The sequence below is a fragment of the Dendrobates tinctorius genome, unplaced genomic scaffold, assembly GCF_039654945.1.
Source record: "Dendrobates tinctorius isolate UK_male_01 unplaced genomic scaffold, ASM3965494v1 ptg000314l, whole genome shotgun sequence".
Classification (NCBI taxonomy): Eukaryota; Metazoa; Chordata; class Amphibia; order Anura; family Dendrobatidae; genus Dendrobates; species Dendrobates tinctorius.
In genome coordinates, this window is record NW_027361981.1 from 102,207 (window position 1) to 246,385 (window position 144,179).

General features: G+C 45.9%; 1 protein-coding gene across 2 annotated transcripts; it reads right to left on the reverse strand.

Moving 5' to 3' along the window:
* Positions 1-10,059: 10,059 nt before the first annotated feature.
* WDR19 (WD repeat domain 19) lies at positions 10,060-117,717 on the reverse strand. 2 transcript variants are annotated; one of them, XM_073561079.1, is made up of 37 exons: positions 117,574-117,717; positions 111,707-111,798; positions 110,290-110,355; positions 109,989-110,114; positions 108,090-108,205; positions 105,832-105,947; positions 102,958-103,038; positions 101,791-101,903; positions 93,867-94,040; positions 93,625-93,695; positions 83,431-83,603; positions 82,068-82,182; positions 80,020-80,126; positions 71,119-71,241; positions 70,303-70,452; positions 69,050-69,197; positions 66,849-67,050; positions 61,874-62,033; positions 56,792-56,902; positions 56,445-56,554; positions 55,716-55,773; positions 54,694-54,840; positions 54,537-54,619; positions 54,384-54,467; positions 51,856-52,002; positions 49,586-49,710; positions 48,891-49,003; positions 41,924-41,992; positions 41,725-41,802; positions 40,589-40,685; positions 34,848-34,972; positions 33,842-33,923; positions 26,015-26,165; positions 25,803-25,926; positions 24,470-24,546; positions 12,612-12,738; positions 10,060-10,203 (listed from the first exon to the last, which is right to left on the reverse strand). In XM_073561079.1, exons 1-36 carry the CDS (start codon positions 117,676-117,678, stop codon positions 12,624-12,626), a joined length of 4,134 nt encoding a protein of 1,377 aa, XP_073417180.1. In that variant the 5' UTR covers positions 117,679-117,717; the 3' UTR covers positions 10,060-10,203; positions 12,612-12,623. The 2 variants fall into 2 exon arrangements, with proteins under 2 accessions (XP_073417180.1, XP_073417181.1); XM_073561080.1 differs by lacking the exon at positions 117,574-117,717 and adding an exon at positions 117,366-117,529.
* Between the last annotated feature and the right edge of the window lie 26,462 nt (positions 117,718-144,179).

The following is a 144,179-nucleotide window of genomic DNA, read 5'->3' on the forward strand; positions in this document are numbered from 1 at the left end:
GATCAGCATACCCTATATTTAGCGTTGGGTACGCTGGCCGTGCGCTTGTATGTTTTTGCCGGTGCATGTGCCCTTTTTGCGCTGCGCCAAATGCACCTTGTTGCATTTTTGTGCGCTCGGCGCAGCGCAAAAAGGGCGCATGCGCCGGTAAAAACATGCCAGCGCATGACCACCGAACCCAACGATAAATATAGGGTACGCTGATCGCATGCAGCGTCATGCGACCATAGGAGGAGCTGACCGGAGGGGGCGCGGCTGGGGGCAGAGCTTAGCGGCAGCCAAGCGCTGCGCGTGGTAACGCTAGTCTGAAAGTAGCCTTAGGCTATGCAGTTATTGCTTGTTCGCAGCAGAAACATTACCCTTTTAACAGGTGGCCAGAATAATTGCACTAATCTTAGATGCAATATTCTATACAGCTGCACAATTGGGTTTTGTTCACCATATTGACACTATACCTTCTGCCCACCAGGCCAACATTGGCAGCATGGAACCTGAATGTTCTACCCAACAGGGAAAGATCAGTGTAGATACTGTATGCACTGCCTACTACTTCACATCTGCATGTGCTCCCCTCATGCAATGACGTCACATCCATGAATGGCCTCACACAATGTTCAGGTCTGGCGTTCTGAGGACTGAGTGCTATCTGCTCCTGGTTCCTGTGACTATAGATCCCATGGAGCAGCATGGTGACATACTAGCTAGAGTCCCGTCCGACAATGCTACAGGCCCGGTCTGAATCTAACCAGATATACAGCATTTGCATGGAGCATGCACATTTCCATGCAGGGACTTCCAACTGGGGCTATGGCTCATTATGTTGCGCCTCCTCTTCCAGGAAAACGCATTTACAACTCCTCCATAGATAGGAATCGTTTTCATAGTTGCGTTCTTTGGCTCAGATTCTCACATGAACATAGAATAAGTGTTGAACTTCTTCCTCTAAAGTTATCAATCTTGTGGTGTCACTTTGCAGTTACAGGGTCCTGTAGCTTCTATTTCTCCTTTGCCTCATTGGGGGACACAGGACCATGGTCCTGTGTCCCCCAATTAGTGGCTCGGAGAAAAGGATTTTACGGTGAGTACACAAAATTCCCTGTTTTCCAGGACGTCCACCTGACAGCACCATGGAGGACGTCCTCCTCCTACTTACAGGGACAGGAAAACACACGAGAGGTTAAAAGGTCATGTCCCACCCCCTCTCCCTCAGTGTTTTTCCTTTCCCTGCACGGAGGGACACACGAGAGACTTACTGGAGGGGCTCAGGGGGATCATGCGGCCAGTCCAAACCTTCCCCTGTCAAGAGGTCCCGGGGCCGAAACTCTCCGATGGGGGAGTCCCTCTGCTCCAAAGGCCAGGAGCAGGACGACGCTCCTGGAGGGAGCCGTTCCTCCTGGTGGGAGGCTCTCAGCTCCAGGACTCACTGCCATAACAGGTGAGGGTCGGCTCCCTGCAGGCGGCTGGCCGAGCGGGCGCCGGCAGAAGGATGGGCGCAGTCGGCGCTGGGCTCCAGCAGCGCCATGACAGGCGGAGGTCGGGCCCCGCAGGCGGCGGGCCGAGCACCCGCAGGATGGCTCCAACGGCGGCGAGGTCAGCGCTGGAAGGCTCCAGCAGACCGCCATAGCAGGCGGGGGGCGGTTCCCTGCAAGCGGCGGGCTGAGCAGGCACCGGGGGAGAAGCAGAGCGTGGTCGCGCGCAGGAGCCCGGGCAGGAAGTGGAGGAGGCGGCCTATCGCGGAGAGGTCGTGCGTCACATCCGGTGACGGCAGACGCCGGCTTTAAATCCCGGGAGCGCGCTCCTGAGATCCACAGCGCTCTGCAGAATCGTGCCAGAATGGAAGGCAACGCTCCAGCAGGTGGAGGGGTAAGTGCGCATAGCGCAGACCACCCTCCCCCACCCATCCTCACAGCCCAGATCTGAGTAGGTGCCCGTTCTGTATTATTAGGAGAAGGGAATCCCGGCAGAATCCCCCTCGGGGGTGAAGGACCGGGCAAAAGCCACCTCCAAATCGGTCCGATGCCCCGTATGCAGGGTAAAGCTGCCAGACACCTATAGCAAGACCCTATGCGGACCCTGTACCTCAAGGGTCATAGGCGAGGAACAGCCATCCCTCCTTTCCAAAATAAGATCGCTGATAAGGGAGGAAGTTCAGGCATCTACAGCCAGCCTCACACGGCGTCAGTCCTCCAACCCAGGGCCAAGTCGCAAGCGTCCAAGGTGGGAAGCAGACCCAGTGTCGGAAGCAAGCCCTAGCGAGGAGTCCGACTTCCGGGATTCAGACCAGGAGGAAGGTGAGATCCTGGGGGATAGACAGGATCAGAGCAGGAAGTACCTGTTCAGACTGGAGGACACGGACGAGTTGGTCCAGTCAGTCAGAAATACTATGCAGATAGAGGAAGTCCCTAAACCACAGTCCAGACAGGACTTAATGTTTGGAGGACTAGTGGCCCGGAAACGGGAAGTGTTCCCCGTAAGTGAACACATCAAAACAATGGTCCAGGAGGAGTGGAAAGAGGCAGAGCGTCGGTTGATACTCTCCCGAGACTTTAAAAATAGACTGCCTTTTGATCCCGAGGAAACACGGGCATGGGAGGAAGTCCCTAAAATAGATGTCCCAGTCGCCAAGGTTACCAAAAAGACGGCCATCCCATTCAAGGACTCATCAGGTCTCCGAGACCCGATGGATAGGAAGGCGGACGTCTTGTTAAAAAGAACATAGGAGATGTCGGCGGCTCTGATTAGGGCCAACGTAGCAGCCACCTCGGTGGCCAGGTCTGTTTTTGTGGATGGGGCAGTTGGAGGAACACCTAACCAACAAGACCCCTAGATCAGAGATCCTAGCATCACTTCCTCTCATGAAATCAGCCACGGCGTTCCTGTCGGATACGTCGGCTGAATCAGTAAGGTTTGCAGCCAGAAACAGCTCCCTCTCTAATGCGGCCCGGAGAGCAGTCTGGCTTAAATCCTGGTCGGGGGATAACGCTTCTAAAACAAAGCTATGCGCCATCCCCCTTCTCGGGCCTGAGGGTATTTGGTCCAGCCCTTGATAACATTCTAGAGCTAGTGTCCGATAAAAATAAGGGATTCCCGGAGGAAAAACCCAGGCGGCCCCAGTCCTTTCGGAGAGGCTCCTTCTTCAGGAGCAGACGGAATTCAGGGGTCGGGGAAGGTCCAATAGAAGCTCCTATAAGGGCTCCTTCAGCCAAGGTGGGAGGAACAGGGGTCCCTCATTCACATCAACATCTAGATCGAGGAGGCAATGACGCCATAAGTGTTGGGGGGAGACTTCGCCACTTCGCAGCAAACTGGTCCAGAGTCACCCACAATCGGTGGGTCCTCAGAACCATCGCAGAAGGCTACAATATAGAGCTCTATTCACCTCACCCCGACAGATATATTGCCCCCACTGTCGTCCTGGAGGACTCCGCAATGTGGACGGATCTTCAGGACATGGTAAACTCAAAGGTCATAATACCAGTTCCCCCCGACGGAAAGAGGAAGAGGGCACTACTCTTCCCTGTTTTCGATCACAAAACCATCCGGTGAGGCCCGTACCATCATAAACCTGAAACCACTAAATGCCTGGGTCAGATACAAGAGATTCCGGATGGAATCGATCCGATCCGCAATCCCCCTAATAGACAGGGACGCCGTTATGTGCACCCTAGACCTAAAAAAGGCATACTACCAGGTCCCTATCCATCCCTCATCCCAGAGCCTACTAAGGTTCGCGGTCAGTTTACCAGCCCGGACCTGCCACTTCCAGTTCTAGTGTCTTCCATTCGCGTTGGCCTCAGCTCCCAGAATCTTTACAAAACTGGTGGTAGAGGTGGTGGCCTACCTGAGAGATCAGGGTATTGTGATCATTCCATACCTGGACGACTTCCTACTGGTGGCAAGATCCAAAGAAGCGCTCATTCGAGACAGGATCCGAGCAACTACCGTAATGGAGTTCCTTGGCTGGGTAATCAACTGGGAGAAGTCGGACCTCAGGCCAGACACCAGAAAAGTATTCCTCGGAGTCCTCCTAGACTCAGCCAACAGAATATCCTGGCTACCCGAGCAGAAGCAGAAGACTGTTCAGGCCAGAACCAGAGACCTGTTGAGGCGTCAATGCTCCATAAGAGAGGCAATGGAGGTCTTGGGCCTCATGACAGCCTGCATCCAGTGTGTCCGATGGGCCCAATTCCACTCGCGATTGTTACAGAGAGAAATCCTCGCAAGGTGGGACAGAAGTCAGGCGTCTCTAGACAAACCCCTAAGGCTGCCAGAACGAGTGAAGGAGTCCCTTCGGTGGTGGACGTACAATGGACAACCTCTCCATACGTGGTAGTCACCACAGACGCCAGTGCGTGGGGATGGGGAGCCCACATAGAAGGGAAGATCTTCCAGGGGAAATGGCCAGCAGGCATCAGGACCAGATCCTCCAATTTCAGAGAGCTCTTCGCGGTCTGGGAAGCGTTGCGGAGAAACCAGTCGGTACTAAAGAGTCGTCACGTCCGCATATTATCCGACAATATAACGGCAGTGGCATTCCTGAAGCACCAGGGAGGGACCAGACATCAACCACTACAGGCCCTGGCAGGAAAAATATTCACGTGGGCAGAACGAACAGTCCGATCAGTGACTGCACTACACCTAGAAGGTTCCCAGAACGAAGTGGCAGACTACTTGAGCAGACAACAGATCCACCCGACAGAGTGGGAACTGAACGTAGAAAAATTCGACCATCTTTGTCAGCGTTGGGGGACCCCCAGTATAGATCTTTTCGCAAGCCGGAAGAACTCGAAGGTCCCCAGATTCTACTCCCTGAATCCGACGGACCACCCAGAAGGCGTAGACGCCCTGAGTCAGACTTGGGGAGAATCCCTCTCTTATGCGTTCCCACCACTGGCTCTCATACCGGCAGTGCTCAGGAAGATACGCGAGGACCACGCAAGAGTGATGTTGATCATGCCATATTGGCCAAGGAGAAGCTGATTTCCCCTTCTAGGAGCCATGGCAGTAGGAAATCCAGTCGAACTACCCCCGTGGAAGGACATCATCCACCAGGGCCCGATCCACCACCCGGACCCAGCAAGACTCCACCTATCGGCTTGGATCCTGAGAGGGACATCCTGAAGGCAAAGGGATTGTCGGATCAGGCCATATCCACCTTACAGGCCAGTAGGAAACCGGTGACATCCGCAATCTATCGAAAAATATGGAAAAGATTCTGCCTGGAGGGTGCAGGTCCGATCTTGTGGCAGGCACCCCTGACCTCCCTAACATACTAAGTTTTTTGCAGGCAGGTTTTAATAAAGGCCTTAAGCCCAGCACTCTAAAGGTCCAGGTTTCAGCCTTGAGCGCCTTCTTCGATTACCAGTTAGCTTCACATCCCTGGGTAATAAGATTTATAAGAGCCACACAGCGCCTGCGCCCCATGATTAGGCAGCTCACCCCACCTTGGGACCTGGGCCTGGTACTTCGGTTTCTCTGTTCAGACTCCTACGCTCTCGGTGAGAAGATAACCATCCCTGCTCTCACTCGTAAAACGGCCTTCCTAGTAGCCATTACCACGGCCAAAAGAATAGGGGAGATCCAGGCCCTGTCCACTAAGGACCCATATCTCCAGATAAGAGAGGACCGTATAATCTTAAGGTTAGACCCGGCATTTACCCCAAAGGTAGCCTCTCCAAAAAATCTAAACCAGGAGGTAGTGTTACCATCTTTCTGTGATAATCCCCGTAATAAAAAGGAGCAGCGTCTTCACTCGCTGGATGTGAGGCGCGCAGTTATAGACTACCTAGAGGCCACCAATAGCTGGCGCATTGACCCGAACCTGTTCATCCTTTTTGGGGGTAGAAATAAGGGGAAGAGGGCCTCTAAGGCGTCCATCGCGCGTTGGATTACCTCAGTAATCTCGGACGCCTACCAAGCTGAAGGCGCCAACCCGCCAGATTCCATAAAAGCCCACTCTACGAGGGCGGTATCGGCCTCATGGGCCTAACGGGCGGGGGCGTCGGTTGATCAGATCTGTAGAGCAGCAACCTGGGCCAGTCTTAATACATTCTGCAAGCACTACAAGCTTGATGTGTTAGCTGGTCAACAGACCGCATTTGGGAGAAAGGTTCTCCAGGCGGTAATCCCACCCTGAGGAGGTGCTTTGGTACTCTCCATGGTGCTGTCAGGTGGACGTCCTGGAAAATAGGTATTAGACCTACCGGTAATGATGTTTCCAGGAGTCCATCCTGACAGCACGGGTAGTTCCCTTCCGGTTGTGTTATACTACAATGTATTATGTTATGTCATATGCTGTAATATGATTGTTTCATTAAACTGTTACTAGCATCATCCACCTTGTGGTACTTGTTAAATCACTGAGGGAGAGGGGGTGGGACATGACCTTTTAACCTCTCGTGTGCTTTCCTGTCCCTGTAAGGAGGAGGAGGACGTCCTCCATGGTGCTGTCAGGATGGACTCCTGGAAATATCATTACCGGTAGGTCTAATACCTATTTTCATGGTCTTTCTCCCTGCAGAGACCACTGTACTGCATGTGATGTCCTTCCAAGTTCATGATAATGAAAGTCATTGCCAAATCTTACTTGGGAGCAGCTAGGTTGGCTCTGACAGATTTTTCATGCCTCTACGTCCCTAGGCCTGGCGTGGACCTCTTGGCTCCTTCAAAGCAATGTTTATAGGCATTCTTCAGAGGAACCACGTTATTGCACAACCATCACCCTAGATGATTCTGGTTTAAAGGCCAGCCCCAGATAATATCTTTACAAATTCTGATTCATCCTCTTTCTGTGATCTCTTAGCAGATTTTAATGAATTTATCTTTGAATTCTTTCCTTCATAGAGTTCACACTGTTCCTCTGACTCCACAAGAAAGAGTAGGCCTCAGGTTAGATCTTCCACCAGCGCTCTCTCAGCCTTTTCCTTTAGAAAACTAGACCCTAGATGATTCTGGTTTAAAGGCCAGCCCCAGATAATATCTTTACAAATTCTGATTCATCCTCTTTCTGTGATCTGAGGTTGGGACCATCAGTTGTGTTGTGCAGAAGTCTGGTGGATACACAGGTGATAGTCCTACTGAATAGACTGTTAGAATTTGTATTATGGCAAGAAAAAAAGCAGCTAACAGTCTATTCAGTAGGACTATCACCTGTGTATCCACCAGACTTCTGCACAACACAACTGATGGTCCAACCTCATTTCTAAGGCAAGAAATCCCACTTATTAAACCTGACAGGGCACACCTGTGAAGTGAAAACCATTTCCGGTGACTACCTCTTGAAGCAAAAGGTGGCTACTTTGAAGAACCTAGAATATAAGACATATTTTCAGTTGTTTCACACTTTGCTGTTAATTATATAATTCCACATGTGTTAATTCATAGTTTTGATGCCTTCAGAGTGAATCTACAATTTTCATAATCATGAAAATAAAGAAAACTCTTTAAGGCTGAGTGCAGACGGAGTTTTTAGCCCTGCGGATTTTTCCGTGCAGAATGGAAGAAATCTGCAGGTCAAATGACCTGCATTTTTCCTGCGGATTTCTTCCATTTTTCCTGCGGTTTTTGTGCGGTTTTCCACTGCGGACTCCCCCCTGCGGATTTGGAAACAGGGGAGGTGGAAAACCGCACAAAACAAGTGACATGCTGCGGATTTTCTACCGCAGGAAAACCGCACGGAAAAATCCGCAGCGTCTGCACAGCGTTTTTTTTTTTTTTTTCATTGATTTTAAGGCTACTGTACATCACAACGCGGATATGCAACGTTTCTGTGTGGTAAAATCCGCTGCGGATCTGCATCGTGTGCACACAGCCTAAATGAGAAGGTGTGTCCAAACTTTTGGTCTGTACTGTAGATCTTCAGGCTCATGAATCTACATGTGTGTGGGCTCTCTACTTTTAGATAATCACTCACCTCAACTGAATAACATGGGTATCGCCACAATTCAGACCAGAAACATTCTTCCTTAAGAAAAACTCTTCTAATTAATACATTGGCTCTGATTCATGAAGCAGTTGTAAGGTTTAAAACTGCTTGAAATGTCGCATTATTATTGTACAAGTCGTGCTTGGGCACTTTTGTACGTTTCAAATGAGTGGCAGTCCGCATGATCTACAGCAGCTCCACTCACTCTCAAAGGGAGATAAGTGACAAACTTGTTGTTACTGAAATACCCCTTTAAGTTTGAGGTCTGTAGGCCACACCTACACTTTAAAATGATTCACACACTGTCACCCGCTTCTCAGCACATGACTTGGGATAGCGCCTGCAAGGGTTAATCTATCTCCTCTCACTTATTCCAGCATTCAACCTCTGCCCTATGCTACAATGGGAACATAAATCACACCCCGACAGACCACGCACCCGCTCATACACGCTGACACCACTCACCGTACACATCAGCAATGAGTCCCGGAAGTACTACTAATACTGTCTGCCAATCACCAGGAGCACACACTCTGAGGCTATAGATTCTTTTAGAGCATACAAGGTTCAGACTTATTAAAGTTTTAACTCCTTACTGCCAGCTGACGGAACAGTACGTCAGCTGGCAGTATCCCCCGCTTTGATGAGGGCTCCGGCGGTGAGCTCACCTCAAAGCCACGACATGTCAGCTGTTTTCACCAGCTAACATGTGCCAGCAATAGGCGCGAGCGGAATCACGATCCGCCTGCGCCTATTAAGTAGTTAAATGACACTGTCAAACTCTAACAGCGGGCATTTAAATGCACTTCCGGACACCGGTCCGGAAATACACGCAGCGACGACCCCAGTCACGTGATCGGGGGTCATTGCTGCGTTGCCATCACAACCAGAGGTCTCCTGTGGTCGGCGCTCATAGCAATGCTGTAATTCAGCTACATAGAGGTGATCTATGAAGGGGTTAAGCTTTAATAGAAAAAAATAGTGCTTGCGATAAAAGGATATCAAAGTGACATACAAATAGGCATAACAGTTATAGAAATAAAAGGGAGAAACTTACAGAAATATCTAAACTTTGCAGTCTGGTATTCTGTTTCCTGAGGCAGAAAGTATGAAAATGGATCACATCAGCTTTACTGACCTGAAACTGTGAACACTTTTTTTTTGTGGAGGGCCTAATTTATAGGTTTAGCCTGGAGAACAGATTTCTAGACCAGCACTTCATGTTAATATTCTAATTCCTGGTTTGTGATTGGACCATGGCTACGTTACCAATGAATAAGTTATTTTTTTCCTGTAAACGCTCTTTGTGTAACCTTTCTTTCTCATAGTAAATGGCAATTATCAGGTCCCATTTGGCGTCTTCCTTCAAAGCATCAGCGGTGTGAAATGTTTCCAATTCTGTGCATTCTCAGGAAGACACCCTGGCGTCTGAGACCAGGAAAACTGCCTTTTGTCAAGATAACATATGTTATGACCTTTGTGAGAGCTGCTGCAGCCTAAGGACATATGCTGGCCATACATATACATATTTTCCCTACACACCCCGGTATTGAAAAGTGACTACACATTAATCATGTGTCGTCATCATGCCTGGTGGACCTTAGTTTGCGCTCCAGCTCTCTGGGGTCTGGACAGAATCCAAAAAAATAACGAAGGTGGAGTTAAAAAAAAAAAAAAAAAAAGCACTATCTACGCTTTTCCCACCTTCTGGTCCTCGGGCGTCATATACCCCCCTTCCCAGCCATGGCCGGCTGCCATTGTTGAATTCACAGGGAGCAAATTGAAAAAAAAATCTGTATTTTGGAGAATGGTGATTTTTGCAAAATTTGATAATTCAATTTGCTCATCTCTAGGCATTTACCCCAAAAAAGTTCTGTGGGATAAGAGACATCTTGCAGATCGCTTGGGATTTGATTGCTGGGACCATCTGCAATCTAAAGTTTGACGTTTTAGAAACCCAAGAACGGGGCTGTGCAGTCATTTAAAAACCCAGAAGTATTAGAATGTATTTGGATGAGTAAAAATAAAATTAAAAAAAAAAAAGTTTAATCACAAGAACCGTATTTGCGTTTCTAACAACATTTCCGTGAACCACAAAAGAAGAAATCAATCCACCATTAAGCAGAAAAACCCACAACAGTACAAACAACTGGTTTATTATAAATATTGTAATTTAGATAGTTGACAATCCTCATTGGAAAGTATATACGGGACCGATTACAATATGTCTAAAAAAATACAAAAGTTTAATTTGATGAAAGGTCAAAATACATAAAGATCTGCAAAGAAAAGAAAGACAATTAAACTTATGCAATAACAAAAACTTAACAGCATTTCAAAACAAAACTACAGTATAAACTGAATGAAATAAGCGAAAACTACATATCCTCAGCTTTATTTTCAAGGGGTACTCTTGTCTAAGCAAGTTATCACCTATCCACAGCTGTAGGTCATGCAATGCTCCGTTCCAAGTTCCCCTGCATGAGGTGAGGTTGACCAATCAGTATGCATGGGTAAAAAGAACACACCCTCCTCTTCTCAGTGATCTTTGTGCAGAGATGCAGCAGAGCTGAGTTATGTATAATTACAAATACTTCCATGTCTCATCTTACAGCTGTCAGCTCTCACCCTTACCCCCAATGACTGCCGTGAGGTAAAATCTGGAAGTGTTTGTAATGACACATAACTCAGTTCTGCTGTACACAGTAGCTGCAGAGATCAGTGAGGAGAGCAGGGCATGTTTTCGCCCCTGCATGGCGCTGCCTGCTTATGGTTGGTCAACCACATATAGCATAAGAAGTACATGCCCCCAGAGAAGAGTCTCTGGTTACACCAAGTTTAACTTAGCAATTGTAACCTAAACTTTACAAGCTAATATCTGTACAAGAGTAGAGAAATTAAAAAATAAAAATCTCTCGCTTCAGTGGGGGACCCAGGAAACCATGGATGTATGCTGCTACCACAAGGCAGAAAAAAGTGACTCCTCCCCAGCAGGCTACACCCACCGACTGGCTGAGAGCTAACCAGTTTTTTTTGCTTGTGACTTCATAATCTCCAGAGTTGAACTCTAAAGAGGACAGTCTTTTTTTTTTTTTTTTGGCCAAACTCAATGTTCTACTTTTCTCCGCAGCTTTACTCCCAGGGTTGACCTTACGGAATGGCCCAGGAGAGCCTGTAATCGCCCCATGGATACTCTCAGATTGCCCAGGCCTGCTTTCCCATGGTCGCCTTCTTCCTCCAGAATTCTCAGCCTCTTAGTTTGTGTCATGGCTCCACGGTCCTTTCTCTTTCCTTGCGTTTGTACAGTCGGACACAGACTCCGGTCTGTCTTCATACTCTTTAAAAGGGTCAGACACCCTTTTATATCCCCTTGCAAAAGAAGAACTTGGCCCTTGGCAGTTTTTCTTCCTTCCTAAGGTGATTACTCTTACTCTTCGAGAAGAATTTGGCCTTTGGTCCCACGAGGACGAAGGGGTTCTAGGCCTGGTTCCATCCTTCCTTTCTAAGGTGATTTACTCACTTTCCTTCTATAGGTACTACCATCCTCTTGAGTGCCCTCTGCTCAACCGCCATCTTATGAGAGCTACATCTCTATATTTCCAGGACAGGATTCCTCAGATGTTCAGACTCTCTTTTTATGATTTCTGAAGGTGATCTTCCCACTTCATAGACCTCTATTTCTCGGTCCACCTATTTTTCTTATCCTTAGGAGCACACCGAGTGAAACAAAGACCAATCCCGCTTAGGATTATGGCTCTCTCCACGACAGTGGGGGCTTCATAGCCTCTTCCCCTTGGACCTGCTAGACTGCTTCCCGGCCTTCATTCCACACTTCTTGTAGTCCTACACGGTTTTCTCCTATGCTTCAGCGAACACTAACCTGGGCAGAAAGGTTCTGCATGCTGCAGTGGACGAGACTTACATTTTGGCATAGCTGTGTTTTGCCACACAAGGGACTGCTTTTGGACGTCCCATGGTTTCCTGTGTTTCCCAATGAAGCGATAGAGAAATGAAGATTTTTTGGTACTCACTGTAAAATCTGTTTCTTGGAGCCTTCATTGGGAGACACAGCACCCGCCCTTGTTTGCGCCATTGTTGATTCAACTTGGGGTAATCTCCTTTCCTACTGCTTTCTCACAAACTGGTTAGCTCTGCCAGTCCTTGAGTATAGCCTCAATGGATAGGTGACATCTTAGCTGACAGAGATGAGTAAAAAGATTTGCACTACCCTAGCCTGACTTCCATTTCGGAACACAACACTCCCGGCGCCTCTCGCTATTAAAAGGCCCTTGTGATATTATGTCATCACTGGTGCTATAGTAGTCACAAGAATTGCAGCAGAATCCTGCATTTGAGGGCCGCTGGAGGAAGTTCGTGTCAGCAGAACCAGAACAGTGCGGAGTACCAAACTGGAAGCCGAACCAAAGTAGTGAAAATCTTTTTGCTCATCTGTATCAACTAATGATCAATCACATCTTTAGTTTCTCTTTCCTTGATCTGAACCCTAGAGCTTCCAAACCAAGGAAATCTCACAACAAGAGCACATTATCCCCTCACTGTACACAATTTTACAATATAACCCAATCATTACGGTAAATAGTTTTGCACTACTTAGAACGTTAATGGTTCTAAGTAAGCAATGCATTACCAATAAATTGCAAACAATGAAGGAAGCGTGCCTATTTACCCAAGTACAGTGTTACTGCTCCTCCTGCTCCTGCTTGAGATATGTAGAACAGTCCTGAACGTTCTTCAACTGAGCAGAAGTCACCTTCTCAGAACACATGGGGCAGATGCTTTCCGACTCCAGCAGTCTGGGTAAATAAACTACAGTTATGCAATACTCTACACTGTCACAATCAGCATTATACTCGGACATAAACACTTGTGTAGGTACAGTGGGTACAGAAAGTATTCAGACCCCTTTACATTTTTCACTCTTTGTTTCATTGCAGCCATTTGGTAAATTCAAAAAAAGTTCATTTTTTTCTCATTAATGGACACTCTGCACCCCATATTGACTGAAAAGAAAACAAATGTAGAAATTTTTTCAAACTTATTAAAAAAGAAAAACCGAAATATCACATGGTCATAAGTATTCAGACCCTTTGCTCACTCATATTTAAGTCACATGCTGTCCATTTCCTTGTGATCCTCCTTGAGATGGTTCTACTCCTTCATTGGAGTCCAGCTGTGTTTAATTAAACTAATAGGACTTGATTTGTAAAGGCACACACCTGTCTCTATAAAACATCACAGCTCACAGTGCATGTCTAACCTCATGATTCTCATTTGGTCTAAGGACCTGGCCAAGGAGCTCAGAGACAGAATTGTGGCAAGGCACAGATCTGGCCAAGGTTACAAAAGAATTTCTGCAGTACTCAAGGTTTCTAAGAGTAAAGTGGCCTCCATAGTCCTTAAATGGAAGAAGTTTGGGACCACCATCTTCCTAGACCTGGCCGTCAAGCCAAACTGGTCTAATCTTGGGAGAAGAGCCTTGGTGAGAGAGGTAAAGAAGAGCCCCAAGATCACTGTGGCTGAGCTCCACATATGCAGTAGGGAGATGGGAGAAAGTTCCACAAAGTCAACTATCACTGCAGACCTCCAGCAGTCGGGCTTTTATGGCAGAGTGGCAAGACGGAAGCCTCTCCTCAGTGCCAGACATATGAAAGCCTGCATAGAGTTTGCTAAAAAAACACAGGAAGGACTCCCAGACTATGAGAAATAAGATTCTCTGGTCTGATGAGTCAAAGATAGAAATTTTTGGTGATAATTCTAAGCAGTATGTGTGGAGAAAACCAGGCACTGCTCATCATCTGCCCAATACAATCCCGACAGTGAAACATGGTGGTGGCAGCATCATGCTATGGGGGTGTTTTTCAGCTGCAGGGACAGGAAGACTGGTTGCAATTGAAGGAAACATGAATGTGGCCAAATACAGAGATATCCTGGATGAAAACTTCTTCCAGAGTGTTCTGGACCTCAGACTTGGCCGAAGGTTCACCTTCCAACAAGACATTGACCCTAAGCACACAGCTAAAACAACAAAAGAGTGGCTTCAGAACAACTCTGTGACCATTTTTGAATGACCCAGCCAGAGCCCTGACCTAAACCCAATTGAGCATCTCTGAAGAGACCTGAAAATGGCTGTCCACCAACGTTCACCATTCAACCTGATGGAACTGGAGAGGATCTGCAAGGAAGAATGGCAGAGGAAACCTATATATAGGTGTGAAAAACTTGTTGCATTATTCCCAAGAAGTCTCATGGCTGTACTAGCGCAAAAGGGGGCTTCTACTCAATACTAAGCAAAGGGTCTGAATACATATGACCATGTGATATTTCAGTTTTTCTTTAATAAATTTGCAAAAATGTCTACATTTCTGTTTTTTTCAGTCAAGATGGAGTGCAGAGTATACATTAATGAGAAAAAAAATGAACTTTTTTGAATTTACCAAATGGCTGCAATGAAACAAAGTGAAAAATTTAAAGGAGTATGAATACTTTCCGTACCAACTGTAAGTCGCTTGCTCACTCTAAGATCAGCACATTTCTTTTTTGCCCCATTGATAATAAACGTATGCATTGCACAGCCATGTATGTATGTTTTGGGAACTCCGTGCTTCCCTGAGCCCCCCGAAACAGCGCAATGTGCAGCGCTGCGCCAGGGGTCGCCTTCCCTGCAGGTCCCTGGATCCAAAATGGCAGCAGGGACCTTCAGGGGCCTGCAGGGAGGCGGCTTCCTCATGCCTGCAAAGCGCCGGCATGAGGAAGCCTGTGCAGCGCCTGTGACAGATCGCTGATCTGTCACAGCGATCTGTGATGTCCCTCATGGGACAATGTAATAAAGTAAAAAAAAAAAGTGTAAAAATAATTTAAGAAAAAAAAAAATCGCTAAATAAATAAAAAAAATATATATATATTCCCTAATAAATTCATTTTTTGAAAATAAAAAAAAAACCCAAATATGTGGACCTTTATTGTTATCGCCGCGTCCGTAACGACCCACCCTATAAAACTGTCCCACTAGTTAACCCCTTAATTGAACCCCTTAAAAAATAAAAATAAAAAAAGAAGCAAAAAATAATGATTTATCATCATACCGCCGAACAAAAAGTGCAATAACGCGCGATCAAAAAGACGGATATAAATAAACATGGTACCGCTGAAAACGTCATCTTGTCCTGCAAAAAACGAGCCACCATACAGCATCATCAGCGAAAAAATTAAAAAGCTATAGCTCGCAGAATAAAGCGATGCAAAAATAATTATTTTTTTATATAAAATTATTTTCATTGCATAAAAGCTCCAATACATAAAAAAAGACATAAATGAGGTATCGCTGTAACCGTACTGACCCGAAGAATAAAACCGCTTTATCAATTTTACCGCACGCGGAACGGTGTAAACGCACCCCCCAAAAGAAATTCATGAAACGCTGGTTTTTGTTCATTCTGCGTCCCAAAAAACAGGATTTTTTGGGTTGCTTACCGTAAAATCTGTTTCTCGGAGCCTTCATTGGGGGACACAGAGACCATGGGTGTATGCTGCTGCCACTAGGAGGCTGACACTATGCACAAAAAAAGGTTAGCTCCTCCTCCGCAGTGTACACCCCACCGACCGGCAGGAAGTTCCTCAGTTAGTGAGAAAGCAGTAGGAGAAGTAACAGAATAGATTGAAAACAGAACAAACAACTCAACTGTAACAAACCGACAAACATAAGAACAGGAGTTGTAGAACATGGGAGGGTGCTGTGTCCCCCAATGAAGGCTCCGAGAAACAGATTTTACGGTAAGCAACCCAAAAAATCCTGTTTTCTCGTTCGCCTTATTGGGGGACACAGAGACCATGGGACGTCCCAAAGCAGTCCCTGGGGTGGGAAACAAACTTCCATCAGGCCAGTGGACTCGCCACCGCAGCCTGCAGAATCCTTCTACCTAGGCTGGCGTCCGCCGAAGCGTAGGTGTGGACCCTGTAGAATTTCACAAAGGTGTGAACCGATGACCACATTGCAGCCTTGCAAAGCTGCAGCGCGGAAGCTCTGTGGCGCACCGCCCAGGAGGCACCCACCGCCCGGGTAGAGTGCGCTCTGATCCCTGGAGGGGCCACTTGATGCTTGACCCGGTATGCCTCCAAAATTGCCGATCTGATCCAGCGCGCAATAGTGGCCTTTGAGGCTGGGTGATGAACAGAGAGCCTGACTTCCGCAAGGAAGTCGTCCGGGCTAGATAGACTCTCAATGCCCTGACTAGGTCCAGCTTGTTCAAAGACTGCTCCCGAGGGTGAGCTGGGCTCGGGTAGAAGGATGGCAGAACAATGTCCTCATTGAGGTGAAACGAAGATACCACCTTCGGAAGAAAAGAGGGCGAAGGCCGCAGAACTACCTTGTCCTGATGAAGGACCAAAAAAGGAGAGCGGCAAGAAAGTACCGCTAATTCCGACACGCGCCGGATGGAGGTAATGGCCACCAGAAAGGCCACTTTCCAAGAAAGGAGGGAAAGGGAAACGTCCCTGAGAGGTTCAAAAGGAGGACCCTGCAGAACCTGAAAAACCAAATTAAGATCCCAAGGATCCACGGGAGCTCGGTACGGAGGAACCGTGTGAGCCACACCCTGGAGGAAGGTTTTGACCTGGGGCCGGGAGGCCAGCGTTTTCTGAAATAAAATGGACAGTGCCGAAACTTGACCCTTCAAGGAACTGAGAGCAAGCCCCGCATCCAGCCCTGCCTGAAGAAACGCCAGAATAGAAGGGAGCGAAAAAACCAAGGGCGCGATGTCATTGGCCTCACACCAGGAGAAATAGGCTTTTCCAAGTACGGTAATAGATCTTCGAAGAAGAATGCTTTCTGGCGCGGATCACGGTATGAATTACCCGATCAGAGAATCCTGCCCGTCTCAAAACCTCGGTCTCAACAGCCACGCCGTTAAATTGAGCGACCGAGAATTGGGGTGGCAAATCGGGCCTTGAGACAGCAAATCTGCCCGTCGGGAAGCTTCCAGGGGGCGTCCGCGAGAAGGTTGACAATGTCTGCGAATCAAGACCTTCTGGGCCAATTCGGGGCGATGAGGATGACTGGAATCCCCTCTGCTTTGATTTTCTTCAACAACTTGGGAAGAAGAGGCAGAGGAGGGAACAGGTAGGGGAGCACGAACTGTGACCAAGGGACGGCCAGAGCGTCGGCGCCCACTGCCAGAGGGTCCCGAGACCTGGACACGAATTGTGGGACTTTCCTGTTGAGGCGAGATGCTATGAGGTCTACATCCGGGGTTCCCCACCGACGGCAGAGCAGATGAAACACCTCCGGATGTAGGGACCATTCCCCTGCCGCGAGACCCTCGCGGCTGAGGAAATCGGCGGCCCAGTTGTCCACGCCGGGAATGTGAACCGCGGAAATCGTTGGAACAAAGGTCTCTGCCCATTGAAGAATTCTGGACACTTCCGCCAGGGCTGAGACACTCCGTGTCCCCCCTTGGCGGTTGATATACGCCACCGCTGTGGCATTGTCTGTCTGAATCCTGACAGGCAGGCCCTTGAGGCGCCTTTCCCAGTGGACGAGAGCTAGATGGATCGCCCATATCTCTAGGACATTGATCTGCAGAGCTGGTTCCTGAGTCGACCATCGACCCTGAACAGTGTGATTGCGGAACACTGCACCCCAGCCGATGAGGCTGGCGTCCGTAGTGACAATCTGCCAGTGAACGGGAAGAAAAGACCGCCCCAAGAGAATGAGGGGAGACGTCAACCACCAGTTGAGAGACCGCCTGATCCGGCAGGATAGGCGAACCGGACGATCCAGAGACAGAGCCGACCTGTTCCACCTGGACAAAATGGCCTGCTGGAGTGGCCTGGCGTGAAATTGGGCAAAGGGAACTGCCTCTATCGCCGCCACCATCTTCCCCAGGACCCTCATGGCTGTCCTGAGGGATGGAAATCGTGTGATCTGTAATGATCGCACGCCCTGCTGCAGGGAAAGAATCTTGTCTTGTGGGAGAAATACCCTTGATCGACGAGTGTCGAACAGAAGGCCCAGAAACACAAGGCGTTGAGTAGGGACCAGACAGGACTTTTCCCGGTTGACGATCCACCCAAAACTGGACAGGGTGTCTAGAACGATCGCCACACTTAGGCGGGCCTGTTGAAAGGAGGGGGCCTTGATCAGGATATCGTCGAGGTACGGAAAAAGAACGAGACCTCGGATCCTCAACAAGGCCATCAACGCCGCCATAATCTTTGTGAAGACTCTGGGAGCGGTGGCAAGCCCGAAAGGAAGCGCGACGAACTGGTAATGTTCGTGAAGAATCGCAAACCGCAGGAACTTCTGATGTCCGGGAAATATGGGCACATGTAGATAGGCATCTTGGATGTCTATGGAACCCATGAATTCCTGCTCCTCCATGGAAGCAATTACCGAGCGAACTGACTCCATCCGGAAGTGGCGAAGGCGAACTCTCTTGTTGAGTAACTTGAGAACCAAGATGGGTCGAACTGTCCCGTCCTTTTTCGGCACCACAAACAGGTCTGAATAAAACCCTGTGAAGCGTTCCGATTCGGGAACGGGCACAATCACCCCGGAACTGAGAAGAGAGGCGATGGCCGAACCGAACCCCGGGACCAAGGCCAGATCCCTCTGCGGACGGGATTGTAAGAACCGATCCCGTGGAAGAGAAATGAACTCTATTTTGTATCCTGTTGATACAACCTCTCTGACCCAAGCGTCCTCTACTGAGGCGAGCCAGACGTCGCTGAAGAAGAGAAGTCGACCTCCCAATTGGAAGGGACCCACGGGAGACCGATGGTAGTCATGCGGACGTAGACCGTCCAGATCTAGATCTGGACGGTCTTCCCTGAGAAGAGTGGGACCGCCAGGACGGAGTGGGCATGAAGGAAACCTTCTTTCTTTCCTGACGTGCCTGTGGCCTTTGCTGGTTGGAAGGGTTTTCCGCCATATTGAAACGGCGGAAAGTCCGAAAGGGACGAAACTGACGCCTTGGAGGAGGTCTGCGAGGCTTGGAGGGGAGAAGAGAACTCGTACCTCCGGTAGCGTCCTTAATAATCTGATCCAATTGTGATCCGAAGAGACGCACTCCCTGAAAAGGCAGATTGGTCAGAGACTTTTTAGAGGACAAGTCCGCCTGCCAGGCCTTGAGCCAAATTGTACGTCGGATTGCCACGATGTTACTTGACGCCTGAACTGCGCAAAATGCGGCATCCAAGGAGGCAGAAAGCAGATAATCCCCCGCATGGGAAATCTGATTGGCGAGATCGGCCAAATGCTCTGGTCGTGCCTTATCCAGAATGCCCTGCCGAAGGTCATCTGCCCAAGTGGATATGGCCTTTGCTGCCCAAGAAGAAACAAAGACTGGACATACCGCTGCTGATGCCGCTTCGAAGGCAGATTTTGCTAGAGATTCTATGATCCTATCATTAGAATCTTTTAGCGACGCCACACCTGACAGCGGAAGGACCGTATTATTAGAAAGTCTGGACACGGGAGGGTCCACCGAGGGAGAAGCGGCCCAGTTGTCCGTGAGCTCTTTAGCAAACGGGTACAGCACGCCGAGACGCTTTCCTCTTTGAAAGCGTCTGGTCGGATCTTCTCTCTCCTTTGTAAAAATCTTTTCAAACTCAGAATGGAAGGGAAACACCCTGGATGGTGTTTCCGCCCGTCTGGACGAAACCTCCTGAACTGAGGATTTCGCAGGGGCGTCAGCGATGTCAAAGGTATGGTGAATCGCGGCAATGAGGTTTTGCACCGTAACCTTCATGTTCGCATCCTGGTCCGAATCCAGCTCTAAGACCCCTTCCGATTCCGAAAGCGCTTCGCCTGACTCGGGGGAGGAGGCCCGAGAGGGAGACTGCTGGGGACTATGGGGTGAGGTAGGACGAGGGGAGGACTCCGCCTGGAGGTCCTGCCTGGGCCTCTTGCGACTGCCGCTGGCTGGCTCAGATGGGACGTCCTGAGAAGTGCTGGGTCCCGCCAAAGCTCCCAAGGGCAACTTGTCCAGAACGGCTACTAGGGACTGAGACACCTTGATGAGGTCTGCCACTGACTGTGATTGAGAGGAGGCCCAATCCGGCATGGGGGGGCTCACTCGCCCCTGGGGCTATGGATGGCTCCTGAGCGGCGTCGGTTGGGGGACAGAAGGCAGAGAAGGGTGTCAGTCTGCAGGTGCAGAGCTACTCACGGTCCTGTGTCCCCAAGGGCGACGCTCTCTGATCTGGCTGCAGGATGAGGCCAGGCCAATCCGGCTGAAAAAAGGCCCAGCGACCGAAATCCGGCAGGGAATGAGGTCCGGCTGGCAGGCTGAGAAGATGGCGACCACCAGGGAAAGGGCGCGCTGCCAGAGGGAGAAGAAGGGCGGAGCTCGCCGCAGAGATCCCCTTAGCACCGCCCGCTGTCCAATAGCAGGCTGGTGTGAGGCAAGGGGGCTGGGAAGGCCTGGGACGGGCGGGAGAGAAGCCCGCTTAGAAGAAAGGGGCAGGGGGCGTGGCCGCGACGCAGCGGTAGGCCCGAGATGAAGCCGGGGCCTAAATCAATAGCGCCGGCCGCCTGTCAGCAGGGGGTCGGCGCGGAAGACGCGCCGCAACACCGGGCCGCAACCCCGGGCCGCGTCCCTGCTTCCCACAGCCCGACCCCTGTATATCCCTGCCGGGATGAAGAAAAAACGGGGGGGGGCGCAGAACAAGGCCCGAAAGAACAGGGGCCTTCATGGATGCGGCGACCGTGGAGAGAAGCGGGCGTGCAGGCCCTACCGTGGTCCCCTGGCGACCGCCTTAGGATGAAAACGCCGGGGGACCGCTAGACCGCATACTCACCCAGGCCGGGGGCCACAATAAAGGTACCTGAGAATCCCACGCTGTCTGTCGTCTTTATGGAATCCACGCCTCGTCCAACCGTCAGGCTCTGGTAGGCGAGATGGTGGGAGGCGGGGGGCAAGGACCGTCCGTATAGCTGGCACGCACCTGTGCGAGGCTCCTGGTCCTGCCGCGGAGAGCTATGAGGATACGGGGTGGCAGTACACGCCGTACTCATAGTCTCTTTGTGGGAGTACGGATGTGACTGTTCACTCCGTATCCCTCCGAAACCTGTAAAGGAACGACGCACGACGAGGTAGATATGGGTCTAATAAAAGACCCGTGTCCACCTCCTACTGACACTAAGCTAAACTGAGGAACTTCCTGCCGGTCGGTGGGGTGTACACTGCGGAGGAGGAGCTAACCTTTTTTTGTGCATAGTGTCAGCCTCCTAGTAGCAGCAGCATACACCCATGGTCTCTGTGTCCCCCAATAAGGCGAACGAGAAAATCGGAATAAAAAGCGATCAAAAAATGTCACGTGCCCAAAAATGGTACCAATAAAAACGTCAACTCGTCCCGCAAAAATTCAGACCTCACATGACTCGGTGGGTCAAAATATAGAAAAATTATAGCTCTCAAAATGTGGTGATGCAAAAACTATTTTTACAATAAAAAGCCGTCTTTTAGCGTGTGACAGCTGCCAAACATAGAAACCGCCATAAATAGTAAATCAAACCCCCCGTTATCACCCCCTTAGTTAGGGAAAAATAATACAATTTATAAAGTGTATTTATTTCCATTTTCCAATTAGGGTTAGGGCTAGGGGTGTGTTGGGGTTAGGGTTGGAGATAGAATTAGGGGGTTTCCACTGTTTTGGCACATCGGAGGCTTTCCAAACGCGACATGGCGTCCGATCTCAATTCCAGCCAAACAAGTAAAATGGCGCTGCTTCCCTTCCAAGCTCTGCCATGCGCCCAAATAATGGTTTACCCCCACATATGGGGTATCAGCGTACTCAGGACAAATTGCACAATAACTTTTGGGGTCCTGTTACTCTAGGGAAAATAAAAATTTGGGGTGAAAAGATCATTTTTGTGGAAAAAATATGATTTTTTTAATTTTACGGCTGTACTTTATAACCTTATGTGAAGCCCTTGTGGGTTCAAAGTGCTCACCACATATCTAGATAAGTTCCTTGGGTTGTCTAGTTTCCAAAATGGGGTCACTTGTGCGGGGGTTTCCACTGTTTAGGCACATCAGGGGCTCTCCAAACGTGACATGGCGTCCGATCTGAATTCCAGCCAATTTTGCAGTGAAAAAGTCAAACGGCGCTCCTTCCCTTCTGAGCTCTGCCATGCGCCCAAACAGTGGTTCCCCCCCCCCACATATCAGGTATCAGCGTACTCAGGACAAATTGCACAATAACTTTTGCAGTCCAATTTCTCCTGTTACCCTTGGTAAAATAAAAAAATTGAATCTGAAGTAATTTTTTTTGTGAAAAAAAGTTAAATGTTCATTTTTTTTTTAAACATTCAAAAAATTCCTGTGAAGCACCTGAAGGGTTAATGAACTTCTTGAATGTGGTTTTGAGCACCTTGAGGGGTGCAGTTTTTAGAATGGTGTCACTTTTGGGTATTTTCTATCATATAGACCCCTCAAAGTGACTTCAAATGTGATGTGGTCCGTAAAAATAAAATGGTGTTGTAAAAATGAGAAATCGCTGGTCAACTTTTAACCCTTATAACTTCCTAACAAAAAAAAATGTTGATTCCCAAATTGTGCTGATGTAAAGTAAACATGTGGGAAATGTTACCTATTAAGTTTTTTTGTGTGCCGTATCTCTGTGATTTAAGGGCATAAAAATTCAAAGTTGGAAAATTGCAAAATTTTCGCCAAATTTACGTTTTTTTTCACAAATAAACGCAAGTTATATGAATGAAATTTTACCACTAACATGAAGTACAATATGTCACGAGAAAAAAATGTCAGAATCACCGAGATACATGAAAGCGTTCCAGAGTTATTACCTCATAAAGGGACAGTGGTCAGAAATTTAAAAATTGGCCCGGTCATGAACGTGCAAACCACCCTTGGGAGTAAAGGGATTAAATAAAGGGGTTTTCTGAGATCCATGTAAAATCTAGATATCTCCAAAACACCAATAATATTCATAAGTAGTTCATCTTTGCTCATTGATATAGTCAGAAAATCATTTTATGCAAACACAGCCCTCACCTTAGTTTGCTTACACCCTGCCACTTCTGTCCCCTTTAGAATTTACCCCATCCTGCAGTACATCGCTCCTCTCAGCCCCTCTGTATATAGCCCCTTCCTGCAGTACATCGCTCCTCTCAGCCCCTCTGTATATAGCCCCATCCTGCAGTACATTGCTCCTCTTAGCCACCATCATATAGCTCCATCCTGCAGTACATCGATCATCTCATGCCTCCATACATACAGCCACATTCCTGCAGTATATCACTGATCTCAGCCTTCTCTATATACAGCCCCATCCTGCAGTATATCGTTCCTCTCATGCCCACTATATACAACCTGCTCATGCAGTATAGCGCTCCTGCCATGCCCCACTAAATACAGCTGTCTCCCCCTGTAGTATATCACTTCTCTCATGCCCACTTCCTATAGACAACATCCTCCTGCAGTACATCGCTCCTCTCTGCTCACAATCTAACGTTCCCCAATAACTCATTATCAATCGCAGCAACAAGACCTGATGCAGAGCGAAGAGACGGTGGGGATAGCTCATGCATGATCCAACCTCTTCTGCACCGCTGAGTGTGCAAGAGATGAATCGGAGATCACGCATGTACGATCCTAAAACTTAAGCACTGCCCATATACTAAAATCAGCAGTGATGTTCTGTATAGTGAACAGTGCAGACTGAAAACCATGTGGGCTGTATATGGAACGTCACCAGAGTGTGTCACTGGCCCCATTAGTGAGGTCACTGGCCACATGAGCATCGTGTATAACATTAGACAGGGCCAGAATTTTTAATATAAGTATATTTCAAGCATGTCTACATTGCTGAGATAAAAGCTATAGGAGAAATAAAAACCATCTTGGGCAAATTAGCTTCCTAAAGACCAAAAAAAAAACAACTTGACACAATTCGGTAATTTGTAAAGAATTCCCACTGTCACCTCTCGGCTTAAGGCCCCGTCACACATAGCGACTTACCAACGATCCCGACAACGATATGAACTTGTCAGGATCGCTGGTGTGTCACTACATGATCGCTGGTGAGCTGCCAAACAGACAGCTTCACCAGAGATCAGCACCAGTGACGACGAGCGCGGGCGTCGCTGTGTACCTTAGATACCAGCGCGCTGGTGCAGGGAGCTGGTAACCAAGGTAAACAGCGGGTTTATAAGTGCCGCGCGGCGCTTAGAAACCCGCTGTTTACTTCGGTTACCAGCTCCCTGCATCAGCGCGCTGGTAACCAAGGTAAACAGCGGGTTTATAAGTGCCGCGCGGCGCTTAGAAACCCACTGTTTACCTTAGTTACCAGCTCGCTGATCGCTGGTCTCCCGCCTGCCACACGCAGCGATGCGTGCTGGCTGGCGGGAGACCAACGATCAAAAAAATGTCCAGGGCTTTCCACAACGATCAGCGATACCCGGCAGGGGGGCCGTCGCTGATAGGTGTCACACACAGCGATCTCACAAAAGTTGTGACTCAGCAGCGATGTCGCTAGCGAGATCGCTGTGTGTGATGGGGGCTTTACCTTCTGTACTCTGACTGCAGAGCTGGGAATTCACAATGTGGGCAGATGCACCAGTCCTCTTTAACCATGTGCCGACCCTGTCAGGATATAAAAAACAAAACAGATACTATATGCAGATTCAGTGGCACTAATTTACTATGTCTTATGTTTTAGCACATGGTTTATATATCGGAGCTTGTTCTTTACTGATTGCTCCAACAGATATAGGGGGACACAGGTAGTGGAGTAACATAGGTTCTATTATAAAATTAAAAAGCTTCAGATGAAATTTCATTGTTCATAAGTGGCTAATTTCTGAGTCCCTTTAACCCGTTAAGCCATTTTCCGTTTTCTCATTTTTCCCTCCTTCTTCCAAGAGCCATAACTTTTTTATATTTCCATCGATATGGCCACATGAGGGCTTGTTTTATGTGTGACGAGTTGTACTTTTGAATGAAACCATTGATTTTACTATACAGTGTACTAGAAAAGGGGAAAAAAAATCCAAGTGAAGTGAAATTGTAAAAAATGGACGGGATTAATGACGCAATTGGCCAACTCCTGTTAAGCCCCGTTGTTTGAGATTGACGGCAGTGTTTTACTGGTTAACAGCCGCAGGTGGAGTTCTGAGCCACCCTTGGCTGTTAAATTAAACCAGCCATCAAGTGCCTTTATCAGTCATACAACCAGTGTCTGCTATATGTTGCTCATGGATTGGGCAGCATGAATCAGCTGTCAGGTTCTCTTTAAGAGAAAGTCCTACATAAATGGCCTTGACATGGCTCTCTGCAACTTGCACCGTTTTTTTTTGTCTTGTGACTGCGGAACAGCAGCCATTACGCTGTGCTGGATCCATCACACACCAGACACTGACAGTGCCCGATGGGCCCAACTGACTTGTAATAGGGTTGTATCGATGTTCTGTTACGGTGTCATAACCGGGCCTCTGATGGTAGGGTGAAAAGGGCCTTATAGCTAATCACTTCTTATGGAGGTTTTCAGTGGGAATATCTGGTCACTATGGGTTACTTATTTTGAAAATGTAGAGAAACGCTGATCTACTGAATACATTATGTGAGTCGGCAAACAAGATATACACGTTTGTAAGGTTTGGTAGGCAGTGGTTAATGTGGCGTGAAGATGCAGCACGTCATCTTTGGGAAGATTGAGACAAATCCTGCCAGTGACCTTTTACTAACACGGTTTTTAGAAGAATATCTGATATATTTAAGGCTCAGTTGAAATATCAGCCAGCATCAATGCATTAACAATAGCAGCCGAGGGAGGAATTGATGGTCACTATAGTTGTAGTACTTCTACAGGTCGGGTATGACTAGAGTATTGGTCTACTCACAGTTGCTATACAGTATGGCAGGTTATTCTTGCAGCCTGGACAGAGAAGTTCACATTCTGGGAGTTTAAAGTCACAGAAAGGACACGGTGCAGTCTCTTCTTCCACTTCTGAGGTATCCGGTCGCCTAGTCCACATAAAGCAGGGGGATTAAATTATAGATTAAAAATGAGTCAAAAATACAACACTGGTCAATAGAGCCCTAGCGTCTTTACCGGACCATGGCTTCTATCTTCTTCTTGTATTTTATGTCTATTTTGTTGCGATATTCAGGTCTCATTAGCATGGCTGCAAAGCTGAATGCAGAGTTCTTCAAACCAGCCCGATGGCACTCAATTACGGTCGAAGTCAGGATCGGAACGATGTCTAAAAGCACAAGTGAAACTTATGAGGTTAGATACAAATACAGCAATGAACCCAAATACAACTCTGTGACTAGAATAAAAGTCAATAAGGTAATGAAATACAGTCATGGCCGAAAGTGTTGGCACCTTTGAAATTGTTCCAGAAAATGAAGTATTTTTCCCAGAAAATTATCACAATTACATATGTTTTGTTAGACACATGTTTTATTTCCTTTGTGTCCATTGGAACAACACAACAAAAAAAGAGAAACAAAGGCAAAGTTGACATAATTTCACACAAAATCCCAAAAATGGCCACCTTTCCAAAATTGTGAGGAAACCACTTTGGTTCAAGCATGTGATTCTCCTTCAAACTGACCTGTGGCAAGTAACAGGTGTGGGCAATATCAAAATCACACCTTAAACCAGATAAAAAGGGCAGATGTTGACTCAGTTTTTGCATTGTGTGTCTGTATGTGCCACACGAAGCATGGAGAACAGAAAGTGGAGAAGAGAACTGTCTGAGGACTTGAGAACAAAAACTGTTCAACAATATCAACAATTTCAAGGTTACAAGTCCATCTCCAGAGATCTTTATGTTCCTTTGTCCATGGTGTTCAACATAAATCAAGAAGTTTACAACCCATGGCACTGTAGCTAATCTCTTTGGATGTATACGGCAGAGAAAAAAAATTGATGAAAGGTTGCAACGCAGGGTAGTCCAGATGATGGATAAGCAACACCAATCAAAATCCAAAGAAATTCAAGCTGTCCTACAGGCTCAGGGTGCATCAGTATCAGCGCAAACTATCTGTCAACATTTGAATGAAATGCTATGGCAGGAGACCCAGGAGGACCCCACTGCTGACACAGACATAAAAAAGCTAGACTGCAGGTGGCCAAAATGTACGAGAGTAAGCCAAAATCCTTCTGTGAAAGCGTCTTGTCTAAGGATGACACCAAGATAGAGCTATTTAGTAAAGAACAGTCTACTGTTTACTGAAAATGGAATGAGACCTACAAAGAAAAGAACACAGTCCATACAGTCAAATATGGTGAAGGATTAAAGATGTTTTGGGGTTGTTTTGCTGCCTCTGGCAATGGGTGCTTTGACCGTGTGCAAGGCATCCTGAAATCTGAAGATTACAAAAGGATTTTGGGTTGCAATTTAGTGTCCACTGTCAGAAAGCTGGGTTTGCGTCCTAGGTCAGGGGTCTTCCAGCAGGACAAAGACCCCAAACATACTTCAAGAAGCACCCAGAAATGGATGGAAACAAAGCTATGGAGAGCTCTGAAGTGGCAGTAATGAGTGCAGATCTAAAATCACTTTGAACACCTATGGGGAGAACTTAAAATTGATGTTGGAAAGAGGCTCCCTTCAAAGCCCTTGAGCAGTTTGCAAAAGAAGAGTGGTCCAAAATTCCAGTTGAGAGATGTAAGAAGATTGTTGATGGTTATAGGAAGCAATTGAATGCAGTTATTTATTCCAAAGGGTGTGCAACTATAATAAGTTGAGGGTGCCAACAATTTTGGGTGGCCCGTTTTGGGTGTAATTATGTCCAATTTGACTTTTTTTTTGTATTCCAATACACACAAAGGAAATAAACGTATGTATAACAAAACGTGTTATTTCAATAATTTTCTGGGAGGGATTTTTGGTACTCACCATAAAATCTCTTTCTTGGAGCCTTCATTGGGGGACACAAGTAACCATGGGAGTATGCTGCTGTCGCTACAGGCTGACACTTGGCAAAAAAAGGAAAATAGCTCCTCTTCAGCAGCATACACCCACCGACAGGCACAAAGTACCTCAGCTAGTGCTAAAGCAGTAGAAGAAGGAACAAAAACTCAACATATGTACCAAACCAACAAAGGCACATAGGCCTAATAGAGGTACCAACAGTTAGGAATCGTGCTGTGTCCCCCAATGAAGACTCCAAGAAAGAGATTTTATGGTGAGTACCAAAAATCCCTCTTTCTTTATCGCTTTATTGGGGGACACAAGTATCCATGGGACGTCCCAAAGCAGACCCAAGGGTGGGAACAGAAAGAATGCAAAGAAAAAAAAAAAACAGACTCAGGTCGAAAGGTGCGTAACCACCGCCTGAAGCACCTTCCTTCCCAGGCCTGCATCAGACGAGGCATGGGTATGAACCCTGTAAAAACCCTGCGAAGGTGTACAAAGATGACCAGGTCACGGCCTTACAAATCTGTAAAGCCGAGGCCTAGTGACAAACTGCCCAGGAAGCCCCCACCGTCTGAGTGGAGTGAGTCTTCACTCGCGGAGGAGGCTGTTTTTCCTAAAAGCGGTATGCCTCCAATATTGCCGAACAAACCCAATGGGCAATAGTGGTTTCAGAAGCTGGGAGCTCTTTACGACGACCTTCAGAGATGACAAATAGGGCATCAGAGTGGTGAAAGGAAGCAGTCCTTGAAAGGTAGACTTGGATAGCTCTTACAAGGTCCAACTTGTGGAGGGACTTCTCCAGAGGATGAACCAGAGAGAAACATAGAGAGGGAAGGACAATTTCTTTGTTAATGTGAAATGAAGAACCCACCTTAGGCAAAAAGGAACAGGTCTGAGGACCACCTTGTCCTGATGTAAAATCAGGAACTGAGAATGGCAGGTGTCACGGTCACTTGTGTCTGGACAAAGCGAGTACCGCAAGGCGAACCCATAAGACACCCGTGACCCTGGATACAGTGCCTCCAGTGGGGCAAATTTAAATAATAAAACGTGCAGCTGGATACTCCGCCTCCAACTGGCGAATTTAGGTATTACACGTTATACATACAGTAGTCTGGAAACCCCGCCTCCTGTAAGGCGAATTTAAATAATTAAGGGGGAACCTGGGCAACATTAACAATGGTGGGCCCTGCAATAGGGAATAGGGAAGTGGAGACCTCCTGTACTCCCCTGAGCCAGTGTCCCTGCACTCCTAACGTTCCCTATGCCGGTTACGCACCGGGCGACGCACAGGAACCTAAAAACCCTAGCTCGCCCTGAACCTAAACCCTCACTAGGGAATTGGTCGGTGCGGAAAATAATCACACCACTGCACTAAACACACATGAGGGAAAATGACAATACAGGGGAAACACCACTTAGCTTTGCTCTGTTGCGTACGCTCCTAGCAACAGAGCCCACCACCTGTGTGCATCTTCTCCTCCACCCGGATCCATCACCATAACTGGATCCTTCACCATAGTGCAGCCTTGGAGCAGAGTCCACCACCAATTGCAGAAGTCCAGTAACAGAGTCCCAAAGATGAGTTCAGCTCCTGCCCAAAAAGTCAAGCATGCTTGAGTCCAGCTCTAAGCAACCTAGTCCCGCATGCTGAGTGCAACTCTCTCCATAGTCGTCACTCCACCAAGCCATGCAAGCACTTCCCGCCGACACCATACACTGTGACTCTACCACACCATGCCAGACCTTCTTGCAGACCACATAGCTGCCACTCGTCCCCTCTGGCTGGGCTGCGCAGGACTCATGTTCAGCTCCTTCCTCACCCAGGCTTGCTTCCCAAATGACGAACACACAATATCACCAACCATGATTGAACACACCTGGCTCTCTTTTATAGAGCCTCACACCTGATTTATAATTATGTGCACTAAACCAAAGAAACTAAAATGCACTACCACTCACCACCACCGGGCAACTTAAAATGAACGACACCACGTGTAATAATTCTAATGGCCACCGGGGGCAATCACTTTGGCACCTAGCCAAAGGAAAAAAAAAGTTCACTTATCCATTTAAACTGTCAGATCCACGCTGGATCATGACAGCAGGATAATGCCGCCAACTAAGAGACTTTCTTGATGGACATAATGGCAACTAAAAAGGCAAATTTCTATGACAAGAGAGAGGATGGAATGTCTTGAATGGGCTCAAAGGGAGCACGCTGGAGTGCGCCATGGACAAGATTAAGATCCCATGGATCTATTGGAGGATGAGAAGGAGGTGCCAGGTTGCCGACTCACTGATGAAAAGTCTTTACCTGGGAATGAGAAGCCAGAGGTCATTGGAAAAGAATTGACAGAGCATAAACTTGACCCTTAAGAGTACTGAGTGATAGACCAGAGTCAAGACCCACTTGTAGAAAACCCAGGATGGGAGGGACCAAATCATTGTCCTCAGTCCATCGAAAGAAGGCCTTCCAGTATTTGTGATAGATACGCGAGGAAGCTGGTTTTCTCGCTCTAAATCATGGTCTGAATGACCTGCTGGGAAAAACTGGCGTCCTTTAGGATTGTGGCCTCAACGGCCATGCCTTTAAACTCAGGGACTGTGAACTCTGGTGGAAGAGGGGACCTTGTGAGAGGAGATCTGGACGTTCTGGAAGCCTCCAGGGAGCGTCTATGAGCATGTTCACCAGCTCCGCGTACCAGGCCCTTCTTGGCCAGTCCGGAGCTATGGGACTTCCCTCCACCTATATTTTTTTGCAACTCTCGGAATTAAGGGGAGAGGCGGAAAAAGATAAGGCAGCTGGAATTGAGACCATGGGATCACCAGAGCATCGAAGCCGATGGCTAGTGGATCTCGGGACCTGGTCACAAACTGCGAAACCTTGTGGTTCATCAGAGACACCATCAGGTCGACGTCAGGGGTTCCCCTCCTTTGGCATATCTGATTGAAGACGGCATGGTTGAGAGACCACTCGCCTGATGTGAGGCCCTGACGACTCAGAAAATCGGCTGCCCAATTTTCCTCCCCCGGTATATGTATGGCTGTTATGGCGGGAACGTGACGTTCTGCCGATAATAAGATCCTTGCTACCTCCCCCATGACCTGTTTGCTGCGTGTCTATGTAGGCCACAGCGGAGGCATTATCCGATTGTATGTGTTTCAGCTGTCCTGAAAGGAGGGACTGCCAGTGGCGAAGGGCCAAGAAAATTGCCCTGATCTCCAGGATATTAATGGGGAGATCGGCCTCTTGGTAGTTCCAATGCTGCACTGTGTGAAGAAGAAAAAACGCTCCCCAGCCGAGGAGACTGGCGTCGGTGGTGATGACCTGCTACCGGAGAATGAAGGATCTTCCGCACAGGACTGAGGCAGAGCGCGGCCTCAAAGTCAGGGACTGCCTCTCCTTGAGGGGCAGAAGCACAGGCCGGTCCAGGGAGATGGTCCTCTTGTCCCAAGCAGACAAGAGGGCCAGCTGAAGAGTATGGGTATGGAACTAGGCAAAAGGCACAGCTTCCATGGCAGCAACCATCTTCCCCAGAACTCTCATGCAAGACCATAGGGAGAGAGGAGCTGGACGGTTTAGAGTGCTGATCCCCTGGCAGGAGAGAAACTTCTCCTTTGGAAGGAAAACACGGGCTTGGGCCGTGTCGAAACTCATACCCAGAAAGACCAGGTGTTGTGCTGAGGTCAGGGAGGACTTCCCCTCGTTGACTATGCAGCTGAGACGAACCAGTGTGTCCAAGGTGATCTGAAGACTCTGGTCGCAGTCTCAGCGGGACGACCCCTTGATCAGAAGATCGTCCAAGTAAAAAATTATGAGAATCCATTTGGAGCGAAGGATGGCCATGACCGCTGCCATGACCTTCGTGAATTCTCTGGGGGCAGAGGCCAGGCTGAAGGGCAGAGCCATGAACTAATAGTGTTCCTGGATCACAAACTGTAAGAATCTCTGACGCTAAACACAAACAGGAATGTGGAGATAAGCATCCCGAATGTCTATAGAGCAAAGAAATTCTCCCACTTCCATGAAGGCGATTACAGAAAGTAGGGACTCCATCCTGAAATGACGGACCTGATACGGATGTCTTGGCGGGCGAGACAGAAAGAAACGTCTTCCTGGGGGGAAGAAAAATCGATTTTATAACCGGAAGTCACCATCTCTCTAACCCAGGCATCGTCGACCACCGACAACCATGTGTCCCGTAAGAGAAGAAGCTAGCCTCCCACCCCCAGGAGAGATTCCCAGGTGGAGGTGACCCGTCACGCCGAGGAGAACCTGTTGGCACGGGACGCTGAGGGCTTGGAGAAACGACTCTTTGGCCACCATTGGGGTGCAGGTTTGAAGGACAGCTTCTTCCTTTCCCCTTGGGCGGAAGAGCGGTCATGCTGGGAGGAAGTCCCAGAAGAAGAGAAGGACCGAAAGGAACGAAATTGGAATGATCTCTTCCTAATGAAAAGATGTTTAGGTTTGGACTGGGGAAGAAAAGTGGTCTTTCCACTGGTAGCATCCAAAATGATTTGATCCAGCTTGGAGCCTTGGAAGGAAAGGTCCGTGAGGGACTTTTTAGACAGTGGATTCGTGTTCCATGCTTTCAACCAGAGATGCGACGTATAGCAATGATGTTGCTGGAAGCCATGGAGGAACAACTGGCTGCATCCAAGGAAGTGGTCAGAAGTTATTTGCCAGTATAGGCAATCTGGTCTGCCAAATCAGCCAGCTCATCCGGAGAGGCTGCCGCAAGAATACCCTGCCGAAGCATCTTTGCCCAGGCAGACATGGCCTTTGCCACCCAGTTGGAAGCAAAAATAGGTTGACTTAGCCAAGGCCTCAATCTATCTATCTGTGGCGTCCTTAAGAGATATCCCGTCTGGCAGAGACAAGACTGTCCTGGAAGACATATGAGAGACTGGCAGATTATCAGTAGGGGACTCTGTCCAGCTACTAACAAGGTCTGCACTAAAAGGATAAAGAATGTCCAGCTGCTTCCTTCCCGGGAAATGCTTTTCAAGGTGTTCCCGTTGTTTAGACATGATTGCCTAAAATTCCCTGTGGCTAGGGAAAGTCAGAAGAATGCTTCATTTGTTTAAAAGAAACAGAGTGCTCCTGCGTAGGGACCTCGTCCTTCTGATTAAGAGTTTGGCTAATTGCTACAATAAGACTATTGACCATGTCCTGCATTTTTGAGACCTGGTCTGTATCAGACTCAGAATGTGAATCCACATCTGACCCAAAAGCCATCTCGGAGGAGGGGGCATGGGATAACGAATGCATCCTGGGAGATGCAGAGAGACCCGGAGAACTGGAGGAGGAACTGGAAAGAGCCCGCTTCCTTGACTTTGTACCCGATCTCTTGTCCCTGGGATGAGGAATCCTCCTTCCTGCACCGTTTCCAGACTGCGAAGAAGACGGCGTCAACACCTTACAAGAAGGGGGAATACCACCGCTGGTGACCACCGTCTTCCTCCTAGCCCTCTCCGAGGAGCGGGGTGGGAAGGGGAAAAGGCTAGGACCAGCCACCAGAATCACCCTGAAACACCCGTAAAAGGTGACAGGGGATTAGGTCCTGCCTGTGGGTCAGAAAGTAGGCGATGTCAGTGACACCACACTGTTCTCTCGGTCGCATAGGTACGGTAAAACGGTGAGAAATTACACCTTAAGAAAGGAGAACCTAAAAAAAAACAAAACAAAGTGAAAACATTAATAAAAACACACAGTAGAAACCTAAAAAGGAAAATGCGGATCTGGGATTAGATCCAGGTCTGCCTCCTACAGTCACTAAGCAAGAACTGAGGTACTTTGTGCCTGTTGGTGGGTGTATACTGCTGAGGAGGAGCTATTTTCCTTTTTTTTGCCTAGTGTCAGCCTCCTAGCGACAGCAGCATACACTCATGGTTCCCTGTGTCCCCCAAAGAAGCGATATAGAAACTTAATATTCTGGAACAATTTCAAGGCTGCCAACACTTTTGCCCATGACTGCATGTTAAAACATTGTACTAACAGAACTTACGGGATGGAAATTTACTGATGTTATTGGCAACACGTATCAGCATTCGTGCTCCTTTCATGTGGTCTCCGCGCTTAACGTGGATCTGTAAAGAAAAAAAAAAGTTCTGGTAACTATGACTAGTCTACAGAATACTTCCATCCTGATATCTACCTACACTCCTGACAGCTCAGTTTAAGGAAATACGTGTACTTCCCATACTGTAGCAATTTTAAAGCATCTTTTCTTAGAACACTGCAATGTGCCATTCCTCTGTTATCCCTCCCAGAAACGCATAAATAAATTGACAATTGGGTGTTGCCAGTTGGGTTTTGTCCCTGCACAGTCTAGCCTTCGCTAGTACTGTCAATACTAAGTGGACAATCTCTGACCTCTCAGACAAGTGGAATGATAACACCCAGTTGTCAATTTATTCATACATTTCCAAAGAGAATAAGAGTACAATGCGGAAATATAACATGAATCAGACTTAAAGGAATGTTCTTTTGTTATTACAGTGCTTTATTAGACAGCATGAAAAAGCAAGCTTGCAATTAACTTGCTTATCCTATCTAGTTTCACTCTTCAGCTATGAAAGCTTTTATCTTACATAGTGTACAGCTTGTTTCCAAGGAGCTCGGCAACCAGAGTCTGGTTAAGTATGCGCAGTAATTATAATTTCAGGCTGGGGAGATAACGCTAAAGATTCCAGTCAACTCACTGTAACCCACTGATTTCCAGACAGCAGTTTAGCTTCTCTTATCAGTCCCGCATAATGACAACCCATAACTCCCAACATCACAGTTTCCAGAGCAGTTCTTCTAATCATGGCTCTCACTTTCCAAAGCCCTGTGCTTGTTCAAATGCTTCTGTTATTTCTGTTTGCAAATACACTAAAAACAGTGAAGTCTTCAGAGCAATGACCGTACCAGAAGTAAACTGACCAGAACTGTCACTCAAGGAGGAGTGCCTGCCCCAGAGCAACCAGGAAGTGAGGAGACGACAGAGTGTAGATAAAATGTCTGCCTACCTTCACTAAGATGTAGCTGTGAAGAATCATCAGGTTTGTAGCCATCTCGGCTGGAATTTTGATCTTCTGTGTTTTTAATTCCATATACATACTGAAGAGCACGTCATGCGCATTTCGATAATTTCCTGTTTATTAAAAAAGAATGAAGACTAAATATGATTAAATTTTTATATCCCTAGAGTCAATTCTATACAACTAAGGAAACAATTCACCAAGGATCAGTGTTTTCTTGGCCAGTCTTGATGTACCAAGTTCATTAAGAGGTGTGCGCCTCAATGAATTTGGCACATCTTTCAGCTGCCGTGTGCCAAATTTATGACATTTTGCTACAATCTATAATTTGCTATGTGCAATAATTTACTAAATTTTTGTGGGGCAAATTATTAAGAATTTGTCGGGCCGCGCTAGACCAAACCCCTTGTGCTAAGCCACTCTCTGTTTTCAAAAAGATGCCGCAGGTAGCTTAAAAATGCCAAAAGTTGTACTTTATTTTCCATTTTTTTTAAAGACCATGAAAATATTAACAATTACCAACAACTAAATACATGGACTTAGTACATACAACCTCATACACAACACACAATCATACTCCATGCCCATCCAACCTCCCGAGCAAAGTTGTACATTTTTTGTTCAACTATGTGTTGCACAAAAATGTTACGACATTTGCATGTTTTATACCAGTTTTTTTGCACAAACTGATGGATTAGGTCCAAAGAGTCTTACCACAATTTTGTGCATGACTAAAAAGACTGAGGGTATGTGCACATGGTGCGGATTACCCTGCGGATTTTTCCACGTGGAATTTGCTAAATCCGCAGGTAAAATGACCTGCGTTTTACCTGCAGATTTAGTGCAGATTGACTGCGGATTCCACCTGCGTTTTTACACCTGCGGATTCCTATAATGAGCAGGTGTAAAATGCAGCGGAATCCGCACAAAGAATTGACATGCTGCGGAAATGAACCCACAGCGGTTATGCTGCGGATTTTTCCGCACCATGTGCACAGCTTTTTTTATTTTACATAGATTACAATGGTACTGTACACAGCAGCAGAATCTGCTGCGGATCCGCAGTAGAATCCGCAATGTGTGCACATACCCTGACACCCCCGGAACAAAGGCCACAGATCTGGATGTTAACTGCAGTAGACACACATATTTGAAAGCGCAGATTTCACTGGATTTTTTTTGGGGGGAGGGGTTGGAGTCAAGTTACTTATCCAGAGCCTTTGTGCTATCAGTAACGTGGTAGCCCCCTATATTTCTGTTAACAGAAGATGGACCTGAGTGGGGGCTTGTTTTTTTTCTGAGCTAATTTGAAGCTTTTAATGGTGTCATTTTAGGGTACTGAACATTTTGTATCACTTTTTAGGCTCAGCTCACATTTATCTTGTGCACTACACTGAGCACTTACCTCTGGGTTTCTAGCTAAATCTGTGAAATAGCCGATTCAGATGAAACCCCGACAGATCCATTCACTTTAATGAGGCAGCAGAGTTACTCTGGACTCCATCTGGCCTCTGTGCAGCGGTGTCAGTCTTTTCGGAGGTGCACAAAACTAATCAACTACACTTTTATGTACGCGTGAAGAGACAGACACCACTGGATCATAGGCCAGAGTCTAAAGTGTCTCCACCTGACTCATTATAGTGATTTTTCATACGGGGTTTTGTTTGAATTCTGTTTTTCCGAAATTTAGCCTGATGCTTCAGTGCTCAGTATAGAGCGCAGGATAAGTGTGAACTGAGCTTTATTGCAAACTTTGGGAAACAGAATAAACAACTCGACAGCAGCTCAAAAATTGCTTTTATTTTTACGGCATTCACCGTGCTATAAAAGTGATAAGATAGCGCTGTTTTTGGGGTGTGTATGATTAAACAATAACAGATTTATTGAGGTTTTTTTTTATGATTTACTACTTTTTCACACTAAAAACAATATAAAAAAAAACAAAATAATTTGCTTTGCCTCTACATGTTCAGAAATCTGTACATTTTTATTTATTTGTCTTCTAAAAGTCGTGTGAGGGCTTGTTTTTTTTTACACGATGATTCGATATTTTCAGGGAGACAATTTTTATTTACTCTTTTTAATGTATGACTGTTGATCGTTTAGTTCCATCTTTTCGGTGTGTCAGTGTGATATAGCAGGTACATTTTTTGTGTGAATATATATATATATATATATATATATATATATATATATATACACACATACATACACACACACACACACACACACATACATACATATATATACACACACACACACAGTTAGGTCCATATATATTTGGACAGAGACAACATTTTTCTAATTCTGGTTCTAGACATTACCACAATGAATTTTACACAAAACACTGGAACTCCTAAACCCTTCATGCAATTTTAGTGTGGATACCCTCAAATGAAAGCTGAAAGTCTGAACTTCAACTGCATCTGAATTGTTTTGTTTAAAATTCATTGTGGTAATGTCTAGAACCAAAATTAGAAAAATGTTGTCTCTGTCCAAATATATATGGACCTAACTGTACATACACACACATATATACAGTGGGGAAAAAAAGTATTTAGTCAGTCAGCAATAGTGCAAGTTCCACCACTTAAAAAGATGAGAGGCGTCTGTAATTTACATCATAGGTAGACCTCAACTATGGGAGACAAACTGAGAAAAAAAAATCCAGAAAATCACATTGTCTGTTTTTTTTTCATTTTATTTGCATATTATGGTGGAAAATAAGTATTTGGTCAGAAACAAGCAATCAAGATTTCTGGCTCTCACAGACCTGTAACTTCTTCTTTAAGAGTCTCCTCTTTCCTCCACTCATTACCTGTAGTAATGGCACCTGTTTAAACTTGTTATCAGTATAAAAAGACACCTGTGCACACCCTCAAACAGTCTGACTCCAAACTCCACTATGGTGAAGACCAAAGAGCTGTCAAAGGACACCAGAAACAAAATTTTAGCCCTGCACCAGGCTGGGAAGACTGAATCTGCAATAGCCAACCAGCTTGGAGTGAAGAAATCAACTGTGGGAGCAATAATTAGAAAATGGAAGACATACAAGACCACTGATAATCTCCCTCGATCTGGTGCTCCACGCAAAATCCCACCCCGTGGGGTCAGAATGATCATAAGAACGGTGAGCAAAAATCCCAGAACCACGCGGGGGGACCTAGTGAATGAACTGCAGAGAGCTGGGACCAATGTAACAAGGCCTACCATAAGTAACACACTACGCCACCATGGACTCAGATCCTGCAGTGCCAGACGTGTCCCACTGCTTAAGCCTGTACATGTCCGGGCCCGTCTGAAGTTTGCTAGAGAGCATTTGGATGATCCAGAGGAGTTTTGGGAGAATGTCCTATGGTCTGATGAAACCAAACTGGAACTGTTTGGTAGAAACACAACTTGTCGTGTTTGGAGGAAAAAGAATACTGAGTTGCATCCATCAAACACCATACCTACTGTAAAGCATGGTGGTGGAAACATCATGCTTTGGGGCTGTTTCTCTGCAAAGGGGCCAGGACGACTGATCCGGGTACATGAAAGAATGAATGGGGCCATGTATCGTGAGATTTTGAGTGCAAACCTCCTTCCATCAGCAAGGGCATTGAAGATGAAACGTGGCTGGGTCTTTCAACATGACAATGATCCAAAGCACACCGCCAGGGCAACGAAGGAGTGGCTTCGTAAGAAGCATTTCAAGGTCCTGGAGTGGCCTAGCCAGTCTCCAGATCTCAACCCTATAGAAAACCTTTGGAGGGAGTTGAAAGTCCGTGTTGCCAAGCGAAAAGCCAAAAACATCACTGCTCTAGAGGAGATCTGCATGGAGGAACATACCAACAACAGTGTGTGGCAACCTTGTGAAGACTTACAGAAAACGTTTGACCTCTGTCATTGCCAACAAAGGATATATCACAAAGTATTGAGATGAAATTTTGTTTCTGACCAAATACTTATTTTCCACCATAATATGCAAATAAAATGAAAAAAAAACAGACAATGTGATTTTCTGCATTTTTTTTCTCAGTTTGTCTCCCATAGTTGAGGTCTACCTATGATGTAAATTACAGACGCCTCTCATCTTTTTAAGTGGTGGAACTTGCACTATTGCTGACTGACTAAATACTTTTTTTCCCCACTGTGTATGTGTGTATATATATATATATATATATATATATACATACACATAGGCACTGCTCAAAAAATAAAGGGAACACTAAAATACCACATTCTAGATGTCACTGAATGAAATGTTCCAGTTATAAATCTTTGTCCATTACATAGTGGAATGCATTGAGAATCATAAAACGTAAAAATGATCAATGTAAATCAAAATTAATATCCCATAGAGGTCTGGATTTGGAATTATACTCAAAATCAAAGTGGAAAATTAAATTACAGGCTTATCCAACTTCAGTGGAAATGCCTCAAGACAAGGAAATGATGCTCAGTAGTGTGTGTGGCCTCCACATGCCTGTACGACCTCATTTCAATGCCAGGGCATGGTCCTGATGAGGCAGCGGATGTTCTCCTGAGGGAGCTCCTCCCAGACCTGCATTAAAGCAACAGACAACTCCTGGACAGTCTGTGGGGCACAATGGCATTGGTGGATGGAACGAGTCATGATGTCCCAGAAGCGTTCAATCGGATTCAGGTCTGGGGAACAGGCGGTCCAGTCCATAGCTTCAATGCCTTCATCATGCAGGAAATGCTGAAACACTTCAGCCACATGAGGTTTAGCATTGTCATGCATCAGAAGGAACCCAGAGCCCAGTGCACCTGCATGTGGTTTCTTTATGGGTCTGAGGATCTCATCTTGGTACCTAATGCAGCCAGGGTACCTCTGGCTAGCACATGGAGGGCTGCTGTGGTGCCCTTCAAAGAAATGCCTCCTCACCCTATTACTGACCCACTGCCAAACCAGTCATGCTGGAGGATGTTGCAGGCAGCAGAACATTCTCCGCGGTGTCTCCAGACTCTGTGATGTCTATCACAAGTGCTCAGTGTGAACCTGCTCTCATCTGTGAAGAGTACAGGGTGTCAATGTCAAATCTGCCAAACACTGTTCTCTGGCAAATGCCAATCGTCCTACACGGTGTTGGGCTGTGAGCACAACACCCATCTGTGGATGTCAGGCACTCAGCCCATCCTCATGGAGTCGGTTTCTAACTGAGAAGACACATGCACATTTGTGGCCTGCCGGAGGTCATTTTGCAGGGCTCTGGCAGTGCTCCTCCTCTTCCTCCTTGCACAAAGTCTGAGGTAGCGGTACTGCTGCTGGTATGTTTCCCTCCTATGGCCCCCTCCACATCTCCTGGTGTACTGGCCTGTCTCTTGGTAGCGCCTCCAGCCTCTGGACACTACGCTGACAGGCACAGCAAACCTTCTTGCCACAGCTCGCATTGATGTGCCATCCTGCATGAGCTGCACTTCCTGAGTCACTTGTGTTGGTTGTTGAGTCAGTCTCATGCTACCACGGGTGTGAAAGCACAACCAACATTCAAAAGTGACCAAAACATCAGCTAGAAAGCACTGGTACTGAGATGTGGTCTGTGGTCCCCATCTGCAGACCCACTCCTTTATTGAGGGTGTCTTGATAATTGCCAATAATTTCCATCTGGTCTATTCCATTTGCACAACAGCATGTGAAACTGATTGTCAATCAGTGTTGCTTCCTAAATGGACAGTTTGATTTCACAGAAGTTTCCCTTTATTTTTTTGAGCAGTGTATTTACCTGCTGACTGCTCCTCCCGAGCTATGATGATGGCAGTACGGGCAGCTTCTCGGTATTGCTTCAGAGCCATGTACAAGCGGAATAAATACTTTGCATCCTAGAACAGAAAAACATATCATGTGAAAAATATTCTCCTCCTATGTACTTTAATCCACCAGTGCAATAAAGCGGACAATCACAGGTTTAAGTCCCCTAAGGAAACTAAAGAATAAAGTTAAGAAATTAAAAAAAAAAAAAGTTTTTAAAGATATATATATATAAAAAAAAAAAAATGTAAAAATATGAATTTTAAATCAACCCCATTAAAAAAAATAAAAAAATAAATAAATGTTCGATCTATTAAAATATTATAATAATCCTTATGTAAAAAGCTATAATGAGAAAAAAAAATCAAAAAGGTTGTATTGTAGTTTTTCGGTCACCATGCTTTCCTAAGAAAAATGGAATAAAATTAGTAGCCCCCCCCCCCCCCAAAAAAAAAAAAAAAATTATTTTCTTATTTTATTTTTCACAAACTTCTAATGAATGAACACTGAAAAAATAACCCCCCTCCCCCCAAAAAAATTATGGAATTGCTTTTTTGTTTTTCACGCTTTCACTTTACTTTTTGATAAGTTTTCCTATATGCTGAATGTTAAAATAATTGGCGCCATTTAAAATGGCAACTCGTCCTGCAAAAAACAAACCCTCATGAGGCTATGTCAATAAAAAAAAATATAAAAATTGGGGCTCATAGATAAAGGAGAGGAAAAAACGGAAGCACAATGAAAATGAAAAATTGCTCGGTCTTCAAGGTGTTAAAAGGAGTCTGTCAAACCAAAATGACTGTTCAAACCAAGCACAGCCGCTCAGAGCACCCTTGGTGTAAGCAAACAGTTCCGTGCAGCTTCCCACTAACTTGTTTTGTTTTCCATCTACCGACCCTTCTCTGCTTCTAGTGAAGTTGTCATTTGAGGAAGAGAAGGGCGTAGATTGATGGAAAACAAGACAAGTAGCTGGGAAGCTGCGGTGAACTGTTTGGCCACACCAAGGGTGCACTGAGCAGCTGTGCTTGGTTTGAACAGTCACTTGTACTGACAGATTCCCTATAACATTGCACTAACATTTTGCCATTTACAGTAGCACATTAGACAGACCTTGGGCATGCCGTCACTTTCCCCCATTAGATAGTCTATCAGCTGGCTGGTCAGCATCTCATCTTTGGCCTGGCCAACCTGTTCAGTAACCAACACAAAAAGTGAAAAATCAACACCTAAAATTGTAGTCAAAACCCAAAATCTATGGAAACCAAAGCAGAAATGGAACAGATACAAAAGACCCCCGGGCCCTTTTTACCGTTTCTATCGCCATTTCTATGGCGGCGTTTTCTTCAGCTGTTGGACACTTTAAAAAGTGTTTCAAAGCCTGAAAAATGAAACACACACAGATGGGAATTGTAAGAAGCTTTTTTAATATGGCGACCGACGAGTTTCTGCTTGCTGCTGGGGTCACTGTCCCCTATCTCGGACGTCTGCCATATATAACCTGATGGGAATTAGGCTTCCCTGTAATGACCACGGAGCATGGAACACATTGCGTCAGGACCAGACTTTGTACAGATCTTTTCTGTAGCCACAAAGTAACAACTTCATCAGCATCAACAACATGATATTCTGCAATTTATCCTCCACGGCAACGTTCACATTCCACAGAACTGCACCGTGGATGACACTAAGCAGGTCTGGGCTTATGCCGTAAACCTTCCAGCCTAGCCTAGACTTAGAGGACGTTCACACTGGGCGTTTTCTCTGCATTAATTTTCTGCAGAAAAACATGATCTCTTGGTAGGAAAGAAGCTGCAGAAAAAAAAGCATGTTTCCCTTGATTTTTCTTGCGTTTTTTTATGTTCAATCTATTTTATTGAGCATTTTACAAACAAAGAATATATTATATGCAAACAGATAATATGTAGAATCATAGAAAATATCTAGTATTCAAAAATGAGAATACAACCATCTAACAGTAAATCAAACACACCATGTTAGACAATAACAGTAGCCATATGGCGAACGCCAACAAGGTATTCAAGAGAGGAAGTATCCTCTATATTACGCAGAGGACAGACATAGGGAAAGAAAGACAAGGGAAGAGGGGGGAAAAGGAAAAAAAAAAAAAAAGTTATGGATAAAGCAGTCCTTAAAATCATGTATATATTAATGTGCAAATTCCTATGTAACTGAAACATTCAGCGGAACAAATTCTGGAAATCAGGTGAGTCCTGAAACAAAATCCATCCACTCCAAATCCTTCTAAATTTATTGTTTCTACCATTGCAGTCTGCAGACAGCTCCCCCATTCCACACAGATTGACCATTTCCTTATACCAGTCTAATATGTCAGGGGGGTTTGTAAGTTTCCAAAACCGCGGGATTACCATTCGTGCTGCTGTTAGACAAAACCGAAGAATATCTCTCTTCTGAGTCCCTATTGAAGAAGGTAAAATTGACAGAAGAGCTATTTGAGGGGACCTTGCTACACGGTTTCCCGTGATTCGTTGATAATTGTCGAAAACCTTCTCCCAGAATGGCTTGATCTTAGAGCATTCCCACGAAATGTGAATCTTAGAGCCCACCTCCCTCTCGCATCTCCAACAAGCCCCTGAAACTGCTGGATATATTGCATGTAGTTTAGAAGGGTAATAATACCATCTCATAAGTATTGTATAGTTCTTCTCTTGTGCAATCCCAGCGCTAGCAAGTTTATGAGTGAAGAGAAACCCCTTTCCCATTCCTCAGGAGACAAGCTTATCCCCAAGTCTCTCTCCCACGCCTGCTGAAATGTTAACTTCTCCGCTTCACCCTCTCTGCTTAATCCCCCATAAATCACAGATATAGCATGTGGAGGCTTGTTTTCCTCTACGAACAATTTCTCAAAAAAGGTGAAGTTTGAAATCGAAATTTTATCAAAATTATGTGTTACTAGGAAGGATTGTAATTGCAAGTATTCAAACCACCTAATTTTCTCATTTGGAAACTGAGCCTGTATAGAGACAAAAGAAGGCAACTCCCCATTTTCTAGCACCTGAAACAATCTGGTATCCTCCAGTGCCCTCCATCCGAGAAAAGATCTGCGCAAGTATCCAGGGAGAAAGGATGGATTGAAAAGCAATGATGTAAGTGGGCTAATATTCCTATCTGGGAACCCCTTCTTTCTCAGAGTGCGCCATATTTTAAGTGTGTCTCTAGTTAAATTACAATTGACTATAGTCAATGACTCCCCAGAACACCACGGCAGATGTCTTAAAGGGACATCCAAACCCTCCTGCTCCACCCCTACCCATTGTTTAGCATCAGCCCGAAAGTGCCAGTCTAGAATCCTAAGTAATGTAGTAGCCTGAAAATACGTCTTAAAATTGGGAAAACCAACACCACCTATAGATTTAGGTCGAGAAAGGGTCTGTATGCTTATGCGAGGTTTGAGTTTACCCCATATGAATTTGGTTAAAGCTGATCGTAATTTACAGAAGAAACTATGAGGGGGGGAATCGGTATAGTTTGGAATATGTATAAGAAACGGGGTAAAACGTCCATTTTGATAGCATTCATCCTTCCAAACCAGGATAGTTTAAATTTACTATAATTCGCTAGGTCTTTGTATGTTCTGCTTAATAAAGTTTGATAGTTAAACTCGAACTATTTATTAGGATCAGAAGGGACCACGACCCCTAGATATTTCAATGACTCTCCTTGCCATTTAAATGGAAATTTATTCATGATTTAAAGGACCTCATTCTGAGAAAATGATATATTTAAGGCTTCTGATTTGGAATAATTGACTTTAAAATTACTAAGTGATCCGAACCTATCAAATTCTTTTAAAATCATTGGAAACGATATTTGTGGTTGTGAGATATAAAGGAGTAAATCATCTGCATACAGAGCTGTTTTATAAGAGTTAGGCCCTATCGTGTATCCATGAATATTGATATTATTTCTGATAGCGTTGGCTAGGTGTTCCATTACCACTACGTAAAGTAATGGAGAAAGTGGGCAGCCCTGTCTGGTTCCATTGTTGATCTTAAATGGGCTGGATAATGAACCATTTATTCTAACCCGCGCTGTTGGACCATTATATAAGGCTAAGATTTTCTGTAGAAAGTGAGGACCAAGACCTATGTGTCTCAAGGCTTCCTCCATAAACCCCCAATGGACTCTATCGAAAGCCTTCTCTGCATCTACAGACCTAGTGGTGTGGAGCTAGTTTTTGCCTTGGAGATGATAAGTAAAGTCTTAATAGTATTATCCCGGGCTTCTCGTCCTTTGACGAATCCCACCTGATCATTATTGACCAGGGAAGGAAGTAAAGGGGCTAGCCTCTCAGCTAAGATTTTTGAAAATATTTTAATGTCCATGTTTAAGAGAGAAATCGGCCTAAAGTTGGCAATTATTGAAGGGTCTTTACCTGGCTTAGGGAGCACACTAATGTGTGCCTCTAGAGACTGGGGAACAAATCCAGTACGTTCATCAATAGCATTGAAAGTTTTTGCCATTATTGGAGAGAGTTGTTCCCTAAAGTTTTTATAAAACGCCGGTGTGAATCCGTCTGGACCAGGGCATTTACCCGACGGAGAGGACCGTATTGCCAAATCGATCTCCTCTATTGAAATCTCCTCCTCTAAAGCTTTCACAGCTGAACTACTCAACACAGCTAGGGATGTTTCCTGAATGTATTCTTTTATCTAATAGGAGAGGTCTAATGGGGGCATATCTGCGAACTGGTTCTTAATGTTGTATAAATTCTCATAGTAAGACTGAAAGAGATTCACAATTTCTTTTGGGTTGTGTGTATCCCTGCCATTTTTTTTTTAACAAACGGAATAAATGTAGCTGACGCACGTGGATGGAGCAGTCTGGATAATGGTCTCCCGCACTTGTCCGGTAGCTCATAGAAAAAACGTTTAGATTTTTCCATGTATTGAAAATATTTATCTAAAGTTTCTCTTAATTCATTTCTTTTTTTTTTTGTCAAGTCAGCAATCGTGGAAGCAGATAGTTTGTTTGTGTGAAATTTCAAGGGAATGAATTTGCTGTAATAATTCATCCACTTTCTGAGCTCTCTCTCTCTCTTTAACCTAGAACCATGCTTTATCAGAATCCCTCTCATAACGCATTTCAAAGTCTCGCATTGCAAGGGAGCTGAAGTTTGGTCAGAGGCATGTATTTGGATAAAGGAGTCAATAGACTCTTTCAGCTCTGAAGCACATAAAGGATCCTTGATAAGGTTATCATTCAGTCTCCAAGTCCAAGAACGTTGGACCAGAGATGGCAGAGATAAGGACAGAAAAATCGGAGCGTGGTCCGACCACAGAATGTCTCCGATTGTGGCCTTGGGTTGCCAGGACAAAGCATGGTGGCTCAAGAGAAAGAGGTCGATGCGGCTATAAGAATTATGTATATGAGAATAATATGTGTAATCCTTCCCCTGAGGATTCATTATCCGCCAAACATCGGTCAGTCGGAGGACATGGAGAACCCCTTTAAGAGAACGCAGCTGTCTCACCGAAACAGTTTCCCTTCCAGAAGAAGAGTCTACCTTTGGGTTCATTGTAAAATTGAAATCTCCACCTGCGATCAGTGTACCTTCTGCGAAACTAGAAAGTGAGGTTAGGAACGCACGGCATGCTGGAATCTGGCCCTTATTAGGAAGATACCAGTTAGCAATTGTGTAGATTGAGTCTGCAATTTTTATCTTGAAAAAGATATATCTACCCTGTATGTCTACAAGTGTATCAATAAGAGAGAATGCTAATAACTTATGGACTGCAATGGAGACACCTTTGGACTTTGATTCAGGATTTGTACTATGGAACCAGGTGTTGAAGTACCTACGGTATCTTTTAACTTAGGAACATGATCAGATTTAAAGTGTGTTTCTTGTAACATAAGAATCTGGACTTTTTGTTTATGCATAGAGTAAAGAATCTGAGAACGCTTCTGAGGGATATTAAGACCGCTAACATTCAGTGAACAGAATTTGACTGAGTTCATTTCACGGACCAGAAATAGGGTTTGAGAAAAGACAGGTAAAGAAGGAAAATTCCCTTTAAAAAAAAAAAAAGGGGGGGGGAAGGGGGGAGCAGGAAAAGAAAGAAAATAAAAATATAAACAAATCGGATGGGAGACTTTCCCAACCGCAAAGAAAGTCCTCAGAGAAAAGGACTGATAGGGGGGAATATAAAATTCCACACCCGTCTAGTGGAATGTAGATCCCCTTAGTGGAAGCGCGCTTTCCATAGAGGGTAGCTCCCCCTGGGATCAAACAGCAGACCCACAATAACACATTAAACTGGTAAAATAACTAACATGTGAAACGCATATCACTTCACCAAATCTTGAGCACCCAGAACGTATATTCTTGCGTTTTTTATGCCTATTTTTGTGCAGTCTTTGCTGCGGTTTTGGCATTCTAGATTTGTCTCTGGTGCATGCTGATGAAGTTTAGTGCTGAAAATAAAAACCCCTATTCTATAAAATCTGGTTTTGGAACAAAAAAATGCAGCAAAACCTGATACCTGCGTTTTTAGTATGTTTTTTCAGCTTCTTTTCACCATCCATTCATTTCAAAGGTTGATAAAACGCTGAAAGAAGTGACCTAATCCATTGTGCAAAAAAAAAAAAAAAACACACGCAAAGCACAAAATCCTGAGGGCAAAAAAAAAAAAAAACAGTGTGTGTGCATGAGTTTTCTGAAATCTCAGACTTTGCTGGTACTGTAAAACTAAGCTGAAAATTTGTATAAAAAAAGCTAAAAAAAAAAAGCTGCAAAAAACACCTAGTGTGAACTCAGCCTTAAAGTCCTTCACCAGCAGGGTATTTTTTTCATTTGACCCCAGGAGTGGTACTACTGACATATGTATATCTCCTGCGTGTAGTAAGATACTTACTGGCCAACGTCTTCTGCTATTCCCGTACCTCTCCAGTTCTCTTTTGCACCATGTGACCTGCTGGATCGCTCCAGTGTTTACTGGGTGGACCAGAAGTCATTTCTCAATGTGAGTCTATGAGAATGAGGCTCTTATAGACTCAAGCCCCCGTCACACACAGCGATCTCGCTCGCAAGTTTTGTGACGCAACAGCAATCTCACCAGCAAGATCGCTGTGTGTGACACTTACCAGCAACCGCCCCCCCTGCCGGTTATCGCTGATCGTCCTGAAATGGCCAGGACATTTTTTGATCGCTGGTCTCCCGCTGGCCAGCACGCATCGCTGCATGTGGCAGGCGGGAAACCAGCGATCAGCGAGCTGGCACTGGTAACTAAAGTACACATTGGGTTTCTAAGCGGCGCGCAGCGCTTAGAAACCCGATCGGTACCTTAGTTATGAGCGCACTGGTGCAGGGAGCTGGTAACCAAGGTACACATCGGGTTTCTAAGTGCCGTGCGCCGCTTAGAAACCTGATGTGTACCTTAATTACCAGCTCCCTGCACCAGCGCGCTGGTAACTAAAAGTACACAGTGGGTAACTAAGCGACGTGCGTCGCTTGTTACCCCCATGTCGCTGGTGCTGATCGCTGGTGAAGCTGCCTGTTTGGCAGCTCACCAGCGATCATGTAGCGACACACCAGCGATCCTGACAAGGTCATATCGTTGTCGGGATCGCTGGTGCGCCGCTATGTGTGACGTGGCCCTTACATTAAGGTCGGAGTCACACTACCGTATAACACAGCCGAGTGCTATGTGATAAATCGCATAGCGCTCTGCCCAGTGTTATTCTATGGGGCAGCTCAGATCTGTGATTATTTTCTCATGCCGATTCGGCATGAGAGAACATTGGCAGCATGTTGCGATTGACAGTGAAACGCAGCGCAGTCGCACTCATATAAGTCTATGGGTGCGAGTGAAACATCGCACTGCACTCAGCTCCGGCAGCAGAGGAAATGGAGAAATTACCTTCTCCAGCTCCTATGCAGCTGTTCTCCGATCCTGTCATGCGAGAGGAACAGAGCACTGACACTCGGCTTGCGATCGCAGCAGAGCTGAAGCCGAGGGTCATTAGTATATCGCATCCGATGCCATACGCTAGTGTGGCTTCAGCCTAAGAGACATAGTGATAGTTAGCAGTCATTTCCGGCTGGTCAGAGCTGCGGTCACAAGATGGCGGAGCGGCGCAGGAAGTAGTTCAAGACCGGCAAGTATTTTACTATACACAGGGAACGTACGTTACTGATAACACTCCGGTGGTGAAACACAAGATTACTCTGGAGTGGTAGATGACAATTTGTGTATGTGAGGAGCACACAACCTTTAGGTCCGGTTTTCTCCTACCCTTGCGTGTTGACCGCAAAGCAAGAAAAACTTCCCAGCTTGATAATGCTTCTTCTCTCCCTCGAAGTAAAGGGCGATACTCTGATAATCTTCATTACTGGTGTTCTCAGACCCTGCGGAGAAAGCCACATTCAGGTCAGATCAGCGCACACAAGTAGCTCACAGTTAGGGTACGTGCACACAATCAGTAATTGCTACAGGTTTGCGGCTGCGTACTTGTGCAGAATCCAACCCGCAGCATCCAGATGTCACAGCATAGTGGATGGGATTTCAAGAAAACCCATGCCCACTATGCGTCCACAGACTTCAATGGCTCACCCGCGGGACGGACATGGGGCACGTCTCTCCAGGCCGCAGCATATTTATCCTGCGGAGACGCTAGAAATTTCATCCATACAATGTATTGGACGTGGTGGTGAATGCGCACGGTTCAGTGAATACATGCGGACTTACCTGCGTTCAATAGACGGCATACACTGCCAGTACTGGATCGTCTTCACATACAATAACAGATTCTACACTTATCTAACAAATACATTGTCGATGAACATTTTCTATATAAGAAACACACAATTGCTGGTACCTGCGGTTTTCACAAAGTAAGGGATATGCGTTCACTACCACACAGAATGTATCTAACTTGCACACGGCACATTTCATATTGCAGCAGATCTCCACCTGTTAGCAGCTCATACCTATAACATCAGCATAGATCTCCATCTGGTTGTGCTGCTGGGCCAGCTGGAAAGCTTCATTGTTGCACTTGGACAGTACTAAAAACTGAATGGCTGAACCATAGTCTCCAAGGCGAAGGAAAAACCTTAGAAATAAATGTAAAAAATACAGAAAACGAACATTAAAAATAGTACATATGAACATATATGTGTGTGTATACAGTATTACACACACACACACATATATATATATATATATATACGCGAATAAATCACATACAAATGCAGATAAGATGACAACCCCCTCCCTTTCGAAGCAGTCCAGGAACTGTGTTCATATAGGACGATTACAGAGTATCTTCTGTTATATGACATTTCCATATATGCATGAGGCGGCATTAGGTAACGCACATCTGGGCAGGTAGAATTTAGCGTTGCGTCAATCTGATGTAGACATTGTGAAGTTTTATATTTTCTGTGAATCAAATGTAATCGCGACAACCTTTGTGCCTCGGAAAAGGAAAGAAGTGTGAAGCCTAATATGGAGTACCACTGATCCTCCGGTATCGCTCCCACGTTGGCTTCACATTGAGGTTAATAGTAAGAGGGAACTTATTTAGGTAAGCAGTTAGCTGACATTATGGTTAGTAGTAAGGTCTCTCGTTGCTCCTTCCCTTGCACCCATTCAACCACAAGGTTCTGCCATATAGCCAGCTCGTTAGTCTTGTGCTGAGCTGTGTAGTCATGTCTGGGGTGTAGAAATCAAGAATTAGCTATCAGATAAGTTGCTCAAAATTCTTCAAAATCTACTCAGATTGGATTTGGTCCATAGTATGAATACCGCTCTCTTCCCACTCGGAGCAGCCCCCCAGCTTCATGAACTTCGGCAACACGGGACTGTGCCAGAGTGGCGCGACTACTGTGTAATCATTACCAGTCTATTGTCTGTACAAATCCCCTCTGAAATGTAAAGTGCTGCGGAATATGTCGGCGCTATAAAAATAAAATTTATTATTATTATTATTATTACCAGTCAGCAATTCTCCTCTCTGTCCCACGCTTTATATATCATAGACAATGTTGGTGAATGGGATGTTGTTTTTCAGCCTCTACAGTAAATAGTTATAAGACAAGGAGTTATCTGTTTGACTAATTGTCCACTTTTCACCTGGCCATACCCCCGATTCCATCCTTTCAGATGATGGATTTGGGCAGCTAGATAATAAATCCAAGCATTGGGAATAGTTAGCGCCCCGTCTGTTTTGTCCCTTTGAGGATGCTCCAACTTTATTTTGGCTTGTTGCTTTTTCCAAAGTAATAATCTGAATAACATATGTATTGTATGTATTAAAGGAGTTAAGTTCAGAGTTAAGTCATGTTCTTCCACACCAAACTCCTCCATCCACGCCATTATGGATCTTGCTCTGTGCGCTGGACACAGTCCCGCTGGAACAGAAAAGTTTTTTCAAACTTTTCCCATAATTTATGGAAGCATAAAATTGACCAAAATGTCTTTTTATGCAGAAATAGTAAGATTTCCCTACTCTGGAACTAAGGGCCCAAGCCAAACCTTGAAAAGCAATCTCATAGCATTATGCCTCCTCCAAAATAGTTTACAGTTGGCCCCATGGAGTCAGGCAGGTAACGTTCTCTTAACACTCTCCAAACCCAGACTCATCCATCAGAATCCAGATGGAGAAGGGTGATCTGTCACTGTAAAGACCATATTTCCACTGCTCCAGCATCAAGTGGTGGCGGCGTTACACCGCTCCGTCTGATACTTGGCATTGTGCTTGGTGATGTAAGGCTACATGCAGCTGGTCGGCCACCAAGCTCCCGGCGGGGGGCAGAGTTTTTATGCTGCTGTTAATACCAGAGGAGGTTGGGCCTCTGCAGTTATGGAGTCCGTTAGTGACTTTGTGCCCTCTGCCCCTCAAACCCCAGTGACCCCGCTCTGTGATCTTACGTGGTCTGCACTTCGTGGCCGAGTTGCGGTTTCTTCCATTTATCAATAATATCACTCACGGGTGATGGTGGAATACTGAGTAGGGGAAGAAATGTCACGTACGGACTTGTTACACGGGTGACGTCCTGTTTCAGGACCGTGCCGGTATCAGTGAGATCGTTACCACCATCCATTATGTCATATGTTAGTAAAGGCAGACGGCATGAGGGGTCCGGATATTACACACTAGGGGCAATGGGGCTGAATGTAAACCTGAATTCAATGAATGAGAAGTGTCCTAATATTTTCCTCCATACACTGTGTATATGTACATGAGACAGATTACCTGGCTACCATCTTGGCCCCCTCCAATGACTGCGTCTCTTTCACAACCCACACGGCTTTCTCAGGATTGTTCAAATGATCCAAGTAGATCCGGATGACGTTATCCCAGTCTCTTGCATTCTCATAAGCCAAGGCGGCTTCCTTATACCTGCAGAGAGGCAAGGAAGATGTCAGTGCGTGTGAGCGATTCACTGCATATTACGGCAAGGTTCACAGCACGCTTTACCCTACCATCAGGGTCTCTGTTGGGGCTTAGGTCTGGGCCACCACAAACGGGATTCGGGCATATGCCCTGATGGAGTCACTGGCTATAATGATGCAGAGTCACAGTGTGCTCTGTTGTACATCATTTTCGGAGACACCAAATGTAAGGTAAAATGAGATGTGAACACAGCCTAATGGTGACCTGTTACATTGCTGACCAAGTCTCCGGCTAGAAGTGGAAACGTTAACGGAGTACCTTAATACTAATCTAGTACCCCTACTGGCAATTCTAAGAACTAAGGTGGATACTTGGTACAAATTACACTTGTCGGTGGTGGGAAGGATTAATCTACTTAAAATGGTTTTAATGCCCAAAGCTTTTATATATATTACACAACTCCCCAATCTGGATACCGCAGAAAAGGTTCGGAGTGGTGAATTCACTGTTTAGGGCCTTGGTAATAAGGCTTGAAACCTTGCAAAGACCAAAGGATGAGGGGGGACTGGCACTACCAAATCCGGAACTGTATTTTTTGGCTGCCCAAAGTCAACATCTCAGAGGGTGGTCTAATCAAGAGAAGGCAGGCGTCATCAGAGGAGTGCTGGAATACGTACTAAATAGAAGCCCGTTGATACTTGGCCTAGAGGATGGGAAGATGGGTGTAATGGAAGACGGGTGTCCCACTCTGCGACTCTTACAAGACCTGTGGAACAGACTAAAGAGGGTGAGAGGGTGACCGGGTTGACTAGATTCACAGTTATATGGGATAATAATAACCTCCCAGAGATTCGGAAACTTGGGAGACTGGAAGGCTGGAAACGTAGGGGGCTGACATTAATGTCTCAAATTATGGATAACGAGGAGCTGAGACCGTTTGTGCAATTACAGAGTGAGTTTCAGTTGCCGGATTCTGAATGGTATCACTACTGTCAGGTACGGCATGCCATTACGGCTCAAAAACTTTCCAGAAACCTGCAGATACAATCTGACATAGTGTTGGACTATATATGTGGTAGTGATGGACTTACAAAAGGGGTAATTTCTAACACCTACAAAGATATATTGCATACACATTTAATGGGGTTCCCACTTAAAGCAAGATCCAAATGGGAGGGAGAGATTGGGGTGGTGACTGACGAGGTGTGGGACAGCGTCCTAGAATATGTCTCCAAACTCACTATGAGTGAACCAGCTAGGTTGTCCCATCTTTATGTGATCCATCGTATGTACCGCACCCCCCTTCTGATGTTTAAAATGGGGCTGAGGGACAACTCTGACTGTCCAAGATGTGGGGGGTCTGATGCCGGAATCCTTCATATGATGTGGACTTGTCCCAGGCTATCTGCGTTCTGGTTTAATGTCATTAACAGAATAGAAGGGGCTTACGGAAGGGTTATACCCAAAAACCCACTGGTCTGCATACTGGGATATGTGGAGGAAATTGACATAGTTAATAGTGCAAAGCTTGCTATAGCCAGACTACTATATGTAGCAAGGAAGCTGATTACGAGGAACTGGATCAGGAAAGAACCACCTTCTGGGAGAGAGTTTGTGAAACAGGTGTCTTGTATCATCCAGCTGGAGGAAAGGATATATGCTAAAAGAGGCAATTCTAAAACCTATGAGAGGTTGTGGAATCCCTGGCTACAATACGGTACAGCTAACTGATGGGAATGTGCTATATTTTACAATGCTGGTGTTGTGGATATACCATTAATACCCGGACATAGGAACATTTCTGTTTTGTATGGTTTGATTGACAATATGGGTAAAGAGGATGACTAATGGTAAATTACAGTGTAAGAGGAATCTTATGGAGAAAAGAGTTATATAAGCTGTCTACATTGGGGGGGTGGGAGGGGGGAACAGGGATGTTTAATTTGTAAATCTATTGTTTGTGGAAGATTTACTGTACATTCTGTATTTTGAATTCTGATTAATAAAAATCTATTTGATAAAAAAAAAAAAAAAAAAAGAAGTGGAAACGTTGCAGTGGAAAACACGGCCGACATAGCAAGGAGTCTGATGCGGAGACAATCATACTGGTCCGGCCTTTTCCTGCCATCACTTTTAAAAAGTCCAACTGGGGACGCAGTCGGTAACAAAACTAGAGGCACCCTGTATATATTTTGGAGTCATTATGACATCCATAGTCCCTGATCTGCCAAATTCACCCACAGAAACTTCCCTTTTCACCTTTGTCTCCAGTTTATCTACATTCCTTTCTATATTTGTTACTATTTTTTTACTTAATATTTATTTTACTAAAATATCTGAATCCCGGTTGTCCTGAATAACAATAAATGATGCTGTACAGAACTTACTTTCCATCGGCCTCCTTCGCCTTGGCATACTGCAGGTGGATCTTGGGAGAAGACACGTTAGGAAGCAGCTCTCCAACCTTTGCCCTAAGCCAAAAAAACAAGAATGACTATGGGGGGGAAGTATATTTCTAATACAGAGAAAACATTTCTTACCAGTTTTTACATCGGATGTACACAGAAGCGGCTTTGTCATAGTACTGGCCCTTCTCATAAAGCTGAGCGGCTTCGGAAAATTGCTGGAATACAAATCAATTTGGGAAACACTAATAATTGTCCTCATTTTACAGGCCAATATCACAAGTCCGCGAACCTTCATGCTCTCCAGAATGGCCCCACAGTCCTTCTTCAGCAGTCTACTGGGGTGTTTGAGAGCCTGATTAACGCCGCGCCGGATGTCTCCCATACGGATCGACATTCGAGCCACTCCGGCAAGGCAGGTTTCATCATGTTCTTGATACTGTTGTAAAATACACTTCTATGAGAAAACTGCAATTTGCCAAGACAAGCATGTTACTACAAGGCATAAGGGTTGAGAACAGCGAAGGACATATATAATAATTAGTGACGAGCGAACGTGCTTGGATAAGGTGTTATCTGAGCATGCTCCGGTGCTAACCGATTGTCTTCGGTGTACTCGAAAAATATGTTTGAGTCCTCGCGGCTGCATGTCTCGTGGCTGTTAGACACTCCCTGCATGTGTTGTGGCTGTTGAACAATTGAGAGACATGCAGGTGCGGGGGGCTCAAACATATTTTTCGAACACGACGAAGTCACTCAGTTAGCACCTGAGCATGCCCAGATAACACCTTATCCCAGCACATTCGCTCATCACTGATAATAATAATCCAACCCACAAAGTATATATGTATATCTTGTAAATACATATATTTGCACGGATGTCTGAATGAGCCCCTAGGGAGCGTTTCCTTATATCTAGACCCTCCATATCCGTTTTTTTATGCCTCAACTGATTTTTACAAAGTCACCAGTTGTCATCAGGCTTTTTCCACCATTCGCTACCGCTAAGCTGGGGACCCACACAAAGAAGTCACAACATATAGTGTTTTCTGAATAGGCTTCTTTAAAAGCCGAGTATAATAACTGGTGTGCCGGATGAAGAATATGAATAATGCCACAGAAAACTATGGGATTCTTTCTCGCATCAGTTTTCACTGCTACAACAGAGTATTAAAAAAAAAAAAAAAGGTTAGATGGCCGGACACATGTAAACCCGGTCTGTTGCCCTGTGCACTTATTAGGAGTGAATGAATAATGTCTAACATATGTGCTGGACCCTGAAGGAGCGCAGATCCAGATTTGTAGAATTCATACCATGGTGTCCCCGGTCATTCCTTTCTCATAATGGGCCAGAGCATTTACGTAGTCACCCCTGGGGGAGAAACAAGGGAATGTCAAGTCACAAAAAGTGGTATTCCTATGTCTTATACATATGTCGGTGATAAATGGTAAGGTCATAGTTACAGAAAGGTAAAGCGGCTTGTGCAGACAAGTTCAGAGCTCAGTTTTCAGAGACAGACTGTTGTTGGAGATGTGCAGGACTTTAGCGGTTAAGCAATGAACCCGAAGAAACAAGTCAGTCTCAATCCAACACTGGAACCGTCCAGCTCAAAGTGTGGTTAGCCCAAAGCCGAGAACAGAGAAGACTTTCACTATATTTCAAGGATTAAAACCGGCCATACATATTAGATAGCTGTCGGGCAAATGAAGCTTCAGCCGATCGCTGAGCCAACAGCCATCTCAGCCGACTCTCAGATTCATCGGCTGAGTGCTCCTATATTCCCTATAGGAAAGCCACAGGCGGACACGTCGGCCAGAAGCTCATTTCGGAGAACAATGCGATCCGACATGCCCGATCCACATCTTCCCCTACAATCAGTCGGCCGGCCCCCACATACACATTAGACTGTCGGCCAAACCAGTCGATATTGGCCGATTTGGTCAACTTTAGTCTAATGTGCATGCAGGCCTTTAGATTAGGAGCAAACGACAACACAGTGTAGCACTATAAAATACTACAAAAATATGTAACACAGGACTCACGTGAACTCCAGCTGGATGGCGTACTCCTTTGATATAAATGGTATCTGGTTAGGAGCCAGCCGCTTTGCAAGCTGCAGAGCGCTATCCCAATGCTGCAGGTCTCTTCTGACCTAAACAGTATGTAAAGGTTTATACATGAGCAGCTTCACATCAAATATTCAACCACTGAAAGGTTCTCTGACAATGACACGGTACGACAGAAAAACAAGGTGCACAGAAGAGAAAAGCACCCAGATAGAATAATCTGCGGACTACTAATAACCTTATTCTACAAAAATTATTATAATGCATCCTTACATGTAAGAATGCAATAAAAGACAACACAGAGAAGCATGGCGGGCAGCTACCTCAAGTGCACAAATGGGATTGCTGGAAGCCAAGTACAGATCCTGGGCAAGGTTAAAGTCACTGGAGAACATGGCAAGATGTCCAGCTAGGAGGTTATGATCTTCAATACCCTGCAAGAAAGGACACTTTTTCAATTTCCCATATTACTATCTTTATTATAAAAAAAAAAAAAAAAACAGAAATATTGCAATACTCACACTAGCCACTAAGCCTAATACTAGGCTCATACTTGCTGTTCTATACAGACACTTTTCAGCAGTCTCAGTATCATTACAGGAAGGATTACAGTGGCATATTGCCATAGGAGGTCTGGATTTGGAATGATACTCAAATTCAAATTGGAAAATCAAATTACAGGCTGATCCAACTTCAGTGGAAATGACTCAAGAAAAGGAAATGATGCTAAGTAGTGTGTGTGGCTTCCACGTTCTTATGTGACCTCCCTACATCTGGCCATTTTCCTGATGAAGCTGTGGATGTTCTCCTAAGGGATCTCCTCCCAGACCTTGGTTAAAGCATCAGTCAACTCGTGGACAGTCTGAGGCACAACGTGGCGGTGGTGGATAGAACGAAACATAATGTCCCACATGTGCTTGATTGGATTCAGGTCTGGGTAACAGGCGGGTCAGTCCATAGCATCAATGCCTTCATCATGCAGGAACTGCTGACACACTTCAGCCCACAAGAGGCCTAGCATTGTCATGTATCAGAAGGAACCCAGGTCCCACTGCACCTGCATATGGTCTCACAATGGGTTGGAGCATCTCATCCCGGTCACTAATGGCAGTCAGGGTACCTCTGGCAAGCACATGAAGGGCTATGCGGCCCTCCAAAGAAATGCCTCGCCACACAATTACTGACTCACTGTCAAACCAGTCATGCCGTATGATGTTCCAGGCAGCAGACCATTCTCCACGGTGTCTCCAGACTCTTTCACATGTGTTCAATGTTAGCCTGCTCTCATCCCTGAAGAGCAAGGGGTGCCAATGTTCAGTCTGCTAATCTTGGTGTTCTCTGGCAACTGACAATCGTCCTGCCCAATGTTGGGCTGTAAGCACAACACCCACTTGTGGATATTGGACCCACATACCACCCCCATGGAGTCTGTTGCTGACAGTTTGAGCAGATGCATGGATGCTAGTGGCCTGCTGGAAGTCATTTTGCAGGGCTCTGGCCCTGCTTCTCCTGTTCCTCCTTGCACAAAGAAAGAGGAAGCGGTCCTGCTGCTGGGTTGTTGCCCTCCTATGGCCCCCTCCACGTCTCCTGGTATCTGTTCCATGCTCTGGATACTGTGCTGACAGACACAGCTACCCTTTCTTGCCACAGCTCGCATAAATGTGCCATCCTGAATGAGCTGCAGTTCCTGATCAACTTCTGTGGGTGGTAAACACCGCCTCATGCTACTGTACACAACCTCTAGGGGTGAGAGCAATGACAAACTGCAAAAATGACCAAAACAACAGCCAAAAAGGATGAGAACAGAGAAATAGTTTGTGGTCACTCCCTGCAGAACCACTCCTTTATAGAGGTTATCTTGCTAACCTACCTGATGTCTGTTCCGTTTGCACAACAGCAGGAGAAATTGATTCACTATTAGTGCTGCTTCATAACTGGACAGGTTGATTTCACAGAAGTGTGATTGACTTTGTGTTACATTGTGTTGTTTAAGTGCTCTCTATTTTTTGAGCAGTGTGTATATATATACATACATAGTACTGTATACAAGTTTTAGGCATGTGTGGAAAAAATGCTGGAAAGTACGATTGCTTTTAAAAACAAGTGTTCGTTTATTTCTCAGTTGCTTCACTGGGGAACACAGGAAACCATGGATGTATGCTGCTGACACTAAGAATTAGTGTCCTGTTCTGTGTAACACCCGCCCCACCATTGATTGGCAGTTTTCAGCCAATCACTGATGTGGGCGGGGTTATACACATCTCAGTATCCCGAGCTCTGCTAACTGCAGCAGAGAAAACAGTAAATGTATCCTACCTCCTGCACCCAATAAACTAAGTGACACATCACTGTAATCAGAGTCTCTGTCCCTGCATCAGTCTGCTGTCAGATTACAAGCAGACTACACCCATCAGTAGAGATTAGACTAAACCATGTTAGCTTAGTAATATCTAGGGCACAGACACAGGCCAGAGGCCTACACCTGTCTCTGCTTGGGCATTTTTAAGTAATCTTTTTCTCCTTTAGACAGGGAAACAGAGAAATCTCTGTGGTCCCAACATAAGACAGCCAGAGGTCAGGCCATATCCTCTCTCGTCTGGGTGGCAGGGCTATTCCCTGGTGCAATTGGCATTTATTTACTGGTGTGGATGGTCTTTGCCCTTTCTCTCCTGCCGCTCGCCCACCCTCCAGAGAGTGACACATTGCACAGAGCGAAGAGCATTCAGGGTCCAGCATCAAGCCTCTTCAATACAAGCAAGTATATAGCCCCTGCTCTGTATCCCATTACGATGGATCGGCTCCTCATGATAATTGGCAGTGATCTGCACCATCATTTTTTTGTCCTGGTCCCCCCTATTTTTTCTCTAGGGCATCCCTAGGGCGGCACGGTGGCTCAGTGGTTAGCGCTGCAGCCTTGCAGCGCTGGGGTCCTGGGTTCGAATCCCACCAAGGACAACATCTGCAAGGAGTTTGTATGTTCTCCCCGTGTTTGCGTGGGTTTCCTCCGGGTACTCCGGTTTCCTCCCACATTCTAAAGACATACTGATAGGAAATTTAGATTGTGAGCCCCATCAGGGACAGTGATGATAATATGTGCAAATTGTAAAGCGCTGCGGAATATGTTAGCGCTATATAAAAATAAAGATTATTATTATTATTATTATTATTATCCCTTCTGCCTGTCCTCGGTGGACTCGCATCCCTGCCTTCTGCTGCTCCCATTCTCTATTTTGGCCCCATCTCACCAGCCTCCCATGTCCCTGCTGGAGCCAGCTTTCTACCTAGGCACCATTTTCTGCTGCGGCTTAGCTGGCACCTTCACGCCTCCCACGTTCCTCCGATGCTTCCGCTGATTCAGGGGCTCTAAATTAGGCAATGCAGCCCTCTAGTGTTTTTTTCCCCCTGGAGCAAGGCCTCTAAATTTAGACCTCAGCTTCTATTGCAGGCCCCCTTCTATCTTATTGGCCCTCTGGCGTTCACACTGGCTTCGCTGCAGTCTAGCCTGCTCCAGCCTGTGCCTTCCCCTTTCCTCTTCCCTAGCAGCTGCCATCTTTTTTCTGTATGCCAGTTACCGGATTCTTGCAGCCTCAGCGTGCTCTCCAGGGAGAGCATAGACCTCTTCCTCTGCTCCAGGCCCTACAGCCTCACTCACCTCCTGGCTGAAAGGAATCCTATGGATCATTCTCCACGGCCAGCACTCCATCCCAGGTAGGCTTTCCGCTCCTTCAGGGACCGACGCTCGCTGTACACAGCAGCATACAGGACCCCCCGGACACATCAGCCTGCCTGTTTGGATTCATGGCAGCTCTGGTTCCACTCTGTTTAGATGTAGCTTTTTTCCTTTAGGGGGGTTAATGTCAGTTTTTTTCCCCCTGGCAATCTGGGGTGACTGCATTGCTGCTGGGTCAGCTGATGTGGGTGGTGACCACTCCCACCGTCCTTTAAATAGTCACCTCATGCATCAGCTGACTGCCGGTGATAAAGCAACCTACAGTGACCAAGCCTGAGTGAGGAGCTCTCTGGGTGCAGTAATGCTTCTGCTGGGTTTGTTATTCCTGGTGCCTTTATTTTGCTGTGCGGTGGTTTGCAGCAGAGGAAGCTAAAAGCTAAGTGGTTATTTCCCCATCCCTTTCACATGTGTCACTGTCCTCTGTGTGGTTATATCTGCAGAGGTGAGGCTACTGCCCCTCACCGGCCAGTGCACTAGCCAGGGCAGTGTGAGGTGACAGCAAGGGACGAGGTTTCCTGACGGCGGTGGGGGGGGAAGGACCCATTTAGGGCATTAGGGGAGTGCAGGAACAGGCTCAGGTTTGAGCTCAGGGGTGTCCCTTCCTTCATTTTCCCTATTTTGTAGGGCCTTCCTCCCCCCTTTTCCATCCCATTGTTTGTGTGTGGTCCCGTCCGCTGACCGACCCCCTGTGGGGTCGCTATATATATCGTGACACTGCCTGACTTACCCCCCTGCATTATTTTGCATACGCCCCACATACCAATAATTTCAGTTTGCACCTACCACTGGGAGTCTCTATTTCACCAAATATAGATTTGGTTTACATTTCTCTCTTTCAAATCACTTTGCCTTTTGTTAATTGATAAACATGACCTATTAATACTTCTATATCTGAAAGCATGCTTAATTTTTCACAGTACTGTATATATTTGCCCAGATCAGAGCATGTGGAGAAAGCTCTGCTACAGAATATGAATGAGTTTGAGCCCATCTATTGTTGCCTATGTCCAAATAGCTGATGAAAAGTACAAATATGAGCCTAATATCAGGCCTAGTGATCAGCGTGAGAATTGCAAGATTTCTGATTTTCTGTTATTGGGGTTGTCCACTACTAGGACTTCCCCTTCTCATTCCCCATGTTTGGCCCTGTTAAAATAAAAACACCTATTCTTACCTCCCGTACCTGTGCCGTTCCAACAGTGGCAGCACTTGAGTTCCCAGGGCTTGCGTAACGACACATGAGCTCTGCTCCCAATCACCGCCGGCGTCACTGTTTCAACATCAACAGGAAATCCGGGCTGCAGCTGCTCTCACTTCCTCTTGATGTTCGATTTGTCCAATGGCGAGAAAAGGGACGCCGGCGCTGATTGGGAGCAGGGATCACGTGACATAACAACCTCACGTGAGCACCGGGAATGTGAGTGCTGACGCCGCTGGAACGGTGCCAGCACCAGAGATGAGAATAAGTGTTTTTATTTCAATGGCGCCAAATATGAGAAATGTGAAGGTTTTTTTCCAAGTAGAGGACAACCCCTTTAATAGAGATCACAAAATAGAAAATAAAAAAAACACAAATTAAGAAAAAAAAAAGTAAGTAATCAGATTTAAACATTAGGTCATTCTCTATAAGTAGTACACATTTAGTTATAGACAGGTTGTTTTTTTAACCATTTACCTTTATTTGTTCAAGGGACATCACCATGCCCACGTTACCAGTTGTCCGATATACCCGTATGGCAAACTCCACTTCCATATGGTGAAGGCAGGCACGGGCGAGCTCGTTCCAAGCCTCCTCTGTATTCAACAAGGTGCAAACTTTCCAGGAATCTGAGAATCTACATAATGAATAGGCAAACAAATCTCATCAGCCCGCTATTGTTACACTGTCCGCTATTGTTAGATACATATAGCTGTATCCTGTGTGCAACAAGTAGGAAATGATCAGACTGTGCGCTTGTCAAATGTAAGGCTCTGTGCACACGGTGCGGATTCTGCTGCGGATCTGCAGCGGATTTGGCCCTGCGGATCCGAAGCAGTACTGCAGGTGATGTACAGTACCATTATTGGCCATGTAAAAAAAAAAAAATGCTGTGCACATGCTGCGGATTTTCCCGCGCGGATTTCGTGCGGAACAAGGGTATGTGCACACGCTGTGGAATCTGCTGCGGATCTGCAGCGGTTTTGGCTCTGCGGGTACGCAGCAGATTTTGCTGCGTTGTACAGTACCTTTATTTTCTATTTAAAAAAAAAAAAAACGCAGTGCACATGCTGCGGATTTTTCCGCGCGGTTTACAATCTGCAGCATGTCAATTCTTTAGTGCAGAAAAGCTGCAGTTTCACACCTCATCCATTATGAGGTGTGAAACCGCAGGGCAAAACCGCAGATAAACCGGCAGGACTATAGTCCTGCGGATTTATCTGCGGTTTTCACTTCAAAATCCGCAGATCCAAAAAACTCTGTGTGCACATACCCCAAAAGCAGCATGTCGCTTCTTTTGCGCAGTTTTGCTGCAGTTTTTCACCTGCTCCATTCTACAAATCCGCAGGTGGAAAACAGCACAAAAAATGCACTAAATCCGCACGAAAAATGCACTAAATCCGCAGGAAAAATGCACTAAATCCGCAGGAAAAATGCAGGTCATTTGACCTGCAGATTTAGTAGAATCCGTGCGGAAAAATCCGCAGGAGAATCTGCACCGTGTGCACATAGCCTAAAACCGCATGGTAGGAGGTCCTACCCCAGATCCATGCCCATCAGCCAGCTGAATACACCATGGCACTTCAATGCGCACTGGATCTCCTTTATTACTTACGGCCGCATACATTTAGTAGTGATTATGCCTGGTAATGCAGCCGCTACCAAAAGTTTGGAGGTGTGCCAGCTAAACAATAACGACAAAGTGTTTAGTGCCGATCGGAAGGCTTGCTGTGGGTTGGACCACCACCAATAAGATTTTGACGCCTATGCTAAGGTCAGGCCAACAAAAAGCCTGAATAATCTTGATTCTTATTTTATGTTGTTTTTATTTGAAGATGCCTTAATCCCCTTATGATGTAGCAATGTGTCATTTTTTACACTTTTAATTTTTTTTTCCCTCTTCTTCCAAAAGCCATAACTTGTTTATAAAATGTAAAAGGGCTCGTTTTCTGTGGGACGGGTTGTAGTTTTAAATGAAACACTTCATTTTACGATATAATGAACTGAAAGACAGGAAAAAAAAAATTCAGCAGAACTATGGCAGTCACTGGAATACCACGACAGACAGGGGCAAGAAGATTGCAGCATCTGGTTACACGAACTCCTACACTGACTAGATATTCTTCACCATCCTATTAGCAGAGCAGGTTTTTCTTGCTCTGTCATGGCAAGGGTTAATCAGTTCTGTTTGTCTTCTAGAGCTCTCTATCATGAATTGTCTCAGCTGTTCTGTGTTGGCCACTCCCCTCTGGTATATATGCTCGCCATTGGCACTTGGGAATTGACAGCGATAGTTCTTACTGCCTGGTTAGTTGTTGGAGGACAAATTCAGTGTTTGAAGTAGGCGGTTGGAGAGTTTTTCTGGAAATCAACGCCAGCTGTGATTTTTGACAAATCATAGCTGAAATAAACTACAAATACCATTACCCCGATTACCTCCGCACCAGGGCAATTGGGAAGAGACGGTAAAGTGTCAGAACTGGCCCATTTTATCTGATGCACCAATTTTGGGGCATCTGCGGGCTGGTATTTTTAGGCTGGGAAGGACCTAACAACGACGGACCTTCCTAGTCTGATAACAGAAGCCAGCAGCTGTCTGCTTTACCTTGGCTGGTTATCAAAAATAGGGAAGACCTAAAGTCTTTTTTTCATCAATTTATCTATTGGCTTAATACAAATACAATGTTTCAACGATATGTCCAATAATACAGAAATGGCACTTCAGGATAAGACAAAAACACTTGGTGGCAACAATTTAATGAGCTCACCATTAAGAAACGAACCAAGATATGAATAAAAAGATATTTTTTATTTGCAAAATTAGATATATTAAAAGGACCACATACCCATGATTACATCAGAACATACCCCAAAAGGGGGCAGCAGCAGGAAGAAATTCATTGATACAGTCTTTTTAGAGGTATACACAGATAAAATATAGCATGAAATATCTACCACATATTCATATATGAAATACCAATTTTAATTAGTGCCAATATAGGCATCTATCAAAAAATGATCTTATTTATAATCCAAAACCTTCATATAATCCGTGTGAAATATTCATCAGCATATCCTCTTTATCCCTAGATTAGGGCCTTATTAGGGAATAAACATACAGTGGTGGCCAAAAGTATTGACACCCCTGCAATTCTGTCAGATAATACTCAGTTTCTTCCTGAAAATGATTGCAAACACAAATTCTTTTGTATTATTATCTTCATTTAATTTGTCTTAAATGAAAACACACAAAAGAGAATGAAGCAAAAAGCAAAACATTGATCATTTCACACAAAACTCCAAAAATGGGCCAGACAAAAGTATTGGCACCCTCAGCCAAATACTTGGTTGCACAACCTTTAGCCAAAATAACTGCGACCAACCGCTTCCAATAACCATCAATGAGTTTCTTACAATGCTCTGCTGGAATTTTAGACCATTCTTCTTTGGCAAACTGCTCCAGGTCCCTGATATTTGAAGGGTGCCTGCTCCAAACTGCCATTTTTAGATCTCTCCACAGGTGTTTTATGGGATTCAGGTCTGGACTCATTGCTGGCCACCTTAGAAGTCTCCAGTGCTTTCTCTCAAACCATTTTCTAGTACTTTTTGAAGTGTGTTTTGGGTCATTGTCCTGCTGGAAGACCCATGACCTCTGAGGGAGACCCAGCTTTCTCACACTGGGCCCTACATTATGCTGCAAAATTTGTTGGTAGTCTTCAGACTTCATAATGCCATGCAGTCCAGTGCCAGAGGCAACAAAGTAACCCCAAAACATCAGGGAACCTCCACCATGTTTGACTGTAGGGACCGTGTTTTTTTCTTTGAATGCCTCTTTATTTCTCCTGTAAACTCTATGTTGATGCCTTTGCCCAAAAAGCTCTACTTTTCTCTCATCTGACCAGAGAACATTCTTCCAAAACGTTTTAGGCTTTTTCAGGTAAGTTTTGGCAAACTCCAGCCTGCCTTTTTTATGTCTCAGGGTAAGAAGTGGGGTCTTCCTGGGTCTCCTACCATACAATCCCATTTCATTCAGACGCCGACAGATAGTACGGGTTGACACTGTTGTACCCTCGGACTGCAGGGCAGCTTGAACATGTTTGGATGTTAGTCGAGGTTCTTTATCCAACATCTGCACAATCTTGCGTTGAAATCTCTTGTCAATTTTTCTTTTCCATCCACATCTAGGGAGGTTAGCCACAGTGCCATGGGCTTTAAACTTCTTGATGACACTGCACATGGTAGACAGAGGAACATTCAGGTCTTTGGAGATGGACTTGTAGCCTTGAGATTGCTCATGCTTCCTCACAATTTGGTTTCTCAAGTCCTCAGACAGTTCTTTGGTCTTCTTTCTTTTCTCCATGCCCAATGTGGTACACACAAGGACACAGGACAGAGGTTGAGTCAACTTTAATCCATGTCATCTGGCTGCAAGTGTGATTTAGTTATTGCCAACACCTGTTAGGTGCCACAGGTAAGTTACAGGTGCTGTTAATTACACAAATTAGAGAAGCATCACATGATTTTTCGAACAGTGCCAATACTTTTGTCCACCCTCTTTTTTATGTTTGGTGTGGAATTATATCCAATTTGGCTTTAGGACAATTCTTTTTGTGTTTTTTCATTTAAGACAAATTAAATGAAGATAATAATACCAAAGAATTTGTGTTTGCAATAATTTTCAGGAAGAAACTGAGTATTATCTGACAGAATTGCTGGGGTGTCAATACTTTTGGCCACAACTGTATAGCATCATAGAGTACTATTAATGCTTTAGGCACCCATATGCCATGCGGACTAAGCCTGCAATAAAGTCCTATTCATACCTCAATACGCAATATCTCCATATAAAGTGCGGCTAGTGCATAATAAGTCACCACAATGGGGAACTCTATGGAATAAGAGTTAAACTATTACCTAATCGAATGATGGTGACAAGTCCTGCTGTTGTCCCCTGCGCCCCGACGCGCGTTTCGCCCTACTGCTTCTTCTTGTCTTGCACGTGTAGTTTACTGTATTTGTATTAAGCCAATAGATAAATCAATGAAAAAAAAAGGCTTTAGGTCTTCCCTATTTTTGATAACCAGCCAAGGTAAAGCAGACAGCTGTTGGCTTCTATTATCAGGCTACGAAGGTCAACAATTATCAAAAATAGGTGTTAAGAATTTGTTTAGGATGTTTGTGTGATAGATGTATAGTCAGATTTGCAAAAATATGTTCAAGTTTCCACAATGTTACAGTTTGTATGTGGCTATAAAGAAACTGGCCATCAGAAAGAATACTTTATTTTGTTTCAAATATAAGGGTTGGTTAATAAATTATATGTATCCTAAAATGGTGCCACTGATAAATACAACTCATTCTGCAAAATACAAGCCCTCATATGATTAATGTGACAGTAAAAATGGAGGAAAAAAAGCTTTGAGCTCCAGACACCGAGGTATTACCAACCTACCTGCGTAGCATTAGAGTCTGTGTTAACATCGTCTTTAGTTCTTTGGGTTCCTCATCTTTGGTGTTAAGAAAGCTATGGGTGCCCAGGAATATACTGTTCAGCATTCCACTCTGAGTCTGGCATGTCAGCTCTCCATTATGTAACAGAACTGGCTTGTGACCATAAGGTAGTTTGGTGCCACCTGCCAAAATAACTCTGGAGCCTGAAACAACCAGGGAAAGATGTGTCAGGTTTTGAGAAACTCTTCTGATGTGTAGATCACTGCAATCCAGTATCAAGAATTGTAGGAATGTAGCTGCTGATGTGAGCAGCCGAAGGTCCTCAAATGCCATTACCCAGCATATATGGGGTTAATCTGCAGGTGAATAACCTTTCAAATTTGCCCGGCCACCACGACTGAAAGGCTGGCTACCGGGTGGAAAAGCATTTTATTCCTCTAGCTTTTAATGAAAGGGGTATAGTGACGCGGCTGTCAGTCATCGCCCCCCTCCTCCCCCCCCGCAGTGACTGACAGCCGGCTCCACAGTATACAGTGAGCGGCGGCTGTAAGCATGCACCAGCACTGACTGACAGCTGTCTTTGCAATGCAGAGATGGCTAATGGTAAATGTATTTTCAGTGCGGCGGCTACACGGCTTAAGAACGATATTAAATTGCAGAATAACCCCATATCTGCAGGTTATTAGCGTTTGGGGACATAACAGGTTCCTGTTAAGGCTTTTCTAGTACTCGTTTTAATGCTCTACTGAAGACACGCGTCCAACAGCATCCTAAATGAAAGTAAATCTGAACTGTCCACAAATTGCGCAGTGGAGAACATGTAACAGGACTACAAATTCCATCATGTCCTGTACATTGCGGTGTATTCTGAGGGTAGCAATAAGCTAATGTCCTTTTAATGGGATTTATGCTTCCAAATCTGAGGGCAGCAGTGGTGTGTCACTTACTGCGCTCCTTATGTGATTTTGATAAAATCCTTGTTTTATCTGCTGCAGCTGTGCTGGTCCTCTCAGTATGAGCTCCTGCTATGTAGTCCTCAATATTGAAATCCGGCTAACCCTGCATGTACCGCTACACTGTACAAAGCCAGCCAGCAAGCTGCTAATCAGTGGTGGCAGTGGGGATAGCCAGAGCACTTGAACATCAAGAACTACATAGCAGGTGTTCATCACCGAGAGGACTAGCAGAGCTGCAGCACATAAAGATGTCTTATCAAAACCACAGTAAGGAGCCCAGTAACTGACCCAGTGACAGAGTTAGGCTCTACTCCCCTTAATCTGCTGTCGGAGCAGTAAAGACTTGGTGACAGGTTCTATTTAAGATTAGAGACCATATGGTCTAAGATATATATTATGTAATACATTTGAAGGACACGCTTTATTCAGACGTTATGCCAACAAACATGAAGGCTCATTTAGTAGTTCAGAAGTCTAGTGCATACTGATTGGGGAAAAAAGGACAGGTGGAGATTTCATTTAGCAGACGTTACGCATTGAGAGTTGGTGGATATTTCAGCTGGACACACTGGCACCCAAAGGTCTGAATAATGAAATGCAATTATCTGGGTTCCAATGAATGAATAAATGAACACAGTGCTCACCGATTTGCACTGTGAAATGGTAGATGTGCTATACAAGACAATGCCACATGGATTAAGATCATCCCTGAAGAAGGAAACTGGTTTCCCAATTACCGAAACGCGTAGGATAGTTTTTTTGGTCTATGCCACTATCTATAGCTACATCGTGACGTCATTTAACGCTGTGTCCAGGAACTTTAGTGTGGAACGCAAGGATACATTTTCATTTGAGTCCGGGTCAACTAATACTACTTGCCGGAGGTTCATTTACTCCACTTACCAACTAGCTACAGACAGGCTACTACCACCAAACAATACAAAACCTCTTTCAGGTGGGTTTCTATACTATAGTGACTTTTTTCACAAACTTTTTTGCCCGTCTCTGAGGTTTTCTCTATTATATCTTCATTCTGTAGATGGTGCGGATCTGTTGGCGTTATAGCTACACATATATTCTATAGAAAGCACAGATGTGTGAATGGTGATTACAGTTCCACTCAATTGATTGCCATTTGATGGATTCATGCGTTCTACTCTGCTGCACTGTACACTGCATTGATAGAAGCGCCCGAGTGTGGTGTGGAATTCAATATGTCAGGTGCAATTCATGAATCTACACATACCTTGTATGGTGTCCTTATGAAAGACGTATGTAAACACTTTATCGTCATCGAATGCACAAAAGACGCCTTTATCCATTGCCCAGGTTTCCCATAATATTCCTTTAATAGTTGGAGAGAAATTTGGAATCTCGTATAAATTATCGTTTAGCTAGGAAAAAAACAACAACACAACTGTGAGGCATGGTGGAACATACTAGGGATATAGGACTCATTACATATTTTTACAAGAAACCATTAACATAAATGAATGGTTCTTCATATTTAATAAAAAGGTACAGTGGCTAGGGGCTGGTTTATATGGCAGACTGATCGCTGATATAACAAGTCCGTTTGCGCTCATTTTAAGGTCCTTTTATAATCCGATGCAAACTGTATGGGGGAGACTAATCATTAATACAATGGTTGTTCCAATTGTGGCTGACAATAAATTGTGGTTAGGATAGGGGTGTTTTCTAGGCCACTTACTAAGTAACAGTGGATGAGCAAGAATTTGCATGTTTATTGGCTGATCGCTGTTATGTTTGCTGAGGCCAACCATCTGGAATGAGCTTCATCAGGCATTTAACAGCCCGTGTAAAAAGGCCTTGAAGTTACTGACAGGAGATCCAACAGTGAAAAAACACTGAAATGCTGCTGATAGATTGTGTCATTGCCTATGTCTGTGGCAGCATTATATATGCCCCCTATAGTATAGTTATGTCTGCATTTACACACTACAATAAAACCAATCAAAACACCAAGAGAAAATCAAGAAACTCATGACAGAATATTGGATAGACATTTCCATCATTAGCATCTTCTCAATACCAGTGAGGAGCATTGTTATTACCCAGTGCGGGGACCTGCGAGAGCGATGCACTGGGCAGCAATGTCTTTTGCAAATGTAAATGGCACTGGAAGCATAAAACTTACATTTACCGATCAACCAATAATGATGATTTTTGCAAACGCAAAGGAAAGCATTATTTATACAAGAGCACGGTGGCTCAGTGGTTAACACTGTTGCTTTGCAGAGTTGGGATCCTGGGTTCAAATCCCACCAAGCACAACATCTGCAAGGAGTTTGTATGTTCTCCCCGTGTTTGCGTGGATTTCCTTCCACACACCAAAGACATAGTGATAGGGAATTTACATTGTGAGCACTAATGGGGACAGTGATGATGTCTGTAGAGCACTGTGTAAGTAAGTGGCGCTGTACAAGCAGGTAAATAAGAATAAATGCAACTAGCAAGTAGGAGTCATTTAATACTTACTGGACAATAGACAAAGCCTTCAGTCTTCTCATCAATTATAATCAACCTGGTCCCAGATGCATCAGGAAATATCTTCTTCACGCTGACCGGGTGCCGATATTCATTCACATACTGCCAATCTTCCAGGTAGAAGTACTTCACTAGTCCGGTCTGAACACAAAGCACAAATAGATTGGAGTCGTTTCTATAACTGATCATAGACGTGACTGTCAAAGTTAACAATCGGACTGAATTTACATTACTTACAATCACCGTCAGTTTTGATAAATGAAAAAATTTTTTAGTCTTTAAAAAGATCACTATTAAAGGGGATATTCGGGACCAGAGGCAACTACCTGCCTGCTGTACTCGGTGCCAGTCACTGACCGCTCCTGCCAGAGATTCAGCTGCTCCATGTCAACAGAGCAGCAGTTTCTCTTCCTGTTGACAGGGCGCTACTACTGGTGTCATGCTGATTGACAGCCGGATGTCCCCAATTAGGCAGCAGAGAGACGGCTGTTAATTAACATGACAACAGTAGTCCCGCCTGGTCAACAGGAAGACAAACTGCTTCTCTGTTTGATAGGGAGTTGCTGAATCTCTGGCAGGAGCGGTCCTTGACCGATGCTGGGTACAACAGAGAGGTAGTGGCTTCTGTTAGCAATTACATGCCTTTTTTTTTTAAGTCACGGATATCTCCTTTAATATAAAAAAATGAGAATTATCCAGGTATACGTATATCTTTCAGCTGCCCTGTAGTATCTAGCTGGTAAATGTTCATTTACGGTATTTCTTACTTATATCTGTAAGTATTTGTACTTAATGACATGAACTTACATTGGTGCCATAAATAAGGAAATCTCCAGTCAGGGCATGGCACAAAATCCGATACTTCTCATCTGTGGATGGAAACAGACGGGTCTCCCTTTCTTCTTGTGAATCAAGAGGTTCGTTCTCAATCTGCGGAGAGTGATACGTCAAATTGGACGTTTCGCAAAAATATTGCAACTTTTGTCATTTGCACCCCAATCCCGGCCAGCTATGCCAGTATTGGCGGAGCATGGGTGGGACTTGCAGGAAGGGGCATTTATTTTGGCGCATTTTTCTCCAGCGCACTCTTCATAAGTCAGGTGTACCAAATGACAGTCTTGATGAATCAGGGCCAATACATTCAACATGATATATCCACATTAAAGGGGTTGTCCGGCCTTAGGCTACAAGTCTGCAGTCACTATGAGCACTGTGAGGATTCTTAGGTGCCGGCGTCAGGAGCGAGCGGCTATGTGACCGCAAGAAAGTATACTTCCAACCACATTCCTACTAGACTGTCTGGTCTCACTCTACACGCCTGCATTGAGGCCGCACACGTCTAGTGTGCACATCACCTAATGTTTGCAAATCACATACTCATAATACAGCACAGTACAAAAAGAGGACTTGAAAAACCTCCAATAATGAGAACAGCAATAGAACAACAAGGTTTACCCGTACAGGCCTCCAAACAAATGCACTATCAGGGTGTACTGTGCTGTATTATTATTATTTAGTGTTAGGTACCCGTAAGCGTGGAGATCTTTGACGTAGGTTACGGGCTCACGTATTTTGGCCAAAATATTAACCAATACTCCACATTTTTATAAAAGATATATTTAAATATTTTTTAAAATGTGTTTTTTGCACTTTTTATTCAGGGTGCAGTTGGGCTCATTTGGTCTTGTAAACTGCGGTGTCTGTTTTCCACACGGCATGCATTTGTTAGCGCTGGGCAGCCCGCCTGAACTAATAGAAGGGTGTTGGTACTAGGCTGGCCTGGACGCTGTGCATGGCCTTAGTGTGAACAGCGCCGCATACAAGTTGTTTTTGTGCATCAACATACCAGGCAATCGCCCCCTCCATGTATTGGTAGGCTGGAGCAGTTGCTTGATTGGTATTTTTGCACCTGTGTTGCCATCTTTATATGGGTCCACTGCACCCCGATAGTGCATTTGTTTGGAGGCCTGTACGGGTAAACCTTGTTGTTCTATTGCTGTTCAAATCACATACTCGCAGTCAGGTACCCAACACCAGCACCGGGGAATCGTCACAGCGCTTAATGCACAGGATGTGAGGATTGACAAGTCTGCAGTCACATAGACCAAGGCCAGACAACCCCTTCAAGTCACCATGACAAATATCTGACCTAGGTAAATAAATTATACCTTTCATGTAGTTCATGACACAGGAGGTTTCGCAACACATGAAAGGTTATAGTTTATGCTTTGTAACCCAAATTTGGACATTAGAACATTTATCAAGAAGATGCCTAATCACTGCTGATCTGTGCACTCCACTCAGCATTAAAAATGATGGGCACCTTTGGGGGCAATTCATTTTGTAACCTAAATGCATGTATTTTGGGTTGAAAATAAATTTTTGTAATGGAAAAATTTTGCGCTGTCAGGATTTTACGTCTGTTTGCTCCCCTGCTCATTGCAGGCTGCAGAATAGGAGTAACTAACAATCTGTCAGCGAGCTCAGTCCGATAGGGCAAGTGTACCTCTTGTTGGGGTCTTTTACTGGACTCTTCTCAGCTGATTTATGGCCACAGAGCACATCAAAGTAGAGCTGAACTTTGATGTGGTCATTAGTGATTAGGACAATGCTCGTTACTCAAGTTTACCCAGGGTGCTCAGATACGCACCAAGTACTGCGGGTGCGCAAGTGACATGTTAAGAGTCCCGGCCCCTCATATTTCACAGCCACAAAAGATGCGGGGATTGCCTGCCATATACGAGCAACCCTAGCATGTTTTGTGGCTGTCTAACAGTAGGCTCAGGACTCTAACATGTCACATTACCACCCGCGATACTCCATGTATACCCGAGCACCCTAGACAAGCTCAAGTAACGAGCACTTGACACCAGTAGTCATAAGTCAGCTGAGAAGAGTTCAGTAAAGGAGAAATAAAATAGTTATATACTACCTGTCAGAATGGGCTCACTGATGAATCCTTAGTTAACTCATTCTGCAGCCAGCAATAGACGTGGCAACAAAGGGGTGTAAATACGAAACAATGCATTTTTTTTTTCTTAACTCAACTTTTTTTTTTTTTTTTTTAAATTAATATCCAATAATCTATGCAAAAGTGAAATATTCCGTTTTGTAACACACATGCACAGCATTGCCCCTATAGCTCATCCTGGAGCTACTGAGAACTCTTTAATGCTTCTCCGGCAAACACCTCATATAAGTAATTAACCCCTTTCAGGCCCCACTCTTGAAAGTCTTCTAACTCATTCATTTTCCAAAAATATGGCTTTTACCATAGTGCCATAAATTGTGTGCATCCTTGTAGATCTAACAGTTTCTTGCTAGCCCATTACATTTTATGAAAAATTGCAACATCTTTAATGAAGCCCAATTACAAAAAAGGAGATTTTTGTGTACTCACCGTAAAATCTCTTTCTCTTAGCCTCTAATTGGGGTCCACAGAACCATGGGTGTTATGCTGCTGTCCACTAGGAGGCGACACTATGCATAATCTAAAAAGATTAACTATGGCTCCTCCTCTGCAGTATACACCCCTGGACGGCGTCAGCCTTCTCCAGTTTTGTGCAAAAGCATTAGGAGGAACATAACAGAAACAACATAACCATGCCTGTAAGAAGGCCACTCTGTACGAGCTCAAAGAACAATATGAGAACTCAACCGTAACAACGGCCTGTAAGGTCAACAGGGTGGGAGCTGTGTCCCCCAATTAGAGGCTAAGAGAAAGAGATTTTACGGTGAGTACACAAAAATCTCCTTTACTGTCGCCTCATTGGGGGACACAGAACCATGGGACGTCCCAAAGCAGTCCCTGGGTGGGAAGCAATGGACGAATATTGTGCTAGCAGGTCCCTAAACTTGGGGCATTGCCGCCTGCAGAACCCGTCTACCCAGGCTCGCATCTGCTGAGGACTGGGTATGAACACTGTAGTGTTTCGTAAACGTGTGTAGGCTAGTCCAAGTGGCAGCCTTACACACTTGTTGTGCCGAAGCCTGGTGCCGAATGGCCCAGGAGGCCCCTACTGCCCGCGTAGAGTGTGCCGTGATAGCGGACGGAAGAGGAGAGTTGTTAAGGCGGTAAGCCTCTTGTATGGTGGACTTGATCCATCTGGCAAGGGTAGCTTTGGAAGCCGACAGACCCTTGCGAACGCCTTCCGGAAGAAGGAAAAGGGAATCAGACTTCCGGAAGGGTGCAGTCCTAGACACGTATATCCGCAATGCCCTGACGAGGTCAAGTGTATGCAGAGCCTTTTCCACTCTATAAACCGGAACCGGGCAAAGGGACGGCAGTGAAATTCTCCTCATTGAGGTGGAAGTTGGACACAACCTTCGTAAGGAAGGATGGTACCGTACGGAGAACCACCTTGTCCTGGTGAAAAGCTAGGAAGGGCCGTCTGCAGGAGAGTGCTGACAATTCAGACACCCTGCGTAGCGAGGTGATTGCCACCAGAAAAACCACCTTCTGTGACAGAATGCGGAGTGGGACTTCCTTAAGGGGTTCGAAAGGTGGTGCCTGCAATGCTGTCAGGACCAGGTTGAGGTCCCACGTTTCCAGTGGACGTCTGTAGGGGGGAGCTAATCGGGAAACTCCCTGGAGAAAAGTCCTTACTTGCGGCTTGTTAGCAATACGCCTTTGGAAAAACATTGAAAGCGCTGACACCTGGCTCTTAAGCGAGCCTAGGGATAGCCTGGCGTCCAGGCCCGATTGAAGTAAACCAAGTACCTTTGAGAGGGAATAAGGGAGTGGGACCTGTCCGCGAGATTCGCACCAGGTAAAGAAAGCTCTCCAGGTACGGTAATAGATCTTGGCGGAGGCTGGCTTCCTTGCACTGATCATGGTCGTAATGACGTCCGGTGAGAGCCCTGCCTGGGTTAGAACCCAGGTCTCAAGGGCCACGCCGTCAAATTGAGAGCCCCCAAGTTCTGATGGTAGAACGGACCTTGTGACAGAAGGTCGTGACGGTCGGGGAGACGCCAGGTACCATGTACGTCTGGGCCAGTCCGGCGCGATCAGGATGGTTGGAACTCCCTCTTGTTTGATCTTCCTCACGACTCTGGAGATCAGGGGGAGGGGTGGAAAAATGTACAGGAGCTGGAACTGGGTCTAGTCCTGAACCAGGGTATCCGCTCCGAGCGACCGCGGGTCGCGTGTCCTGGCCATGAAATTGGAGACCTTGGCATTGAGGTGGGATGCCATTAGGTCCACGTCCGGGGTCCCCCAGCGATGGCAGATCTGGTGAAAAATTTCAGGATGGAGAGACCACTCCCCCCCGAGTCCATTCCTTGTCTGCTGAGGAAGTCGGCTTCCCAGTTGTCCACATCCGGAATGTGGACTGCAGAGAGTACCGACCTCGTGTCTTCCGCCCAGTGGAGGATATGAGCCACTTCTCTCATCGCATGGGTACTGCGGGTTCCGCCTTGGTGATTCACATATGCCACCGCCGTGGCATTATCCGACTGTATCCTGATATGAGAGGCTGCCAGAAAGTGATGAAAGGCTCTCAATGCCAGGAGGATGGCCCGAATTTCCAGGATGTTGATCGGCAAGGTCGCTTCCACTGGTGACCACTTGCCTTGTGCCCTGTGATGTAGGTGCACCGCACCCCAACCTGTCAGGCTTGCATTGGTGGTCAGAACCTTCCAATGACCTGAGAAAAAGGATTTTCCCCTTGCAAGCGAAGTTGGCTTGAGCCACCAGTGTAGGGACCTCCTGGTTGACGATGTTAGCCGGAACTCCCTGTCGATGGAGAAAGGATTCCTGTCTCCCAGGGCCTGAGGATGGCTAGTTGAAGACACCTGAGGTGAAACTGGGCAAATGGTACCGCCTCCATTGCTGCTGCCATCCTGCCAAGGACTCTCATGGCAAACAGGAGAGATCGGGGGGATTGCGGAGGAGTATGCGAACTCCCAGACGGAGAGCCAGTGCCTTGTCCCTGGGAAGGAGCACCAGCACCTTGGAGGTGTCGAATAGCATCCCCAGGAAGGTCAGGGACTGACTCGGGGTAGTCGCTGACTTTTGTAGGTTGACTAACCAGCTCAGGCGACTCAGAGTGTCGATTGTGATTGAGACGCTGACCTCGCAGTCCTTGAAGTTGGAGGCCTTGATGAGAAGGTCGTCCAGGTATGGAACGACTACAATGCCTCTGGAGTGTAGAATGTCCATGGTGGCTGCCATGATCTTGGTAAACGTTCTGGGAGCCGTGGCGAGTCCGAACGGGAGAGCCACGAACTGGTAGTGGTCCTGGTTGATCGCGAACCTGAGAAATCTTTGATGGGCGGGAGCAATTGGTATATGCAGGTATGCGTCTTGTATGTCTATGGAGGCGAGATATTCTGCCTGCTCCATGGACGCAATGATGGACCGAAGGGACTCCATGCGAAAATGACGAACCTGTACATATTTGTTGAGTTGTTTTAGGTCTAGTATGGGCCGGACGCTGCCTCCTTTCTTGGGGACTACGAATAGATTGGAGTAGAACCCTCGGAAGCGTTCGGTCGCGGGAACGGGTACTACGACTCCTGCTTGAAGGAGAGAAGAGACCGCTTGGTGGAAGGCACGAGCCTTGTCTGGCGGTTTTGGTGGAACAGAGAGGAAGAACCGGTTCGGTGGACTGGAAGTGAACTCTATCTTGTATCCGGAAGATACTATTTCCCTGACCCACCTGTCTTCTGTAATAGGCAGCCAGACTTGCTGAAAGAGTATAAGTCGTCCGCCTACTGGTGGGGTGTCTTCCGGAGTTCGTGAGTCATGATGAAGCGAAATTCTGAGGTTTTACTCCTTTGGGCTTTGCCTGGCCTGCTTTCGACTGCCAGGTCCTGTCTGGCCTCTGCACCGCCCGTGGGTTGTCCCTGCGTGGAGAGCGGTTACGATTTTGTGCTGGGCGCGAGACGGACCAGCCCGAAGAATTCCGAAAGGATAGGAATCATGTTTGGTTATGCCATTTAAACGTGCGCTTAGGTTTTAGTTGAGGGAGAGAGGTACTCTTACCCCCAGTGGCGTTGGATATCATTGTGTCCAACTTTTCACCGAAAAGCCGTCCACTGAGGTACGGGAGATGCGTGAGGGACTTCTTCGAGGCCACATCCGCTTTCCATTCCCACAGCCAGAGGATACGCCGAATTGTTATGGCGTTTGCTGCTATCCCCGCTACACCTCTTGCGGAATCCAGGGCTGCATGAAGCATGTAATCTGCTATTTGAACGGCTTGGTCCGACAGCTCAGGATTTGACGCTTGGAGGCCAGCTTGCAATTTTTTGGCCCAAGCCAGAATGGCCTTGGCTGCCCAAACTGAAGCGAATGCGGGGGCCAGGGAGTCCCCTGCCGCTTCGAAAACTGAATGAGCCATGTGTTCTACCTGCCGGTCTGATGCGTCCCTGAGGGTTGAGCTATCTGGCAGTGAGAAGGGTCTGTGCTGCTAGCCTAGAGACTGGGGGGTCCACTTCGGGTGGGTCTGTCCACTGTTTGGTGTCCTTTTGTGGGAAGGGGTACCTAGTCTCTAAATATTTGCGATTGGTGAATTTCTTCTCAGGCTGCGAAAACTGCTTGGTAAGGATCGCCTGAAATTCCAGGTGGTTAGAGAAGACCTTAGGTGGTTTCAGAACACCTTCAAAGCAAATCTTATGTTCTGGGGCTTCCGGGGTTGGATTGGAAATGTCCAGCACCCGATGGATGGAAGAGATTATGTCCTCAACTAGCGTTGTATTGCTAGGGGGACAAAGGACCAGAGACCTTTCCGTTTCGTTGTCTGAGTCGGAGTCACAGATGCCTTCCGAATCCTGCGTATCGCTGAGGCGTTCCCTGGGGGGTGAGCTGGGGCAGAGGTCTCCTGTAGTCGGGGGTCGCTGTGGAGATGTGCGTTGTCTGTCTCTGGTAGGGGACGGTCTAGTTGACCTGGAACTACGGTGTCTCTCCCTAGAGGGGGATGACCGTGTGCTATGGGATGACACAGAGGAACGCGACGTGTGGGTCCGCTTACGTCTGGGAGACCCAGAAACGGCCTGTCCCTGAGTGGAGCTGTCCCTTTGCTGGGTAACGCTCATAGCCGAGACATGACCCTGCAGAGCCTGGAGTAACGTGGAGGTTAGGATATCTATGGACTGCGTCAAAAGACTGCGACATCTGGGTAGCCCATTCCGGCGTGGTAGCATCCGCTGAAGCATTGGTAGGAGCCTCTTGGGGTTCTGACCCAGTATTCTGGATACAGTCCCGACAGTGGGGGTACATGCTGCCACTGGGGAGAGTGGTTTTGCAGGCTGTGCAGAATGCATAAAAGCAGTCCTGCCTGGTTCTCTTGTACCTTGAGCCCGGCATAGTGCGCAGAGCGTGGAAGGGCAGGCTATGGGAGAGCCCTACAGGGGTGGATATGCAGGGGAAACTTATGGGAGAGCCTAACAGGGAATCCGAATTCACAGCCGAGCAAAAAACTCGAGCTGTGATCTTACCCCACCAGTGTGCCCCTAGGTCCAGCGCGGAAGATCCACAGTCCTGTGCCCCCCGGAGACTGGCTGGCATGGTGCTCTGCTGATGCCTGCGTCAGAAATGGCCGCCGAGAGGATGAGGAGGGAGAAGAAGGGGCAGAGAGCTGAGAAAGAGCGCGCAGAGATGTGTAAAAACGCGCCCTTTCTGCCTCGATCCGCCCCTTCTATGACACTATAGAGTGTCATATTTGTCATCCGGGGGGGGGGGGGGGTGGAGAGGAGGCGGCGACCTAAGCTACTCCGAAGCTGCGGCCTTAATTAGATATCGATGCCCAGAAAGGGTTCCAGGCCGGCGCGGTATTCTGGAAGGGGGTCGGATCTTAACCGGACCCCCCCGGATTGGAAGGCAGGCTAGCGGTGGGGCCACAATCGGAAGCGGGGCCCTGTGATGGGTCCCCCTGAGGTGCTATGGAGCTGGTGCTGCCGCAGACAGGGGCGCAGGGAGCCCTGTCTCTGTATGTGCCTTGCCTGCCTGCACTCCCCCCCGGCCCCGACAGGAGTCCACAGCTGGGCTGGGGTCCCTGGATACAGTGCGCTGCAGATTACCGAAGTACAGGCCCTACCTGAGGCGTCTCAACCTAATACCCCCAGAGGGGGATTAGTGAGGGTGCTGCTGTCACCATCAGGGGGCTTCTTCCTCGCCTCAACATCAACCCAAGACCAAAAGGAACTGGGGAAGAAGGGGGGGTCTCAACTTCGAGCCAGCACCCGCAGGACTGGGGAAGGAGCGACATGGGGAACGGCCATCTCTACTTCAACCAGGCACCCCATAATAGGGGGCCGAGGAAGGAGCCATGGCGGGAGTCTCACAGGAGACCCGCTTTTCTTCATCTGTCATCCGGGAAAAAAACGGACTGAAAAAAAAATTTTTTTAGGTGTGCCTCCTTGCGACACTAAGCAAAAACTGGAGAAGGCTGACGACGTCCAGGGGTGTATACTGCAGAGGAGCCATAGTTAATCTTTTTCAGATTATGCATAGTGTCGCCTCCTAGTGGACAGCAGCATAACACCCATGGTTCTGTGTCCCCCAATGAGGCGACAGAGTAATTATTTTTTTTTTTAGGTCAAAATATATGTAGTTACAATAAACCAAAAAAAAAAAAAATGCCTCCAAAAGTGTCCACATCCTTAACCAAGAACACACTATAGCCTTTACAAATCTCCCATACACGATCAGTATTGGGTGCACATACTAAGGATAGGTATCTCCTGTAGATACACCGGGATCCGTACCATGTGAAGCTGCACTTTGCCCTCAAACAGAGCAGCTGCATAGTCTGAATTGAGGCACATGCTGGCGACAGTCCCCAAGTATTCCATATCCTTCAGCCTCTCAACACCTGCAGGAAAGAAATCAGAAAAAAATGCCAATTCTACTATTTTAGATACCCTTGACAAAGCTGAAGTTGGGGTGAAACAAGGAGTGCAACACATTTTCTGGGCCAAAAGAGACACTGTCGCACTCAACCCATCCCAAAAGCTGCAATAATAATAATAACAACAATAACAATAATATTTCTATAGCGCCAACATATTCCGGCACTTTACAATGAAGCGGGGACTTGTACAGACAATAAAGACATTACAAAGTAACAGATAGATCCCCAGTTACAGGAGAAGTGAGGGTCCTGATCGCAAGCTTACACTTTATAAGGTAATAGGGGGGCACAATAGGCAGAACGTGCTTGTCATTTACGGTCCAACCATCATAATAAATAAAGGTTTCATATAAATCTGCATTATCCGGTCATCAGCCGGTATCTACAGTAAGTGCAGCTATCGTCTGCTTTTGGGATCATGGAGGGTGTGGAGACAGATGAATAGGAAGGAGAAGATTATGATTAAGATTTAGAAGGGGGGGACAAGGGAGAGTTTGGCTGGTGCTTTGAGATGATAGGGCTGTCAAAACGGATGTGTTTCTAAAGCACAGGGGAGCTAGGTATTAGTTGGATCATCTGGGATAGCGCATTCCAGAACACTAGTGCAGCACGAGAGAAGTCTTGGAGACGGAGATGCGAGGTTTAGATTAGGGAGGATGTTAGTCCTAAATCAGTTGCAGAACGGAGGGCATGGGTAGGCCGACAGACACAGATTACAGATGAGATATAGGGTGGTGCAGAATAGTGGAGGGCTTTGTGGGTGAGAGAGATAAGGGATGATTTAATGGTATATGAGAAGTATGACATAGAGCTATAGTAGGAGTGGCGGTCCAGGCAGGAGGCTGCTATTCTGTCACTATACAAGGCCCAGAGATGACCACATAGTGCATCATAAATACTTATCGGTCCACGTTACTGTCTATTTGCCTCTTTTCTTCTTTCTGTCCCATCCCCTATATAAAAACAGCCCATACTCACCGACAGGTCACTATAACAGCACCTTTCTGAGATGTTTCTCGGGTGCTAATGTGAGATTATTATGTCACATGAGCGCTGCTGTCTATCAGTGGCCAGTGATCGGCTGCAGCCGTCACACTTTCATCATATGGAATAACTTTGTCCGACTGAATTGTGAATCCTGTAGCAGATGAGCGGCCTGTGATCGGCTGCAGCGCTCGCCTGATATAACAATGCCACATAGTATGGACATAGCTGGAATGGTGCCTGTCCTGGGGCCAGTATGGGTCTTTTACATTTTGCACTGTAGCATTTAATGGGAAGCCGTTATCACAAAATGACTTGTTGTTTAAATCGGGTTTTGTGTTGCATGTATTAAATAAAAATCCACTTTTATTTTATTTTCATATTACAATCTTAAAAAAAATATTAACCTTGCAATTTTCACACTGGCCACTGGGGTTTTTGAGTCTCATACTTCCTGTCATATCAGGAAGAGTTTACAGAAGTTTTCTTATGAGCAGTGTCAGGACTACAATTAGAGCTGATAACATAGGACCCACCAATCACAATAGGTTATGTCACAGCTCACCTGCTCCCCCTCCCATCACAATCACCTTAGCACATGCTTATTAGATGTTTCAACATAAAAGATAGGGTCGAGGTTCGACCACTGTGGCTATGTGCACGTGTTGTTTCCTGAAGCAACAGAACGTTAAGAGTCTAAGAAAAAGTCCCAGTGGCCAGAATGAAAACTGCAAGATTTATAGTTTACATTTTTTAAAGACATGATTTTGATAGACAAGAAAAAAAATATAAACCTTGCCAGAAATGTAAAAAAATATATATATATCTTTCATACAAGTTTCTGATGGCTTCTCTTTAAGGAACCGCCCAATGCTCAGTGGACAAACCCATTAATTAAAGTCACAGTTTGACTCTCACCATTCTCAGTCAAAGCGTAGAACCAGGCGCGATTGTTCATTCCCACAGCAACATGGTACGGGCCTAGCGCCACAAAATTGGGCTCCACTTCAACTGAAACTGTGATTGGCAGTTCCTAAGTAACGAGCAGATTAAACATTGGGAGTCACAACATGATGAAAAGCGGCAACAAGCGGCTGAAGAGACGACATTCCATTCAGTGGGGGGAGGAGGAAGAATGCGCAATTTTTTTGTGCTCTGTATGAATTGTATAAATGGGACATCAGCAAGTTGATGATGACGTTTAAAACATTTAAAAAAAAATGGCATACACCTCAGAACAGAATAAAGCAAGTGTGAACAGGTGCATAATATACAAACAAGAGAATACAGCAGAAGGCAGGATGACATATATAAATATATACACATTAGACATATGAAATTTGATCTGATTACCGCTATATGGAATATACCTGTAAAAATGAAGATACTTAGCAAATAAATTGGCCAATTCATGAGAGCCCATAAGCCACGACAAGGCAATTCATGAGAGCCCATAAGCCATGACAAGGCACCCATCTTTGATGGGAACCTAACCTAATATCATGCCTCTCCAGGGTTAAAAGCCTACAGACTTAAAGGGCAGGTAGTATCCAGCATTAATCAAAAACAGTGGCGGGGATGTGAACATATTATTCGAGCACGACTAAAGCCCCCTTCACACATAGCGAGATCGCTAGCGATCTCGCTACATGTGAAACTTACCTCCGACCGCCCCCCCCCCCCCCCGCTGGATATCACTAAAAACGCGAGATCGTCCTGGTCCATTTCTCGTCGTCGGCCTCCTGCTGGCGACGACGAGCGACTCATGGACACAGGAGGAAGTCGTCATCAGAGCTGCCGTCTGACAGGTAAGAGCGATCGCCAACCGCTGCTACTTCGCTGGTGAGATCTGCCTGTTTGGCAGCTCACTAGCGACCATTTAGCAATGCACCAGCGATCCTGACCGGGTCGTATCGTTGTCGGGATCGCTGGTGCATCGCTAAATGTAACGGGACCTTAAGTCATTCGCTCAGCACACGAGCATGCATAGATAACGCCTTTCCGAGCATGCTTGCTCATCACTAATCAGGGCCCTTTTCTGACTCTGTACCGCTCCCATCAGCCTAAGGCTATTTTTGATTGGATCCTACCTGACCTTTAAATCTGTATACCACCCATTCAACTCATCGTGGGGCTTTCACGGATGTAAGCGTTATCACTTATCCAGTGGAAGGGTAAGAACTTCACTAGGTTGGAATACACCTTTATACCATACTCCATGTTTTGCACACATATTATTAACCTGACAATATAAAGAAGGTAAAACGGAACGTTTCATTACCCCTTCCACCAGACTGCACACGGTGACCTCCAGCAGGGAGGTCAGATAGGCGATCTTTGTGCCACTTGTGTCTCCGAGGATAGGGAGTTTGGTTAAGAAGACATTGAGCGATCCTCGCTGTGTGGATACAGCCAACAACTGGCCGTCGTCTGTCCAAGAAAGTTTATCTAAACCTAGAAAAGAAAAAAAATATGCTGGGGAGATATCTGATCTTCCGCTTGGTAATACGTGCTCTACAGACAAGCTGTATGGCCCAGAAATGACACATCAATAGACTACTCAGCCTTTTAATACACACATTTTTTTATGTTTGACACTTTGCATGGTTTTTGCTTTCCAGATGTTTGCGACCAATTCATCAATTGCGGAGTTTTTTAAGAAGTAGCAAAATATTTGCCAAATAGTTCTTCCCCCCCCCCCCCCTCCTAAATGATTAAATGTGGAATGGAAATTTTTTACAACTTTTGCAACATTTTAGTGGAACCTGCTACTCTTTGTTCTTAAAAGTCATAAAATAAAACTTAAAAACAAAAATTTAAGGGCAGCTTTGATTTTACGCAACCTCTTGAGCAGCATGAGCCATTTTCAAGCGTCTGGCGCAAAAAACATCAACCACCTGTCTGTCTTGATACCAGTGTACGGGCACGCGGTGTCGGACGTCTGCCATTGATTCCTATTGTAAAAATATACTTTAGGATTTTACTGTTCCTTTCTGCATAGAAAACTACAAAGTAAAAATACAGGGATTTTTGTGTACTCACCGTAAAATCCTTTTCTCCGAGCCAATCATTGAGGGACACAGGACCATGAAATTGACTACCTTGCTTGATCAGTCTTTGAGGCCTCTGGAGTGGCGCTCGGGTGGGCCTTTGTTGGGGAAGGAATTTATTCTTCCCTCCGGTAGCGTCAGAAATGTGTTGGTCCAATTTCTCTCCAAATAAGCGACCACTTTGGTAAGGCAGAGAGGTTAAAGATCTCTTGAAAGTGGAAACTGCTCGCCAATCTCTGAGCCATAGGGCCCTTCTGATGGAGACAGCATTTGCAGCTGCCTTTGCAGCACAATTGGCTGCATCTAACGAAGCGTTTACAACGAAATCCCCGGCTTGAGCTATCTGACTAGCGAGGTTGGCTGCTTCCGGGGGAAGATTGCTGTCATGAACGGCTGTGATTAAAGCCTCTGCCCAAGCGACCATAGCTTTAGCCACCCAAGTCGTGGTGAAGGATGGAAAGAGCGTCACTCCAGAGGCCTCAAAGACTGAGTGAGCAAGGTAGTCAATTTCATGGTGCTGTGTCCCCCAATCAGGATTAGGAGAAAAAAAGTATGCCTGGCACATGCCAGCCTAGCATGGTACAGAGGATGCTTTTTAGGATTACCATGTCTTACGGTTTCATCAATATACAATTAAGGGCTGGTCCAACACGAATAGTGACTTTCATATTACACATCCACCTATTTTAATTACTAATCTAACCACTTTCTAATGATTAATTGGGTACAGTTGTACAATGCAGGATGTGCTGTAAATTTGTTCATAAGAATTTAGCAACGTTTTTGGATCTATAATCTAGGTGCTCGCGTCCCCAACGGTCTGGCGACGTCCCCGACATGCGCAAGGAAGTCATGTTCCGTTATTAAATCACGACAAGACTTTTTTTCTGCTTTTGTCTTATTTATTCATGATTGATGTTTATAACATGACTGTTTACTTATGTTTTTTTGTTTGAATTTTATAATGTCTATCCATAGAGTTGTTGCAAACCTTGTGTATACGTCAGAAATCAGATGACCGTGCCAACCACCTGCATCTAGTCGTGCTTGTATTCACTCTCATCTAACACAGCACCTTGACAAAGGACGCCTGAGTCGCATCTGAAACGCGTCGCATTGTCCGTCCACCTCTTCACCTTCCCCTTTATGGATTTGTCATTTTAAAGATTTCCAATAAATTAACTGTTTTATAAACTGGAGCTGTAAACACATCTATCTTCATAAAATTCAGCATCAGAAGCATACAAAAGAACATCTAAACAAGCCTGATGCGTTATGGAAACAAGTCCTGTGGACAGGTGAGGTTAACATAGAACTCTTTGGCCACAATGATCATGAAGGAGAGAAAACAGGGCACAGAATTTCAGGAAAAGAACATCTCGCCAACCATTAAGCATGGGGGTGGATCAATCATGCTTTGGGGTTGTGTCGCAGCCAATGGTACAGGGAACATTTCACAGGTAGAGGAAGGAATGGTTTCAATCAAATTTCAACAAATTCTTGATGCAAACATATCATCTGTAAAAAAAAGCTGAAGTTGAAAAGAGAACGGCTTCTACAAATGGTTAATGATCCTAAACACACGTCAAAATCCACAATAGATGACCTCAAAAGGCGCAAACTAAAGGTTTTACAATGGCCCTCACAGTCTCCTGATCTGAACATCATTGAAAATCTGTGGCTAGACCTCAAAATAGCAGTACATGCAAAACAACCCAGGTATCTCACAGAAATGGAAGAATTTTCCCAGGAAGAATGAATGAAAGTCCCTCAAAGAAGAATTGAAAGACTCTTGACTGGCTACAAAAAGTGTTTACAAAGTGTGATACTTCCAAAAGGGGTGCTACCAGGTACTATTCATGCAGGGTGCCCAAACTTTTGCATCGGCCCAATTTCCTTATTGTACTTTTTAAAATGGAAAAGATGAAAGTATATATTTTATTTTGCCTAAAATACAAAGGAAATGTGTCATCTTTAACTTTAGCCCTTTTAGAGATCATTTCATCTTCAACTTGCTTAACTGTTCACAATAACAGTAATTTTGACCAGGGGTGCCCAAACTTTCACAGGCCATTGTAACCATACAAGTTAAAAAGATGGATTTTTGGTTCTTACCGTAAAATCTCTTTCTTGGAGCCTTCATTGGGGGACACAGAATACCATGGGTGTATGCTGCTGCTGCTAGGAGGCTGACACTATGCAAAAACAAGAAAATTAGCTCCTCCCCGGCAGTATACACCCACCGACAGGCACCAAGCACCTCAGTTGGTGAAAAAGCAGTAGGAGAAGCAACAAGAAAAACTCGAACCATATGTACCAACCCAACAAGGGACTCTAAGACCCAACACGGTACAACTGAAACAGGGAGGGTGCTGTGTCCCCCAATGAAGGCTCCAAGAAAGAGATTTTACGGTAAGAACCAAAAATCCATCTTTCTTTATCGCCTTATTGGGGGACACAGAATACCATGGGACGTCCCAAAGCAGTCCCAAGGGTGGGAACAGCAAAAAGGAACGAAAGTAACCGAAAGGCTCAGGTCGGCCGGTGAGCCACCGCCGCCTGCAGAACCTTCCTACCAACCACAGCATCAGACGAAGCCTGGGTATGAACCCTGTAGAACCTCGTGAAGGTGTGCAAAGATGACCAGGTTGCAGCCTTGCAAATTTGCATGGCCGAGGCCTGGTGACGAGCAGCCCACGAAGCCGCCACAGCCCGGGTGGAATGAGCTCTTACTCCCGGAGGGGGCCGCTTTTCCTGAAGACGATACGCTTCCAGAATGGTAGAACGAATCCAGCGAGCGATTGTGGATTTGGAAGCCGGAAGGCCCTTCTGGCGACCTTCAGAAATGATCAGCAAGGAATCGGACAGACGAAAGGAAGAGGTCCTGGCAAGATAGACACGCAGGGCTCTAACTACGTCCAGTTTGTGGAGAGACTTCTCAAGAGGATGAGATGGAGCCGGACAAAAAGAAGGAAGGACGATATCCTCATTGATATGGAAAGCGGAAACCACCTTTGGAAGAAAAGAAGGAACGGGCCTGAGGACGGCTTTGTCCTGATGGAGAATGAGGTAAGGGGAACGACATGACAAGGCCGCCAATTCAGAAACTCTTCTGATGGATGAAATGGCGATCAAAAAGGTGACCTTCCAAGAGAGAAGGGACAAAGGAATGTCCTGGAGAGGCTCGAACGGCGCCTTCTGGAGCGCGCTAAGGACGAGGTTGAGATCCCACGGGTCTATTGGCGAACGATGAGGAGGAGCCACGTGGGAAACCCCTTGTAGAAAGGTCTTGACCTGTGGTAGAGAAGCTAGCTCTCTTTGGAAGAGGATAGAGAGAGCGGAAACCTGGCCCTTGAGCGTACTGAGGGACAGACCCGCGTCTAACCCAGCCTGAAGAAACCCCAGGATAGACGGGATAGAAAAAGACATTGGGAAGACTCTTTTATCATCGCACCAACGGAAAAAAGCCTTCCAGTACCTATAGTAAATGCGGGAAGAGGCTGGTTTCCTGGCTCTGATCATAGTTTGAATAACCTGACTGGACAGACCTGATTCCTTCAGAATTGCGGTCTCAACGGCCATGCCGTCAAATTCAGAGACTGAGAATTCTCGTGGTAAAGGGGGCCTTGCGAGAGAAGGTCTGGACGGTCCGGAAGCCTCCAGGGAACGTCCGCGAGCATGTTGACCAGTTCCGCGTACCAAGGCCGTCTTGGCCAATCTGGAGCGACTAGAATCACTGGTACGCCTTCCGATTTTATCTTTTTGACCACCCGAGGGATCAATGCCAGAGGCGGGAACAGATACGGAAGTTGAAACTGGGACCACGGAGTCACCAGTGCGTCGCATGCGACGGCTAGAGGGTCCCTGGACCTGGCTACGAACTGCGGCACCTTGCGGTTCATCCGAGATGCCATGAGATCGACATCCGGGGTGCCCCAACGGTCGCATATCTGAGAGAAAACCGCGGGGTGCAGGGACCATTTGCCGGACGCTAGGCCCTGGCGACTCAGAAAGTCGGCTGCCCAATTTTCCACCCCTGGAATATGGACGGCGGAGATTGTCGGAACGTAACGTTCTGCCCAGCGTAGTAACTTGGCCACTTCTGACATTACTTGTTTGCTGCGCGTGCCCCCCTGATGGTTTATGTACGCCACGGCCGTGGCGTTGTCCGACTGAATACGGACCGGCTTGCCGGAGAGGAGGGGCTGCCAGTGAAGAAGGGCCAGGAAAATTGCCCTGATCTCCAAAAGATTGATTGGAAGGAGAGACTCCTGTGGCTTCCAGCGGCCTTGGGCCGCTTTCTGATGGAACACGGCTCCCCATCCTAGAAGGCTCGCATCGGTGGTGATGATTCGCCACTGAGGCGGAAGGAAGGACCTCCCTTGGAGAACTGACGCTGGCCGTAGCCACCAAGTGAGAGACTGCCTCACTCTGAGAGGAAGCCGAATAGGACGGTCCAAGGACCTCGTGGTCTTGCCCCAGGCTGAAAGCAGAAACAGCTGGAGGGGGCGAAGGTGAAACTGCGCAAAGGGCACTGCTTCCATGGAGGCCACCATCTTCCCCAGGACCTTCATGCAGAACCGAATGGGAATGGGAGCAGGCCTCTTGAGAGTTCTGATGCCCTTGGACAGAGTTGTAAATTTTTCCTTTGGAAGAAAAACACGGGCTAGCTCCGTGTCGAATTCCATACCCAGAAAGGTCAGACGCTGGGTGGGGATCAGAATGGACTTCTCCTTGTTGACCAGCCAACCTAGGCGGCTGAGAGTGTCCAGGGTTATCTGAAGGCTCCGGAGACAGTCCTGGTGAGACGAACCCTTGATCAAAAGATCGTCTAGATAAGGGATGATGAGGATCCCTCTGGAGCGAAGGATGGCCATGACGGTCGCCATCACCTTCGTGAAAACCCGGGGCGCTGAAGCTAGGCCGAAAGGGAGAGCTGTGAACTGAAAGTGGTCTCCCTGAAACGCAAATCGAAGATACTTCTGATGTTGCACACATATTGGAATGTGCAGATAGGCATCCCGAATGTCCACCGAGCAGAGAAATTCCCCGGGCTCCATGGAAGCAATCACCGACCGAAGAGACTCCATCCTGAAATGAAGAATCTTCACGTGGCGATTGAGCAATTTGAGGTCCAGAATTGGACGAAGAGAGCCGTCTTTCTTCGGGACTACAAAGAGATTGGAGTAGAACCCGGAAAACCGTTCGTCTGAGGGAACGGGAACAATGACTCCGGCGGAAAGAAGGGAGGAAATGGCCTGCAGAAAACCCGGAACCTGGGCCCGCTGTCGCGGAGGCCAAGACCGGAAAAACCGTCTGTTCGGGAGTGAAGCAAATTCGATTTTGTAACCGGATGCGACGAGTTCTCTGACCCAAGCGGACAGCAAAGCATCCGCGAAAAAGGAAAGTCTGCCGCCCACCCTGTAAGAAATTCCAGGTGGGGATGACCCGTCACTTAGACGAAAATCTGCCGGAATTGGCTCCTGCAGATCTGGAATATTGTCCTCTAGATCTCCAGCGAGGAGTGGGTTTGTAGGAAGGTTTCCTCTGATCCCGCTCCCTGGTGACAGGCGGCCGATCCTGTTGAGTGGCTCTCTCCGTGGCAGAGAAGGGACGAAAGGGCCTGAATGGTCGAAACCCCCTTTTGTTGAAGGGACGTTTTGGTCGAGACTGGGGAAGCGAAGTACTTTTACCTCCAGTGGCATCGGAAATTATCTGATCCAGCTTTGCTCCAAAGAGCCTAGAGCCATGGAATGGCAGATTGGTAAGCGACTTTTTCGAAGTAGTGTCCGCATTCCATGACTTTAGCCAAAGGACTCGGCGTACAGCTACTATGTTGCTGTTAGCCCTTGCTACGCAGCCGGCCGCGTCCAAGGAGGCGGCCAAAAGGTATTTTCCCGCCTGGTTAATCTGATCTGCAAGATCTGCCAATTCGTCTCGAGGAGCTGACGCTAAGATGCCTCTGCGAAGAATTTTTGCCCAAGCGGAAATGACCTTCGCCACCCAGGCAGATGCGAAAATAGGGCAGAGAGAGGCGCCAGATGCCTCAAAGATAGACCTAGCCAGAGATTCAATCTGCCTGTCAGTAGGATCTTTGAGCGATGCCCCGTCTGGCAGAGAGAGCACCGTTTTAGAGGCTATCCGGGATACTGGAGGATCTACCTCTGGAGCCTTGGACCACTTTGAGAGCAGTTCTGCGTCAAAGGGGTACAGAACGTCCAAATACTTGCGGCCTGAGAAGCGTTGCTCAGGGCGCTCCCAGTGTTTGGATAAGGTAGTATCGAAATCGTTGTGATTGGGAAAGGTTCGGGACGGAGGTCTGGCTCGTCTAAAGAGAACCGAGCTTTCCTGAACCGGAGCCTCATCCTGTTTAAGTTTTAGTGTTTGGAAGATAGCTGTAATAAGACTATCGACCATGTCCCGCGTTTTAGAAACGCTGTTCCCCTCTGAGCTAGCTTCCGAATGAGAATCATCGCCTGACTAAAGGCTGTCATCCGAGGAAGGAGAAGGAGGCCTGGGAGCGGAAGGGCCCTGCGAGCTCGAAGACGAAGTAGACAGAGCCCGCTTCCTAGAAGTCCTTCCCTGTCTGTCTCTCTGAAGGTCGCGGTCAGGTGCGGACGACTCACCCCGAGAGGTGGTCGGGGCAGAGGTGGCTGAGGATAGCTGAGGTAATCGTTCTAAGACCTGGACCAGCGACTGTGATACTTTTGTCAAGTCAGAAACAGACTGTGACATTGTAACGGCCCACTCCGGGGGGAGAGAGGGGGGGAGAGAGGAGGGAAGAGCGCCCTCCGCCCGGGACTCTGTGCGTTCCTGAGATGCTGACATAATGGAAGGACTGCAGGGGGGGCAGAATGGGGACGACTGACCCGATGCCCACTTCTTTTTACAGCGCGCACAGGCGTAATAGGTAGCGGTGGGCCTGAAGCAGAGATCCCCTGAAGGGTTGGGCATAAGTGAATGGCCGCAGAAATTAGGGAATAACTGCCGAGGAGAGCTAATCCCTGTCCCAGAGCCGAGCCTACCGAGATTCTGTGCGAGCAGCAGAAGAAACGCCGAAGTGTCCCCCAAGCAGCGCAGGAAGGTAGTGAAAACCCAGGAAATCCTTGTGCTGGAAGATGGGGGCGGAGCTTAGCGGCTGCGCAGTGATTGGCTAACGGCGACGGAGAGGGCATGGCAGAAAGGGGAGGCTGGCATCTCAAAGAGAAAGAAGCCCTGTGATGGGCTAGAAAAGGCGCGCTGAAAAGAGCGCGCTCAGGAAGGGAGGAGGGAGCAGAGAAATTCCCCTCGCTGAGGGGAAAGTGAAAGTAAAAGTGACGGCGCCGCAGCCCCATGCCTACCCCGACATACCGCGCTCAGGAAGCAATATGACAGCGGTCCCCTGCTTGCGACGCTGCTGCGGTGAGTGAAGGGATCCCCAGAGTCTCCCTGACTAGAAAAGGGGGAGGGAAGGGACGCAAACAGCTGTGTGAGCGCGCGGCAGGCAGAAAGGGCGGGAGATTCAAAAACTGTGGACATGTAATCCCAAGGTCCAACTTCTCCCATGCACTGAAGCCTATGCGGGGCCGGAGGGAACGTACAGGCACTTACCTGACGTCCCTGAAGAGGATGACCACAGGGGCCCACGGGGAAACGGCAGGCCGCTGGGGGGAAGGGAGTCCTCTGTACCCGCATCCTGCAGAAGACGGCTTGAACCACCTGCGATCGCCGTCTTCCTCTCAGCCCTGTCCCGAGAGAGGGGTGAGGAGGGGGATTCGGCAAGGACCAGCCACCTGTCCACAACCCTTATCACCGGAAGGTGATAGGGAAAAGTCCTGCCTGCGGTACTGAGAGTTGCGATGTGGGTGACACCACACTGCTCGCTCAGCCGCATGATATAGGAAATCAGGGTGATAAGTATACCCTGTTTCCCAACGGAAAAAACCTAAAAGATAAAAGAAGAAAGGATTAAAAAGTTCAAACTAAACCCTGAAAGGAAAAATTGGATTAATAACTGCGGATCTGGGGAGATCCCGGTCCGCCTCCTACAGACACTAAGCACAAACTGAGGTGCTTGGTGCCTGTCGGTGGGTGTATACTGCCGGGGAGGAGCTAATTTTCTTGTTTTTGCATAGTGTCAGCCTCCTAGCAGCAGCAGCATACACCCATGGTATTCTGTGTCCCCCAATAAGGCGATAAAGAAAAAAAAATTGTCGGTGGTGAAGCCGCCGCAAGATCCAATATCAAAAAAGACTGCATATGTTTTCCTGAAGCATTTTCTGCTTGAAAAACTTGGTGGGTGTGCCGACATCTAGAAGACGTTGTGTACACATACCCTAAAGTGCAAAAAAAAAAGTGCAATTCCACAATTTTTTTATTTTATTTACTATGTTCACTAAATGCTAAAACTGACCTACCATTATGATCTCCAGGTCATTACCAGTTCGCAGATACCAAACATGTCCTTTTTATTTAAGTGGTGAAAAAAATTTCCAAATTTGTAAGAAAAAGAAAAGTTTCCATTTTCCCTGTAGCGTATCCATTTTTCGGGCTCTGGGGCTTTGTTACGGCTTATTTTTCAAGCCTTGATCTGATGTTTTTACTGATACCATTTTGGTGTGCATACAATGTTTTGATTGCCCGTTATTGCATTTTATTGCAATGTTGAGATGGGCAAAAAAAAACGTAATTCTGGTGTTTTGATTTTTTTCTCTTTACACTGTTTACCAATTGGATTAATTTATTTTATATCTTGATAGGTTGGACATTTATGAAAGTAGTGATACCAAATGTGTATTTTTTTATTTTTATATTTCGAATGGGGCAAAAGGGGGAGGATTTGAACTTTTATGGGGGTTTTTTATTCTTTTAATATTTTTAAAACTTTTTTTTTTTCCTTTTTACTGGCTTCAATCCCCTTAGGAGACTTGAAGCTACGATCTTCTGATCAGTTGTGCTACACAAAGCGGGGCTATGTGTAGCACAAAAGCATAAATCATGATCTCCTATGAACTCCGGACAGGGGCTGGCGTTGATAGATTTACAATGACAGGCACAGGGGTCTTCTGCAGAACCCCGGCTGTGATGACAACCCATCTAACCCCTTCGATCACTTGACAGGGGCGCCAATGGACGCGACTTGTGATGTGCTTCTGCCCGGAGCTTGTTAAATGCCGATGACAGCAGCGTTTAGCTTGATAACAGCCATGGGTGGATTGCGGATCCACCCGCGGCCTTTAGAGGCAAGACAGCTGATCAGATCAGCTGTCATGTGCACGGAAAGATGCAGGCTCAGCGCCGGAGTCCGCATCAAAGGCAGGGAGACGACCTTGGACGTACTTATATGCTCACACTTTAAAACACTCCAGATTCCATGTAGGTCATCAATGGGTCTTATCACACAGAAGCCTGTGCTTGTACAGACTGTCCCACAATAAGCAGGTTACCTTTAGTTTCATCATCCAGGGTAATGATGGCGTACATTTCTTTTAGCTCAGTCAAGTCATGGATTTTTATGCTGCAATATAAAATGAATATTACCAGGACGCACAGGTCTGGAAATAACATGATTTATGGTAGGTGCTTTGCGATGGTGGAACGCAAGAATCGTGAATGATTTTGTAGGGGACATACAAAATTGAGGGGCATTTTGGGGAAAACTCAGTGATTCCTACACCAAGTCTCTGACCTGTTGTCACCACAGGAAGCGGCTTTGTTCAGAGACTGTGAAATAGCGATGCTCGTCAGGTTATCCTTGTGGTTGCTCGCCTGGAAGAGCTCCTGACCGATCTCACTCATGTGTGTGGAAATCACCACAAAGAATCCCAGAGAGAAGCCAATCATGATATATCCGTCACCATACCTGCCAAAAGAAGATGTCCACAACACGAAAATTAGAGATTGGAGAAGTGGTAGTACTGTGTAACACCAAAGGAAATCTTTCAGTAAGAGCAACCCCTGAAATTGAATAAATGGTCATGAAGGCCTTTGAAATATAAGTCCATTGACACCTATATTTCTTCTAAGAGCTCTGGGTGTGACAGAGCACATGCCGGGCCTCTGCCTCCCGAGATTGTTTCCCAGAACCAGCTTATTTAGCTTGAAGCTCACAGGGCGATGTCAGGCACAAGCATGGAATTCCGGCAGTAAGATATCAGTCAAAGTAAAGAGGCTGGTGCTGGGTGGGAAAATCACCTCTAGAGGCAGAGGATAGTAGAAAACAGCACTACTAGGTCATACAATCTTCAGGTTTTATTAACCCCTTAGCGACAGAGCCCGTTTGCAGCTTAATGACCAGGCCAATTTTTACAATTCTGACCACTGTCCCTTTATGAGGTTATAACTCTGGAACGCTTTAATGGATCCTGCTGATTCTGAGACTGTTTTTTCGTGACATATTGTACTTCATGTTAGTGGTAAAATTTCTTCGATAAGTCTTGTGTTTATTTATGAAAAAAACAGAAATATGGCAAAAAAATTTAAAATTTTGCAATTTTAAAACTTTAAATTTTTATGCCCTTAAATCAGAGAGATGTGTCACATAAATTTCTTAATAAATAACATTTCCCACATGTCTACTTTACATCAGCACAATTTTGGATGCAAAATTTTTTTTTGTTAGGAAGTTATAAGGGTTAAAAGTTGACCAGCGATTTCTCATTTTTACAACAAAATTTACAAAGCCATTTTTTTTAGGGACTACATCATATTTAAAGTCATTTTGAGGGGTGTACATGACAGAAAATACCCAAAAGTGGCACCATTCTAAAAACTAGACCCCTCAAGGTGCTCAAAACCACATTCAAGAAGTTTATTAACCCTTTAAGTGCTTCACAGGAACGAAAGCAATGTGGATGGAAAAAATTAACATTTAACTTTTTTTTGGAAAAAAATTACTTCAGAACCAATTTTTTTTATTTTCACAAGTGTTAAAAGAGAAAATCAACCACAAAATTTGTTGTACAATTTCTCCTGAATACGCCGATACCCCATATGTGGGGGTAAACCCCTTTTTCAGCACACGGCAGAGCTCGCAAGGGATGGAGCACCGTTTGACTTTTTCAACGCAGAATTGGCTGGAATTAAGATCGGATGCCATGTTGCGTTCGGAGAGCCCTTAATGTGCCTAAACAGTGGAAACCTCCAACAAGTGACCCCATTTTGGAAACTAGACCCATTAAGGAACTTATCTAGATGTGTGGTGAGCACTTTGAACCTTCAAGTGCTTCACAGAAGTTTATAACGTAGAGCCGTGAAAATAAGAAATCCATTTTTTTTTCCACAAAAATGATCTTTTCACCCCCAAATTTTTATTTTTACAAGGGTAACAGGAGAAATCATACCCCCACAGTTATTATGCAATTTGTCCTGAGTACGCTGATACCCCATATGTGGGGAGGAGCCACTGTTTGGGTGCATGGGAGAGCTTGGAAGGGAAGGAGTGCCATTTTGGAATGCAGACTTTGATGGAATGGTCTGCGGGCATCATGTTGCGTTTGCAGAGCCCCTGATGGGCCTAAACAGTGGAAACCCCCAACAAGTGACTCCATTTTGGAAACTAGACCCATAAAGGAACTTATCTAGATGTGTGGTGAGCACTTTGAACCTTCAAGTGCTTCACAGAAGTTTATAACGTAGAGCCGTGAAAATAAGAAATCCATTTTTTTTTCCACAAAAATGATCTTTTCACCCCCAAATTTTTATTTTTACAAGGGTAACAGGAGAAATCATACCCCCACAGTTATTATGCGATTTGTCCTGAGTACGCTGATACCCCATATGTGGGGAGGAACCACTGTTTGGGTGCATGGGAGAGCTTGGAAGGGAAGGAGTGCCATTTTGGAATGCAGACTTTGATGGAATGGTCTGCGGGCATCATGTTGCGTTTGCAGAGCCCCTGATGGGCCTAAACAGTGGAAACCCCCAACAAGTGACTCCATTTTGGAAACTAGACCCATGAAGGAACTTATCTAGATGTGTGGTGAGCACTTTGAACCTTCAAGTGCTTCACAGAAGTTTATAACGTAGAGCCGTGAAAATAAGAAATCCATTTTTTTTCCACAAAAATGATCTTTTCGCGCCCAAATTTTTATTTTTACAAGGGTAACAGGAGAAATCATACCCCCACAGTTATTATGCGACTTGTCCTGAGTACACTGATACCCCATATGTGGGGGGGAACCACTGTTTGGGCGCATGGGAGAGCTCGGAAGGGAAGGAGTGCCATTTTGGAATGCAGACTTTGATGGAATGGTCTGCGGGCATCATGTTGCGTTTGCAGAGCCCCTGATGGGCCTAAACAGTGGAAACCCCCCACAAGTGACCCCATTTTGGAAATTAGACCCCCTAAGGAACTTATCTAGATGTGTGGTGAGCACTTTGAACCCCCAAGCGCGTCACAGAAGTTTATAAACGCAGAGCCGTGAAAATAAAAAGTCTTTTTTATTTCCACAAAAGTGATTTTTTAGACCCCAATTTTTAGACCCCCAAAGTTGGTAAATAGTGGAAACCCCTCAATTCTTGCTCCAACCCTAACCCCAACACACCCCTAACCCTAATCCCAACCATAATCCCTAATCCTAATCCTAGTTCGCCCTAACCCTAGCCCAACCCTAACCCTTAACCCTAGCCCAACCCTAACCCTAGCCCAACCCTAACCCTTAACCCTAGCCCAACCCTAACCCTAGCCCTAACCCTAGCCTAGCCCTAACCCTAGCCTAACCCTAACCCTAACCCTAGCCTAACCCTAACCCTAGCCTAACCCTAACCCTAACCCTAGCCTAACCCTAACCCTAGCCTAACCCTAACCCTAGCCTAACCCTAACCCTAGCCTAACCCTAACCCTAGCCTAACCCTAACCCTAGCCTAACCCTAGCCTAACCCTAGCCTAACCCTAACCCTAGCCTAACCCTAGCCTAACCCTAACCCTAGCCCTAACCCTAGCCTAACCCTAACCCTAACCCTTATGGAAAACTGAAAAAAAAAATATTTTTTTTATTTCATTATGTGTGCCTATATAAGGGGGTGATAAACGGGGGGGTTATGTACTATTTTTATTATTTTGATCACTATGATCGTTTATCATAGTGATCAAAATAATGAATGGAATCTGCCAGCCGGAGCCAGCAGATTCCCGGCGGGCGCACTGCGCATGCTCCCGCCATTTTCAAGATGGCGGCGCCCATCGGATGACGCCGGCGGGCGCGGGACTACCGGGTAGGGACGGAGGACAAGGGAGAGGTACCAGGAGGGGACCGGGGGGATCGGGGACCCTATTTCTCTCTCCTCTGATGTGCGATCACATCAGAGGAAAGAGAAATTAAATGTAAAATCGCGGCTTTTTTTTTTTGCGGTCGCCGTTATAGGGTTAATAACGGCGATCGCAAAAGCGGGGGTCGGTAAAAACCGACCGATTCATGTTCTCTGGGGTCTCGGCTACCCCTGGCAGCCGAGACTCCGGAGAAAATCCGACACTGGGGGGCGCTATTCACTTAAATCACAGCGCCGTGAATTAACGGCGCTGTGGTTTAAGTACCCTTAATTACCGCCGTTAAAATGCGTATCGGCGGTCGTTAAGGGGTTAAATATCAAATAACATATTAGGACATTGGCAGATTTTACATCTTCTGACGCATTTTGGTTCACAAATGGTCCTTAGTCATACCAAGTCACTACGCTATGATTATGTGATCCAAAACGCGTCAGAAGATATACCAACACCCTATGTCCCATCGTGTTATTACATCTCTATATATAAAAGTGAATGTATGTATGTGTGTGTGTGTGTGTGTGTGTGTGTGTGTGTGTGTGTGTGTGTGTGTGTGTGTGTGTGTGTGTGTATATATCACCAACCAATCACGAAGCATCTTTCATTTTACCAGAGCTGTTCAAAAGAAGCTGAGCTGTGATTGGTTGCTATGAGCAACAGTTTTCCTTGCAACCAATCACTAAGCATCTCTCATTTCACCAGAGCTGGTTAAAAGTAGCTGAGCTGTGATTGGTTGCTATGAGCAAGTTTTCCCACTTGACAACACCTCAGCAGACACTGACATGGTGGGAAAAATCTAGCATCTTCGGGAACATAAGCTCCCAGCCATTGTCTGCCCTCAGAAAGCAGCAGAGAGCACATGACAGAAATGAATCCCCCGTCCCTGCCCATATCCCCATCACACATCCTCCATCCCGTAGGCACATCTTCCCTCTTAAAGGGATCATAGGTATGGAAGTCAGAGCAAATCCATCCAGGGCTTTGGTTTTGACCCCAGGCCTCTCTTAAAGGGATCCCTGGTATGGAAGTTAAGACCGTTCCACTCCGCTCTGTGGTTCTGACCCCAGGGTCTCTTAAAGGGATCATTGGTATGGAAGTTAGGGCAAATCCATCCAGCGCTCTGATTCTCACCCAACTTGCATACTGGGGATCCCTTTAAGAAAGGCCTGGGCCTTTCTTAAAGGGATCCCCGGTATGGAAGTTAGGACCGTTCCACTCAGCGCTCTGGTTCTGACCCCAGGCTGACGGGATGATGTGGGATATTAGGGGTAGTAGTCCGGTGGCTCTGGCTGATGGGATGATGTGGGATATTAGGGGTAGTAGTCCGGTGGCTCTGGCTGACGGGATGATGTGGGATATTAGGGGGAGTAGTCCGGCGTCTGATGGGATGATGTGGGATATTACAGTACAGTATAAGGGCCGCACATGGTGCTCCATATAGTACAATGGCCACACACAATGCTCCATACAGTATAAGGGCTGCACATGGTGCTCCATACAGTATAATGGCCATACACAATGCTCCATACAGTATAAGGCCCACACATGGTGCTCCATACAGTATAATGGCCACACACAATGCTCCATACAGTATAAGGGCCGCACATGGTGCTCCATACAGTATAATGGCCATACACAATGCTCCATACAGTATAAGGGCCGCACATGGTGCTCCATACAGTATAATGGCCATACACAATGCTCCATACAGTATAAGGCCCACACATGGTGCTCCATACAGTATAATGGCCACACACAATGCTCCATACAGTATAAGGGCCGCACATGGTGCTCCATACAGTATAATGGCCGCACACAATGCTCCATACAGTATAAGGGCCGCACATGGTGCTCCATACAGTATAATGGCCATACACAATGCTCCATACAGTATAAGGGTCGCACATGGTGCTCCATACAGTATAATTGCCATACACAATGCTCCATACAGTATAAGGCCCACACATGGTGCTCCATACAGTATAATGGCCACACATGGTGCTCCATACAGTATAATGGCCATACACAATGCTCCATACAGTATAAGACCCACACATGGTGCTCCCTACAGTATAATGGCCACACACACACACACAATGCTCCATACAGTATAAGGGCTGCCCATGGTGCTCCATACAGTATAATGGCCACACACACAATGCTCCATACAGTATAAGTGCCGCACATGGTGCTCCATACAGTATAATGGCCACACACACAATGCTCCATACAGTATAATGGCCACACACACAATGCTCCATACAGTATAAGGGCCGCACATGGTGCTCCATACAGTATAAAGGCCCCATATAGTGCTCCATACAGTATAAGGGCCGCACATGGTGCTCCATACAGTATAAAGGCCCCATATAGTGCTCCATACAGTATAAGGGCCGCACATGGTGCTCCATACAATATAATGACCTCACACAATGCTCCATACAGTATAATAGCCCCACACAGTGCCCAATACAGCATTATGGCCCCACAAAGTGCTCCATACAGTAAAATGGCCCCATATACTGTAGTCCTCTGAATGGGCCCCACATAGTGAGCCACACAGTATAATGGGCACGGCATGGTGCTCAGTACACTTTTAATGGCCTCATATAGTGCTCCATACAGTATAATGCACCCCACAGTCCTCCATATAGCATAAGGGCCTCACATAGTGCTCCATACAGTATAATAGGTCCAACATTTAAAAAATAAATAACTCATCTCTGCCCGATCCGCTGCTGTTCTGATCTCTTCATGGTAACTTCAAATCTTCTGCACACCTTGGTACAGGGGGGGATGTTGTAATGACGTAACAATGCCCGCTGCACTGAGACGTCAGACGCAGAGGGAGAATGATGGGAGAGGAAGCGTCAGCTTACACTCCCTCCTCCATCATTGCTTTCAACTGTATTAGCATTTAGGATGTCGATATAGTTGAAAGTGCCGGATAAATATACTCGGGGGACCCACCCGGCATCCCGGGACAAATACACTCACCCTGCGTTGCAGATATGGCCCACAGGCCAGAGTCTGACATGTGTGTTCCAGAGGCAGAGGCTCCTTCAGTTCTCAGTCACATCCAAAGCACTTAATGCCTCATTTGCATATGAATTAAAATGCTAATTTCGTGGGTATGCAGCAAAAGATAAAACATCTAAAGATGTCAATGGATTTACATTTCAAAGACCCGCATCTTTAGATATGTAGTGTGGAGGGGTTGCTCTTGCTGACAGATTCCCTTTAATATTTGCTCCTTGCATCTACATACCACCACACCTTTAAAAACTAACAAACACTGGTATGATCCATGTCTGACCATGGACATAAACCAATAAGTCATAAAATAAGCATGAATCTTCCCATCCACCAGTAAAAATAATTATTTCTGTAATTTATATAAATATTCATCTAAGGACATCAGCACACCACGTCAGTCTCTAATATTAAAGGGGCTATCCCATGAATCATTTTCATCGCAAAGTGCCATAATGTGGTTAACACCGTTTTCACAGGAGGTTTTTTTTTTTTTTTAATTCCTTGACCACTTGGTGCTGCTGCTAACCTGCTGGGGGTGGAGTCTAGACAAAATCAGTCATCATCTCCCTCTGGCAGCTGACAATATATTCCCTTTCTTACTTCTCAGCCATACTGCCATGTTAGTGCACAGAGTTTGCTCCAACCCTGACGAGCTGGAGAGAAAGATATTTCTATTGGTTGCTCGGCAGATTTCAGAGGAGACCAACTAACCATGTGTTGTCCAGCGCAGTAGGTAGAAGTTCATACTAGCATACACTTTGAACACTAGGTGGCGCTAAACTAATATCTTTTCACTGGATCGTTTTTTTGTTTTTTTATATGTGTGTAAATGGCAAAAAATGTCATTTTTCTGTTTGCATCTAAAGGCTAAAAATATATTTTGATTATATCCAACTCTCATGTCATGTTAGAAGAAGCTTAATATTATTATGCGGTCTTCTAGTACATGAACGGTTTTCTGTCTCATTTATTGAGGGAAGTTTCCACCTTTTTTTTCCCCACTTTTTCAAGATTTGGGGGAGATTAATGTTCTGTTAACATTTACATTGTGTTTCCTGATTATTTAAAAAAAAAAAAAAAAAAATCACAACACAGTTCTAGATCCATCATACGACGACAGATAGTAGTGGCACCCAATGGACGGACCCCACTGGTGGAATCTGAGATAGGTAGGTTCACCCATCAAATTTTCATTCCTAAAATAAAATATCATTTTTGACATTTACAGAGACCAATCACTGTCATTAAAAAGGCCGAATTCATACATCAAATGATCATTTATCATTATGGACTGCCCGGGAGCTCTTACCACCGATGAGACACTATAGAGCCGTAGCGCGGCTGGAAGGCCAGCTCTATAGGGTTATCCGGGTCATTCAGGTTGAATAGGAACAAGGTTTTCTTTCCCACCACTCCGCTTACCTAAAGAAGGAACATTACATGATGTGAGGGATCTATAAACATACAATGACCTCTGAAAAAAAGGTGAATTTCATGCAAATTTAAAAAGGCTTTCTCATGTCCCGTGTTCTTGAGCGCACTGCTCCCCTGCCTCCCAGCTTCCTGCTTGCTAAGGGCGGTGCGCTCCTGATGACTGATGGTTCGTACCAGTGGCATGGAGGCACCGCCAGTCTGATGTGAGTGCTCCCCCAAGGCTGCAAGCAGATGCAACATCGTAGGACCACAGGGACATTAAGGCTGGTCAGATCCAATCATCCTGACGCCTTCAGAGTAGCACTGGCAAACCCTAAAGTAAAGAGCTTGCAACCTTGACTAAGACGGCACTAATGGCTGGTAGTTTAGGCTATAAGCATAAACAATAAAAAAATTAAAAAAATAAAAAGTAAAATTAAAAATCCCAAATATCCCCCATCATCTGGAATTCTGTACCCCAACACATCCGGTTATCTACCACATTTGGATCCTTCAAACGGAACCTGAAAACCCATCTCTTCAAAAAAAGCTTACAACCTGTAATGACCACACGGCCACCTCACCATCATCGGAGCTGCTGCAACCCCCGACCTACTGTCTCCTTCCCCATAATCCTGTAGAATGTAAGCCCGCAAGGGCAGGGTCCTCTTCCCTCTGTACCAGTCTGTCATTGTCTGTTTACTGTAAGTGATATTTTTTTTTGATGTAACCCGTCTCATGTACAGCGCCATGGAGTCAATGGTACTATATCAATAAATAATAATAATGTCTAGTGCCAGATCTCTTCATCGGTGCTATATGAAGCAGCATGTATCTGCTGAATTGTTACCTTTAGGCAGCAGATTACCTGTATGGATATATATCATCATATATACCTACCACCTGAACTGCTCCTTTAACAAGTAGAAGGAATTCAGCGAATAGGAGAGCGCAGTATGTAATGGGAAATCTACTGACCCCTTCCCACCTCTAATTGCATAAATGGTGATAACTATACAACAGCCTAAATAATAGGTGCTTAGACAAGGTGTCTGCATATTACGGTGCTTTCTCCGGGTGACGCCCGCTCATCTGTCTTCATTACTGAGAACTGAATGTCGCTTGGTTCCAACCGCACAGACGTCTGCACAGCAGAAAAAAAGAAAGGTTATTAGTATATTACAATGGAGCCTGGTCCTAAAGTATCATCTTATATGATTAATGGATGATATTGGGGCTGAAGTCTCCGAATGATTGCAAAGTTTTGCTATTCTGTTTGAATCCCAAACGGCTCATAGCGTCATCTGTATATCTGATGTATAAATCTATGCAACAGACGCATGTTGTATGCCTAAAGAGGGCTTCTAGTCACGATCTATTGATAAACTATCAATAGGATATGGAAATAATATCAGATTGGTGGGGTCTGACACCCAGCACACCCACCGATCAACTGTTATCTGCTCCACCCACGGCGGGATGTAAACACTATGAAGTTGCAAAGTGTACTCCATTTATTGTGCGGAATAAGAATATACGCTACTCTATGGATGCTCGGATAGGACACCACCTCATATATCCGATACAAAACTGGAATCCGGCACTCCATTCACTGTGCAGCGGCCGCTGCTGGGTAGTGCACCACAGCTCCCTATCAAAAGCTGTTCTGCAGTACAAGGCAGCAGCAAGTACACATTGAAAAGATCACACCTTTGTGATCACATCTTGCTGCCACCGGAGCAAAAACCCAAGAAAATACAGCGGTATTCTGAAAACGCCATAATATGCAAACATTGAATATATGAAATTAGTACTGCATTACCGCTATAGAAAGTATGTTAAAAAGTGAAGGTTCTTAGCGTACAAATTGGCCAATTCATTAGAGCCCATCAGCCACGGCAAGTCGTACCACTTTGATGGGACCCTAACCATATATGCCTCTCATGGGCTGAAACCCTACAATTTTAAGCGTAGGCTCTAATTAAGAATGACTCAAGCTGATCAAGGCAGCAACAAATGAGACCATTGGGGGCACCAAGTGTCAGACCCCCACCAATCTGATATAAACCTATCCTATGAAGAGGTTATTAATATGTTGTGACCTGACAACAACTTTAGGATTCAAGAGAAATGCACACCCCTGTGTCCAGACATGTCCATATGTACATATAGCAGAGAATATACAGTGGGGCAAAAAAGTATTTAGTCAGTCAGCAATAGTGCAAGTTCCACCACTTAAAAAGATGAGAGGCGTCTGTAATTTACATCATAGGTAGACCTCAACTATGGGAGACAAACTGAGAAAAAAAAATCTAGAAAATCACATTGTCTGGTTTTTTTTCATTTTATTTGCATATTATGGTGGAAAATAAGTATTTGGTCAGAAACAAGCAATCAAGATTTCTGGCTCTCACAGACCTGTAACTTCTTCTTTAAGAGTCTCCTCTTTCCTCCACTCATTACCTGTAGTAATGGCACCTGTTTAAACTTGTTATCAGTATAAAAAGACACCTGTGCACACCCTCAAACAGTCTGACTCCAAACTCCACTATGGTGAAGACCAAAGAGCTGTCAAAGGACACCAGAAACAAAATTTTAGCCCTGCACCAGGCTGGGAAGACTGAATCTGCAATAGCCAACCAGCTTGGAATGAAGAAATCAACTGTGGGAGCAATAACTAGAAAATGGAAGACATACAAGACCACTGATAATCTCCCTCGATCTGGTGCTCCACGCAAAATCCCACCCCGTGGGGTCAGAATGATCACAAGAACGGTGAGCAAAAATCCCAGAACCACGCGGGGGGACCTAGTGAATGAACTGCAGAGAGCTGGGACCAATGTAACAAGGCCTACCATAAGTAACACACTACGCTACCATGGACTCAGATCCTGCAGTGCCAGACGTGTCCCACTGCTTAAGCCTGTACATGTCCGGGCCCGTCAGAAGTTTGCTAGAGAGCATTTGGATGATCCAGAGGAGTTTTGGGAGAATGTCCTATGGTCTGATGAAACCAAACTGGAACTGTTTGGTAGAAACACAACTTGTCGTGTTTGGAGGAAAAAGAATACTGAGTTGCATCCATCAAACACCATACCTACTGTAAAGCATGGTGGTGGAAACATCATGCCTTGGGGCTGTTTCTCTGCAAAGGGGCCAGGACGACTGATCCGGGTACATGAAAGAATGAATGGGGCCATGTATCGTGAGATTTTGAGTGCAAACCTCCTTCCATCAGCAAGGGCATTGAAGATGAAACGTGGCTGGGTCTTTCAACATGACAATGATCCAAAGCACACCGCCAGGGCAACGAAGGAGTGGCTTCATAAGAAGCATTTCAAGGTCCTGGAGTGGCCTAGCCAGTCTCCAGATCTCAACCCTATAGAAAACCTTTGGAGGGAGTTGAAAGTCCGTGTTGCCAAGCGAAAAGCCAAAAACATCACTGCTCTAGAGGAGATCTGCATGGAGGAATGGGCCAACATACCAACAACAGTGTGTGGCAACCTTGTGAAGACTTACAGAAAACGTTTGACCTCTGTCATTGCCAACAAAGGATATATCACAAAGTATTGAGATGAAATTTTGTTTCTGACCAAATACTTATTTTCCACCATAATATGCAAATAAAATGAAAAAAAAAACAGACAATGTGATTTTCTGGATTTTTTTTTCTCAGTTTGTCTCCCATAGTTGAGGTCTACCTATGATGTAAATTACAGACGCCTCGCATCTTTTTAAGTGGTGGAACTTGCACTATTGCTGACTGACTAAATGCTTTTTTTCCCCACTGTAAGTGGAAGTTCGGATGCTGAGATTTCCAGTTCACTATGTCCCCAGGAATTTGTTCCCATATTTTCAAAAGCAAGCCTCAAGCCGGAAGTATGGTATGAATTAGCATTTTGATGAGTGGAACATATTTCGAATATTTGTGACTTACTTGTCGGATGGTGTCTCCTTCCTGATTACTGATGGTAATCATTTTATCTTCACCTCCAAGAGCCAGCAAATTCTGAGAGCTCCAGCAACCGCAAGTGATGCGTCTGGTGTGCTTCCCTGCAGAGAGGTATCATTCACATGTAAAGTGCCATGGAATAAATGGCGCTATAATAATAACCACAAGATTACTATTTTGCCCTTCCCACTGAGCGCAATCTCCCGTAACAAAGACACATAACAGTCATGTGAAGATTCCAAGAATTATTCACTGAGTGGTGCACAAAAAGATCTGGTTATGGATACTTTATCTATCTACATATTCAACCTAATACAGCAATGCACCCGAAAAACAGACCCTTAAAGGTCCTACTTGGTAGTCCACTGGCCGAGAGGAATCATCAGACACTATACATAGTACTTTTAAGACAAAACCAGTGTAGTACCTATAGCTGAGGACTTGAGAGAGTCAAAATTGTTGAAAAATATCAACAATCTCAAGGTTACAAGTCCATCTCCAGAGATCTTGATGTTCCTTTGTCCACGGTGGGCAACATAAGTCTACAACCCATGGCAATGTAGCTAATCTCCCTGGATGTGGACGGCAGAGAAGAATTGATGAAAGGTTGCAACGCATTACAGGCCGGATGGTGGATAAGCAGCCCCAATTAAGTTCCAAAGAAATTCCAGCTGTCCTGCAGACTCAGGGTGTATCGGTGTCAGCGCAACCTATCCGTCGACAGTTGAATAAAATTAAACACTATGACAGGAGACCCAGGATGACCCAACTGCTGACACAAAAATAAAAAAGATAGCCTGCAGTTTGTCAAAATGTACGCGAGTAAGCCAAAATCCTCCTGTGAAAGAGTCTTGTGGACAGATGAGACCAAGATAGCGCTTTCTGGTAAATCACATCATTCTACTGTTTACCAAAAATGGAATGAGGCCTACAAAAAAAAGAACACAGTACCTACAATCAAATATGGTGAAGGTTCAAACATGTTTTGGTGTTATTTTGCTGCCATTGTACTGAATACCATTACTGTGCGAAAGGCATCATGAAATCGGAAGATTACTAAAGAATTTTGGGTTGCAATGTAATGACCAGTGTCAGAAAGCTGGGTTTACGTCCTAGGTCATGGGTCTTACAGCAGGACAATGACCCCAAACATACTTTAATAAGCACCCAGAAATGGATGGAAACAAAGAGCTGGAGAGTTCTGAAGTGGCCGGCAATGAGTCCGAATCTAAATCCCATCAAACCCATGAGAACAATTTAATCCTTATTTTTCAAGACTTCTGCCCTTCGCCTTCCCATGCTGGATATCAACTCCTGGGCGAAATCCTGACTGATGACCACCCATTCTTTTCTAATCAATGCTGGGAGATTTGTGCAATTTCTGTATTTTGTTTGTCCTCCTGATTTTAGAGGATTGACTACAAGTTCTCTACGTCACTAAAGGGGGCTTTACACATAGCGATATCGCTAGCAATATCGCTAAAGCGTCACCGATTTTGTGACGCAGCAGCGATATTGCTAGCGATATCGCTATGTGTGATACTTACCTCCGACCGGCTCCCCCGCTGTCTGTCACTGATCGTGTGAGATCGGCCGGGTCCATTTCTCGTTGGGCGCTTCCTGCTGGCGCCGACGAGTGATGCGTGGACGCGGGCGGAGGACGTCAGCATCGCCACGTCTGAAAGGTAAGTAACGACCGTTGCTGCGTCGCTACATCGCTGGTGAGATCTGCCTGTTTGGCAGCTCACTAGCGACCATTTAGCGATGCACCAGCGATCCTGACCGGGTCGTATCGTGGTCGGGATCGCTGGTGCATCGCTAAATGTAAAGGGGCCTTTAGATCTGGGGAATTTTCTGGCTATGGACCCAAAATGTCAATCTTTTGTTCACTGAGCCACTTAGTTATCCTTTTTGCCCGGTGACATGGTCTTCATCACGCTGGTAAAAAAATTTTGGTGGGTTTGTTAATAAACAATAAGTTATACTGTATATACCCCATGAAAAATACAACCCATCCTGGAAAATAACAAACCCTCACACAACTATGTTGTCAAATAAAAAAATAAAAAAAAGAGAGAAACAAAGAAGTCATAGCTCTTGAAACAGGACAATAAAAAAGTGATAAAACAAAATGGTTTGTCATAAAGGCCAAATCTGGCTATGACGACAGGGGGTTCATTACATTTAGACCAGTATTTGCATACATTACATAATCCTAAATGAGATCCTTTTCGGCAGCTTACCTAGGACTGGCACCTTTCTAGATGTCTGTAGATTATAGACCAGCAGGTTTCCTTTCGATGTCCCCACAGCGAGCAATGAACTTGTCTTAGACCAGAGCAGGAAAGACATTTGATCTCTAACATAAAATACAAAATAGTAAGAATAATCATTGAAACTGTAAAAACGATTGATCCTGATCACGTCATGCTTTTATCCGCATCTTTTTCAGGGAGAACTTTCCAAATCCTGTATGTAAACCTTGTATGGCCTTAGGCTGGGTTTAAACCTCTTCACAGATTTAGTCGAGCTCAACAGAATAAACCGGAATAGCATGAAGGGTAAAAAAGAACAATAAATGGACACAACGGAAAAAGCGACAGCAAAACGTGCGTTGGGGTGAGGGCGTCCTGTCATCCTGCATCTATTTCATACTCCTATTATAGGTAATTATTTCCTTTTTTAACCTTTCCCACGTGCTCCCTTGTTGACCCTTTCTATTTTAGTCTGGATTCTGTTTAAGTGGCGAATTTTGATTTATATTGAGGATTTTAATTATATGACACATATTTTCATCTCTGTTTTATGTACGCATTATGCTATAAACCTTGTGGTAAGAATCGGTTAATATTGGAGGCCTCTTAAATGAAACGGATATGAGTAGCACTTTATATGTCTACACAGAAATACAATCTCAGTTATTGAGCAGTGGCATATATTAATATGGATGGCAGCGAATTCCCCCTTCTGGGCATTTTGTTTATTTTAATATTAATTTATAGGTGTTGATTTTAAATTGATGTTTAATAAAAAATTATTTTATTATTTATTTATTATTTACTGGATCGCTTCTTCGGCTAACTTGATATAAGTCCGAATATGTTTGATAAATTGATGATTTGAAGTGCCAGCTTTTTTAATTTCATGGACTAAACTTTGATATATCTATGTAATTTTTAATGAAAATTAAATAAATATTGGATTTTTAAACACAGACACCAACAGCCTTTTCTTTGCAATATGCATTAAGTATAGGCTATATTACAAATGCAGCCACCCTGTTACCCGGCTCTTTTGGGTGGAACATATTTAGCCGGTTTGTGCAACTTTTCTTCATCCAGCCTAATTAAATTCTTCCCCCATGACCAGACTACTCTACGGCCCACAGACTACCCTACGGCCCACAGACTACCCTACGGCCCACAGACTACCCTACGGCCCACAGACTACCCTACGGCCCACAGACTACCCCACGGCCCACAGACAACCCTACGGCCCACAGACTACCCCACGGCCCACAGACTACCCCACGGCCCACAGACTACCCCACGGTCCACAGACTACCCCACGGTCCACATTCTACTCTACGGTCCACAGACAACCCTACGGCCCACAGACTACCCTACGGCCCACAGACTACCCTACGGCCCACATTCTACTCTACGGTCCACAAACTATCCTACGACCCACAGACTACCCTACGGCCTGGCTCAGACAAGAGTATGTATAATTGTTGATTTTATATGTAATAACAACTTCCATATGTTTTTTTTTTACACCGACAATTTAAAAAAAAAATACTAAAAAAATCAAATACAGTTTTCCATGAGATTAGTTAAAATGGATTTTTTAAAAACATCAGCCATTTGGATGGTTTCCGCATGGCATCTGGGTTTTTTTTAATCCACCTATTGAGTTTAAAAGGGGAGAACCTGATCCGGAATACCGATGTGTAAAGATGCTCATGAGAACTTCCACTTTGACTTGCATTGGTCAATGAGCGGGATGACATGGGGTTAAATACAACTGTCTGAACAAGCTCTATGTAACGTTTTGAATGTCCTGTGAAAAGGTCTCTAGTGAAACCAGAGCAACATACTGCGGGGAAAAAAATGGACAGAGGTCAGAGGATGCCACCTTACCTCATGCCGCTGTCTAACTGGCTGGTCTTACAAGTATTAGAGTCCCACATGTAGATGGAACTTGATTTCTCAGCAACAATGGCCAGAGCGTTGCCATCTTTGTCCCAGTCCATAGAATAACATGTGCTAAAGAAAAAATTATTAAAATAAATAAAATTATTAAAATTAAAGATACTAAAATTATTACATATTGAAAGAAAAAAAAATGCGCACAACTACGAAGTAGCCAGTCACATAATAATAATAATTTTACTTCTATAGTGCCAACATATTCCGCAGCCCTTTACATAGCGTCTCTCACCCTGGTAGGTTAATCTCATCCTTCTTCTGGCCATGGCGGTCATAGATTTTAACAGTGTGGTCCGCTCTGCAGGAATACAAGGGGGAATGTGACATTTTAGCTATAATGTAGTTAGAAGAACGAATCACACAACAGTGTTTCTGGAATATATCACAATGTGGATCTGTTGACAGTATAGGATGAAGGGAGTCGCCACATCACGTTATGGGAACCCCACTGAATGACAAGTTGTGGGGTTGTCCCCCAAAGTGGCTTATATCATAGCACTCATAGAAAGCAATAAACTCTCAAGTGCTGCCCAGACACAGCCATTAACCAGCAAACAAGAACAATCCGAATGGGTATATAGAAGGTATAGGAGGTGTAAATGATGTTAGATATATTTTCACACAAAGAACTGGACTGTATGGAGGGTCATGGACTATAAAATAGTTCAGAGGCCATATAAAAAAAGGGTACAATGAGGACCATGTAACAGAATAGTAAGAAAAAAATATAAATCTTTATTGAATTAGTTTAAAATAGAGCTGGACCAAAGATTAAAAAGGCGTAATAGTAAATAAATATAGATTGCTTGACATAATGTGCAAAGAGTTCATTATTTGAATATACATATGCAGATAAATACTAGTAAAAGTAATGCCAAACAGTGGAAGTTTATTAATAGTAGGTAAAGGTGAAGCAATAATATATTGTAATAAATCCAATTACCAGAGCTGGGAGAGAGTGTGCCAGGACCTCAACGCGCGTTTCGGAGCTTGCCTTCTTCTCTCTCCCAGCTCTGGTAATTGGATTTATAACAATATCTATTATTCATTCATCTTTACAATTACTTTGCTAGCACAGATACTGTGCATATAAACTAAGCTTGATTTTGTATAGGATGTCCATTGATCTTCTGTAATACCACTGTTTGGCACTACTTTTACTGCCAGTGCTTCCGATGCTATACACAGAGCACAAGTACAGCACTGTATATATAGTGATCAAGATAGGTAGATACGGTAATAAACCATCTCTGCCTTCTCTATGGGGAGTCCAGCCATCCGACAGCCGGCTCTTCACTCCTACAGATACAGGATCTCCAATCAGCGGCTGCCTTTACAACAATGTTCTAAAACATCATTACAGAGTCATAAATGAGGACCAGACCAACATTTGAAGGTGCCGGGTGGTCTACGTGACCCTATAATAGCCGTCACCCAGAGTTTCGGTGTGAAAGCACGACATAGGGCAGGAGGCTGCATGTTGTGGAAGGTTCCTGCAGGAAAAAAGTGTGGAACCTGAGACTACCGACAAGGTATTATCAGATCGCCTGATGATGAAGGGGACAATAGCAAAAATGTCAGGCTAAAGAGGTATCAAGAAAAAGAACCGTAGAAGAAAAATAACGGAATCATTTCAGTTATCTACTCACCCAGTAACTACTATGTAATTCCCTAAAGTCTTCTGCCACACGTACTGAATAGGATGTCCAAGCAGTCCCTTTTCTGTCAAGGAAAAAACTCGCTGGAAAACACAAGTGTTACATTTATATTATGGAAAGCAAGAAATGCAGGCGCTCAGGGCTAGCTGGATGTTTATGAATATATAGATGTTTTCGGGAAAAGCAATTCTTATTAGATGGTTATTCCCATCTTTAAAAGTTACCACCTATCCATAGTATAGGTAATAACGTGTTAATTAATGAGTTCGGACCTCAGGCAACCCCACCGATCCTGAGAAGAGGGGTCTGCGGAGCCCCGTCTGCATGGAGCGGTGGCCGGGAATGTGCATACTCGCTCCATTCATTCTGAATGGGACAGTGGGAGAAAGCCGAGAAGAGCCCTCAGCTATTTCCAGAAGTCCCATAAAGACTCCCATAGAGGGGTGGTGCACATATCCAGCCACCACTCCATTCAGATGAGGCATTGTTCTCAAGATCAATGGGGTCCCAGTGGTCAGACCCCACTGATCACCGAGTGATCATACATCCCATGGACAGGCGGTAACTTTTAAATATGGGAATAACCCTCTAAAGTCAAAATTACCAGCAGTCCCCTAGAGAATGCAAGGAGTAGCGGTCAAGCGTGCACGCTACACTCCACTCAAATGTGGAACAAAAGGCCCCCTCAATCTGCTAATCATTGGGGGTCTTCATGGCAGAACCCCAACTATCCGGAAAGTAAGTGGGGGTCCGAAATGTGATGACCCCCCCATATTCCACTGTAGACAGACTGAATATTATTACCCCATAAAACCAAGTCAAAAGCTGCCCACCACTACATAAATTTCCTACCGGAGTAATTCCATAGCTTTTACCTATTAGGACACAGACTGTGATAGAAATGTGAAGTTGGGGAAACATATAAAACTGTGTGTGAACAGTGGTATGGCGATAGACACATCTATATCGCACAGATGGGCAGTGACAGAATGCATGCGGAGCGCAAAGTCCGAAGAAGAATGACATCCATCCAGTGGTGCCAGACGGCAAGGGACAAACCTTACTGACGAGGCAATGATAGCACCCATCTGTTAAAGGGGTTGTCCAGGGCTGATCATCTTAAAATAAGTCATCCATATGGGATGGGGAGGGGGCCAATAGCCGGCGTCCCCAATGATATCTGCTCCAACAGCAGCCAGATGTAAACACGTACAGAGCCGGACACCGCAGCTCCGTACGTAGTGTTGAGACTGCTCCTGGGTACTGCAGATTCATGGATGGGAGATTAGAGCTAGGATATTCGACTCTGTACTTTTCCAACTCCCGGAGCATATATCAGGTGATCAGGGGGTACGCAGTGTTGGACCCCAACCAATCTCCTATTAATGAACTATCCTACAACTATATCATTAATATCTTAGCCCCAGACAGTCCCTGTAAAGGGATCATCCCCAAACCAGTAAGAGATGGCAGATTGCTACAATACACCATCGCTTGAAGTTTTTTTCATTCCGTCCAGGCTCCGAGTACTGGGGGTGCAGTAATGGCGTCAGCTGAGAGCGGCAGGGCTAAGCCGCATCCAGGACTACTATAGAAATGACTGGAAGACCCGGAGCCGCTGTACGGTTTCACAGCTCCAACTACAGCGGTCAGAGCTCGAAATTAAGTTTTTCCCATCTTGGCTTTCCCAAGGACGATTTTGGAGCAGATCCACGACATAAAAAAAAAAAAATCACTTCACTACTCCGATTCGTTTCAATGAAAAATTCCACTCTGCTGCTCACATGATGACTTTCTTGAGGCTTTGAAAACCTCACCGAGGATAAAACTGTGCAGCGCGCTCCATTAATGCTTCGTCAGGTGGGGCCTTGGGGTCTCTGTGTAAGGTATAGGATGTAGTGCAGAAGCCAAGCTGCATCCCGCTTATTCTCAGCGCCCCAATGCTCGACCTCTGGGACCCCCCCATAAAGGGAAACATCCACAGCTCAGACATCCCCTACTTAAAAAGCAGATTTCCCAGTGTAAAATAAAAATAACAGAGACTTGCCACATCAGTGTCATGCCAGTGATGTTGGCGGCGAGTCTCTTGGGGATTGCGTACCATAAATATGCCACATAAGCCCTGCAGCCAATCAGCGCTCGCTAATGGGCTGTAATTCACACTTTTCTCTTTTCGTTTTAAGGAAGAGTGAACGAAACTGCCCATTAGTGAGCACAGATTGGCTGCAGCAATGATATGACATGATGTCACACAAGCCCTGGGACTAAAGATTAGTGATCACAGATTGGCTGCAGCCCAGATACAGGATGATGTCACACAAGCCCTGGGACAAACGATTAGTGAGCACAGATTGGCTGCAGCCCAGATACAGGATGATGTCACACAAGCCCTGGGACAAACGATTAGTGAGCACAGATTGGCTGCAGCCCGGATATGACATGATGTCACACAAGCCCTGGGACTAAAGATTAGTGATCACAGATTGGCTACAGCCCAGATACAGGATGATGTCACACAAGCCCTGGGACTAAAGATTAGTGATCACAGATTGGCTGCAGCCCAGATACAGGATGATGTCACACAAGCCCTGGGACTAAAGATTAGTGATCACAGATTGGCTACAGCCCAGATACAGGATGATGTCACACAAGCCCTGGGACAAACGATTAGTGAGCACAGATTGGCTGCAGCCCAGATACAGGATGATGTCACACAAGCCCTGGGACAAACGATTAGTGAGCACAGATTGGCTGCAGCCCGGATATGACATGATGTCACACAAGCCCTGGGACTAAAGATTAGTGATCACAGATTGGCTACAGCCCAGATACAGGATGATGTCACACAAGCCCTGGGACTAAAGATTAGTGATCACAGATTGGCTGCAGCCCAGATACAGGATGATGTCACACAAGCCCTGGGACTAAAGATTAGTGATCACAGATTGGCTACAGCCCAGATACAGGATGATGTCACACAAGCCCTGGGACAAACGATTAGTGAGCACAGATTGGCTGCAGCCCGGATATGACAGGATGATGTCACACAAGCCCTGGGACTAAAGATTAGTGATCACAGATTGGCTACAGCCCAGGTACAGGATGATGTCACACAAGCCCTGGGACTAAAGATTAGTGATCACAGATTGGCTACAGCCCAGATACAGGATGATGTCACACAAGCCCTGGGACTAAAGATTAGTGATCACAGATTGGCTACAGCCCAGATACAGGATGATGTCACACAAGCCCTGGGACAAACGATTAGTGAGCACAGATTGGCTGCAGCCCAGATACAGGATGATGTCACACAAGCCCTGGGACAAACGATTAGTGAGCACAGATTGGCTGCAGCCCGGATATGACATGATGTCACACAAGCCCTGGGACTAAAGATTAGTGATCACAGATTGGCTACAGCCCAGATACAGGATGATGTCACACAAGCCCTGGGACTAAAGATTAGTGATCACAGATTGGCTGCAGCCCAGATACAGGATGATGTCACACAAGCCCTGGGACTAAAGATTAGTGATCACAGATTGGCTACAGCCCAGATACAGGATGATGTCACACAAGCCCTGGGACAAACGATTAGTGAGCACAGATTGGCTGCAGCCCAGATACAGGATGATGTCACACAAGCCCTGGGACAAACGATTAGTGAGCACAGATTGGCTGCAGCCCGGATATGACATGATGTCACACAAGCCCTGGGACTAAAGATTAGTGATCACAGATTGGCTGCAGCCCAGATACAGGATGATGTCACACAAGCCCTGGGACTAAAGATTAGTGATCACAGATTGGCTACAGCCCAGATACAGGATGATGTCACACAAGCCCTGGGACAAACGATTAGTGAGCACAGATTGGCTGCAGCCCAGATACAGGATGATGTCACACAAGCCCTGGGACAAACGATTAGTGAGCACAGATTGGCTGCAGCCCGGATATGACATGATGTCACACAAGCCCTGGGACTAAAGATTAGTGATCACAGATTGGCTACAGCCCAGATACAGGATGATGTCACACAAGCCCTGGGACTAAAGATTAGTGATCACAGATTGGCTGCAGCCCAGATACAGGATGATGTCACACAAGCCCTGGGACTAAAGATTAGTGATCACAGATTGGCTACAGCCCAGATACAGGATGATGTCACACAAGCCCTGGGACAAACGATTAGTGAGCACAGATTGGCTGCAGCCCGGATATGACAGGATGATGTCACACAAGCCCTGGGACTAAAGATTAGTGATCACAGATTGGCTACAGCCCAGATACAGGATGATGTCACACAAGCCCTGGGACTAAAGATTAGTGATCACAGATTGGCTACAGCCCAGGTACAGGATGATGTCACACAAGCCCTGGGACTAAAGATTAGTGATCACAGATTGGCTACAGCCCAGATACAGGATGATGTCACACAAGCCCTGGGACTAAAGATTAGTGATCACAGATTGGCTACAGCCCAGATACAGGATGATGTCACACAAGCCCTGGGACAAACGATTAGTGAGCACAGATTGGCTGCAGCCCAGATACAGGATGATGTCACACAAGCCCTGGGACAAACGATTAGTGAGCACAGATTGGCTGCAGCCCGGATATGACATGATGTCACACAAGCCCTGGGACTAAAGATTAGTGATCACAGATTGGCTACAGCCCAGATACAGGATGATGTCACACAAGCCCTGGGACTAAAGATTAGTGATCACAGATTGGCTGCAGCCCAGATACAGGATGATGTCACACAAGCCCTGGGACTAAAGATTAGTGATCACAGATTGGCTACAGCCCAGATACAGGATGATGTCACACAAGCCCTGGGACAAACGATTAGTGAGCACAGATTGGCTGCAGCCCAGATACAGGATGATGTCACACAAGCCCTGGGACAAACGATTAGTGAGCACAGATTGGCTGCAGCCCGGATATGACATGATGTCACACAAGCCCTGGGACTAAAGATTAGTGATCACAGATTGGCTACAGCCCAGATACAGGATGATGTCACACAAGCCCTGGGACTAAAGATTAGTGATCACAGATTGGCTACAGCCCAGATACAGGATGATGTCACACAAGCCCTGGGACAAACGATTAGTGAGCACAGATTGGCTGCAGCCCGGATATGACAGGATGATGTCACACAAGCCCTGGGACAAACGATTAGTGAGCACAGATTGGCTGCAGCCCCGATATGTAATGATGATGTCACACAAGCCCTGGGACTAAAGATTAGTGAGCACAGATTGGCTGCAGGCCTGATATGACATGAAGTCACACAGGCCATGGGACAAACAATTAGTGAGCACAGACTGGCTACAGCCCAGATGACATGAAGTCACACAAGCCCTGGGACAAGCGATTAGTGAGCACAGATTGGCTGCAGCCCGGATATGACAGGATGATGTCACACAAGCCCTGGCAGAAACGGTGCCATATTTTCGAGCCGTTAGGTCCTTATTTGATTGGACGATGCTCGTTTTTATGCAAAAGTTCCCAGGGGGAGTTAACCCTTTACCAGCCACGTCCCTTTGCCTTCTAGTCACCACGGAGACGGCGCCGGCCAGTAATGGTCTCCTCTAGGGCGGTGCGCTGTATGATTGCTCTTATAGCTATGGCTAGATCTCACCTCTGGTCTAATAAGGCAATGGAGACGCATATACAGAGAGATATAACCAGGAGGCCAGTCTGTGAGCTGTAACCCAAGCACACCACTCATCACAGCACTCTGGATAGCGTCACACCAGCTGCTATCCGCCGCCTCCCCACGTACACCCGTCTGTCCACAGGAGACAAGGTGAACCCCACAGTGAACCCGAATTCTGCGGCCTCCTTACCTTCATATTGGAGTCAGTGTGCAGTATCATACTACGCATGCGCGTACCCAAGGCGACCGTGAGGGCGGTAAACTGCAGAGCGTCATTTAACTCCATGGTAACCATTTAGCCAATCAGTACGGAACGAAGCGAATGACGTCACGCCGTCGTTTAGATCCTAGATGGAAGTCTGTGAACTTTACAAACGAGAACTGCGAGCGCCATTTTATTGAAGACAAAAACGCACTGAAAGTTATCATGCGACCACGATAATATGGCTGCAGAGGAGGGGACAGGGTGTTCTGGAGGAGGAAACATGTAGCGTTCTTTATTTTTGTTCAGAGCGGGGTATTATAAAGCCAGTGCTTGTTGGGGGTTGCAGGAATTGTTTAGTACAAGGACACCACTTTTCCATACATGACTTTTTTTTTCTGGAGAGATTGGAAAAATAAAAAGGAATTCTGCACTTGTGTTCTGGAAGTTACAGTCCACCGTGCAGTGTATGTGGGCTCTTTCTTATTCTGCGGGGCGGTGTGATGGAGACGACGCCACATAGAAACGGGTTATTCTTAAACACCTTTTCCCCGTTACCTGGCATCATTTACGTCATGGGCGGCTTTCGCTAGATTAGCCTTGCCCAAATGCTGTGTCACGCCAATGGTGCATGGGTTACACTGCGTCGTTAGTAGTGATCGCTAGCTGCTTCATATAGCGGACGCCCGCTGCGAGACAGGGCTAGCGCTGAGCCCTCCAGACGATGAATATACCAAAGTTTTAGTCCACAAGATTATGTAGTCTGGCACTTCAAAACCACATATCACAAAAAACCACTTTTTGGACATATATATCAAAACAGCCGAAATATGAAGAGATCCAGAAAAATTATTAAAAACCATATTTTATTAATACATAAAAGGTTAAAAAAAGAAAAAAAATGCCCAGTAGGAGGCGCTCAATTCCCTAACAACAGTGAAATCACATGAAGGTACTACAGTGTCACATATAGACTGATTATGGAGCAAACCAGATAATTAAAAATTATTATACTATATTTCATTATATAAATGGTATGCCAGACAAGCAGTAAATTCAATAAGAAATAAAAAAAAGTCTATAAATATTATAATCACGGTGGTAACATGACAATACATGTCTAAGTACCTATAGTGAAAACCTAAGATAGACTGCACTGGTGGCTAAAAATAGTGATGACAAGTTTGCAATCAATCGGTAACAATACCTGAGCACAGTGAGCGTGAATAACTGTGGGCGCTGCAGCCTCCTCCACCCCAACGCGTGTTTCGCACCTAGCTTCTTCCGGGGGGGGGTCCAACCAATGGACCCTCCAGATGATGTAGTCAACATTCACACTGTGAGGGACGAAGGAGAATCCATTTTGGATTATAGGTTCAGGACATCTCTGTCCACTCCTGGAATGTGCCCCCTCACTTGGCATGCATTCCCCAAGGCCATAAAAAGGCATGCAATGTTTCCTTTTAATTAAAACACTAGGAAGAATCTCTTTACACAAGGGTGTGAAATCTTCTGCAGTTACAGCAGCTAGCTCCTTTTGTCTGACTGAAGCACTTGGAGATACTGTGGCACAGCAAGGCTCTGACGTATTGAATCCGGAAAATGACCTATAATAACAGAATGCAATATCTCTGAGACTAGCCGAGCACATAGTCCGAATCGGTGTTCCTGGTAGCTATGCTTCATAACTCAATAATGCAGAGTGCTACAGTCTACTGGGGAGAGGGCCAATGATGGGAGTGATGGGGAGAAGGCCAGTGATGGGGAGAGGGCCAATGATGGGAGTGATGGGGAGAAGGCAATGATGGGAGTGATGGGGAGAGGGCCAATGATGGGAGTGATGGGGAGAGGGCCAATGATGGGAGTGATGGGGAGAGGGCCAATGATGGGAAGAGAGCCAATGAAGGGAGTGATAGGGAGAGGGCCAGTGATGGGAAGAGGGCCAATGATGGCGGTGATGGGGAGAAGGCCATGATGGGGTGATGGGGAGAAGGCAATGATGGGAGTGATGGGGAGCGGGCCAATGATGGGAGTGATAGGGAGACAGCCAATGATGGGAAGAGGGCCAATGAAGGGAGTGATAGGGAGAGGGCCAGTGATGGGGAGAGGCAGGGCCGCCATCAGGGCATGACAGGCCTTACATGTGTATGGGGCCCGGTGATTAGGGGGGCCCGACCATGCTGGCAGCCCGATCCGCGCTGGGGCCCCCCTACATTTTATACAGGCTTCTGCAGCTTTATTTTAAATTCAGACTCAGCGCCTGCCGGGCCCCTCGGGCAGGCCCCCCCCCCCGCACCATGGTCCAGCCAGCGCCGAAATCCCCCCCTGCACAATGGTCCAGCCACAGCTACGCCCTCACCTGACGTCACACACTGCTCTGCTCCTCCACTTCCTCATTCAGTCAGTGTGCCACGTGGGACTAGGAGAGGGAGGGAGCCTCGCCGCTGGAGCACAGCCAGATAACAAGGTAAGAAGAATTTTTTTTTTTTTTTTTTTTGAGAGCGGCTATCCAGGGGGCCTGGGGCAGAATGCTGGACGCTGGGGCAGAATGCTGGGGGCAGAATGCTGGACGCTGGGGGCAGAATGCTGGATGCTGGGGGCAGAATGCTGGGGGCAGAATGCTGGACGCTGGGGGCAGAATGCTGGAGGCAGAATGCTGGATGCTGGGGGCAGAATGCTGGGGGCAGAATGCTGGACGCTGGGGGCAGAATGCTGGGGGCAGAATGCTGGATGCTGGGGGCAGAATGCTGGACGCTGGGGGCAGAATGCTGGGGGCAGAATGCTGGACGCTGGGGGCAGAATGCTGGGGGCAGAATGTTGGACGCTGGGGGCAGAATGTTGGACGCTGGGGGCAGAATGCTGGGGGCAGAATGCTGGACGCTGGGGGCAGAATGCTGGGGGCAGAATGCTGGACGCTGGGGGCAGAATGCTGGACGCTAGGGGCAGAATGCTGGGAGCAGAATGCTGGACGCTGGGGGCAGAATGCTGGACATGGGGCAGAATGCTGGGGGCAGAATGCTGGACGCTGGGGGCAGAATGCTGGACGCTGGGGGCAGAATGCTGGACGCTGGGGGCAGAATGCTGGGGGCAGAATGCTGGACGCTGGGGGCAGAATGCTGGGGGCAGAATGTTGGACACTGGGGGCAGAATGCTGGGGGCAGAATGCTGGACGCTGGGGGCAGAATGCTGGACGCTAGGGGCAGAATGCTGGGAGCAGAATGCTGGACGCTGGGGGCAGAATGCTGGACATGGGGCAGAATGCTGGGGGCAGAATGGACATGGGGCAGAATTCTGGACGCTGGGGCAGAATGCTGGACATGGGGCATAATGCTGGACACTGGGGGCAGAATGGACATGGGACAGAATGCTGGACGCTGGGGGCAGAATGCTGGACATGGGGCATAATGCTGGACACTGGGGGTAGAATGGACATGGGGCAGAATGCTGGACGCTGGGGACAGAATGCTGGACGCTGGTGGCAGAATGCTGGATATGAGGGCAGACTGTGAGACGGGGCAGAATGCTGGACATGGGGCAGAAGAATGCTGGACGCTGGGGCAGAATTCTGGACAAGGGGCAGAATGCTCGAAACTGGGGCAGAATGCTGGAGACTGAGGCAGAATGCTGGACGCTGGGGGCAGAATGCTGGACATGGGGGCAGGCTGTGAGCTGGGGCAGAATGTTGGATGCTGCGGGCAGAATGGTGGACGCTGGGGGTAGAATGCAAGACACTGGGGCAGAATGCTGGACATGGGGGCAGAATGTGACAGTGAGACACAGGAGGGGGCAGAATGTGACAGTGAGACACAGGAGGGGGCAGAATGTGACAGTGAGACACAGGAGGGGGAAGAATGTGACAGTGAGACACAGGAGGGGGCAGAATGTGACAGTGAGACACAGGAGGGGGCAGAATGTGACAGTGAGACACAGGAGGGGGCAGAATGTGACAGTGAGACACAGGAGGGGGCAGAATGTGACAGTTAGACACAGGAGGGGGCAGAATGTGACAGTGAGACACAGGAGGGGGCAGAATGTGACAGTGAGACACAGGAGGGGGCAGAATGTGAGACACCGGGCATGATTGGAGATAGATGGAGCAGGGTCATGGGGCAGGATGGATATGATTTAGACAGATTGGTCAGGAGGGAGATCATATGGGGCAGAATGGATACTGATGAGGGTGGGATGGGAGAACATATGGCTGAAGCCAAAAATGAGACACACGGGAGTCAGGATGGGGGATATTATTACCATAGGGGCTAATTAAGGGATATTATTACTGCAGTGATGTATTTTATTTTCTTGAGGATACTGTTGTAAATGGGGGGGCGGTCCTGTTACTGTGTAGAGTGATATTATGTCGCCTTTTTTTCTTCATGTGGTGTAATGTAGAAGTTGGGAAAAAATAAGTAATGTGTTCTGCAAGCGGAGCTCTAGATAACTGTGTTATTTCCTGCAGAGACAAGTCCTGGCTGGAAGACGTGATGGCGATCTGTGCTGGATGAAAGATGAAAAACAAAGATGAAGGACTTCACCTAGAGACATCACTGGTGAGTTAGTGTGTTACCTGTACACTGACACTATGTACAGAGGTCCTGTGTATAATGTCACCGGTGATCACTGTGTTACCTGTACATTATATACAGAGCTCCTGTGTATAATGTCATTGATCACTATATTACCTGTACACAGACACTGCATACTAAGTACAGATCTTGTGTGTATAATGTCTCTTATGGTCATAGTATTATGTTTTTTTAATTAATGTCAGTATTGTAGTATTCAGTCTCCATGTGGTGGTAATATGTGGTCTGGGCGTGGTGCAGTGGTATTTGTCCCTTGTATATTCTATTATTTGGTCACTTTGTGGTGGTAATTTGCGGTCTGTTCATGGTGCGGTGGTATTTGTTCGTTGTATGTGATATTATTCGGTCACTATGGTAGTAATATGTGGTCTGGTCATGGTATGGCGGTATTTGTTCCTTGTATGTCTTATTATAGGTCACTATGTGGTGGTAATATGTGGTCTGGACATGGTGTAGCGGTATTTGTTCCTTGTATGTGGTGGTAAGTTGTGGTCTGGACATGGTGCGGTGGTATTTGTTCCTTGTATGTGATATTATTGGTCATTTTAAAAAATTGAAAAATAAATAAAAATATACCTAAATTGTATTGCATATTTTAACAAATATTTAATAGGTTACAGTAGAGTAGGGCCTGGCCAAAAGTGTCTACCCTGTTATGGTGGCGACTTAAAACAATCTTTTGGCCAAAGCAAAAGCTGCTGGCTATATGTGTGACCTGGTTATGGGAACTGTTAATGTGTGATAGGTGAGAAGTGGAGTTTATCCAACAGAGAGCGGTGGGACTGTGGACAGTTCGAGTGGTGGAGGCGGGGCTGGATGGAGCCTGGGCGGAGTCTAAAGGGGGCCCCGAAAATTTTGCCAGTATGGGGCCCCGAAATTCCTAGTGGCAGCCCTGGGGAGAGGGCCAATGATGGTGGTGATGGGGAGAGGGCCAAAGATGGGAGTGATGGGGAGAGGACCAGCGATGGGGAGATGGCAACGATGGTGGTGGGGGAGAGGGCCAATGATGGGGAGGAGGAAATGATGGAGGTGGTGGAATGGGCAGTTTCTACATGAAGGAGATCATGATGGGGCATATTTCTGCATGAAGGGGATCATGATGGGGCATATTTCTGCAAGAAGGGGATCATGATGGGGCATATTTCTGCATGAAGGGGATCATGATGGGCCATATTTCTCCATGAAAGGGATCATGATGGGGCATATTTCTGCATGAAGGGGATCATGATGGGGCATTTGGCACATGTCGGCACTTCGTCACAAATAATTGGGTTTTAGGTTGTAGTTTTGGCACTCGGTCTCAGAAAGGTTCGCCATCTCTGGCCTAGGAGATATAAGGCAGTCTGTTATGAATGAGTCACCGAAGGATAAAAAAATAAAAATATAAGCTAAGTCCAGAAAACCGGAGAGGTTGGTAGCTATCGGATTGCAGACCCCTGATCCTATTCACCACAACTAACAGTAGCCGTGGGGGGTTCCTACGGTGCCCTAGACCCCTCGTTCACAGCCAGAAAACTAAATAAGCCTAAAGAAAGAAAGGGGAAATCTAAACTGCCCCAGAGCAGACCCCAAAGCAATAGACAGCCCCCAACATGTATTGTTGGTGAAAAGCAGATGAAAACACAAACACAGACAGAAAGACAGGTTGAGCAAACGATGGGGCCCAACTAACTAAATAGGAAAGGACAGAAAAGATGCTGGCTGCAATCCACAAAAAACCCTGCCAAAAATGTCCCAACCGTCTGATAGGGAGACTTCAAAATCACTATATCTGCACTCAGGTATATTCTGAAAACAGAGCAACGAGATAAACTGATCAGAGACAAAAATGGAGCTCAGCCCGTCCGAACAAAGGCAGGCTGAACACAAAACACGAAGCAAACAGACAAAATCTCATAGAAAAATAAGAGAGCAAAAACTTAGCTTTCAGTAGACAGGACTAACTGGTTGCAAGAGCTCAGAGCAGAAAGGATCACCAGCACCCCTGTAGGGCGTCGGCTGCCTTATATCCACTCAGTGATTCCCGGTGTCCAATCAGGCTCCACCTGTTCAGATGACAGGTTCTTCTCAACCCAATCAATTTCACTACCTCTCTTCACCAGCAGAGGGAGTTCATCAGACATCAACGGTGAAGGGGAAAATGAACTCACAACAGTACCTCCCCCTTGAGGAGGGGTCACCGAACCCCCATCCACGCCACCAGGACGATCAGGATGGGCCCGATGAAAAGCACGAACCAATCTTTCGGCATGAATATCGGATGCAGGGACCCAAGAATTATCCTCCTGGCCATAACCCTTCCATTTAACCAAATACTGGAGTCTCCATCTAGCCAGGCGAGAATCCAGTATCTTCTCAACCTCATATTCCACATTACCTTCCACCAATACAGGGTCAGGAGGTGCCACCACAGGAACTACTGGCTCAACAAACCTCTTTAACAGAGACTTATGAAACACGTTATGGATCTTAAATGTAACAGGAAGAGCCAATCGAAAAGAGACAGGATTAAGAATCTCCAAAATCTTGTAAGGTCCAATAAATCTAGGTTTAAACTTTGGAGAATCCACCTTCATAGAGATATTCTTTGATGACAACCAAACCATATCACCCACCTTAAACTGGGGACCAATGGTCCTATGACGGTTGGAAAACCGCTGGGCCTTTTCCTGGGAGAGAGACAACCTATCCACCACTTGGTCCCAGATCTGGTGCATTCTCTCCACCACAGTGTCAACACCTGGGCAGGCAGAAGACTCCACCTGCCCTGAAGAGAATCGAGGATGAAACCCAAAGTTACAAAAAAAAGGTGACATCAAAGTGGCAGAACTAGCTCTATTATTTAAAGAAAATTCGGCCAAGGGCAAAAATGAAACCCAATCATCCTGATCAGCAGAAATAAAACATCTCAAATACGACTCCAAAGTCTGGTTTGTTCTCTCCGTCTGCCCATTGGTCTGAGGGTGAAACGCAGAGGAGAAGGACAACTGAATTCCCAGCTTGGAACAGAAAGTCCTCCAAAATCTAGAAATAAACTGAACTCCTCTGTCAGATACAATGTTCTCAGGAATCCCGTGCAAGCGAACCACCTGTTGCAAAAACAAGGGCACCAACTCTGAGGAAGAAGGCAACTTAGGGAGTGGTACAAGATGGACCATCTTAGAGAATCTATCACAAATCACCCAAATAACAGTCATTCTCTGAGAGACAGGCATATCAGAGATAAAATCCATTGAAATATGGGTCCATGGCCTCCTGGGCACCGGCAAAGGCATCAGCAGTCCACTAGAGCGAGAACAAGATTTAGACCGGGAGCAAGTCCCACAGGACTGCACAAAATTCCTGACATCACGAGACAAGGCGGGCCACCAAAAAGACCGACTCACCAAATCTCTAGTACCAAAAATACCTGGATGACCAGCCAATGCAGAGCAATGAACTTCAGACATCACTCTCTTCCTCCACTGGTCAGGAACATACAATTTTCCAATGGGACAACGCTCAGGTTTGTCCTCCTGAAACTCTTCCAGGGCACGTCTCAAATCGGGCGAGATGGCAAAAAGAACTACCCCCTCACCTAAGATGGTAGCAGGCTTGGTCACAACAGGAGAATCAGCAAAGAAACTCCTAGAGAGGGCGTCTGCTTTGACATTCTTAGTGCCTGGAAGAAAAGAGACCACAAAATCAAAACGTGTGAAAAACAAGGCCCACCTAGCCTGTCTAGGATTCAAGCGTTTGGCCGACTCCAGGTAAATCAAATTCTTGTGATCAGTAAGGACCACGACTTGATGTCTAGCTCCCTCCAACCAATGTCTCCACTCCTCAAATGCCCATTTCATGGCTAACAGTTCCCGATTCCCCACATCATAGTTACGTTTAGATGGGGAGAACTTTCGGGAAAAGAAAGCACAGGGATTCATTTTAGATGTTACCGGATCTTTTTGGGACAAAACAGCTCCTGCACCAATCTCAGAAGCGTCCACCTCCACCTGAAACGGGAGCGAGACATCAGGTTGCCACAAAACCGGAGCAGAAGTGAACCTTCGCTTCAGCTCCTGAAAGGAAGAAACAGCCTCCGGAGACCAATTCAGCATATCAGCACCTTTCTTAGACAAATCAGTCAATGGTTTGGCAATACCAGAAAAATTAGCTATAAATTTACGATAAAAATTAGCAAAACTCCCCAGTGTGGTTACCACAAAGGTACTTCTACAAAATTAACAGTTTGTTCAGGGAATTGATCTGGGGGAAAAAACCACCACAAATTAAATTGGAAGAACTGCAGAGAGGAAAAGGGGAGGGGGGGCTGGCAGCGCCAAATCCCTGGGCATATTTTATAGCAGCTCAATTGCAGCATATTAGAGGGTGGAATGATCCGGGAGGTGGGGGGGTACAAAAAATATTATTACAGCAATTCCTGGAATTAGGGGACCTATATGGAGCTCTGGAGGCACGATTATTTGCACTAAGGGGGGAGAAAACACCAACACTATTGCTGTTGCATAAATTGTGGTGGAAGGTAAGACTTCTGCAGAATATACAAGGTATTTCGCGATTTACTTTGATTTGGACTACTCCATGGCTCCCAAATTTACATAAATTACAAGGATTCAGTATGTGGAAGAGAAGGGGAAATTCAAGGATTTGCTCAGATATTAGAGGAGAACGGGGAGCTGAAGGAATTTGTACAGCTACAGAGGGAGTTCGATCTACCCAAGCAGGAGTTTTATAGATATTTACAACTACGACACACATGGCGAGCAGAGGGTGGGCAGCTGGAGTATGGGATCCCACAAAATAGGGTTATAGATAGAATAGCCGGGGTTGAAGGGTCAGGGGGTCTGGTTTCGATAATCTATTGTATGGTATTGGATTTGATGCTTTCAAAGTTTCCGTCGAAGTCCAAGGGAAAATGGGAGGGGGCAATAGGTCCTATTGAAGACAATCAGTGGTTGGAAATTTTGGAGAGGGTACCGGACTTGTCCCTGAGTGAATCCCATCGTTATTCACAGATACTACTGTTACACCAAAAATACAGAACTCCAAAATTCTTGCATGATATTGGACTCAGAGACAACCCTATGTGCAATAGATGTAAGACTCAGTCTGCGGATCTTATTCATATGATGTGGTCTTGCCCCAAGTTGGATCGTCTATGGGAAGAAGTAGTTGGTATCATTAACAAAGTTTATTCGGGGGGGGCTGGACTGCTCACCTATGGTATGTGTATTGGGGTATGTTGAAGATCTAACGACAGATGAGTATGGCAAAATAGCTGTGGCTAGAATGCTATATATGTTTAGAAAGTTGATAGCACAGCGCTGGTTGGATGATCAGACGCCCTCCATTCCGGAATATATTAGTAAGGTGAACTGGGTGATTAACATGGAAAAAGCAATTTACTTGAAGAGAGGCTGTACTGGAAAATTTGAAAAGATTTGGGCATTATGGATAGACAGCTCGGGCCTTGCATCCAGAGAGTTACAGAGGTTCCGATTAGGTCTTATTTGAGTGTACCTTTACAGAATTAAAGAGAAGTCTTGTCTATATGTAGCACATTTGGAGCCTCTCTTGTATTTCTAATTATTGTTATTCAAGGAGACTTGACATTGACGCTATATAATATGTTTATTTTTGTTAAGATGGGGAACAATTCAATTCAGGGGGGAGGGGGGTGGGGTAAGGGGACTACGTTCCCCTGGGTTGTTATACCTATTTTGTTGGAAAATGTTCAAATAAAAAATATTGGATTTAAAAAAAAAAAAAAAAGGAAAAAAACAAAACCAAGATATTTAAGAAAAAAACTTCTAGAGCAGAGGAAATAAACTGGAAAATCAAAAATTGACAAGATAAAAAAGAACCAGAAGCAGGTAAAAATTCTCTTTTTTAACAAAAACTGAAAGAAAGAAGTAAAACTAAAAAAAAACTGATAAAATGTCACAAAAAGTGGAGAAAACTTAAAATAAAATAAAAAGGGAAAATGATTTTTAAAAGATTTTAAAAGGATAAAAACCAAAAAAGTTGATAAAATCAAAAAGGATATAAACTTTAAAAGAACCACTTAGAAAAAAAAAATAAATAAATAAATTCAGGGAAAAATCGAGGGGAAAAAAGGAAAGAAAACCAAAAAGTACAATCTAGAAGTTGGTAAACCTTGGAAAAAACACTCCAAAAGGAAAAATAAGAATAAAACTCCAAAAATCAGTACACCCTCCAACAATAAGAAGTGTTAATGCAGAATGCAGGCACCCAACTTCCTCTTTTTATGCCTGCGTCTCTGTAAAATCTGATAACAATGGAAAACCAAAAAGCAGACTGTGACTACAGTGATATACTCAAAATGACCCAGCTTTCCCGAAAATTCTCATGCTACAGCAACAAGAATAAAAATCTCCAAAAATGCAAAATAAAACATAATTCAGGGAAAAGCAGAGTACAAATATGACAATATGAAAAAAAAAAAAAATATATATATATATATATATATCAGGGGCACACCCTGTAGGCATAAGAGGAAGTGTACAAGACAAAGGGGAGAGGAAAAAAAACAAAAACAAAACTTTCTCTGCTTCAAATATTCACGGAAACCTGCAATGAATTCACATATAGACGTCCGGGGAGAGAGATCGAAAGCCCTTGTCTTGTGACGCGTATGTGAAACAGCTGCTAGTGACCGACAACTGCCAACCACACTGGGTGCACTGCGCTGGTGACCCGGAAATGTTAACACGCTGTACCGGACGTTCTGCCTGGCTTGTCGGTATCAATAATGTGATAACTCCCGCAATGTTGCCACCACCTGATACCTGGGCCGGCTTCTCCTGTCCTTCCCTGTGACCAGGTGTGTTGGTGGCAACCTGTCAAGTGGTTTGGCTTGCAATATCTCCCCTAAGCTAACACCACCGCGTGGCCTGGCGTGGGCGCTGTTGTCCCTTCCTGTGCACGGGTGTTTGTTGTGGTAGCTTGATGTGAGATTTGCCTCGTGATAACTCCGTAAGGCCCCACCACCTGTCCCTGGGCAAGGCTTCTCCTGTCCTCCCCCTGTGTCCAGGTATATTTGTGAGGACCTATCTGAGTGGGTCAAACTCCCATGTTATCGGTTTTCCGGCACCCACAAACATAAACAGTCACAGTTTTCCACCAACTCTCTCACCCGGATCTTAGACACACAGGACCACAGCAGACACTTAGCTTATCCCAGGGTTTGGATAAGAGCGTGGACTTTTTTTTTTACACTACACTACCTGGGTTTGGTGACCACACTGACCGGCTAGAGTTTCTGACCCGGACTGGGCACAGGGAACATTCAGGTAAGATAACTAGATTTTCTTACCTTACTTATGGAGTTGCGCAAATCTCCATTCCCATGAGCCAAGGCCTTGGCCGGCACCTCTGTCCTCTCTGGTCAGCAGAATCCCCGTGCATTTTCGTCCACAGACCCACTTTGGGCGCCAATTGTTGTGGATTTTTATATGGGTAGATTTACCCCTGTGTGTGCTGTGGCCTGCCCAAATTAGACAGAGTCTTATTGAGCACTCAAAGGAAAAGAGGAAGCTACACTTGGCTAGCAACAACTCATTCCAGCAGAACTCTGCCAGTTTATTCACATTCATGGTTTTTTATCAGTTCGTACAAAGGAGTGGTTACTCATTAACATAAAGGCTTTACTTCTTATCTAATTGGTCAGTTTGAATACATGAACATATATGGGTGTCCGACCTGGGGTTACTTAGACACCACATGATTTACTGTCCGGAGTCTTGCACTCGTCAGCAAGTCTCCAATATCAGCTGGACCATCTGGCCTTACTTCCTCATTCCCTATGTCTGCTAGATATTTCTCAAGTCACAAGACAATGCTATCATGAGATGACTGGGTAGCAGGTCAATTTCCACCAACTAGTTATAAGGTTCAAACTGTGAATATGTATCTGTGTGCAGTATATATGAGTATATAGCAGTATATAGCCTATAGCAGGCAAGTGAGATCTAGATGAAATACATATTCATATATATTTCCATAACAGTTCTGTAGGGAATCGCGCAGCCAGTAACTCCAGCTAAATGGAGCACTGGCTGATGAAACCCCTACAGGAGGCGCCATCGCCAGAAAATTTATCGGGCAACGGGAGGCAGGTAACTGTCGGCGCGGGGGAGGACGTGGTCATACGGGAAACCGCGTCTGTGATTGCCTTTACAGCATCTTCGGTGGATTGTGCAGCTGAGAGAGCCCTCTCAAGAGTGGCCAACCGGCCCTCAAGCTTCCGAATACACTGTAACAGTTGCTGCTGTTCTGCCATCACTAGCCAGACCATGGCGCTAGTATAATGTTAGGAACGGCGGAACGCACTAAATAAAAATAAATAATAAAGTGCGTTCGCCGCTCGGGGTCCACCATGCAGTATGTGAAACAACCGCTGGTCAGTGATGACAGAGGAGCAATATGGCGGTATGATGCACACGGGTTCAACTTCACCCGGAGTGTGCAGAGCGGTCTCTGTTCACACACAGAGGTGCCGCAACAACAACATACAAAACGCTGAACCTCAATCTTACAGATTAGCAGTTCCGATGGTACTTTGGCCTCTACAACTGAGGAAATATTGAAATGCTTTTATGATTATTATAGCTCATTGTACAATTCTAAGTCTGATGTTGACAGCCCGGGGTGTTTAAACTACCTGTCAGATATAGAGTTTCCCACACTAAGTCCTTCCCAGCGGGCCTTTATGGATGCTGAGTTTACTCTGGAGGAGGTAGAGGATGCCATGAAGGATATGGCCTCTGGGAAGGCTCCTGGGCCGGATGGATTTCCTGTCGAACTGTATAGGAAATATCAGGAGTTACTGGCGCCTCTTCTGCTGAAGGTGTTTCGTGGGATTTGGGAGGGGATATGCATGCCAGAATCCTTCTATGAGGCTAACATAATAGTTCTAAAAAAGGAAGGGAAGGATCCTCTAGATTGTGGATCTTATCGGCCTATATCATTAGTAAATGTGGATTATAAGATCTTTACGAAAATTTTGGCCAACAGGTTGAACTCAGTCATATTAGACCTCATACACTCTGACCAAAGTGGCTTTATGCCTGGTAAGAGCACCTCCATCAATATTAGACGAGTCCAGTCGGTGGTCCAATATAGCTCTCTGGTGTCGGACAATGAATAGGCATTGGCATCGCTTGATGCGGCCAAGGTCTTTGACTCTCTTGAATGGCCTTTTCTCCGTGCATGTTTGCAGAGGTATGGATTCGGTGATAAATTTCAAAAATGGCTCAGTATATTATACATGAAGCCTAGCGCCCGGGTCATCGTAAATAGTTCCATATCTGAGCCCTTTTCATTACATAGGGGAACTCGCCAGGGGTGCCCCCTTTCTCCGGCCCTTTTTGCTCTGGCAATCGAGGCACTGGCAATTCGTATTAGATCTTCCCCTAATATTGCTGGTATAGAAATAGCGGGCCGAATTGATACCTTAGGCCTATATGCGGACGATATGGTGATATTTATGGACAAAGCGGGGGAAACCCTGACAAGAGTGATCACTACTATAAATAAATTCGGTAAATATTCTGGCCTATATATAAATTGGAAGAAATCTGCTTTGATGCCTCTTTCCCATGCTCCAATGCCACGACTTGAGACTCTCTCCTCACTGCCCATTGTAACCAGTTTCAAGTATTTGTGTGTCCATATTTCCCAAGACAGTAAGATCGATCTGCAACTTAACATACATCCACTACTGGAGATGGTTAAGGCCAAATTTGCGATCTGGGGTAAACTTCCGCTGTCTGTGGCTGCACGCATTAATTTAATTAAAATGATACTACTCCCTAAGCTTAGTTATTTTCTCCAACATAGTGCTGTAGTGGTGCCCAGATCCTTTTTCGCTAATCAGAATTCCCAGATCACTTCTTTCATATGGGGAAGACCAGGCCCAAACTTAAACTATCCACTTTGCAGAGACCTAAGAAGGGAGGGGGGTCAGCGTTACCCGATTTCTTTCTGTATTATTTGGCCGGACAGGCCAAAGTCATAAATACATGGATGCCTGGTGGTCACCTTCCGAATTCTGAGGATCATCTGCTTCATGCCTCACAGGTTAGCTGCCCGCTAGGATTTTTGGAAATGAGGAAAATAAATGTCCCACGGTTGTTACCCCTGCTTCGTCTGGCACGGTCATTGTAGAGGCAGATTAAAAGAGTGGTTGGATTTGAGGATATTATAGCTGAGATGCCTCTAAGGAATAATGGTTACCTTCCAGCGTTACTTGAACACCCATCTGCTGAGGTTGGGCTCAGTATAATGTTTTCACGATAGGCGATCTATATGATCATGGAACTCTGATATCTTTTGAACAACTGCAAGTTAATTGCAATGTCCTGAGATCCCAGTTCTTTCATTATTTACAACTAAGGTCAGCTATTCAATCACATATAAGGTGTGTAGGTATAGATACTGCTATTTCGTCTCTACCTTTGATAGGGATCCTTAAATCCCAGGGCCCCCAAGGTCTCATCTCCTCTCTATATACATATATGCTGTCAGTAGGGACAGGACCCACCATAGACTCCATTAAGAAAAAATGGGAAAGGCTCATCCCGGATACACAGGGAGAGGAGTGGGAAGAGATCCTGGAGTCCTCGATTAGGGTGTCTCCGTCTGTTAATAACAGGATGATACAATTATATATTATAAATCAATCATATTTGACTCCGACTCGACTCTTTAAGATGGGCCGATACCAATCATCAGAATGTTTGAGATGCCATTCAATAGATGCAGATTTTATCCATATGATCTGGTGCTGTCCTGTCATTGCACAATATTGGAAGGAGGTGACATCATTATTAACATCCTTGGTACAAATTCCTGTTCCTCTTGAACCACTGGTCTGTCTGTTTGGGGTCTGGGATGAGGAGCTATGGGGACAATACGAGGGGCGATCCAAAAGTAATGATAATCAATAATAAACACAATGAATATAGTAAAAAAAAAATTTATTTTTCTACATAGTCTCCTAACAAGTCTATACATTTAGTCCATCTCTTTTCTAAACTTAGAATTCCCTTCGAAAAAAATTCTTGATCTTGACCCTCAAAAAACTCCCCAACAGCGGTTATCACGTCGCTATTGTCGTCAAATTTCTTGCCCCGGAGGTGTTCCTTGAGCCGAGGAAAGAGAAAGAAGTCACTGGGGGCTAGATCTGGCGAATAGGGGGGGTGTTCCACCCGTTAAAAGCCCGCTTCTTGAATGGTAGCCATGGCAACTGCAGCTTTGTGAGCCGGTGCGTTATCTTGGTGAAACAGCACTCCAGCCCACAGTTTGCCGCGCCTTTTCTCCTTGATAGCCTCCCGCAATCTTCTTATTTGTTGTGCGTAGTAGGAGCCTGTAATAGTGGCTCCCTTCTCCAAATAGTCCACCATAATAATTCCTTCAGCGTCCCAAAAAATGGACGCCATAACCTTCCCTGCTGAGCTTGACACTTTGAATTTCTTCGGCGTCGGTTCGTCGGCTCGTTTCCATGTCATCGATTGTTGTTTAGTTTCGGGATCAAAGTGGTGGATCCAGGTCTCATCCATGGTCAAAAAACGTGACAAAAAATTCTCCTTGTCTGCTTGGAACTTTTCGAGATTTGCTATTGAAATGTCAACTCATTTCTTCTTTTGCTCGTCGGTTAACATTTTTGGCACCCAACGCGCGGAGACCTTTCTCATATGCAATTCTTTTGCAAGGATTCTTTGAATACTGCCATATGAGATCCCTGTGACCTCAGCTACATGCCTGATAGTCACTCTTCGATCTGCCAACACAACTTCTTCAACTTTTTTCACGTTTTCTTCATTGAGGGACGTGGATGGGCGTCCTTCGCGATGTTCATCTTCCGTCGATGTTCTTCCCAGCTTAAATTCCTTGGCCCAGCGTGCAACTGTGGAATATGGAGGAGAAGAGTCCCCCAATGTTTCGACCAAGTCGCTGTGTATGTCTTTGGTAGACATTTTTTTCAAGCAGAGGTATTTGATGACAGCTCTGAGCTCGTTTTTTCCATTTTGATGTTCACTCCTTGGCAGTTCATATTCAAATGAATGTAGCTCCCGGGAATTGTGGCCTATTTAAGTGATTTTTTTCTTCCTGGACTAGTGGGTACCTAAGAGAGAAGAAAACATTTTATTTTAATTTCTGTGGTCAATAGAAATAACCGATTATCATTACTTTTGGATCGCCCCGTTGGGATTTTTCTATGGGAGACGTTATTTATGGCACAAAAGGTACTGGCATTGCGGTGGATGGGAAGTTCATCTCCCTCTCTCGGGTCCTGGGTCATTTTAGTGAACTCGATCATCCCATATGAACGCACACTATATCAAAACAGAGGGTGCCCGGGTAAATTTAAAAAGATTTGAGAAAGATGGAATTCCTCTCACCTCACTTTGTAGAGTGGAGATGTCACATAATAAAGGATTAATTGTGTGGAAGTAGGCTGCGAAATAGTTTAGTTTAGGCTTATGTTTTTGTAGATGTAGAAATGGCTTAGAAGTCAGGCAGATCTCATCACTCAAGTAATAATACAAGACCATTGTGATTTAATTGACATTATATTTTGCTTTATTCTGTATACAACTGGTATGTACATTTTGCCTTATATTTCAATGTCGAATGAACATATATATATTTTGTATTATGCTTAATATTTTGTACCAGTATGTATATTGTACACCTGTTTATGACTTAATAAACGAATTAAAAAAAAAAAACACTGAACCTGTTAGTAACACGGGCTTCAGGTAGCATACAAAACGCTGAACCTGTTAGTGACACAGTCTTCAGGTAAATGCACACACGGTATCTGGTCACAGGAGCAGGACCCAAGACAGAGGAGCTGCGTCCCTCTAGACCTACCGTGTGTGCGGTGTCGCTGCTGCGAACGCCAAGAAGGGCTGCAACTGCAGCGCGGCGTAGGACACTGCCGCTCGACGACAAAGCCAGATAGCAAGCGCGATGTCGGACGCTAGCGTAGCGGTGCGGTGTGCACAGTGGCTTAAGGCTTGCCACTGACTGGCGCTGACTGCTAAACTAATACCCTATCACCATGCGTAATATCAGAGGGAAGGGGTTTCAAATGAGTCAGTTACCAGAATCATACATCCGTCACCATTCACACATAGCAAGTATAGTCTATACTAGCGCATGGCGGAACAGCCATGCGCACCTTTTATAGTAGCCGGGACCTTCTGCACGCTTCCAGATCTCTGAGATGGACCAATGAGAACTGGAGCGGGACCTGAGCACATGACTCTTGATTTCCAATGGGAGATCGTCCCATGAGCATGCCCAGTAAGAGGACAGAAGGACTTAGCCTCAGGAGAGATTTGCTGCAAGGAAATCTCCTCTGCATTGGATAAATAGGAGGAGAGTGCAGAATGTGAGGATCTGGATCCCTGCTGAGTAAACGCAGAAATCCGACGCCTAACAGGAAGAGGCCGTGAACGTGGGAGGGGGTTGCCAGCTGGTACAGATGGTGGTGGTGGTGGTGCATATGCTGGTAGTGGCAAAAGCACAATAGCACCTAAGGCAGAAGGTGTTGGGCCTGCGTCATCGTCTGGCTCCACAAGGCCTCGAAGGCTAACTTTTCTGGGAGTAGGTAAACCGCTTTTAAAGCCGGAGCTTCAGGAACAAGTTTTGTCTTACATTGCTGACACAGCCTCCAGCTCTATCGCCTCCTCTTCTGAAGTTTCAAAAAATAAAAGCACTGAGTCTTCAGTGGAGGCTCCTGGTCAGGAACAACACCTTGCCTTGTATCCTTCACCCCTACCAAAAGTGAAGGATGCGGCAGGCCACACTACAGATGACTCCATGGAGCTCTTTTCACATACCATGCCTGGGTTATCAAGTCAAATCGTGAATTCCTCAGTCCAAGATGATTCTGACATGGAGTGCACTGATGCACACACAGCCACTGCTAGATTTTTCTGCTGGTACATTCACTCAGAGCACTACATTGTCCTCGCAGTGTACCGAGTCAGAATCTGACCCTGATGAAACTCAGGTGCCCCTTCCTGCATACTATACCACCTTACACGGTGATAGGTGCACATGAAATTAAAGAGGAGGTGATAAATGACCCAGTTGTTGACCCAGATTGGCATCCATTGGTGGAAGAGGGTGCCGCTGCTAATAGCTCAGAAGAGGAGGAGGGGGGTCCGCAGCAGGCATCAGCATCGCAACAGCTGTTATCTGGCAGGCCCGAAGCAATCCAAAAACGGGTTACAAAAACCAAAAGACTTGCAGGACAGGTTGGCCAGATGGTCAAATTAGCACAGTGCGCAAGGCCTCAAAATGTCTTCCATAGTAGGAAGAGTGCAGTGTGGCACTTTTTTGAACAAAATCCTAATGATAAGGCAAAGGTTATCTGTAAGAAGTGCGCAAAGACCTTTAGCCGAGGGAAACATCTGAGAAATTTGAATACCAGTTGTATGCTTAGACATTTAACCACCATGCACTTGCAAGCGTGGACGGACTACCAAACCTCACGTACCACATGTGCACCTGCTCCGAATGAAGGTAGTCAGCAACACTACATCGCTTCCCCCACTGTAAGCCCACCGGTTAGCACACCAACAGCAGCAAATGTTGAGGTGTCGTCGCAAGGCCAAAGCAGTCAGGGAATCACAATGTTATTGCTACGAAAGACTGAATCTAGGCCGTCAGCAAGACCACCAACACCATCACCATCACCAACCCTCTCTCAGTCCGCCATGTCCACCACTAGTTCCACCATATGCAGCTCTCAAGTCCAGCTCACCCTACCAGAGACTCTGAGTAGGACAAGAAAGTACTCATCCTCTCATCCGCGTACACTGTATTTGAACGCCCACATTGCCAAACTAATCTTGTTAGAGATGATGCCCTATCGGTTGGTTGAAAGCAACGCTTTCCGCGAGCTCATGGCCTACGCAGTACCACACTATGACCTACCCAGTTGGCACTTCTTTTCTCAAAAAGCCATCCCAGCCCTCCACCTGCATGTGAAAGACCGCATTGTACATGCACTCAAGCAATCAATGAGTGGAAAGGCGCACCTCACAACAGATGCATGGTCCAGTAGGCATGGTCAGGGCCGTTACGTGTCCATCACTGCGCACTGGGTTATTGTGGTGGATGCAGGCTCCACAGGGGACAGCGATGGTGGGACAGTGCTGTCTAGCCCACGGTATAGGAAACAGTTGGCTGTAGGCGTTAGACCCTCCTCCTCCTCCAGAAGCGAAACCTCGTCCACAGAGCGCTGTCACACGAGCACTCCATCCACAGCTGCCAGTTTTGCACACGAGGTGTCCCACTATCGAACAGCTAGTGGTAAGCGTCAGCAGGCTGCGTTGAAGATGATGTGTTTGGGCGACAACAGACACACCGCGGAGGTACTGGCCGACTACTTGCAGCGACAAACTGAGTCATGGCTGGGCAGTCTACATCTTGAGGCGGCAAGGTAGTTAGTGATAACGGACGGAATTGTGTGGCAGCCATAGCCCTTTCAAAACTCAGACACATACCTTGCCTGGCTCACACCTTGAACCTGGTGGTGCAGTGCTTCCTCAATAATTATCCGGAGTTAACAGCCCTGCTCTATAAGGTGCATAGACTGTGCTCGCACATCTGCCGGTCGCCCGTACACTCCAGTCGTATGCAGAAGCTGCAACGATTGCTCCACCTTCCCAAGCACCGCCTAATTATCGACGTTGCAACAAGGTGGAACTCCACCCTGCACATGGACGAGAGGCTGTGTGAACAGAGGCAGGCTGTAATGCATTTGTGGGAGGATACACGGGCAGGCAGTTTGTGGGCAGACATGGAGTTGTCTGGTGTGCAGTGGTCGAAGCTGAAAGACCTCTGTAAAGTCCTTCATTGTTTTCAGGAATGCACACGGATGGTAAGCGCAGATGACGCCATCATAAGCATGAGCATCCCACTTATGCGTCTGCTCATGCAAATTTTGACGCACATTAAGGAGCAGGCGTCTGCAGCCGAGGAGGAAGAGGAGGAGGGAAGCCTTGATGACAGTCAGCCATTGTCTGCTCAGGGAACTCTCCTGGATGAGGTGGAGGAAGAAGAGGAGGAGGAGGATGGGGATGATTATTTAGGGGAGGAGGATGCTTCTCAGGGGGCAAGAGAAAATGTTGGCGTGGCAAGGTCAGATACAGGGTTTGTGCGTGACTGGAGGGATGTGGATTTGCCAGAAAGTGCTCCTCCACCCAGCACTCGCAGTGCATCATTGACACCTGGAACATTGGCCCACATGTGTGATTATGCCTTGCAGATCCTAAAAAGGGACCCCTGCATTGCCAAAATGATGAATGATGACGACTACTGGTTGGCCAGCATCCTGGATCCACGCTATAAAGGCAAATTCCAAAACATCATGCCACAGGAGAACCTAGAGCTAATATTGGCTAACAAACAAGCAACTCTGGTAAACCGTTTGTTTGAGGCATTCCCAGCACACAGCAGCGGTGATGGTTCTCACACGAGCCGTAGGGAGAAACATGGAAGAGGTGTTCGTGGTGCACACATCCGAAGTGGCGTTGGAGACAGGGGTTTCATGACCATGTTGTGGACTGATTTTTCAAGTCCCGTCACACGACTGATAATACTGCATCGATTGAAAGTGACAGGAGACAGCAGTTGTCAACTATGGTTACAAACTACTCCCATATCGATGTTCTCCCTCACAGGTCATTCCCCTTTGACTATTGGGCCTGTAAACTGGACACCTGGCCTGAATTGGCACAATATGCTTTACAGGAGCTCGCTTGCCCTGCTGTTAGTGTGCTATCCGAAAGAGTCTTCAGTGCTGCTGGATCAATCCTGACAGAAAAAAGGACCCGTCTGTTGACCCAAAATGTTGATGATCTAACCTTCATTAAAATGAACCATGCATGGGTTGACACATAGGTTGCCAGAAAAATGGCTCACTTTTGTCCTCCTCTTCCTCGGACTTCTCCAATTCCTCCATTTGCAGCTGCTGAATGTCCAACATCAACATTTGCCATTTTTTCAACCTCCCTAACTGGGCTGCCTCCCCCCCCCCAGGGCCGGGGTCACCACCTGGCGCATGCACCCATGCGAGTGCTGTTGCCCTGGACAGGTGGGTGGGCCCACTCTTGGGCGATGGCACTGGCACAGGGTCCCTCATAGTACAATCAAGTGTCTCTGACTGTGGGGGTGCACACCCGCCGTCAGACACACCGGCGTACAATGAGGGGCCCTGTGCCAGTACCGCCACCCACGAGTGGGTCCCCCCTGCTTGCTCAGGTCCCCAGCACTTGCAATACTTACCTCTCCCTGCTCCACCGCTGTGTAGTCTGGGCTGTTAAATCCTTCACTGGGACTGCCACTACAAATTTGGTGAACTGATAGATGATGGTTAAGACGTAGCTATGCCCTGTCCTGCTTGGCTCTATCTTCAGATGATCAATGGCTTCCATTTGTTATGGACGTCCACTCACAATGAGATGCAGTGGTGGTTTATCATCAGCTTTCACAGTTTTCCTACTCAAAGACGTGTGACATTCCTGCCCACATTTTTAAATGTGTCCTCTCATGCCAATCCAATAGAATCTCCTACGGCCTGTGGCTCTGTCTTTTGCACTCCAAAGTTACCTGACACATCATGATGGCCCGTAAGAACCATGTCTACATCTCACCCTGTGATCACAATTTGATGGAGATGAGTAACGGTGATGGGATCCACGGTACTGCGATACAGCAACCCTTTCTTCACAAAGAACTGTTTTGTTTTCGCTGTCTCCACAGAGAAAGTAATTGAGGGTCAGCATCGCGTCTGAGAATTCTCCCGGGAGTTTTTCCCGTGATTACTAATTCCAAAATTTCTGCAATCATTTGACTTTCCGTCTGTACTTGTACCCATCTCGTTTCCTCTTGCGGTGAGTCTGGGCTGTCTTACTAAGACTGAAATATATAGGAAGATTTAAAAACACCCCAACAGTGTATACTGGTGTATGCTTCGAATACATTACCCTTTTTCTACTTTTTAGATTCTAAAGATGCTATATATACCTGTTATCCGGTGATACTGTACCCTTTCTCAACTTTCTACAATCTTGTCGAATCCATACTGGGCCGGAGACCGTCTGAGTCTGCCTCCTGATATATACACATAGATTTTTAATGTGTAAACTATGCTATATATACCTGGTATCCTGTGATACTGTACCCTTGCTCAACTTTCTACATTGTTGTCGAATCCATACTGGGCCTAAGACCGTCTGAGTCTGCCTCCTGATTAGAGATGAGCGGTGTTCGAGTCGAACTGTTCGCCAAGTTCAAATTCGAGCTGTTTTGGGCGGTGTTCGAGCCATTCGTCGAACTCGAACACTTTGCTTAAAATTCGTCTGTTCGAGGTTCCGTTCAAGAACAATTCGTTAACCAAAAGCGTAACTTTATTTTCACATTAATAATGGTTTTCAATGTTAATAGACAGTTTCATGGCATAGTAGCGGTGTCTGGTAGCCAGCGGTGTAGTACACCTGTCAAGGAGCTACACCGTGTGTGTTTCTAATAATTTTTTACCGCATCTTGTCCAGAAAATCCTTTTGGGCCTTGTAGCACTGCCTGCTACTCAGCAGAGGAGCCCACCCGTGAACCTAGCTATGCCACCTGTTTATGAAAGAACTAGTTTTTGACTTCATTTAGCCCAGTTAATACTTTGGGCCTAGTAACTGTGCCTGCTACTCAGCAGAGGAGCCCACCCGTGAACCAAGCTGTGCCGCCTGTTTATGTAAGAACCATTTTTTAACTCCATTTAGCCCAGTCAATACTTTGGGCCTAGTACCTGTGTCTACTGCTCAGCAGAGGAGCCCACCCGTGAGCCTAGCTATGCCGCCTGTTTATGTAAGCACTGTCTGCTTCTCAGCAGAGTTGCCCACCCCTGAACCAAGCTATGCCGCCTGTTTATGTAAGAACTGTGTGCTACTCAACAGAGGAGCCCAGCTGTTAAGCAAGCTACAGCACCTGTGGTTTGGACACTTAATTTTTGCTCATTCTTTCTGGAATGCCGATTAGGCCTAATTCCGGTTGACCTGCACTTACTGGGAAATACTCGTTCGCAGGGAAGAAATGGAATCCAAGATCCCCATCACTAACGGGGTTCAGCGGGTTATCCGCACCTGTAAGCGACACACGCTGGTCCTTTCAGTGTAGCGCGTGTGCAGCCCCACATGTAAGGGTATGACAGACCTGTTATTGCTCGATCTCGCGTGCCAGAGCCTCGCGTGCCCCTCTAGTAAGCTGGACGCGGACCACAGGGGGAATGCCGGAATCTCGTTCGTTAACAGAATTAAGCTGACAAATCGCTAGCACAACTAAAAACGGCCATGCATCACCACCCACATAATCGAGAAAGCTTGCAATCTGTCCATCCTTTCCGTGGCTGGCATGGTTGATGTTGCCCGTGTGGAGCCCAATTAAGCCGCAGGCTCCACTTCTTGTGGTGGTGCCCTTCTGGACATTCCTTTAAGGTTCAGCTTTGCAACCATACTGCCCCCGTAAACCAAACACTTTGCCTTCATGGACACTGTTCGGAGGGTCGTGGGAATAACGCCACCCGATCGGCAGTTGGCATAATTTATGGTGGGAAGTCCGACGGTATATGATCGTCTTCGATTTTAGAATTTTTTTTGTATTTTAGATTTTTATTCCAGCCTTTCTTGACTTTATAAGGGCATGACATGCCTATATGTCTCCTCCTCCTCCTTTTACTCCTCCACCTCTTTTCTATATGTAGTTGCCCTTTTCCATATGTTATTTGTGTCTTCTGAGCATTTTGTCTGCTTTGGGACACCTTTAAGGTGTTTTGTATGTGTTTTCTGTGTGTTTGTGCTTGCCTGCCATTGTTTTCAATGGGGTTCGACGAACATTTGACGAACTTGCCTCCTGTTCGATGAACCGAACCGAACTCGAACACTAGCGGGGTGGCTCAACACTACTCCTGATATATAGACGTACATTTTTAATGTTTAAATTATGCTATATATACCTGGCATCTGGTGATACTGTACCCTTTCTGCCAGAAAGTCCTCCTCCACCCACCACTCTAAGTGTATCATTGACACCTGGAACATTGGCCCACATGTGATTATTTCTTGCGCATCTTCTTTTTATATTGTGGTGTGAGCCATCCTGAGCGTGTGAGAGTCTGTGGGTTACTCCTGCAATTTATATGTAGATTTAAAAATTACCCCAACACTGTATACAGCTCTACGCTTGTGATACATTAACCATTTACTGGTTTTTATATTCTGGTCTAATCCAAACTGACCAAGTGAGAGTCTGTTTCTGACTCTGGAAATAAATACTGAGATTGACAATGACCCCTACACTGTATACAGCTGTACGCTTCAGCTCCATTACTGTTTTACGGCTTTTTATATTGTGTTGTAATCCATACTGAGCCTGAGAGCGTCTGTGGCTGCCTCCTGAAATATATACGGAGATTTAGAATGTTTAAACTATACTATATATACCTGCTATCTGATGATACTGTACCCTTTTTCTACTTTTTATATTCTTGTCTAATCCATACTGAGCCTGGGAGCATCTCTGTGTGACTCGTGAAATATATAGGGAGATTTACAATTATCCTTTGACTGTATACAGTTGTACGCTTCTGATACAGTACCATATATCTGATGTTATTTTGGGTACATTTTCTCCTAAATTTGGAAGTATGGTGGAAGAGGCCGCGGACGTGGGAGGGGCCAGCTGGTACTGATGGTGGTGGTGCATCTGCTGGTAGTGGCAAAAGCACAATAGCAGCTAAGGTAGGAGGTGTTGAACCTGCGTCATGGTCTGGCTCCGGAAGGCTACCTTTTCAGGGAGTAGGTTAACCGCCTTTAAAGCCGGAGCATCAGGACCTGGTTTTGGCTTACATTACCAAAACAGACTCCAGCTAATATGCCCTCCTCTTCTGATGTTTCAAAAAATGCACACTGTTATGAATGAGTCACCGGAGGAGGAAAAAACAAAAATACAAGCTAAGTCCAGAAAACCGGAGAGGTTGGTAGCTAGCGGATTGACGACCCCTGATCCTATTCACAACAACTAACAGTAGCCGTGGGGTGTCCCTACGGTGGTCCTAGACACCTCGTTCACAGCCGGAGAACTAAATAAACCTAAAGAAAGAAAGGGGAAATCTAAACTGCCCCAGAGCAGACCCCAAAGCAATAGACAGCCCCAACATGTATTGACGGTGAAAACAGATGAAAACACAAACACAGACAGAAAGACAGGCTGAGCAAACGATGGGGCCCTCACTAACTAGATAGGACAGGAAAGAAAAGCAACTGTCTGCAATCACGCAAAAACCCTGCCAAAAATAATGTCCAACACGTCTGATTGAAAAGGCCCTGAAGTCACTAGACTTCAAAATCACTATATCAGCACTCAGGTATATTCTGAAAACAGAGGAAAGAGATCAACTGATCAGAGACAAAAATGGAGTTCAGCCAGTCCCAGCCAGGGCTGGCTGAACACAAACACTAAGTAAACCAGACAAAATCTCATGGAACAATAGCAGAGCAAAAACTTAGCTTTAGTAGACAGGACTAAACTGGAGGACAGAGGTCAGAGCAGAGAGGATCACCAGCAACCCTACAGGGCGTCGGCGGCCTTATATCCACTCAGATTCCGGATGTCCAAACAAACTCCACCTGTTCAGATGACAGGTTTTTCCCATCCAAATCAGTTTCACTACCTCCTTTCACCAGCAGAGGGAGTTCATTGGACATCAAAGGTGAAGGAGAAAATGAGCTCATAACAGCACGCACTGAGTCGTCAAGTGCTGGCTCCTGGTCAGGAAGAACCCCTTTCCTTGTGTCCTTCACCCCCACCAAAAGTGAATGATGCAGCAGGCCACACTTCACATTAGTCCATGTAGCTCTTTCTCACATACCATGCCTGGGTTATCAAGTCAAATCGTGAATTCTCCAGTCCAAGATG

Coding starts and splice junctions, on each gene's coding strand:
- WDR19 (XM_073561079.1), bottom strand. CDS start 117,678: ATGGTTACCATGGAGTTAAATGACGCTCTGCAGTTTACCGCCCTCACG. Junction 49,004..49,585: donor GATCTATGCTGATGTTATAG/GTATGAGCTGCT, acceptor CTTTCTCCGCAG/GGTCTGAGAACACCAGTAAT. Junction 26,166..33,841: donor CATCAGTAAATTTCCATCCC/GTAAGTTCTGTT, acceptor TTGTGCTTTTAG/ACATCGTTCCGATCCTGACT.